Here is a 144179-nt window from a genome sequence, read left to right on the forward strand (position 1 = left end):
AAACATGAATATGTAATAATATTGGTTTGTGCTATAGCCTCTGGACTTTGCATTTTTATCCTCAGTATTCACTAAATACTTAAGACTACTTGTATGATTTCATCAATAAATGCATTTTTTATTAAACCATTCATTAAAACATTCATTTAGTTACATGCACACTAAAACATAATTGTAATATCAGTTTATTTTTCTCAGAGATCTTAGATCTTGTATTTCTAAGGTGTCAATTAATGATTACAATTTATTTTTTATTTTGGCTTTCATGACAGTATGAGGTGATTGAAGCACAAATTCAATGTTGTCAGAGCACTTGATTTTAAAATGCAGTGGAAAAAATCAACAAGTTACGCAAATGAAATCGAAATGTTCCCACAGAAGCAGCATTGGCTCCTCTCTAAACATGCACAGGCTTTTTGTCCAGCATTAGGATGGGTCTTGAATCCTTAATTGACAATTAAAATGTTTAAATTCCAGCCAACAAACATGTGCCAAATGACATGGGTTATAGCGTTTTTCCATCATTAGCTATTCGAATAATCCCCAGCTTTTCAGCACCTCCATATCATTCTGCTTGACTTTCCCCCAGTTTTGGAATTCAGTTATTGATTGCCTGTTCTGTTTCACTTGGGAAAAGGTTGATAAAAAGAGGTTTTCACTTTCTCCATCCGATGTGACAGCTCCCTAACAAGAATAATGGAAAGCTCCCATTCACAGGCAAATCAGCCTAATTCAGCATGCCCCTCCACTTTCAATGGAGGAGTCACAGTCCTTCCCTGCCCATTCCATCACAGTTTTCTCCGCTCACAGGCCTTCAAAGTAAGCACAACTCTTCCAGCAGACAACGCCACTCTTTGTCACACACGCTCCCTGACCATCCACTAGATAAATAGGTCAATAAATGCATACAGAAATAAAAAAGGCGACACACAAAAACAGTCGACTGAAGCCAACAGTCGTTTGATTTTGATGTAATCCACATTCGTTTCTGTCACACGCTCTGCTTTTCTCTCTAAGAACAACAGCTGAAGAATATAACAGAACAGTCTCCAGATTCACACATTATTTAACCTTTTGAGTCTATTCCAGACAATGATGTATTACTTTGCCACAGAAAAACCAAATCTCACGCTGTTTTTCAACATTAAATAAATATGGTAATATACGGTGTCTTTCGTTGTTAGTGGTCTATTTTCTCACTGTGTGAAATGTTAAGTGTTGATTTTAACACACCAGCATGAAACTGAGCCTGGGCACCTCCCCTGCCCTGCCTGTGGACACGACTGCTTTAATGAAACTCTAGCCCTCAGTCAGCCCGTGTGTTCCTCTAACACTGTGTAATGACAGGGGCCCTAATCCCTACACAGGCCTGCAGAGAGGGCAGGTGACAATGCAGCGCACAGGTGGCACACACACACACGCGCACACACACACACACTTTTTCCCACCAAGGATGACCCGCCGTACATGGAGGATTAAGGTGTCAGGCCCTGGACACCATGGCTAAAAGGTCATGACTCGCTACGTGCTCAGGGCACGTCCTGAGGTGGGGGTCCCAACTGCATTGTGGGATGTGCACAGACCCAAAGCACCGTCCACCTCTCACTGTGACTACTGGGAGGTAAACACTATAAAGAAGTGGATGACAGCTGAACCCAGAGAGGGAAATGTAATGTAATTTGTGGATAGCGTAGGCAGTTAGGATGCACACTTACTTCCTCCCTGGACCAGCGTCTACTCTAATGAGCTCGGATGGAGAGGGAAGCAGAAAAGGGGAACTGCTCTCGTCATTTCCCTGTTCCAGTTAAGGGTTGCTTACTTTCACAGAACTTTCCCTCTGTAATCTCTGATGCTGTACGAGATAATACCAAAGTAAGTTCCCAAAAGGGAGAAGTTGATCCCCTCACTCCTGCACTCTGGCCCTGCGTGTCTTGCCATGATTTCCAATCCCCCGACTCCTCCACCCCGTCTGCCCCAAAGCCTGAATAACGGGGCGAAAAGAAATCCCTGAATGTGCACTTGTTCTTGCTTTTTCGATTGGCCATTCAGTCCCCAATAAGGAGACAAGCCCCAATCACAATATTGTCAAGGCCCTGTTGGTTTTCTGGTTCAAATCCTTGTTCACGCTGTTTGCTGAGTACTCATCTGCTGTGGCAGCCTTCACACAAACAGAGGCTGCTGAAAGAGGTCTTCCACGACCAGATCCTTCCTGCTGGGCAGCGGTTGAAACGGCCCTTTCTCTCTCCATCAAGTGGAACCCAGCCTATTGAGGTGGCCCCTGGGAGCCCCGTATTGAGGTGGGCTATGGGCCAGCGCTTCATCCCCTCGGGGCCCGGGCCACCCTCAAGCCCCCCCCCCCCCCCCCCCCCCCCACACACACACACACACATACCCCCATCAACACCCCAGCCAGACACCTGTGCCCACCTACCCCCAGCGTGGGAACCTCCTGTCTGACCTGTGTGCCCGGGGAAGCAAGGCCCTGCCCAGCGGGTGGGTTGCAGCTCTGTGCACCTGCAATGCGGACATCTCCACTCTCAGTGTTTGGCTGTGGCACTGCTGGTCAACACACGTTAAGACATGTAGGTCTTTTATGAGGACAGATCTGCAGTGTGCCGAATAAAATCTCAGATGCGATCAGGAATTCAGAGTGCTGGGAAAGATTGCATAAAAGGGACATTTGGGGACTTGTGGAGATTAATGAAATGAAACGGTCTGGCCTCCCTGATTCACTGCCAATGGCCCGTCTGCCTCTCGTCCCACACTTACTCCCTCCAAATCTCCATGGCATACTACTGAAAAATGGCGTCAATTAATCAGCATTCATGGACCGTTTACTTGCCCCCCCTCCCCCATCGGCCTCCTTTTGTTTGCCGAGTAGTTTGGTCCAGACTGAGGCCTGATGGACTGGTGGACAGAGGCCCTCTGCCCACGCTGGAGATTCACCCACTCCTCCGATCCTCCCAGTCACATCCTCTCCCCTCCCTCCCTCCAACCCTCTGCCCTCTTGAGTCAGGAAGCGCTCGCTAGCCCACAAGAAAGCCTGCCCGACCCCGGCTGCACCCAATTCACCCCCGGCACCCCACATGTGTGAAGACATCTGCCCACATTTTCAAATTCCTCAATTGGTACAAATGACTCCCCCTTGAAGGAGACACATTTTTTTTTTTTTATAATATGGCAACACTCAGATTTCCTTCACCCCTCCGCGTTGACTCTTCAGCGCCTCTCCGAAGAAGGAAGTTTAATTGGGAGCTGCATTTAAAGCCATTCCATAATTATACAATTATGACGGCGATGCATTACTGCATGGCTCCGTTTGCACCAATTTACTGCACTTTCTGCACAGTTTTCACTCCCAGCTTCCCCATTCACCGCATGCAAATTTGCCCTCATTTCGTTCCCAAATGAAGCGTAATTGCTCATATTCAAGCAAAACACCTATCTGCGCGAGGGATCCTTCAAGCGAGTTCACATTAAATTTGAGGAGAACAAAACTCTTCACATCCATTTGTGCACACGTGCCAGCTGGATGCTTTCTTTTTTTGGTGCTCTCTCTCCCTTCTTCAGACGAGCAGGGAAACGGGTGATGCGATTGATGCTGAAGGAAGGCATGTGGCATCCTGCTAGCCCACAGCATGGGTTCTACCGTACATCTTAACTTCATGTTCACTTGGCTCGCTGACATCTCAACATACCAAAGCCTGGGATGAGAGTGGTGCAATCAAACTCAAACTATTAATACATATGTTGAATTGCACTGATCAAAGCTGTCAGATTGACTTTTGGATGCCTTTTAAGAGATCCTGTTTTTAAATAGAGAACTTTGCCCCATTCCTGATTCTAACTTGTGTTCTGTGGTATGCCCTGTGACTGTAAAAATCAAGCTAAGTTATATGCCCCCCCCCCCCCCCCATCCAACATTTTATCATCCCTACATGGTCCTCATGCAATGGTCCTTTGTTTTTTATCTTACTCACTTTGCAAGTTAGAGAGGAAGTCTATTATCTGACAGGTCCTTGTGATATCCAAAGCGCTGGCACAAATAATGGCTTACAAGATACTGTGTTAATTCATACCCGTCCTTCTTCAAACAGAGGGGACAGGACAACAAACAGTTGACCCACTGATATACAATTAGAACTGATGCGGCACTTAATGGTACAAGCACTGCTGTTGAACAGGCTGCCTTTGACTATCCACCACTGAATAAATATAAAGCTTTTGGAGCAGACACAGGACACAGAGGCTAAGAATGGGAGTCAGGGAGATTTTAAGCCACAGATAAGTAGTTAAAGACCTTTATAGAGTATAACGCCATTATCCTTGCTGAATAAAAATAGGATTTAGTGTTTTTTCCACTTAATTTAAATCAAAAGAATCCCCACCTTACATATTGCACTGGTAATGTAATGGAGGGAGAATCACAAAAAGAGCTTTGTGGCTCTGACACCTCCTATAGTGGGACCGTGTTGTCCTGCAAGCAAAAGGGAGAGAAAGCTTTTTCTTCTTCGCCTTGCTATCTGCTAACACATTCTAATTGATGCCACTGCATTCCTGCACTGGACGCCATTCAGTGAATAACGAGGGCTCAGGACTGAATGCCCATGAATTGGTTCCTTCTAAGGAAAGCAGTAAAACAGCCCCCCATGACTCCCCCCGAATCCCGTAACCCTCTCCTCCGACCCCCCAGTCCCTCTGTCTTACCCCCTCCGACCACCTCCTCCCTCCCCAAACCTTCCGCAAAGCCTCTACTCTAGATTTTACCGCCCATTAAAGCACCACCATTGTGTGGGAGCGTAACCCACAAAAGCTGTCAATCTCTCAGGCCCCTCTAAAAGCTTGGACTCACACAGGCTAGAGTGACAGAGTCCCCCCACCACACACACTCCCCCCACCCCTCTCTCCTCCTCCACACATCTCCTCCTCTCTTCGCTCTTCTCAGCAAACTCTTAATCCCTCCAACGCAGACACACACACACACACACACACACACACACACAGTCTCTCTCTCCATATCTCTCCCGCTCTCATACAGACACATGCACTCTCTCTCCTTCATAGTCACACACACACACACACACACACACACACACACACACACGCACACACACACACACACACACACACAAAGCATCAATCTGTCTACAGGCCCAGCACCCTCACCCTTTGTCTCATCTGCAGGTGCCTCTGAAAGCACCCACGGCCGCCCCAGCCCCTGAGCAGGCCACGCCTAGTCCAGGGACAGGAACTGCTGACAAAGGGCCAGTGTGGGAATGAGGGATGCATGGAGGAAGAGAGAGAGAGAGAGAGGGGGGGGGGGGGTAAAGGGAGGGGGTTGTTTTAGGACAGATGGCTGGAAGTTGCCCAACTTTAACAGGGCTACTCCACTGGGATGCTCTAATAGGATGGAGAGAAGAGTCTACGAGGAGAGAGGGTGTGATGGCATGTCATATGACCTTTCCAGGGTCATCCTTTTCAACATAACTACATTTCCTTTCTTTGGGAAACTTATTTCATAGTTGTTTGTTTTGCTGTCAATAGTTAGTGAATTTTTAAAATGAATCAATTATACAATTACTAAATGTATATTATTTATGTCATACAAATATGGTGTTAAAGCTTACTGTCAGACTTCCTAATATAACCACGAGCTTCTCTTATGTGGCGTCTCATGCATTATTTTCATGTCATTAGTCTGCATTTATTTTATGCTATTACAGTTTTTCTCAATTGCTTTGATGACATCACATTTTCAAAACAGTTAACACCCATGTCTGATCAAAGGCACTCTGGCCAAAATGACACATTTTGCTTGCAAAAGGCTGCCAAAAAACTTAAAACATGCAGCAATTTTGCCTTCAAACAACTCCTGTCATCAAATCACTGTGTGATTTCAATCAATCATTACACACTGGACAACAAAATGCAAAATATAGTTCTCAAAATTAGCATTTTGCTATGTCTGTTCCATTTTTCTCATTTTTCTGGTATCAGAAAAAACTGTGAAAAGACTAAATATACTGAATAAAAATAATTGTATTCATTCCTCCCAACCAGGGATGGATTACTGCACGGGCCTACCGGGCCCAGGCCCAGGGGCCCAAGGGGTCAGGGGGCCCTGAAGCCCAAGCCATTGCATGGAATCATTGCCTCAATATCATCACATCAGGATGTAGGCTATGAATCTGATTGAATTAAAGTATTGGCCATCCCCAAAATGCACCAGAATACAGGAAATCACATCAAACAAATTAAAAAATTTCGGGGAAAGTTAACACATATGCGACAAATGTATTTATTTTTCACATATGCGACAATTAGTGGGGGGCCCTTAATACATCTGGGCCCAGGGGCCCGTAAGTTCATAATCCGCCCATGCTCCCAACATGTAACTGTCATTGACATGTAAGACCTACAGTAAGCACCTAGACAAGACACATTTCATTGAACTACAACTTGTCATTTTTCATCAAAAAAAAACCTACAGTAAACACCTTTTGTACTGTTTTCTTCACCAAATAGGCAATACAGTACTTTCTCTAAATGTGCCTTAGATTACTTGCAAATAGAAACACAGAACAGACATGGCATCTCTTATGGATAATGAATGATGATTGAAGAATTGTGCAAAGGAGTTTCACACAGGTGTATCAGATATTCAGACTTATGCAAGGAATCTCTACCACCTGTGAATAGATGTTTTCCTTTTGTTTAGCACGAGGAAACCAATAGAGTTTGGTGACATCTGTGTTAACTGTTTTGCAAAATGGTGTGAGAACCCAATGAAAACGTGTGAACACATCCGCAAGAGATGACTTTTGCTGTGCAAAGGTGTTCATGAAGACCAAGTGGATCCCAGTTTCTTTAAGCAGGTCAAAGCAATCGAGAAAAACTGTATTATCTGTCCCAGAAATTATGTATAGGCCTTAATCTGACGAAGAGACTATACCTGCTACTGTCTCTTGACAGTTCCCCGCAAAAAAGACTGCTTACAGTTTTTGCCCATTTGCAAAAACTGAACACTATAAAAAACACTATAGAACATGCTTAGACCATGCTTAGACCAAAGTAACAAAACTTGAAGCTTTTGTTACAATACCTTAAACACAGTGTATCCATACCTTAAACACAGTGTAACCATACCTTAAACACAGTGTATCCATACCTTAAACACACCTTAAACACAGTGTATCCATACCTTAAACACAGTGTAACCATACCTTAAACACAGTGTATCCATACCTTAAACACAGTGTCATACCTTAAACACAGTGTATCCATACCTTAAACACAGTGTAACTATACCTTAAACACAGTGTATCCATACCTTAAATACAGTGTATCCATACCTTAAACACAGTGTAACCATACCTTAAACACAGTGTATCCATACCTTAAACACAGTGTCATACCTTAAACACAGTGTATCCATACCTTAAACACAGTGTAACTATACCTTAAACACAGTGTATCCATACCTTAAACAAAGCGCTGCTTTGCACTTTAGTTGCAATTCTGCAACACACTTGCAGCTTTCTGCAACACTTGCTCCTGCACACTACATACTATTTCATACATAAGACACGTTCAGAAATGAAATCTCATGGTACCATAGGGACAACACATCTATTCAAAATACAAAACACATATGAAAACACACACATATGAAAATACTTACTTACAAAACTGAACACCAATCAGCCAGCCACAAATAGGCCTCAGTTGAACATTGCAAGCATGGAGGCAGGGAGAGCAAGAGGTGGAGGAAGAGGAAGACAAAAAGAGAGAGAGAGGAGGAGGTGGTCGAAGAGGCTTTGCACGGAACAAATGTCAGATGATATTAGAGAAACTTTGGTGGATTATGTGATAAATCATGGCCTGACAATGAGGGAAGCTTGGCAGAGAGTCCACCACATCTAAGCCTGTTTTACAGTAGTGTGTTTTTGTTTTTATTTTTGTTTTATTTTTGTGTTACTGCATTTACTGTAGCCTACTGTAAAGTATAGTACTGTGATGTACTGAGTTGATATCATTTGTAACCTTTACAAGGTTACATTTTTGTTTTTTGTCAAAACCTTTGTTGAACAAAACATGTAAGTGTTACATTGAGCTTCACAGAATGCTAACTGAATAAAAGCAATGAAAATGAAAGACTGCAGTGTTTAAAATAAAGTACACTGGTGTGTTGCTGCTAATCTGAAAGTGTATTCATATGATGCAAGTGTGTATCATTTTGTCATCAGGGTGACATTTTGATAAAGGATTGTTAAGTTTTGATAGCAGTGTTTCAATTCAACATAGATATGAATAGTTTATTTCCCAGTGTTGTGTCTTGTGTGCTTGTGTGTAAAGTTTTGACACAATGAGCCGAGTTTTACAAAAAGTGTTCAAGCAATGGGCAAAAACTGTAAACAGAAGGCCATGAAGCTGCTCGGATATGAACGTCATTCGACTGCCATCTTGTGGCCATTTTTCAAGGCTGTGCATTGTAGGTGTCGAAATGGATAACTTCCATAGATAACTTCCCAATCACTTAGGCTGACTGCCGGGTGCTTACCTTTAGATTGCTCTTAAAACATTTTTGTTTCTTATAGGAATTTAAACCCACATTTAAATCTTATCCGTTTGGGCTATGTAGGCCTAGGCTATAATTGAGGACATTGTGTTTCATTATGAGAAAATTAGTTTAATGGTCTAAGATCAAAACTTAGCCTTGAGAAAAAAAACATAGGCCTATCCTACAGAGGAAAACATAAGATAAATACAATACAAATATAGGCTATGCTTTCTCCGTTGTCTATCCTCTGCTTTAAATTAAAATGATCGATCCTCTTTTTAAAATTTAAACACTGACTTTAAACAGCATTAAAGCAACACCAAAGCACTTTTCCCACTGGCGCATGCATGCTGTTTACATAGATAGATAGATAGATAGATAGATAGATACTTTATTGATCCTCAAGGGGAAATTCAAGGGTCTCAGTAGCAAGGGTCTCAGTTTATCCAGCACCGGCTTTGCAAATAACGATGTCCACAGACAAGGTCGAGTATGTTGCATGATTTTATGAAAGTATGATGTATTGCGACATCAGAAGCAAGTCAAATTTGTAGTTTCTTATGTCTCATTCCATCAGATCCGCTACCCGAACTGGCAAACTTACATAGTGCGGTTATAACCAATAGAGGGCCGTGAAGCGAATGCAGAAGTGCCGTTCACCCTGTTATGAGTTGATGACCACTAAAATGATTTTGGAAACATTATTTTAAGGTACAAAAAACGTTTTGGTGTTGCTTTAAGTGGACGGTGTTTTCGAAATGGTGCATCTCCACGGATTTGATTTAGAGCAATAACTTGGGCAAAGTCTAGGCTTCTGTAGGCCTAGGCCTGACCTGAAGGCCGTAGCCAGGATTTTTCAAATACCGAGGTCAGGGGCTTCGCTAGAAATGCTGCCCCCCCCCCCCCATAGATAGATGGATAGATAGATACCTTATTGCCCCCCCCCCTCATAGATAGATGGATAGATAGATACTTTATTGATCCCCAAGGGGAAATTCAAGAAATTAACCCTTTAAATCAGGGGTCTCAAACACCCGGCCCGCGGGCCAAATCCGGCCCGCGTCCTGCCCAATTCCGGCCCGCGACGTATGACAAAATAATAATGTAATCCGGCCCTTGAGGCTATTAATTGCGACAAACAACGATACTGATTAAAATAGACGATAGATCCAGGTACGGTGACAAATCTCATTTGTAGGCCTACTCTGCTCCACTATGTGCAAGACATCCAGAGCTTGATTCAAACCCAAAATCGCTGCGCATAGTTTTCAGGAAATACTTGTATTACACGCGAGAAACACAAAGACGTGCATATGTAATGACGCGGAAGCGATGCAGGCCATAGTGTTGCAGAAATTGGAGCAGAAATTAAGCAGAAATAGGCCTACACCAAATGTTGAAAAACGTTCACGTGTGATGAAGTCTTAGGTAAGCTATGTTATTCACCTATTCTAATTCTTAAGGAGAATATCCTTTTGGAGATTATGATCGATCGTCTATGACAGTGATAGTCACGGTGCGTCTGTGAATGGAGGTGCGTGTATACAACGGTGTCCACTAAGCATACCATGCTTGTTTCGACCCTCTGCGCAATATAGCTTGGAGGTTGCAGTGGTAATCGTGATGATAGTGTCCGTAATGGATGTGGTACAGACAGCAGGGCTAGTAGAAATAGGGCTCTAAAGAACTACTAAGTCACCCGCAATATGATGCGAACTTCTGGGTACTGCAGATTACCCGCGATAGGAACTGTTTGACCAGAATACTTTATTGTAGGCCTATATTGTAGTAATCTATTACTAAACCACAACATCTCAGGTGTTGGTATACATCTTAGGTGTTTTCCTGTTAATTTGTTATGTGGGTAATATGAAAAAAGGAAAGTAAACCTGCTTAAATATGTTAATCCAGTATTTACTGAAAGGTGCATAATTTGAGGTGCTTGTCATCCAGTGACAAATTAGATGGGTAAATTTACCCCCTTCATAAACTTTTGTTTTACTCAAATTATTTTACATTTACAGTAGGACTTTATCTCTGGCCACTTTCAAGCCATGGCCTTTTGACATTTTGATATAAAAATCCAATGGTGTTGGCAATGGCTTTCTTAACCCTGATGCCTAGTTTGCCAGGTTTAAAAAAGTTATGAGAGGAAATATTTTTATTTGGTGTGAAACACACACACATACCGGTTTTTATGTTTTTCATTTATTTTATAATTTGTATTAATATTTATTTTATCATTATTTTATTTATAAGCTAAGGTTGCTAGCACAGGTGTCTAAAACTAGATAAAAACACTTGCACTTTCTGTTTGCAGTTTTGTGTGGTATTTGAAAAAAAGAACATTGCATTTTCAGAAATAGCCGGCCCTCCAATCAGATGACGTTGGCAGAATTGGCCCCCAGCTCATTTGAGTTTGAGACCCCTGCTTTAAATGATGACTTCTGGTGAATTTTGTGGAAATTAATTGATAAATTGACAGAAATATATTTATATATACATATGTTATAGCATAAAACATGCTCATTTAGCCTAGGCCTGCACAAGACACATAGAGAGGGCTGAAATATAAAGGGTACCATGATCATTTTGCATTTGTTCAGTTGATAACATATTTTGTTTAGGCCTATAACTTCAATCAACACACTTTTCCACAATATTCTATTTTTTTAGATGCACCTGTATAGCCTTTTCCCAAATTGGCTTTCAGTCAAAGATGACCAACCCACTTTACCATAGAGGACACAATGATGAGTGCTATAGCCATCACCAGTAAAACCTCAGGGCAGAGTGGTAGACTGAGTCCAGGGCTTTAAGTGAGCAAGCAGTAGCATTTCTATAAATCACATCACCATTTAAAACTGACATAAAAACTGCTTCAACAACTTGTTTCCTACATTCCATAGGGAGGTTGGCTTTGTTTCTGTAGAAGAAACCAATTTTTTGTCTCAGTTTTTTAACTATGGCTATATGTTTCTGTATTAAATGTGAGTTTGTCATCTAGCCATACTTACTTACTTACTGCCCGTTTTGCCTCCTGGTCCTCCAGGTTGGGGGTTGAGCACAGGGCTAACAACTAACTCTGTCTTATAAAAAAAAAAAGTATGTTACGGAAATCATCTAGCCATATACCAAGATATTTGTACTCAGAAACTCTGTCAATGCTGGGACCATTTACAGTGGTTATTTGCAAACCATTAACCTCAATGTTCCTTGCTCTAGTAAATAGCATATATTTGGTTTTCTTTTCATTTATAGCCGACGAGACAATTATCTTTGCATCAACGCACCATCACGTGATAGGCCTACCTCTGACATGTCAAAACGAAAGGTGAAATGTAGGCCTATGGTTGAATAGGCTACAATAAAGATGCAATAGGGCTACCAATGAGATGCTAACCTGTAATGAAAATGTTATGTTTAAATTCAGTGGAGATGCAGTTAGCTAACCTGCATTGAAAACGAAGCTATCAATGTCATATAGGATGGATAAATAATTTTGTGAAGGATATTATCTCATGGCCCAAATATGACCTATTGTCAAATTAAATTATTGGTCAGTAATTTAGAGACGTGTTGTTTTAAGAATTCCAACACAGGAGATAGAAATCAGGCGGGTGAGGAGAAGAGAGGGAAATGATGGGTGAAGGGACTTCCCAAGTGAGAGTCAAGATGTGACACTCACTGTGTCAGAAGGCTACAAGCTCTGCAGCCTATGACCCTGCAAATTATGCAACATTTGCTACGCTGATGAGGAGAAGCAGCTCATTCTTAATAACAGGAGCAGGTTCCAGTATAAATATCCAAATAAGGTCAATACTCGGAATATGAATGTCCATGTAAACGAGGCCTACTCATTGTTTAAAAGGTTGCCCCATGTAACCTATCATCCGCTTCAAAGCTGAATTGACTTTATACAGTTTATACAGATTAATACAGTGTTGGTCAACACTGCTACAGACTATAGCCTACCACAGAAGTTAGTAGGCTAGCCTAGCCTACACTCAACCACTTAAATGTAGGCTACACAATCACTTAAATGTCAAATGATTCCAAATTGTATCATCTTACAGCTATTGCATACAGCTAGCCTACAAGTAGGGCAAGATGACCTACAGGCTAGGTCCTATGTAAAATACACCTGATACCAATAGCCTATTATTATACACATGCTTTGGAAGTCTTTTTTTTCAGCAGCTCTTTGCTAGAAGTGCTGTGTTGCTCTACCATTCTCTTTCAAATAATCAAAAGGTGCTCTGTAACATATTTGACCAGGTCGTAATTTTATTTTTGTTTTAATTTTTTAGAAACTCTTGATTGATTTTTGGCAGTGTGCTTTGGATCGTTGTCATGCTAAATATTTCTCTCCTGCCATTTTAAAAACTCATCAGTCAGTATTTCTTTGTATCTACTGTAGAGGCGCAGTGCCACTGATAAATGTCACCCCCAACACTGTTTGCTCATGCAGCTCCATATCATCACTGCCACACCTCTGTGCTTCACTGTCAACACTATGCATGTGGCAGTCCTGGCCACGTTCACACCAGACATGCTGGCCCCCATCTGAGCTCTTGCAATTCAGTTTTTTCAAAGACCTTCTATTGGTATTGATGTGTAACTCAATGTAGGTGGTTAGTGGTGTGCATACTCATATTATCCACAATGTCAGGTTAACACCCCTGGGAGGAGTGAATTGCTCTGCCAACTGGCTAAGTAGGACAGGCAAAGAGGGGTTGCTTGCATGACCACAAGATGGAGCTAAATTCATACTGATTGGACAGAAAGTATTCATCAAGGGAAACCAAACCACTGAGGAAAAAATGAAGGTTGTTGCTGCATTGGCTCATCATGTTTGACGGATATTTTTATGGACCTCTTGTCTATAACTAATCACTACAGAAGACATTCCCTACTGGCAGGAGAGGTGAAGGAAAATTAATTCAAATGACCAATGTGTTCCCTGGGTCTAAAGTAATGGTACAAATAGACTGGAACACCATAGACTACTGTGCTTATTAATGTTCAAATTCAAGGCATACAGGATTATTATCATGATATGCTTACATAACAACAATATAGCCATTATTTTTCTTAAATGGTAAGATATCTGATGTTGGTATAGGCATTCTAATTCCATAAGAACAAAGACAAAGCTAATGAAATTGTTTCAATGAGTGTCTAAATATGGTTGAATATGTCCAAATAGTTTAGTTTGCAACATCAATACTGTGTGAAGAGTCAGTTGAATTAGAAAATGCCAATTTAATACCATACTTTGGTATAGACGATTTCACATAGACTACAGCCTAACTAAGGATTAGTCTAGGCTACTGATCAAAATTGTTCTCAAGACTGAAACTGTTAAAAATGGTTATCTGTAATATTTATTCCAAGGGTTTCTTTCTTACAAGACTTCATCTCCCAGTGAACACTGCGATGTTACCGCACCTTCAAGGGGCGGGGTATGTGAATGTAGGGACACCCTACTCTTGAAGCTGGAGTAAAATTTGTTTGACAGGGCGCAAGTGAGATGAGGGGGCGGTGGTGGAAGCGATAAGACTGTGCATGACCCGATATTGGACTTACTTTTTGCCTATCGGTTTAATTTTAAGGCGACCGGTTCAGTGAAGAGACGCGCATGCGACGAATCATTTAGAAGAAGCACAGCAACAGGGCATAGTAGAAGATGCCGCTGAAAAGAGCAGCCCCACACACGGGGAAGCAAGACTAGCCCCGCACGCCGCAACGCGGAAAACACTTAGAAAGGAGAATGCGAATGGTTAGGGGAGAAAGACTGCCAAGAAAATGGAAACAATGTAGCAACGCTGCGACATTCCACGTAGCTAGGACGAATTGGATAGAAAATAGATAGCAAGCTAAATCGCCGTCATTCATGTAAAGTTACTCATCGTTTAAAGCTCGTGTGTTTAGTTGGCCGAAACAAAAGGAACTGCAATTCCCTACTGTCTTCCCAAACCAAAGAAGACGAGAAACTGCAATATGCTACGAAGACGACTGAACCGATTGGTATGTATTTACTCTTGGCGGTAGATTGATAGATACTCTCTCGGCGTGCCATGTTACTTCGCACACTCACCATCTGATCTTGCTAGCGAGCTAAGGCGTCTTAACTGCCCGCTGAAAGACAGCAAGACGCGTCCTCGCTCCTTGCTGAATAGCTAATAAGAAAGAATCAATGAACACCATAGGCTACCGATACTTAACACATCACCTTTTAGTAGCCTAAACATATGGGCAGCCTATTGTGGAATGTAAGAAAACCCATAATTACGCGTGAAAACGCGCGCGTGTGTAGACTATGTTTAGAAATGTGTGGTTGTACCTGATAATCACAAGGTTCACTCCAGACATAAAAAAACAGTTATCGTTGCTCCAGTTTCTCAGTCATATGGCTAACTTCCTGGTAGCGAACGTTAGCGAGCTAGCTTGCTACACTGTACTCATTTTGGCCAAATTTGTATGAGGCACACGTTGCCAATTTAAAAATGGAGCCGCCTTTGGTGTCCAACCCATATCTTAATTGTATGAAGTTTTGAGTTTTGTTGGAGTTGACGTTTTCTCCGCTCATGCAGGGAAACAGCCACAGCCATTAGTGAGTGCATTTTAATGGACCTTGACAAATTAAGGAATTAGATGGCCAGCTAATCAAATAATAACAGTTCTAAGAGCTGAGTTTCTGGAGTGGGTTGCTTGAATCCAATAATTAATTCGCTAATGCCTTTCAGAATTGTAGCATTCACTACAGGAGTGAACTTTCTTCAAGAGTAGGTGATATTTTATGCTTCAGAGTGGAGCTCTGTTGCTTGTGCTGATTGGTCTGTTTACATTTCACCTCTGACATAAGGTATCTGTACTATACAAGACAGAGTCAGAGTGCTTTTCAGTGATGTTGAATGCATTTCATTTACACTTGTGCAGAGCTGCATCTGAAAAATCATGTTAATAATTAACTGATGCGAATAATATGTACCTCTAGTGTAGCTGTATTTGTAAGTTTGAAATTCAGGCTGGTCTGATGTGTTGAATGTTGGAAGTGTCTAATGTACTTTCTTGATCTTATTTTTTTCTCTGCATGTTTTGACAACTTCTCTGTTGCAAAATAGGCAATATACTGAGCAGTATATAATGCTCTTAATGTAACTGTCAAATGTCTTGCTCACCCTGCTTGTTTCATACTTCTTTGCAGTCCTCAATTGGTCATTTTGAAATAGTCCCACCCTTCACTAACAGCAATTAAAGTGCCTCAGGCTGCTGACTCTATCCCCTCTGTTATTGTTAGTGGAGAGAATCTGATCCATAATTCTCATTCGGCTCATTACAGACTTTATAGGGCACAGTAAATTTGCAATTGATAGTTAGCGATGAAGGGCCAGGGCCTGGAGCTCTGCCTGCCCTGAGTGGCAGACACACACACACACAAATACACATACATACACACACACACACAAATGCACACACACACACACACACACACTGTATATTACACTTCCGTTTTTTGCATCAGGCCATTTTTACAGCCTCTTTATAGCATTATCCTCCAATAACCTGTTGGCGCTATCAGGCCAAATCCTGTGGGAGCTTCAACGTGAGCAGTATAGATACCAGCAGTAAAAGAGTAGGGGGAAAAAAAGCCATAGGATAATTATTCTGTCTGACCCGTTAAAATCGCTAGCTCGGCATATCCTATCCCTCCAGTGCGACACATTCCACTGTCCTTTTATTTATTTATTTTCCCGGTTTTTCTATGAGGCATAAATAAGCCGTATGGGGGTCTAACAGGTTTATTGTTATTGATGCACATTGTAGTCCCCTCCCCATGCATTTGGGCCAAGCATAGATGAGGCACTGCCTCTGCTGCATGGCCAGGTCTCTGGAGGCAGTGCTGCGCAAGAGAGTCAAGCTCTGCTCTAATGGCGCTCTGAAGAGGAATCATTTGCCTCACTTGACTCCTAGTTACAGTGGCCGAGCAGCTGAAACCTACACAGGCTTGAGAAACTCGTTAAAGATGGCTTTGGGAGAGTGGCGTCGTCACGACACTGTGCAGGGAGGCTTCCAGAGCTTGGAATGCCCTGACAGGAATGCCAAATCACGGAGGGCGCCTTTGATGTTACCCACCTGCCCCCTCCCCCTCCCTGCCCCTGAAGGCAGCACACGGCTGGGGGAGCAGACAAGGGGTAGAGGAAGTGTGATCGGATGCAGTTTCTATGGCACTTGCCCCACCCTCCACTCTCCTCCCCAGAAACTGTCTGACCCCTGTGTGGACACCAGGAAAAAAGCCTTTCCCCCAGGCTTGTCACATTCCAGGTGGTGTTTCTATTCTAGTTATGGAGCCGAACACAAGCAGACAAATAAGGAAGTTCATGTGGTGTTGGTAGTCGCTCTCCCTGTACAGTGGCCTGCTGTCATGTTTACTTTCCTACTGTTACCACCATTGTTCTAAATATGTACTTTTCTGTCCACGGCAAACTATATAACCTTTAGTCTTTAGGAGAAGCTCTGTAAATTGTTTTATGGCGGTGCTGAATTTATTTCAGCCACCCTTTGTGCTTTCAAAATCTGAGATACTCTAACACTGCCTACACAAATAGCTTTTTTTGTTACTTTAGGTATATGTGAGTGAGAGAGCATAAGTGGTCCAAAAGTGTTTTGGGATGGAGCTGTGATGTTCTCTCAGGGAGCTTCTGGTAGCACTGCAGTCTTTTGAAGTGCTCCCCTGTGGAGATCTGAAGGCAGAGGAGCCTTGGTTCACCATGCGCCTGTGTTAGCTAACTGGCTCGTGCCAAAATAAATGCCGGGCTACGTGGCTCGTGTTTGATGTGTGATTGAGCCCTCCCCGCCGCTCTCTGGGCGGAGAGCTCAGCGCTGGCCACTTTGTGCCCCGAGGGCCAGGCAGCGTAGTGTCCACGACCAATGGCTGTCTGCCCCGAGGCCAAGACGACAAGCCACAGCCTGCTCCACTCTGCTGCTCATCGGCCCCCGTGCCGCTCCTCATTCCCCGGTGTGCTGAGACGTGTCTCCTCTACTCAGACCGGACGGCTGGCAAACCAGGCTGGGTGGATGTGGTGAGAGTGGTGAGGGGTCCATGTCAAACAATCTTAGTGACACAAATGTGTTTGAGGAAGGGAAACCTGCCGCTCAGGTCTGTTGACAAATACATGCCCTTAACTGCAGACCATGCGACACCGATACACACACACAGTCACACACACACACTTGGCAGGCATTTTCCCATTCCCACTCTTAGATGCTTGCAACACCCTCATAACACCCACCCTAATATCTTGTCCCACAGAGACTCGTTTGGAATTTGGATGTGTTTATGATTCTGGGATTGTCAGCTTGTGCGTCACATATCACATTTTGTGGTTTCACTTTCAGCACAGCCCATTTATGATACGGGCTTCACTAAGAAACGCTGCTTGATTCCGTAGTGCCATCAACACACACAGGATTCGAGTCTACTCTCCCCGAAGCTTGCAGCTCTTGCCAACATGGTTCCAATTATGTGCTTTTGTAAATAGTCTGTGCTTAAGTCCAAATATGTGGCCAAGCAGCCTGGCTGTAGTTAGCGTGTGAGCCACTGGCTCTTCACGCCCATGCAGATGAAGGAGCAGCTAACCGGCTCAGCAGCTAACTGGGCCCTTCGGGGGCGTTTGGGTGGTGTTGCAGAGTGCACAAGTCAGACCATCAGCATTATCCACAGCCGCAGGGCCCCTCATGCCAACAGACTCTCTGCAACCATCATCCAGCATGGGGTGGAGGAAGAGGTGGGGGATGGAGGAAGAGGTGGGGGATGGAGGAAGAGGTGGGGGATGGAGGAAGAGGTGGGGGGTGGAAGAAGAGGTGGGGGGTGGAAGAAGAGGTGGGGGTGGAGGAAGAGATGGGGGGTGGAGGAAGAGGTGGGGGGTGGAGCACTTCTTTCCTATTTCTTACTGCTGTTCAGGCAGCGAGTTCTTGACTTGACCCCTCTTCTGCTTCTGTGAAGCCTCAAGCAACGTCCAATTCTTCTGCTTCCTACACTTTCAGTCATATACGTACAGACACACACACACACCCAGATGAATTGAAAGTGGAAGTTGGTGTGCTCTCTGTAAGGCCTGTTCTGCGGAACTTGGCTTGTGTCCTCGGTAGAGGTCCTGTCTCGGGCAGGGCACTTGTTGTGGGGAACCGAGCGAGAGGGATGACGGGCATATGGAGACGGACAGCTGTCTCCATCTCGGCACGGCGCAGGCCGCGGGGGCACGGGGAGGCCAGCGTCCGCACGGGACCCCTCTGCCTCCAGGCTGCCTGCCGGGGCCGGCCGCTGATTTATGGCCAGCGGTTTCATCAGGAGAGCCGCGTATTGATTAGAGCTGCGCTCCGTTTTGCCGCCATTTGTCTTGTCCCCCCCGATCGGGCTGGCAGACAGAAGTGCTTACTCTTGACTTCTCTCTCTCTCTCCCCCCCTCTTTCTCTCTCTCCCTCTCTCTCTCTCTCCCCCTCTTTCTCTCTCTCTCCCTCATTCTCTCTCTCTCTCCCTCTTTCTCTCTCTCTCTCCTCCTTTCTCTGTCTCTGGCAAGCACACAGTTCGGCTCCCTCACTCTCTTGCACACACTGCTGCACCCCCCCACCCCCACCCCCACCCCCCGAGTCCCCGTAATGAAAAACCCACCCGAACTCATCTGCACCGCAGTGGGATTACAAATACATTTTGAGGTGGATAGGAAGAGCAAAGGAGAGAGAGAGAGAGAGTGCATGGAGGAGGATAAAACAAGGGATGTGTTGGGGGTGGTGGGTGCACTGAGATGGTGCAAAGAGGTAATGGAAGTGCATATGGATTCACTACCTGTTGTAGTCCCTCCAGCACTTTCCACCACAAATAATGGACAGGCTTTCAGGGGCTGATGGGCCCAGCTCAGGGGTGGAGATTGGGGGAAGGTGCGAGTCGGGACCCCACGTCGCTTTTTTCTTCAGACCCCCCCCCCCCATTTCTGTCTAAAAGCCAGGCTGAATTCACAGTTTGTACCACTAAATAATTCAGTTCCCTCATTTATTTTAAATTCTCCTCACAACGCACCTCCTCTCCTGCCAGCGTATCGTCGCCTGGGTTGCGCCACTTAAGATGCATTCCTGTCATCCATATATTTATAAAGCCTCGTCCAGAGCTTCCTCATCCCGTGCTCCCGCTCCCATCACGGCCCACAGAGAGCACTCGCAGGGGTATGAAGGAAGTCGTGTGTGTGGGGGTGTGGGTGTTCATGAGTGTAGAGCGAGAGGGAAGGTATGAGCGAGACGGTTTGCGATCAGGGATCTGGTTTTCGCTACCGCTGCCACACATCAATCCAGGCTCTCCAGCACAACCGTGTCGGAGCCAGTTAGATCTTGTCCTTGAGCTTCTCTCTCTTCCTCTCTCTTTCTCTCTCTCCCTGTGTGTCTATCACACACACTCTCTCTCTCTCTCTCTCTCACACTCACACACACACACACACACACAAGCACACACACAAGCCTTAGATCCCTTCTGCCTCTTCCACACTCTCGCACATGGTTGTTAAATAACAGGATGGGCTGATTGCCTCCCCCAAACAGCAGGCAGACTTGGCATGGCGCAGCCTCTGAGGCCCTGGAGGTGAGATGAGCGCCGTGTGTTCTAGTCACGACTAACCAGGAGATGGAAGGGAAGCAGAGGCTGCCTTGCCCCTGTCCTCTCACTCCAGCACATGGGCCCAGGACCTGGGGGAGAGGGGGGGAGGAGAAGAGAGGTGCGGAGTGCGGAGGGATGGAACTCTGGGCTGGATCATTGATTGTTTTGTTGTGGAGGAAAGTGGGAGCTCTTCCCTTAGAATGCAAGGCTGGGGATAATTAATTGAATGGTAATTACAGTCAGCATGGCCTGCTGCATTATTAGGAAAAAAAGAAGATAATGACAGCAGAAGCACTGGAGCTGAGATGCAGAATTTCTTCTCTCTCTATCTCTCTCTCACGTGCTCTCTCTCTCTCTCTCTATCACTCGGTCTCTCTTTTAAAGCCTGTCAGCGTTTAGATGCAAATAATCTTGCTCCGTATCGGATATCACTCACTTTCGTTCAGTCTCTCAGCCTCTCCTTCTCTCTCTCAGCCTCTCCCTCTCTCTCTCAGCCTCTCCCTCTCTCTCTCAGCCTCCCTCTCTCTCTCAGCCTCTCCCTCTCTCTCTCAGCCTCTCCCTCTCTCTTTCACTATCCCACCCTCCCTCTCTTTTCCTCACTCTGTGCATGATGAAAGCTGCTGTGTATGCGTGCAGATGAGTTTAGTCACACACACACACACACACACACACACACACACACACGAGGAAGGGCTCAGCAGCACCTGGGCTAGCGCCTGGGTGTTAATACCCCCAGCCTGCTTCCCGAGCCATCGCACCCCGGCCAGCGGATCCTCCTCTTCCTCCTCCTCCTCCTGCTCCTTCTCCCCAGCAGCGACTCACTCTTCCAGCACACATTCTCTCTTTAATTATAGATTACAGGCCCGGGTGTCTGTGGGCCTGCTCCGAATGCTTTCAGGCTTCTGCTGCAGCGAGACGCCTGGAGAAGTTTAGCCAAGGCAGAGTGAGAAGACTCCCTGCGTGTTACTGACCACGCTGACCTGCCCTTCAGAAAAAAACATACAGGGATAATTGGCCCAATAAAGAACCACTTCAAACAGCCATAAACCTGAAACATTGACTAAAGTACAAATATGCTGACTCTGTCAGGACCCCTTTTATTGTCCTGTGGGTGACCGCTGTAAAATGGAAACGAGTTCTACTTCCAGGCGCGTTCCAAGATTATAGTACGCAGTAGTGTGTCAGGCACACAGTGGGTTGCAGTGGGTGATGGTGAAGGACACGGCTCTGAACTTTGTGCCATTCTTTTGTCGAATGACTTGTCTTGAAGACAAACTTCCCCTTTTGTTCATGCGACTCAGCGTTTTTTTTGTGTGGTTTTTTTTCAAAGTTGTTTGTAGAGGATGTGTTGTCTGCACGTTAGTTTGCTCAAAAACATGCCTATTTCACTTCCACCTTTTTCTTGTCTTTTTTTGCCTACTGCACGTTTGCCCTGGATAACGTAACCATCTGGAGCTGCTGGTACAGGGAACAGCCTGAGTGGTGTCACTGAATTACCACCCACCAGCGTAGACAAGCCTCCGAATCGCATCCATCCAGCCGTCTGGAGACCCTCTTAGAATCTGCTCTGCGGGTGCATGGAGGGATGAAACAGGACCGGAGGAGAAAACCCTCCGCCTCGGCAGCCATGTCTTATCTGTGGTGCGTTCCACTGCGCTAGGCTGCGCCAGGCTGACACCACCACCACCCTTGGCCCACCCCCGCCTCACCCTACCCCTACCCCACCCCTCTCCTCTCCTCTCCACTCTGCTCTGCCCTGCTCCCCATCCTCCTGGCATGGTGGGGATGAGTTTTCCATTCTCAGAGTGTCCAGGGAGACTGCTGTCAAATGTAGGCCAGGCTGAGAGCACGCCATGTACGCTCGCAACTGCTGCTGCTGCAGCTGCGTACCTCAAACAATACCATTCTCTAAGCTCTACACACACCAACCCACACTCTGTGTCTCATATATTGAGCATCAGCGTCTCACAGCCAGTCCTCAGTTGAAGTTGCGGGGCTGCTATTAATACGCTGCCTGTGCCACCCTGTTCTGTGGCCCAGTGATGGAAGGAAGAATAAAGGACTACATAGATAGAGTCCACAATCTAGCATTGTGAGACAGCCGTGGCTGGGGATGGTCTCATCATCCAACATTCCCACACACACACCCACGCACTTTGCTTACTCGTTCTTGCTGCAAATAGGGGACAGTGTTGATGCATGATTTCAGCTTACAAAGAGACAGTCTTTTGCTGGAATTCTGCTGGAGGGCAGATACCTACGGTAACCGTCAGAGGACTTTCCCTGTCCCTGAGCAGGGCTTGTATCCACTTTTAGTGCATACGGAGAGCTATTTTTTACTTTAACAATGTAGCCTGGCTGTTTTTAGTCCAAAACTGCTCGTACACTGTGGTTCTGTGGTAGCATAGATGACCTAGGAGAGGATATTTAGTCCGCACTCCCACATGTTGTGGTCCTGTTTCCCAAGCCTTGTGTCGGCCACAGGCCCAATGCAGACCAGTGTCCTTCATTTCTGAAATATACTTGTGCTTTGAGAGAGCAGCACTGTGTTGCTAAATACGTGTAACTCTGTTTCAGTTGGTACTATAGTGAGAACTGGCCAACACACACTTCCTGTCCACCACTTCAAACAGCAATTGTGTCCTTGTCATTTGTCATTATGTTACCTTGTTCTACATCAGGCAACTGTGTGAGCATGAATTTGTACCCAAATAATTTGCCCCTAAAGTAGTCTCAATGTGTGAAGTGACACATTTTGTGTTTCCCTTTTCTTTGGCTTGAGTTTTCCTAGTTGACATTAATAGTTGACTATAGTTAGAAAACTGAGGTCATGGCACATCCGTCAATGTTTGTTTGTCCCCTGACCTCCTCTCTAGCTTTTCTGTTTTGTAAACAAAGTTAGCTCAGTTGGGTTTAGTGGGTAAATAATGACCAGAGTTGTGTGGCCCCTTCCAATAGCCTATCTTTGATAGGTTGGTGTGGGCACCATAGGAGGAAGGTAATTCAATAAATCTGAGGAAACTTATCTGTCTCAGTGTCAGAACTATTGCATTTGGGAAATGGGGTGTCGTGTTAAACTCCACAACATATTCCATCATTTTATTTTATGTTTTTATGGTCCTAAGTATGTCCAGCTGTCCTATTCAGATTTATCTTGATGAGCTCCCATGAGTCGACTTTGTCCTAAGTTGAAGGACACAGAAAGTAACATCAGGTAAGGTAATGGCGTTTAAGAGCACATGCAGCATTTTGGAGCCAAACATTTTCTTTCACTGGAGGTTGTCATAGTCACTGCTCTGATTGAAGTTATTTTGTCCTCAAAATCTTACAATAACTCTTTTTGCCAGTGCAAATTTTACGCACATGCTTCTTTCTTGGTGGCCAGTACATCCCTGGGTGTGGTGATCACTCAGGCGCAGCTCCGTTGCATAAGGGAAATAAGAATGCAAAGTGAGGTGAAGGCCACGATCCCCACCCTTCTGCCCTTCTGCCCTTCTGCCCTTCTCTTTTTGCCTTTAAGAGCCATCATGCTGTCCTGCTCGGCCATCTGCCGCAGAGCAGATCTCCCAGCCAGCCAGCCAGCCATCAGGCCTCAGCCGAGTGATGGCAGTTGACGTCCACTTTGAGCTGCGCTCAGGAGCTCATTGTCCCCTCCATTCCACTCGGCTTCCCCTCCTCGCCCGCTCCACTCGCCCGTCTCCCTCCTGCCTTGCCATCTTGTCACTTTAACTTTGACGCTTGGACCCTTTTAGCACTGACTTCTGTGAGCATTGATAAGCGCCTGTCACAAGACTGTGTGTCTCTGTGTGTGCATATGAGCATTTGACTGTGGTGTAAGTCAGGGACATGCTCAGCTTGGCAGCCTGGTTGTGCGCTTGACTTGCAGGGCCCTGTTAGCAGTGTTTTGCAGGGCTAGGAGGAGGCTCCGTCACCTGCCCTTCTCCTGAAGCAGCAACACAGAGCAGCACTTTGACCGTGGACCAGGCTCAGATCAGCTCCTCAGAGCATGTGGCTGCCCAGGAGATGAGTCTGAGCTTGGAGTGTGCGTGACGGACAGAGACTGCGATGATGACCTGTCCAAACTCAATAGGCTGTCTGGAGCTTGAGGTGGTTCACTAAGTGGCCTTAATCAGCTCTCCAGGAAGAAGATCGTAGAGCAGGGATGTGCACACTGTGCAGGAAAGCCCCTCCGCACTCACCCAGGCCCATTTCCCTCTGAAGCAAAGCTAACACACATGTCAAAGCACAATTAACCCTGGGTAATAAGGCTTACTTCAGTGAAAAATGTCCGCTTTACTGAAAAGAGGTGGTCATTTGTAACTGCATTTTGTATAATGGCTGTATTTTAGTCAGCCACATTATTACTGCAATATAAAGTTGCAAGATGCATAGTTTGAGTCAAAAGTAACTGCTAATGGGATTGCGTATAATTATCTCAACCTAAAATTAATTAGTCTCACTAAACAAAAGTCTGTGTTTTTAAAGGCTTGAGCAGCAGCAAAATGTTCAAGAACGAAAAGGAACTTATCACTTTCTGCCCAGCAGCATAGTGGCACTGTAACAAGCTGTGAATCACATTTAATAGCCAGCAGTCCACAGTTGCCTTTATCTCTGTATTCTCAACAGGGCTAATTTAGCTTGATTGTTAAGCTTGGTTGTAGCCCTTACCCAGCTACAACACATCACGGACCAGATCTCCTCTTGGCCATTTTTGCCTTGCTGGGTTTGTCAGCCGTCCAAAGTTGAGCTCTAAACTACACTGGTGACATTGCATCCAAGCAGCCCATTTGCCAATCAAAGTTTGGACATATGTTTGTGGCTCTCTCCTGTCACGTTTCCTGACCAAGCGCAATTTAGTAGAGTCACTGAAGTGATGACAAGTGTGACAAAGTGAGTCTTGCCGGCTCGCATGCCAAACCAAGTGCAACGTCGATGAAGGATCACAATCCATTCCCTTCCTATAGCTTGCCACGGGATGTTATCAATCATAGTCAAAGGAATAAAGACACTTCATCTTAAAAGCGTGTATTTCTGCACAGTGCATGGATGGAAAAAAAGGCTTCTGGCAGAACATTGTTTTGTCACAATTCATTACTCATTCAGGGCTGTTGCAACAGGAAGGCCCGTTTCCAGCACAGAGCATTCGGAGCAAGACTCTTTTTGGTTATTTGAGGGTCCTGTGAGAGTAACTGATGCAGCACCTGACAATATTTCACTATTTGCCACTGCACAAAAAAAAGACGTTTTGAGGTATAGAGCTGTGCTATATAGCAAAGGACACAATGCTAAACGGAAAATGAACTTTCAACCTCTTTGTTCGGTCTGTTTTCATTGCTCATTGTTAATGACTTAAATTTCTGCCCATGCAGGATGCCATTCTGTAGTCTCACTGTAGCTAAACTACAGTACTAAGGTGTGTTTAGTCAGTAACCTGGTCGGACACAGGTCTGCATATCTAGGGCCTCCGGCTCGTCGCTCTGCTGATCTTTGTAACCCAACACAATCAGAGTCTGTCTGGGAGACCTCGTTAAGCATTAATGCCAAGTGCTTGAGTGGATGTCATAGTCGACGGTCACAGACAGGACATTGTGACGTCACCAGGCTCTGGGGAGCGGAGAGAGACGCTTGGCCCGTGGTAGCACCTGAGCTGATGCCAGTCCGCCCGGCATTTGGCTGGTGCTTAATACCACTCATTGTGTCCTGTGCAGGATGGACTCACACAGCGGGTGTTGTTCTCCGTGTTGCAGTGTTACCTGTAATGTAACATAATGTAATGCTAACACTGATTAAATATAAAGGCTAATCTAATATTGCAGTGACCTGGTTTATTTAATTCCGTAATGGCTTGTTTACTGGTGAGCACCTCTACTAAAAGAGTTTGTCCGTTGAGGAAAAGCATGTTTGTGGTATTGATTTCTCCCTTGTCTTTGTACTGTGGCTAATGTCCCTCCACTCAGGCACAATTTGCCCTCGCATCATTCCTGGCATACGCATCCTTCCTTTGGAAATCCTTTGAATATTTTTGTTTGGGTTTTGTTCAGTAGCGAGACAAGTGACACTGAAGCGGAGATAATTCCATCAGTTCCATCATACTTCTCCCTGCAATAGTGCTGGGTTGCCTGCTCCGGAGGGCTGAGGGTGCCGGTTGAGAAATGAGTATTGTGATCACGTCAGGGGTGCTGCGGGCCCTGCCTTCTGACCCTCATTACATTTAACACTGCATTTCCCTCTAAATCAATGATCTCCCAGCGTGGCTACAATTCTCTTGGGCCGGCTTGCGCTCCAGCACTTCCTACCTCTAATGGTCTGTTTCTTGCTCTTTTGGGGACTTGTACTCGCCCCGCTCTCCTCCATAGCCGTGTCTGTTTTGGAGCACAGGTGCGTGGCTTCAGTAAGCGCAGTACCTTGGAAAGGCCTCTGCTGCTTTGTGGCTGTGGGTTTGGGCCAGTGCCTACTCGTGTTTACCATAGGCAGATGCTAACCTTGAGGTTGTTGTTGTTGGAACGTGGACCTTGCGGTTAATGACTCCCAGAGAGAGAGGGGGGGGTGAAAGAGTAAGGTAGAGTTCAGTCCGTCAGCCAGACTGGACACAGGGTCGCTCCTTTGTTGGCTTGTTTGCTTACAGTGCCACAACAGCAAATACTGGGTTTTAAAGGACCCCCTGAAGTGACCGCAGTCCACTCTTGGGTTTGGCATCCTCGTTTGAGGTGTGCTCTGGGCAGAGAGTGTCCATGTCTTTGAGAGTGCCAACTCTGCAGTGAACCGACTCTCCTGTAGCCTGGGAGCTTCAGCCAGATATGCTCAAGCAAAGGTGGTGTACTTTTTTATTTTCCTGCTTTGCCTCTTTGGTGCAGTTCAGTATGCCTAAGGCTTCCTGCTGTATCTCCACCAGACACAGTGTGGACACATCTCTACAGGTTTATCTGGACAGACCGCATCAACTGCATACCATACAAGATAAATGTTGCTGTCTTGATTATTAGTATGTTATGATTTGCTAAACTGGATGTTCAGCACTGCACTGATGAATCAACATAACCACATTACGCAGATCTGACGGGGTCCAAAGTGCTGACAGAGGCAGGCTGCTCTCATGTTCCCAAACAAGCTCATTGGTTGCCTTTGTACGGCTTCACGTGCTGTGTCTGGGCCTCACTTGACCTTAGTCAGCAGGTTATATGAGCGCGGTAAGAGGGAGGACTAAGCCCAAAATGATTGCGCAATGCGAAATGGAGGATATGGTGTGGTTTGTGTGTTTTGAACCCTCTCCCACCCTTTGGCAAACACCCCTCATCCCTCCATATTCCCGTAATGGTGGGCGGTGCCTTATCTCCCAAAGTATTAAAAGTCTTTCCTAAAGTGCTGGGTGGGTGTGGGAGAGCAGTGCAGCCCAGACAGTTTTTGTAGATATCTTTGGTGTGGTCATGGCTTAGAACTAGAGCCCCTTCTGTTTGCTCTCTGTCACTCTCTCTCTCCCTCCCTCCCTCCTTGTTCCATCCTTCCATCCTTCCTCTCCTCTCTTTACACCTCCCCCCAGCCTTCCTGCTTGTCCATCCGGCCTTTCTTGCCGGCAGTGTCCAAGTGGGCAGCAGGCTCAGTACACAGTGCACTACACACCACAACCCTACTAGTCAGCCGAGACGCGAGCAGCACATTGCCCTTCCCTCCGGAACCTTCTAATGTCGCTGCCCTCAGCCACCATCACGCTGCTCTCGGCACTCTAAGACGGAGGCGGATAAATGGCGCGGATAAGGCCCGCTCTTGGCTTATGCTGCATACCCCGCGAGATCCGAGGCAGCCTAATCTAATCTGCTCTGCGGCGATTAGGCTGGAGTAATCTCAGGCATGTGAGAGGTGAATCTGATTAGCCAGTTATCTGGCAGCGCTCGACCATGAGCCACTCACTTGACCCGCAGGTGGCAGAGGCCCTCGGAACCACTCGGAGACGGCTGGAGTGGTCGGAGGAAATCTATGCAGTTTATGGGGCCGTGTCGTGACGGACCCCTCCTCTGTGCCTTCCTCAGCGAATGTGGAACTCAGTGACCAGGCGCTGACTGTGGGAACGGCGCATGGCGTGCTGCGGAGTGGCCGCCACACCGGATCTCTTCCCCCACGGCTGCTGAATTATTAACACGGCCGCTAATAGCTCTCGCCTCCCATGGCTCACCTCGGCTCAGTCCACAGATAGGAAGAGACAGGAGGCAAGGTGGGGGAAGGAAGTGGTCTTTCCCCTATCTGGAGGAAGGAAGCAAGAGAGGTGTGTGTGTGTGTGAGCTGAGAGGAATCTCGGCTCTTACTGACGCATCATTTCCGCTGGGCCGGGGAGGAAGAGGGTGGGGGGGGGGGGGGGTAGGACAGCTGCACAATGCCGATGGCGGATGGCTTGGTGGCTGGGCAGGCTGGCAGCTGACCCCACGGCAGCTTCCCCTGCAGTCCGCCTGGCTTCAGGGAAGACTTCCTATTCTGAGACGCTGAGTCACTGGCAGCGCCCACTGTCTTGCCTTGGCATGCCAGTCCTCATCCTCCCTCACATATATATACACACACACACACACATATACACACACACATACACACTACACACACACTCCCTGGAGGCCCTTTTAGGGCTGTGGAATGTGTCTACTACCATCCGCCTCGCACTCAGAGAATCACGTGCCCACATGCATGCATGCATACACACACACACACACACACACACACACACACACACACACACTCACACATGAAGAACTGCCTTACGCATGGATACAAACATGTGTCATCTACTTAAAAACAGATGTGACTAAATGGGATGGCTCTGTGTGTGTGTGTGTGTGTGTGTGTGTGGCGGTTTGTGTATGCTCTCTTCCTCCAGGCTCTGTATCAGGAGAAGATAAAGGGGTCCATAAATCTTACAGCTCCTTCCCTCCTTCACTCTCTTGCTCTCTCTCTGCCTCTTTGCCTCCCCCTTCACTTTATAACCAGCTAATCATCAGTGGTGCTGCACCTGCCACTGAAACCCCCTAGCCCATTCAGAACTTTTGCCTGGCCATCGTGGCTTTGCTGACCTTTTGTCTCACACACACACACACACACACACACACCCCATAGCGGCACTCTACGCCCCCCTCTCTCTCTCTCTGTAACGCTCAAGGGATTGCGCTGGCTCTCGGCGTCTTGAGCAAGTTTCATCATTCTCTGGCAAGCACCTCTCACTAAACCTATTATTCCAAATGATGAGGCGGCTTTTTCCCCCCCATCTCTTTGTTTTTATCCTGCGCTCATTTTTCAGCCGCTGGCATCCTATTCCCCCGGCCTCGGCCCTTTCAGATTTGTGGCCCGTGGGATGTTTTTCATATTTCATGAGTCGGTGTATTTTTATTTCTCTTAGTCTTTAACTTGGTGCACTTTAAAGACATTTGTCATCCCGGCAGTGAGGAGAACAGAGCATCAGAGCGGTGCCTTGTGGCTGTGGGCTGTGGGCTGGGGAAAAACCTGAAATGAGTTGGTCCTCTGTAGGTTGGCCAGTGGTCGGCTGTGGATGCAGGCGATGCCCATACATGGGTAGGAGAGGGCTCTGCCTAAATGGGTTTGGGTGTTTGCTGGTCCCCAGCGCTCGCATCTCTTCCATTCTGGAGACGTGTTTACGCGCTCACCGGCTGCTCAGGAGACGTGGGGCCTCCCACATGATACTGTGATGGCAGCTGCCGCTTCAGTGATGTGCTGACAGACAACTCTTCAACTCTTCCTCTCCCTCTCTCTCTTTCTGTGTTTCTGCTGTATGCCCTCTCTTTCCCTGTTCTCACTCACCTTTTCCATTTCTCCGTCTCTCTCTGTCCCTCTCTCTTGTCCTTTTGTTTTCTTTCTAAGTTCAGGATGAAAAATGGTGTGTATATAATGTTTATTACATGTTTCCATAAAAGGGTTTTAAGGATGCAGCAATGTAAACAGTTGCTGGTTGAATAAACGAGAGATATTCAATCTCTCTCTCTCTCTCTCTCTCTCTCTCTCTCTCTCTCTCTCTCTCTCTCTCTCTCTCTGTGCAGTGTGGAGGGGATGAGAAGAGGGTGGACAGCAGGACCATCTATGTGGGACACCGGCAGTGTCCGCCCACCGAGGCCTTTATCCCCCCAAAATTCTGTGACAACAGGATTGTGTCTTCCAAGGTAAGAATACTTAAGCATCTATGTGCGTGCGTGTTAGGGATGCAACAATTAATTGATTAGTTGTTGACTGTTAAGTTAATTGGCAACTATTTCTGTAGTGCCTTCCAGTAAGTCACTTCGGACGCCTTGGGGGTTTCAATAGATAGTTTGTTCGTTTTATTCCAGTATACCATTTCGTTCGTCTCGATAAATAAACGAAATAAACTGACAAGTAACAAATACAATTGAAAACCAAATGCCTGCTGGCGTCCATTCACTTCCAACATCGAGTTCCAAAACCAACTACACAAGGATTCCTCCTTTCTCTACCTATATGCCACTAATTGGCACAGGTGTGCAATTTTAACTCCTTCTGTTCTAATAGTGTTAATTTTGTCACCTATTTTTAATTTAGTCTTAGTCTTGTGACGAAATGTCCTTTTTAGTCTTTGTCATATTTAGTCATTCAAATATCATTTTTGTTAGTCAAGTTTTAGTCAACTAAAAGTCTCTTCATTTTAGTCTAGTTTTAGTCAAAAGAAAACTAAAGCTATCTTAGTCAGTTTTAGTCAAAACATTTCAGTCTTTTTTTATAACAAATTATTTCAGTCAGTCAGTATGTTTACATGCACAGGTAAGTCGAGCTACAGTTATATAAGGCTGATGTTTCAGGCTCACTGCGAAAGTGAGGTTGTCTCTTTCTATGTGCCATTGTATGCCAAGAGTTCTTTCTGTAGGAAGATCACTGGATTCCAAGTCAAGGTCTTTGACCTCCTTTGCTCCGGCTGCTTGTGGGATGGACATTAGGACTGTTCTGCTGTTACTTATCCATTTGTGCAAACGAAAGCCTCCCATTGAGCAAGCTCTTTTAAGCTCTTTGCACAACGTTACAGCATCAGCTTCAGTGGCCACCGATTTCAAGCTTCGGCCTTTAGATGAGCGAAAGATTCTCGTGACGCGGAACTGAGAGCGCTTGTTGCTTTGCAGCTATGTGTGACACTGTGCGCTATTTGAGATGCGCTATCTTGAGGCTTAACAATATCGTCCTGATCCTCTTCTTTGTCATCATCTTGATCAACCTCGAGCCATTTTGTGACGTCTTCTAAGAAACTTTTGAACAGGTTATATTTGGGTTGGTACCAGGGTCGGACTGGAAACAAAATTCGACCCTGGCAATTTTCTCCTGGACCGGCCCACTACTGGACCGACGACCCCCCCCCCCCCCCCCCCCCCCCCACACACACACACACACACACACACACACACACACACAAGCCCACCGATACCAAATTCCCCCCCATAAATAACAAACACACAGTATCATGCTGTAGCAACACTTCATAAACTGAACCCAAACATTTAGATTTGGACCTATAGGTTATTATATAATCAGTATCGTAATTTCTGTCAACTATGACTATCTCCATGCATGTTCAGTAGCCTATATTTTTCATTTAGTCAAGCAGTGACATGTGGAATCAGTGTTGGGCAAGTTACTTCAAAATCGTAATATATTATGTATTACTTATTACTGTCATTTCAAAGTAATTCATTACATTATAATATTACCGTCTGAATTGTAAGGCATTACACTACTATTGTATTACTTTTAAGTTACTTTTACCAAAATATCTGGAAATATGGATTTGGAAATGCAGTTTATTATGCTCAATGCAGCTCATTGCACTTCTAATGGAGGGTGATGTGGTACAACATAATGACTGAGCTAGGCTTAAGCTTGCCCGAGTTTGTGTGCAGTCATCACATTTTGCAAAATTAGGCTACCTTCGTTACTAACCTACCAGTTGATACTTTTTACGTGCATCGACTCGCGTTTGATTGTGCATCTAATGTAACACTCGGTGGAGAGACTTCCACTTTCCAAGTTCCACTTTCACTGTCGTTGTGAGCTAAAAGGCTACTATATGGGAAATACTTTGAAGTTCCTTTTGAGTCCAAACATGAATAGGTTTTCTTTAACCTGTGCTACACTTTTCCACCAAGTTGTGCGAAAATTGTATGTACCCAGAGTTTTTTTTATGTTGACAGACAAACCAGTAAATGGAAGCTCTTTGTAGCGCGTGCAACTTACGTCTATAAAAACAATATATTTATGGAATAAAATTAGACACCTCTGATTGCTGTTTACGGTTAAACTGCGATGATGTGAACACCAGCCAGCGGAGGGCACTTGTATAGCCTAGGCTACCATGCATGGACTCGTAGGCTATATTTCCCCACAAACCAAGCGGCTGCTTGGACAAATCCACTTGAGGGGTGGGGCAGGGGGGCGCGATCGTAACACAAACTGAACCAGTCATGAAGAGGCCAAAATGATTGACCTGTCACCCCCCAATCCAAATGGATGCAACTGCATTTATAGGCTAAGCCTAGGTCTACATGACGGGCCGCAAATAGGCTAAATAACTTAAAAAAATAAATTTAAAAAATCCCGGAGGTCACCGGCCCACATGTGGACCGGGCCACCGGGCATTTGCCCGGTTATACAGATTACCAGTCCGAGCCTGGTTGGTACCAGTCTAAGTTATCGGCCTCCTTTTCGTATGCATCTTTAGTTAATTGTTGTACAGTTGCTTGTAAACTAATATACTCAGCGAAAAATCCATCAAACAAGTTAATTTGTTTCCTAACAGTTTCTTTGTCCTGTCCAGCTTCAATAAGAGTATTAATTTCATTTTGTTTGCGTGTTAAAACACCAAGCTTCCCCCTACGTGTTGCAATTAACTTAAACAGTTCTTTTTCATCGGACAAATCCTGCTCTACAGGCTCTTCGTCGGACATTTTTCAAAGATTAACTCAAAAGTTCAACACACGAGATCGACAATATTTCAAAGTCAACACATCAACGAGAAGACAAACGCAAGTGAAACGCCCATTCAGTTTGTGGTGTAAGCACGGTGGCTCACGTTCAAAGTCATTGTATGAGCGCAGCGGCCCACTCCAATTCAGCGTTTTACTCACAAACGTCCAGATAAAGGTTAAATCCTCAAATCCTTCCAGCGGGAAACGTGTATAATCCACAAACTTTAGGGAATGCAGCTCACAATCTTCCAAGTATCCTAAGAGTAAATCCGTAAATCAAACTTCCCAAACGCAGGTAACTTCCAAATATTACGATGCAGTTTCAACTTTACAATAGCAGAAGGTTTTCAACGCTGTAGTGCCTTCCAGTAAGTCACTTGGGACGCCTCGGGGGTTTCAATAGATTGTTCGTTCGTTTTATTCCAGTATACCATTTCGTTCGTCTCGATAAATAAACTCAAAAACTAAATAAACTGACAAGTAACAAATACAATTGAAAACCATATGCCTGCTGGCGTCCATTCACTTCCAACATCGAGTTCCAAAACCAACTACACAAGGATTCCTCCTTTCTCTACCTATATGCCACTAATTGGCACAGGTGTGCAATTTTAACTCCTCCTGTTCTAAGGCCTTCCAAGGCCATAAGGTCATGTCACCAGCAGGGGTCATTAAATCAACTTAAAACATAAATGTCATTAAAGGTCTCATCTCATCGTTTTTTCATTAATTTTGCCATGGTCTCTAGTATTAATGAATGCCCTGTGCACCGGTTTTGGTGAAAAAAATGCTCTACTGCGTCTATTTCATGCTGTTCTAGTTTGGTGGGGAAGGTGGGAGGGGAGGAACGACAGGATTTGCCTCTTGCTCATGAATATTCATGACATGTTAATGACCTCGCTTCTGATTGGCCAACAGTACTGTGACGTTCCCTCCAGTGCGTCCTCATCCGATTCTGCCTGTGCTATGCTCCATATTCAACTTTACAGTGCTAAAACCTGGCTAAAACTCAAGTCAAAACTGTTGCACAAAATGTCTTCGGAGATACAACTTCATGTGTTTGATCCTGGTATCCGAGTAGGAAGAACCGCTTCCTGATCGTTTGTCGGTGAACGTTGGTTTAATAGAATGGTAACAATTGCATGTCAGCTTAAAACCTCCTAAAAGAGGTAAACGTTTGTGGCAATCGTCATCTTGCATTCAAGTAATAAACAGTTGGAAACGTTTTAAAATAAAGACCTATTTCTTAACACAGTCAAAAGTCTTTGCAATCTTCCTAGTAGATATTTTACTTCACAACACAGGTTATAAGCACCCTAAATGCAGTTCAGCCACTGACCTAGCCTGCTAATTGTATACTATCGGAATAGATAGTTATGGTTTGAATTCCATGATACTATCATTGAAAGACCACTTGGTTATAGCTCAATATATATATATATATATATAGATCTAAATGCAAACACACTTACCTACTCCTAGCTATATTCCGCTGGAATTGCACCAGAATGCCTACAGAAGCAGAGAACGTGAGCTGCAAGACTTCTCCAGTAATGAGTATTTAACTATGGCTTTGATAGCCTACATTGGCAGAGGTTAGCCTACTCAAGTTGTTTTCTGTCACATATGACCCTTAGGAAAAAGTAGTATAGGAATCTTATAGTATAAGACTACTATAGAAAAACTATAGCAGTTATAGGATATTATAGAGTTATTAGTAGTACTTCTACAGTATGTCCCAAAATACGTATTCCTATAAGATTACTATAATATTTTGTCCCAAAATACTATAAGATTCCTATACTACTTTTTCATAAGGGGATTGCTCATGTGGTTAGAAAAATGGGCAACACCAGTACCCCTGTTGTCTGTATGACCCTGTACCCAGGATTAGAACCAGTCTGCCTTAACATAATGTACTCCCTTCAAAATGCACTAAACATTCGACTATGACGACTATGGCCCCCTGTGAGACAGAAGATATGAAAGGTAAGATAAACCTTTAGCCTAAAAGGGACAAAAACTGATGCAACTCCTAAAACTAATATACAAAACAGGTCAATTTTCAATAAATAGCTTTATTATATTTACATACAGCAGTGGTACTCAAAGTGTGGTCCGCAAGCTCTCTCAAGTGTTCCACAAGTAGATGTGGTAAAATATAATAGATGAGTTGTTTGCAATATTGAGCCAACTTGTATGTACAGTAAATCCAAACCGTTCTGCAACACTCATGTAACCTACAGTATGCCAGTTTAAATCATATGAATCCTCTGACAGCATAAGCATGGTGCAAAGACAATAAGCAAGGTGGTTTAGTGAGAAGGCCTATTCTGTTGAAGTAGGTCTACTGTTTTTTTTTTTTTTGCTAGGTGGTCAGTGATCTTTTTTTTTTTTGTTTAAATTATTATTGTTTAAGTGGTCCTTGGTCTGAAAAAGTTTGAGAAACACTGACAAATAGTAATATTGCAGTCTATTAAAATAATGCAAACACAAAACAAGAACATCCAAACTATGCACAGAATGAACAATGTCCTCTTTTTGCCAGACGATGCAGACATCTGGCCTACAGATCCTTTGTAAGATGGTGCTGGGATTATTTAGGGAAAAAGGTCTGAGTTGTTGTTTCGGCTTGTGTTGTCCTGGGTATCCGAAGGGACAACACACAAAACACATTCGTTGGCTGTGATGATTCCATTACATTGCTCATTGATTGCGCTGGGCCATAGGTGGAGCCATCAGGTGTTATTGTGGAGATGTCACTTTCATCCTCCTCCTCCTCTTCATCAACCCGAGGTCTTCTAGCTGGCCTTGGATGAACAGGCTTGATGGGAGTAGAGGTAGCAGGCCCCCATGTCCATGGTGTATCCGAAGTGCTTGTATCAATACTCATACTTTTCATGAAGTATTCTGTTTGGGTACCTAAAGTAAATAAATGTGTATTACTGTCAAGTTACAAGATACTAATAGTACACAGGACATTCACTATCTCACACAAAACTGTACTGGCACAATGGAAACAAAAATATTTTAGTGACTGTGGTAAGGTGTATGATGTACTAAGTAGCACACCCACAAGAAGACATTCAGTAATATCAATTATATCTGCAATTCATGGGTTTCATCAGGTCCATTTACACAGGTGTATTAATCAAGCACCATGCAGTCTGCATTCATAATCGAGGTACTTGATTTTATACACCTGTGGAAAGTGACCTGATGAAACCCATGAATTGACTTTCCCAAACATTGACGAGCACGTGGTTTAACGCTTAGATTAGAAGATTATAGGTTCAACAAGCTAAATCTCTGGGTAGTGTGGTCATATAGTTTCTTATGAGTGTAGCTACACCAGGCACATAACTGAAGCATTCCGTTCGCGTTGCGTCTTCTGCAACAATTAGCTTCCAATAGGTCTAATCAATGGAAGTAGCTACACCTGGCGCGTGGCCTGTAGGCTACGTTCAAAAAAATAGACCATCCCTCTAATAGATTTTACCAGAGCCCTTCCTATTAAACATTCTCTGATTTTACAAGTCGCGAACAGAACACTTCAGTTACGTGCCTGGTGTAGCTTCCTGTAATATAGGCTAGCCTAAGCCTAGCTTGTACCCTTTTCATGCATGCTAACGTGAAGAATATGAACATGCTATTTTGTAACAGTCGTTAGGTGGAAAAGTTTGTTTGTACTTACAGCTTGTGAGCTGGTGGTCGATCGTCGTGACGTAGGCTACAGGTCCAGATTTTCAGAACATCGATGCAAAACCACTTTCTAACTGTAGGCAGGCACAGTGAGTGTGGTCGAAATGATTGGAACACAGAATTAATGTTGCACTATACTTCGGTGGTGGTGTTCCAACGATAAATTCCAACCATTTCTTCCTCAACTCTTCTTTCTAAGGCAAGACATGCAACATTGATGTGTCATTGCCACAAATAACACAGGCACGAATTTGCTCCGCTATGTTAACAACTTGCTGTTAGCTCCTACTAGCTGCAGAGAGACAATCTCCTGGCCAAAATCTTTCTGTCTTCCTGTGGGCGGTCACAAGCCAAGGTGGGCGAGGCCATGAATAATTGTTTTCCCTGCGGCGTCACAGGGAAGGGCTTTTTCTGATTCGCTTGTTTTTCCGTGTATTTTTTTTCATTGGCTAATGCGGGCAATGGGGGTAGAAGATCATTTTCACATGCAGCATGCATATGCAACTTGGAGCGAGCTATAGTATTTCGAAAGGAACAAGTATTAAACGGTTTCTCGGTAAATGAGACCTTTAATGGCTCCTACAATTTCGATAATCGAAAATCGGTTGGTCATTTAAGGAGATTAATCTAAATGACTTCTAAAACTTGAAAATGTTGTTCAGTTTTATTTACTGCGATGACTGAACTAAAATATTTTATCTATCAAACAACTAAATTGATTAATCGAGAAAATAGTCGTCAGATTAATCGACTATGACAATAATTGTTAGTTGGTGCCCTAGTGCGTGCGTGTGGTGCCTCAGCAGCTGCTCTTTACTTTTCCCATCACGTGCTGCATGTACTTTAAACTTTGAACTGAATGCTCTGCTTAAATGCTGGAATGGCTAACCTGTGCCGGGCAAACTTAGTACACCTGTGATTTACTTCTCCCTCTAAAGCACTTTTTCTGACACTCTGTTTTCATCAGCTCACAATATATTGTGTTTATGAAACACTATCTCATTGAAGCAACCGCGGAAGGTTGAGTCCTAGAATAGTTCATCGTGGCTGGGAACATAGCCAGCGTGTCTTTAGCTCGTTTCTCCGGCACATTCTGCAGTCGCCCTAGTGCTCTGCCACATGTTCCTCCAGGTGTGAAGAGACTCTTCAGCTTGGGCTGCATCACCCCACCGGCCCTGGACCAGACTGGCCAGTCAGCACTGGCTCATTCTCGGTCATGATCTGTCTTATCTCTCTGGAGCGCTCTCTGGGTTTTTCGCTTTCTGAGTTCAAGTTCAAATCCAAATGAGCTTTATTGGCTTGACTGTGTCACAATATTGCATCACAATATTGCCAAAGCACTGAACATCTATTACAGAAAGGAAGGCAAAAGCCCCTCTTCCTCTTGCTGTCTGTCTCACTCAGAGTCCTCATCTTTCTCTCACCCCCTGCCTCCCCCTCTTTTACACACAAGGACCCATTCTCCTCCTCCTCCTCCTCCTCCTCCTCATCTATCCTCTCAGGAATTCTTATAAATTTCTCCACCCCCCAGTCCGGCTCTCCATCAGATCCCCACCACCACTTCAGTGCTGCTTGTCTCTGCACCAATGGTGGCCCGTGATTTGTCAACGGGGTTGGGCAGCTGCTGAAATACAGTACATGGTAGCTATTAAGGTGCAGGCGTGTAGGGCCATTCAATCTGTCTCCTGAGCCTGATGGGCCCCCTTAAATCTCCCCCACTGGGGCAGGAGAGTAGGGGAGCTGGGGATGGATCGGGTAGGGAGTGGGGGGCTGCACAGGCTTTTAAAGAAAGGAAGTAAAGAAGGTTGAGTAGTGTAGCACAGAGGTGTCTTAAAGGCAAACACCGGGATATAAAGATTTTGGCCTAAGATTGGAAGGTTAAGAGAGGAGGAATAACTAGGTCTTCTTAAAAGCATTATATCTGCTGCTTTGTAATGGTACATTGCCACATGGTGCATTCTGTAGACCTCAACATGCACTGAGATCATAAAGTCCAAGAAAGAAATGGAGACAAATATTTTACTAGGGGCTGCTGTTTAAATTTTGTCCTGTTTTAAAGTCCAATTTGCACAAAGATCTTGAGTAACTTTGGTTGGCACTATGACCATTCTCCCTAAATAATCAAATGTCTGGTCATGGGGTGTGCAGCCATAGCCAGCTCACAAAGATAAAAAGGTTTGATGACTGAGACCAAGTCAGTTGGTACTGCTGTGCTTTCAGTGAGTCTCTGTGCTGAGTGTGACTTTGCATTTAATCTGCATTTGAGACTTTATTGGAGATGCGTGCGTGCGTGTGTGTCTTGTTTGTGTTTATGTGGCTCAGGAAGATATTTATAGGCGTGTGTGTAGAGGGATGTGCTGAGGATGGCCTAATCAATGGTCCTCCGGAGGGACAGTAAACACACTTTAATTACCCTCAGTCTGCTGTTTACTCTTTTCTTCCTCTCTCCATCATCCTGCTGCTTACCTCTCCCTGGCATCTTCGCTCCCTGGCACCTCTCACTCCATCCATCCCTCCCCCCCTCCATCCCTCCTGCTCTCATCACTCCATTTTATTGCCTGGCTTTCACTCAAAGATAAAAGTCCTGAATGATATTGAAAAGGTGAGCCCCCGTTTGTGACACCAGAGCGCTGCATTTGCATGAGAGAGCTCCCATTGCAAGTGTTCTGTTAAAGCCCAATACCACACACACATAAAGATGCTGCTTATGAATAATCTGAAGGGAGGCTTCTATTCTGTGGGCTCAGAGAACTCTTGAACAGTTTATGTCTGTAGATGGAAACGTATGACAGGCAGAAATATCACTAGCTGCATTGGCTCCAATCACGGCGCACCAAACTCAGACCCGCGGAGAGGAAATGGCACAAATCCAAACTAACTGATGACCTCAAAAACTACCAGACACTCCTGACCTCCTTCTCAGCCAGCATCACTGCTTCTAAGACGGCTTTCTACAATGACAAAATCAACAGCGCTACAGGCACTCGAAAACTTTTCTCAACCTTCAAATCGCTACTCAACCCTCAGCTGCCTCCTCCTCCATCCAGCCTTACTGCGGATACCCTCGCCTCATTTTTTACAAACGAAGTGGCAGCAATCAGTAGTCAATTCTCTACATGCCCACACAACGCATCTGACTCAGATACCGCACTCCTACAACCTCTAGGGGCTGCTGGAACATCTTTTTCAGCATTCGTGCCTCTCTAGACTCCTGACATGTAGCCGTCCTACCACATGCTCCCTGGACCCTATACCTACGAGCCTACTTCAGTCCATCAGCCCGACCATCGCACCAGCTATCACACATGTGATCAATGCCTCGCTAACCTCCGGAACATTTCCAACAGCGTTCAAATTGGCCCGGGTAACACCGTTACTTAAGAAAGCTTCTCTCAACCCTGCTCAAGTCGAGAACTACCGCCCTGTCTCACTCCTGCCTTTCCTATCCAAAGGCATTGAACGAGCAGTCTCCAATCAGGTCTCTGACTTCCTTTCACAGAATAACCTTCTGGATCCAAATCAGTCTGGGTTCAAAAGCGGCCACTCTACCGAAACGGCTCTGCTGTCTAACAGAAGCCTTAAAAAAAGCCAGGGCGACTGCTGACTGCTTGTCATTCTGCTTGACTTATCGGCTGCCTTTGACACGGTTAATCACCGCATCCTTCTCTCTATACTCGCTAATATGGGAATGTCCGGTTCTGCTCTCTCCTGGTTTGAATCCTAACTCACAGGACGCTCGTTTAACGCATCATGGCTTGGTCAGCTATCTGCACCTCACCATCTCACCACAGGGGTCCCCCAAAGCTCAGTGCTGGGCCCCCTTCTCTTTGCTATCTACACCACCTCCTTGGGACAGATTATCCGTTCGCATGGCTTCTCATACCACTGCTATGCAGACGATACACAGCTCTATCTGTCCTTTCCACCTGATGACCCCTTGGTTTTAGCATGGATCTCGGATTGCCTCTCTGACATAGCTACATGGATGAAGGCACACCACCTCCAGCTGAACCTCTCAAAGACTGAACTGCTGGTCCTCCCAGCTAAACCTACCATGCACCACAACATCAACATCAAATTTGACTCCCTGTCTGTTTCACCTACCAGGACTGCAAGGAATCAAGGAGTTGTTCTCGACAACCAACTAAACTTCTCAGATCATGTCGCCCGGTCATGCCGTTTCGCACTCTACACCATACGGAAAATCAGGACTTACTTGACTCAAGTTGCTACCCAACTTCTGGTTCAGGCAATAGTCATCTCACGACTCGACTACTGCAACGCCCTCCTGACCGGTCTCCCAGCCTGCACAGTGAAACCCCTTCAGATGATCCAGAACGCGGCGGCATGCCTGGTCTACAACCAACCCAAAAGGGCACATGTTACCCCGCTGCTCCAGCTACACTAGATACACTGGATACTATGGCGGCCCGCATCAAATTCAAGGCTCTAACGCAGTGGTCCCCAAACTTTTTCTTCCGAGGGCCAGCTCACTATGCCTGGCTCTAAGAGAGAGCCAGAGACTCGGAGTATATAAACCATAAATAGCTTAGTGCTGTGAACAACAGCAGTCTACCTTAGTTGAATATTCCATTACATTTAATCATAGGCTACTGCAATTTAATACCATTGCTAGCTGTGTTTATGTTGCCACCATGCCATATCAGTGTAAAATGTAGCTCAAATGAAATAATGCTAATAAAAAGACTCTGTTTCTTTGCATACATAGCTCAAGTTGTGAACAAGCAATATCCTACAAATAATTTAAAGTTATCAAACTATGACAGTTTTATGAAGTGCTGGCAAACACATCTGAAATGACCACCATTCTAACTTTCACTTACCTGATGAGAACTTTGAACTCTGTACATTTGAACGTGTGAATAAAAAATAGAAATAATTATCCCAGAAAGTCCCAGAAATATGACTTGAATAGAAGTTGGTTAGTTATTAACAAATAATTGATAAACGTTTAAAATACTTTGAGCACTGATGCAGTCAGCATAGGCCTCTTACATTGTTTGCAGGTAGGCCTACATATTTCATTCCGTTTTCGATGGCAAACGCGAAACAGCGCCAAAACAACCACCAGTGGGCAAAAGGAGTATTACATGTGTACTGTTAAGACTCGCCATAGAGAATGAATGGGGAAATTACGGAGGTTATAGTTTGACGATGTCGTACTTCTATGCGGGCCAGATGCTATATACCACGGACATGTTTTGGGGGGCCACCCAAAATGAGTTGGCGGGCCGTAGTTTGGGGACCACTGCTCTAACGCTTGCATACAAAGTAGTCTCCGGTTCTGCTCCCGCCTACTTGAATGCCCTCATACAGACATACACTACCTCTAGACCGCTGCGCTCCTCAGACGAACAACGTCTAGCTCTACCACCGGTACGCTCAGGCCAATCCAAACTTTTCTCATCTGTTGTTCCTCGTTGGTGGAACACACTGCCATTTCCTACAAGGGCAGGGACATCCCTCTCCATTTTCAAAAAAACTCCTGAAGACCCAGCTCTTTAGAGAACATCTCCTCTCATAGCACCACTTACAACAAGTCTTGCTGATCCTAGCACTCACCAGCCGTCTTGAACTGACACGTAACTGTTAAAAACAGCACTCACTGATGCACTTACTCTTACTGTACTCTACCGTTTTTTAAATTGTCCTAAAATTGTTGAGAATTGCTTTAAAACTTAAACTGTTTACCATGTTAGTCGCTTTGGCTAAAAATGCGTCAGCCAAATGTAATGTAATGTAATGGCTCGTCAACACCGCATTTTGCATGGACTTTGCATTGCAAATATGAAACCTATGATTTACTCTTCAGGGTTCTACCACCTATCTAAACCAGATGAGTAAAAATGGGGTCTTTATAGAACTTGCACCATATGGAAGTCTGGTAATCTTTTCAGAAAAGTTTGGACCTACTGCCAATGGCTTTTGGTCCCTGTTTGGCTACACTAATACATAACCAACCTGGCAATCTGGAGCAGGTAGCCACTGATGCAGGGGTTGCACCCATGCAGAACCGTCAAACACTGCAAGATCATAAAGTTTCCTCTTATCTCTAAACACAGTCACGCACAGGAACAAAATAACTACAGTCATCTCATATGTGGAAGAACACAAAATAGAAACGTCAGGACATAAGTTACTTATGAATGAAAAAATCCATCATAGGTTAAGCTGTCAGTAATTTTCTCGATTAATCATTTGGTTGTTTTGTCAAGAAAATGTCAGAAAATGGTAAAAAAAAAATGTCAGTGTTTCCTGAAGCTGAAGCTAAAGTTTATGTCCTCAAATGCTAACCCTTCCTGCCTTGCTGCAGCTGGAGTATAAGCCCTCGTAGAGAGGCAGTAGAGACGGCAGCCGTGCCCTCGTAGAGAGGCAGTAGAGACTGCAGCCGTGCCCTCGTAGAGAGGCAGTAGAGACGGCAGCCGTGCCCTCGTAGAGAGGCAGTAGAGACTGCAGGGGAAGCAGCGCTGTTGCTGTGTCTGAGCTGGAGTCTGGGGCTGGAGAAGGTAATCAGCTCAGCTTTCCGGGGCGCGTAGCATTAGTCAGATAAGTGGCTAAGCCAAATCAATGCTCTACCTGCGGGCACCACAGGGCCAATCTCCCAGGTCACACACACACACACACACACACACACACACACACACACACACACACAAGCCTTGGAACTATTCACCATGCAGCACTTCCTGTTCCCCACTGCCACACTATATCTATTGTCTTTCCCCCTCTTCCTGTGATCCTCTTCCCTACTCAATCTCAACACACAGGCGTAATGGCGCTGAGATCCTTCCCCCCAGTTCTATGTGTACGAGGCTGTGGGCTGTTGCCTCAGTGATGGCTCAGTCCCTGGTCTGCTTTTAAATGCGTGCCTGTGAAGTTGGTTGAGAGAAAAAAGGGAAAGGCTTTGCAGCTGTTTACCAGCAGCATGTAATTAGGTTCCAGTGTGTGTTTTAATTCCTATCCCACCACCCCCCTCCCCACCCGCCCCCTTCTGTTTTTCAGTACACAGTATGGAACTTTCTGCCAAAGAACTTGTTCGAGCAGTTCAGGAGAATTGCCAATTTCTACTTCCTCATCATATTCCTAGTCCAGGTGAGTGGCTATTTGCATGTCTGTGTGTGTGTGTGTGAACAGGTGTGAAGTGAGGTTTTGCCCTCTTGCATTTGATTGTGTAATGGTATGTGTGTGTGTTTTCTGGGCTGCTGATATGATTCAAACTCACAAACAGACACAGAGGTTGCAGGAACTGGAGTCTGTGTGTGTGTGTGTGGATCACAGCAGCATGAGGCAGTCAAGCTGCTGTTGGCCCAATGTCTGTGTGTATTGGTGGTGCCACACACACACATACGCACACAAACTCCTCAGTGATGACGTGGGTGGTGATGGCCTGTGTAAACACACCTCTAGCTTCCCCTGTGCTCTAACCCCAAACAACAGCCAGGCCCAGCGGGCCCTAAGTCAACTCCAGCTCCCACTGCAGCCTCTGCGCCCGTGCTCTGGGTGGGCCCGCCTCCAGTGGAGAGGCCCAGACCGGCCCCAGCTGCTCGGCCGCTGGCTCTCCTCTCCTCTCCTCTCCTCTCCCCCTCTCCTCTCCCCCTCTGGTCAGGCCTGGGTCAGCACTGGAGCTACAGTGTGTGCAGCTGTCTGCTCAGTTTCAGTGAGGTGGCGTGCAGCAGCTCTTTCTCTCCGTGTTAGAAGTGCACTTCGTGTGTGTGTGTGTGTGTGTGTGTGTGTGTGTGTGTGTGTGTGTGTGTGTGTGTGTGTGTGTGTGTGTGTGTGTGTGTGTGTGTGTAAATGCATGGACAAACAGAGATGCATGTGAGCCGATTTGTTTTCTCATTGTTTGTTTTCACCAGTGCGCTGCTGGTTGTGCTCCACTAAGCCAGCTCTTCTCTGGAGAGGTTACCTATATCCCAGTTGCTCAAGGTCCCCCACATCGCTCCTCCCTTCACACACACACACACACACACACACACACACACACACACACACACACACACACACACACACACACACACACACACACTCACTCACTCACACACTTACACAAACCCAGCGCAGCACTCACTATTACTTTCTTTCTTTCTCTTTCTCTCTCACTATGACTCTCTCTTTCTCTCTCACTATGACTCTCTCTCACTATTACTCTCCCTATCCTATCCCTAGCTATCCTCTTGTTTTCCCGTCTCTTCTCTCCTTCTGGCTTTATCTCTTGTTTCATAATTTCTGCCCCTATTTCTCTCTGCATCTCCCCTCTCTCCCCCTCCCTCCCTCTACCTGTACCTCTCTCTCTCTCTCTCTCTCGTTCTCTCTCGTTCTCTCTCGTTCTCTCTCGTTCTCTCTCTCTCTCGTTCTCTCTCTCTCTCTCTCTCTCTCTCTCTCTCTCTCTCTCTCTCTCTCTGCAGCGCTGCATTGCTGACGTCAGGCGGCAGGAAGCCCTCTGTAGTTCTGTAGGGAGCCACAAATAGACACGGGCAGATAAAAAAGCAGCGCTGCGCTAAAAATATCCCTGCGTGCCTCCACTGGGATCTGCTGGGAGGGAGGGAGAGAGGGAGAGAGAGAGGAGAGGAGAACAGAACGAGGGAGGGCATGAGGAGGATGACACAATACAGCAGGCGAGTGGGTGGGAGATCTCTGTCTTTCACAGGAACACTCTGACACCGATATGGCAGGGATGTACCTCATAATGTACCCCTCTGTTTGTGTGTGTGTGTGTGTGTGTGTGTGTGTGGGGCGCCGTCTATGTAAGTGCACATATGTATGATTGCACACTCCTGACTCAGAAGCAGAGAGAGAACTAGAGAGAGAGAGAGAGAGAGAGAGAGAGAGAGAGAACTAGAGAGAGAGAGGGAGAGAGGATTTGGTGTGGGCTTTTGTGTGGCGCAGCAGGAGTGTTGTGTTGTGAGAGAGGGAGGGAGGTGGTTGTGGAGTAAGAGTGTGCTGGTGTGAACTTTGGAGGTCGTTGGCTGGTGCGTCAGCGTTTGTGGTTCTAGTGCTATAGTTCGCAGTTTGTTGTTCTGTGTAAGTCTTGGTGGGGATGCATATATATCTTTGAACACCAGTTGACTTCTGTAAAAGCAGAAATATTACATCACACTCTCACACACTCTTTCACACACACACATACACACTCTCTTTCACACTCATACTCATACTCACACATTCTTTTTGTCACTCACATATATATATATATACACACACACACACACACACACACAAGCTGCTTTCAGACACAACTTCCGCAGTACATGCAGAGTTTTGTCAAACTGAGGTCCATGATGCTAACCTACGGACCTTATGCTGACATGAACGATACATGCGTACGTGGAATGTGGTTGAATACGCCAGGATAACACTACGACCAATGTGTACTGTCCTCCAACGTTGCAGCGCTGTCTTCATCAGTTTAGCTGGTTCCCCGGAATGCAAGGGGAAAAAGTAACGTGCATCATTGCTCATTGCCAGAGTGTCTCGCAGAGACAATTCCATTGTGCTCTCGCAAGAACTCTGGATTTCCAGGGTAGCTCACACACACACACACACACACACACACACACACACACACACATCAGCAGAAGCAGAGTTTTGGCCATAAAAGACTGTTGTCCACCGTCAGCAAAGTCCAGTTCATGAAACTAGCGCACACTGCTGATCACAATGGTTCTGCTTAGAGATAATACAGTTCAGCAGTGACGCGGTTCTACCCCTGGCGTTGTGTATCTGCGGCATGTTCTCTCTCACTCTCTAATGGGAGGACTGAGTTGACGCCCAAGAGGGTCTGCACATAGTATCCTGCCAGATATCTGTCTTCTTTTGTTTAGTTTAGTTTTAAATGTGCACTGATTGCATTGGTGAGCCTCTACTTTGGAAATGAGATTATTCTTTCTCCACAGTTCCCCTTATGGCATCGCAGAGGCTTTTTGAAGTCAACAAGGCAAAACTTTATTCGATTAAACAAATGTTGACAAAGCTCTCCTCTCTGCATGTGACTCGCTGGCGAAACGGATGCGTTTTGTATTGCAGTAGATCTTGTTGCAGTGCTCCATACACGTATTTAAAAAGTCACGGCTGAGTTGTGTTCTGGCTCAGCGCTCATGATGGCATCATGTTGTGGGGCCTGTCCAGGCCTGAAGCAATTCCCTCCCACGCTATCTGGAGACCATCCGGATTCACTATATCTCGCCTGACTGTCCACTTCATCATCCGGCCCATCCAGCCGCATCTGTAGCCTTCACCCTCCACTGCTGCTGCTGCTGCCGCCGCCGCGTGTGCTGTGGGGCTTCTGTGGACTCTGCGTCGGCCCACTCGCCTTCAGAAAGGCCTTTCATCAGCACGCCGGCCCACTCTGGGAGGCCAGGGGGCAGGAGAGAGGGAGGGAGGGTAGCACGACGAGCCGAGCCGGCCAGCACTGCAGCCCATCCATCATGCCCCCAGCCGCCACTACCCCCCAACCCCCCCCTGCTGAAGCAGCCACTCCCCCAGCAAGGGCCAGGGCCCCAGAGCACCCAGCACCATAATAAAGCCCAAACCAGACAGAGGAAGAGAGGGAGGGATGCTGAAGAGGATGAAAGGAGGGGGATGGAGGAGAGTTTAGTGGGTGCGGCACGCTCACCTTAAAACACCTGCAAGTCCTCTCCCTGTGTTTTTCTTCTTTTTTTCTTCTCTGGCTTTCTGACAGTCCAAAGTGGTCTCATGTTCAGAGGTAATGCTCTGCTCTGCTCTGCTCTGGCCAGCCTGGGAGAGTGCTGGAGGATGCTACACACAGAGAGAGAGAGAGAGAGAGCGAGAAAAAGAGAGAAAAGACTTTATTTATTTAGTTGGGTGATGAGGGGGCGGCTTTTACCAGGAAATGCCCTGTCTGTTGGGTACTGTCACTCGCCACACTGTGTGTGTGTGTGTGTGTGTGTGTGTGTGCCGTGCGTGCGCCGTGCGTGCGTGCTCGCTCGTTCTTAGTGCACTCTTCTAGTGATGGGGAAAGCATTAGACATCTCCAAACATACCTTTGACTCTGGGGTGGGGAGTGGACTTGAATTCCGTGAAAGGTCATTTCACCGTTAAGGTTGAGTTAAGTGTGTGTCTGTGCATCTGTGTGTTTGTTTGTAGGCCTGTCTCTGTATGTCGCTGTGTTTCCACATTTGTCTATGTGAGTGCTGTCGCACAGAAACACAAGTGTAAATCGTGCTAAAGGTCATTGAGTTTGGGAGGGAATGCTTGTGTGTTTGTGTGTGTGTGAGGGGGGGGTGCTGTGTGAGGGGCAAGTCTAGGCAGGCTGCTGTGGATTAACAGGCCTTACACTCCAGTTGGTGACCATCATTTAAGAAAAACACGTCTTAGACTGTTTACGCATGCACTTGTGTGTTTGTGTTTGCGTGCTAATGTGGTGGCCTGCTTCCAGCTGGTTGCAGGGGATTACCTGGCTCCCACCGTGTGGAAAAGCACACCAGTTCAGGATCAGCCCTTTTCCTTCCGTTCTCCCTCACCCTCTTTTCTTTCTCTCTCTCCCTTTCTCTCTCTATCCCTCTATCTCTCTCTGCTCTGCCATCTCTCTTCCCCTACTCCTGCTGTGTAGCAGTCTGTTCTCTCTCTTGGCTCTTTCAGAACACACACAGATAGCTGTGTGTGTGTGTGTGTGTTGTCCTGGGGTGGGGGGGGGGGGGGCAGTGTGTGGGTTCCACTCTGGTTCTCCCCAGCCAGTGATCATTAAGCGAGAGAGAAGAGGGGGAAAAAAAGAAAAGAAGGAGAGAAACACTCGTCTTTTACGCGAGCGCTCACTGCGATAAGGAGCCCTGCAGACTGCTGGTGGTGTTGGGTGGTGTTGCTCACGCTGCTAGTGTTGGGTGGTGTTGCTCACGCTGCTAGTGTTGGGTGGTGTTGCTCACGCTGATGCATGCTGCTGGTGGCCACAGTGGTTTGATAGGGGAGCCCCACCCTCACACCTCGTCAGCACTTGTCGTGCATCAGCTGACCGCACCTGCCTTATCTCACTCACACACTCACACACACGCCATCCGCCTCCCAGCCAGCCAGCTCAGACCAGGGTGGGAAAAAATGCTCCCAGACCTCTGTGTGTGTGTGTGTGTGTGTGTGTGTGTGTGGGTGTGTGTGGGTGTGTGTGTGGGGGTGTGGGTGTGGGTGTGGGTGTGGGTGTGGGTGTGGGGTAGGCAGGGCAGGAGAGGACATGCCTGCACACAGTGTGGTCCCAGGCTATCACTTCTCCCCTATGAGAGTCACCTGGAGTGTCACAGTCTTGCTCAGCAACAGTAGAGATTTAAGCACCAGCCTTGTGTTTACTGATATGCGTAATGTGATTGGCAGTAATGCAATATGTGTTTGTGTGTAAGGGTGTGTTGATGTTTGTGTTTGAGATTTCTTGCAGAGCTGAAGGGGATCAATGTATGAACTAAATTTGGTGTGTGTGTGTTACCTCTCCAGGTGATTGTGGACACCCCCACCAGCCCAGTCACGAGTGGCTTACCTTTGTTTTTTGTGATCACAGTGACCGCCATCAAACAGGTGAGTGAGCACAGTCAACCCCACAGCCCATCCCACCTCCGTCAGACACCAGTGTCTCTCTTTCACGTATTTCTCCTTCACTCGTGCGTTGTCATGCAGTCGTTCCCAGTGCCCTGACGGACCGTGCGGAGAGGTGTGCGGCTGCTCTGCTGCCTCCACTGAAAGGCCGAGTGGAGGCAGCAGACCTCAGTGTGTGTGTGTGTGTGTGTGTGTGTGTGTGTGTGTGTGTGTGAAAGGCCGTGTGGAGGCAGCAGACCTCAGTGTGTGTGTGTGTGTGAAAGGCCGTGTGGAGGCAGCAGACCTCAGTGTGTGTGTGTGTGTGTGTGAAAGGCCGAGTGGAGGCAGCAGACCTCAGTGTGTGTGTGTGTGTGTGTGAAAGGCCGAGTGGAGGCTTTATTGCCTTCTGCCATTGGCCTTAACTTATGCTCGGCTGCTAATGCACATTTGTGTGCTTGTGCGCAGCTTGGGAAAATGGCTGAAAAAAAGGGAGGAAAAGCTCTTTTTATCTGCTTTTAAAATCTGATTACAAATGACCCTCTTCCCACACACAACTCACCAAACATGTCCCCACACACCGACGCACACACATATGCACATGCACACAATACACACCGGCATGCGCCACACACTCTGCTCTTCAGATGTATTGTCTCAGGATTGACTTTGTGGTTGCTCCTGCTGTTTGGGCTTTTGAACGCTGGACAATGGAGGGTGGACGTGCGCATACTTATCTAGCCCGGCCACACAGACACTGGCCGACGAGGGGGTGGGTGGACGGCTTTTGAAGTGTGAAAACCGGGGGGGTTGGAGCGGTCATCTCAGTCCCCAAGTCACCCAGAAGGCCCCCGTGCAGGCCCAGCCAGGAGACCAGTGTCCCAAATTAGCGGCGGCTAAAGCAGCGTCACACAAAAGGGCCGACTGGTGGCGAGTCAGTGAGCCGCTCTCTCTCCGTCCCTCTCCTAGCCCCCTGATGAGTGTGTGAACGTGTGACAGGGCTTGTGTGTCCCATAGCGGTCACCCCAGGGTTTTTTGCTCCCAGAAAGTTTTACACTCGGCTCCTTTGAGCTCTCTCTCTGGACGGGGGGCCCAGAGTGTGTGCTGGTTCACCTCCGCCTGCAGGGTCAGTTTGGAGAGTGTTACAGTCCTCAGGGTGAGGTGATGAGTTTCTGAACTGAATCCTGTAGAATCGGCTCTAAAGTTGCCTCCTGTTGTCTCTCTTTGTGTTTCCTGTCTGTCTTGTCTCTTCTTTCTTTCTCTCTCTCTCTCTCTCTCTTTTTTTTTTCTCTCTTTTTCTCTCTCTCAGGGCTATGAGGACTGGCTGCGGCACAAGGCAGACAAGGAGGTGAATAAGTACCCAGTGATGGTGCTGGAGAATGGGCGTCGAGTACCCAAGGAGAGTGAGAAGATCAAGGTAGGCCTCACTCTTGTTTGAGGTGTGTGTGTGTGTGTGTGTGTGTGTGTGTGGATTTGGGATGTCTCTGTGCCGAGTGCTTTTTCTAAAGAAGACTAAGAAATGGCTTTGCTTGTGTAAGTAAATATTTGTGTTTCTGTATAAGGAATTCAGTGCACAGTGAAATGTGTGTATGTGTGCATTTACGGGGCCGTAAGACTTTCTTTCTAAGAGCCCCATCAGCACCTCGAGGTCCCTCTAATACCTTAAGCCATCTGTTAAATGAAGACGTGGCACCCGAGCCATCTCAATTAATTAGGCTCGTTACAGCCAATCAGAGCTGGTTAGGAGGCGCGGCGCGCCAGGCTGATGGCCTCCGTGGGGGAGTCCTGAGGCAGCAGCAGGCCCGGGGTGCTCGGTGCACCTGCGTTCTCTCCGGGAGAGCTGGCGCCGGGCCTAGTGGCACACAGGGGTGGAACACTGCTGACCACTCACATTTCCCTCATTGACCATAACTGCTGAGTCATGGTGTGTGTGCATGTAGGCGCTGTAGCTCTATTATCTCCCTGCGTGTATATGGAGATGCAGGAGGGGGGATAAAGGAGGGAAACTGTTGCTGTGCAAAAAGAAGACACCTGCTCAACATTTCACAAGTGGGACATTAGACCTGCTTGTTATTGTAGTCAAAAGTAAGGGATTTTTAAAATAAAATCAATAAAGATTTGTCAGGGTAGTTAAGTCCTGCTTGATGTGAGATGACCAAGTAGATCATATCCAGGTGTACCATATTTTGATACATGTCTGCATAATCTGTTAACACAGCTGTATGTATGTCTCTAAGCTGCTGTGTGGTGTGTGTGTGTGTGTGTGTGTGTGTGCGCGCGTGTGTGTGTGCGCGCGCGCGCGCGTGTGTGGTGTGTGTTGTGTGCAGGTGGGTGATGTGGTGGAGGTGAAGGAAGACGAGACCTTTCCCTGTGACCTGATTCTGCTGCAGTCCAGTCGGGATGACGACACCTGTTTCGTCACCACAGCCAGCCTGGACGGAGAGTCCAACCACAAGGTGAGCGCTCTTGAGCCCCGGCCTTCCGTCCTGCTCTCCGCAGGCTGGCCGGCACGCTCAGCTGCTCTGGTATGCAGGGCCACTCTCTGCTTGATTTCCTTCTTGGCAATCCTCAGACGGCCTCAGCTCTCCTCTCGGACTGTGTTTTGATTTAGAGATTTTAGCTGCTTGACCCAGATATTTTCCTCACTGCTCTGTGCTCTGTGCTGTTTTTGGTGTCCTGGGTGACCTGCGTGTTGATTTGAGCTGTTGGTTTGTGTTGGTTTGTGTGCTGCCTGCTTTGAAGCACTACGCCAAACCCTTGAACGTTCCCTTCATCTGTCTGTGTCCCTACAGACACATTACACAGTGCCAGACACAGACAAGGACCTGGAGTCTCTCAGCGCCACCATCGAGTGTGAACAGCCGCAGCCTGACCTCTACAAGTAGGCCCTCGTCCCCCGTCAGCTCACACCCTTCTCCTCCATCTCCGTCTCCGTCAGCACACCCACTGCTCTCTCTTTCATGTCCCGCCATGTTGTTTATTCTCCCCCAACCTTCCCTTCTTACATCCACTCCTCTCTCTTTCCCTCTCTTTCCCTCTCTCCTTGCTACCCTCTTTTTTCCCTTCTTATCTTTCCTGTTCTCTTTTTTTCCTCTGTCTTTTTTTTGTTTTGTTGTTTTCAGCCGTTGCTTCTTTTGTTGTCGTTCTCTGTTCTCCTCCATCCTCCTCTCACGGTCGCTCCACCCCACTCTCTCCCTCAGAATAGTGTTTCAACTCCAAACGTTTCCGACCTCACTGCCGTTTGTCCACATTCTAATGCGGTGCTTGTTGTTGATGGATGCAAGCCCATCTGTTTATAGGATGTGGGACTTGCTGAGCAAGTTCCCCGGAAGTGTCTGCACGCCAGGCCCGAGCTCTGCTCAGTAATGAGGCTGCCCAGAGATGCCCGCACAGGCTTTAAGGAGACTCGTTCCACTTAATGACATCCAGCAGCCTCTGATTTAGGATCAGCGGGGTGATCTCCAGCAGTGACCGTTACCATAATGACCCAAAATCATCCACAGGCTTAAGACCTGGTATTGGACGTTGAGCCTTTGGCGCCCCCTATTGATGGCCTTGCACTACTGCATGTAGATGTCCATCTGCGCACGTACTCTGGTATTCCGGGCAGATGAAACGCCAGATGTTGCCTGCTCAGAATCAATTTCCCCCAGAAGAGACTCTTCTGAAGCAGGCCTGCCAGAGACCCAGGCTGCTGGGTCATCCCCAATGAGCATCTCGCCAGTCATTGGTGCTCTGCTTGCAAGGCGTCCGTGCGCTGAGCAGAGTCTCTGCTGGCAGACCAGCCTGTCGTCAGGGCTGGGTCCCTCTCCCAAACAATATATATAGACATAATATATAGACATAATAGACTATATATATATATATATATATATATATATATATATATATATATATATATATATATATATATATATATATATATATATATATATATAAAGCAGCCTGATTATGTGAGGGCGGGCGGACGCGGCTCGTGACCGGTGAATGTGACATGAGTGATTGTCATACCTGAGCTCATCAGTAGCACATGCAGCGGTCAACAGTGCTGCTGATCCCTTCTACAAGAAATTAATATTCTTTCTATCTTCTGTAGGTTCAATGGTCGAATGCACATCTACAAATCTGACCAGGAGCCATTTGTAAGGTGAGTTTGTGTCTATGTGTGTGTGTGTGAGCGAGCGAGAGAGAGAGAGAGAGAGAGTGAGTGTGTGTGTGTGTGTGTGTGTTGCCCGTTTAAGCTCTGTCCACTTCCCCTAACAGCAAGCTGCTGTCATTATTGCATTGATCCATAACTCCAGTAGGTGTTTAAGTAAAGGCTTTCTGGCATGGCTTCAGACGCCTGCTGGACATTAAATAAAACGCTGGGGGAAGGCATTTGTCATCGGCCACTTGGTCACGCGCCCTGTCCATGCAAAAGTCAGCCCGGTCCAAAGTCAAGACAGCCAGTAACCCCCCCCCCCTGACAGGAGCTCTCTACTGCCCTGTCTGACCCTCTCTCAGCTAGAGGCGCCGGCGGTGGACAGCCACTGAAGGTTGTTATGCTCAACTCTTCCACTTCACCAGAATGGCTTGCTGCAGTGCCAAGAAGGGCCATTAACGCAAGACAAGTGCTCTTGTGTCTGTTCCCACAACAGCTGGAATTGCCTGCAGGAGAGCATGTGTTTTTGATGGTGTGTGTGGGCTGTGTATTGTTGTGTGTGAGTGTGTGTGTGTGTGAGTGAGTGAGTGTGTGTGTGTGTGTGTGTGTGTGAAAAGCTCAGCACTTTCCTGTTGTCTTTGCAGGTCACTGGGGCCAGAGAACCTGCTTCTGAAAGGCGCCACATTAAAGAACACTGAGAAGATTTGTGGTAAACAAGATTTGTAGACCATGAGTAATCCGCATTAGTCAGAAGCTGTGAATTCACATAATTACAGGATGTGAAGTTTACTTTACTGTGGATGCCATTCAGTGCTGTAATCTATGGTGCTATTGTTATTGTTCATGAGTGGAAATTGTGTCCACAACTGATTTGATCTTTGAATGATGATTTGAAATGTCTTCCCGAGAAGCACTGGTTGAAATGGTAGTTGTATACTATTGTATTTCTCAATTCTGACCCCCTGACCGTACATAAGGGTTGACTGGCCCCTCTCTTTAAGTTCAGCAGTGCTTGTAGCTCATCTGTGAGATGATTACATTGAAGTGTGTTGCACTTGTGTAAGTGTGCAACTGAAGTGTGGTGTGTTCCCTGTCTGCAGGCGTAGCTGTGTACACCGGCATGGAGACCAAGATGGCACTCAACTATCAGGGCAAGTCCCAGAAGCGCTCTGCTGTGGAGAAGTGAGTGAGGGGAAGAAGGGGTGGAGGGAGGGAGGAGGGCGATGGTCTGGCTGCCAGCCCTTATTGAGTGATCTGGCCGCTCCCTTGGTGGCTGCCTGCTTTAGCCTCATCAGGGAGAGAGGGAGGAGCAGAGCTGGCTCAGCCACACACCCTGGCCAGCACCCAGGCCTGGGGAAGGAGAGAGATGCACTAGAGGTAGATTCAGCTGCTCTGACCCCTGTGTGTGTGTGTGTGTGTGTGTGTGTGTGTGTGTGTGTGTGTGTGTGTGTGTGTGTGTGTTCCTCCACAAGGTCCATCAATGGCTTCCTGCTGGTGTACCTGAGCATCCTGATCAGCAAGGCGCTGGTGTGCACTGCACTCAAGTACTGGTGGCAGAGCAAGGAGGGGCAGGACGAGCCCTGGTACAACCACAAGACTCAGAAGGAGAGGGACACCAACAGGGTGAGCAGTGTCCACCACTACCCAGAATGCACTGCTCCGCGTGGGCAAGGGGAGGTGGGGCGAGTTGAAGGCACAGGAACACCATCTCTCTGCACCCCCGTGGTGCACTCATTAAGACGGCGAGAAGTCATTATGGGATAGCAGAGGCTAATTAAATAACCATAATGAGCTGAGCCACTCATGCTTGGGGAGGGTCTTAACAGGAGCTGTACGTGCCTTCATGCCTCTGTATCGAAGCTCACTTTAATCCATCTTTTTTTCCTTTCTTTTATTTTTACCTTCTGCCCACTGTTGATGGGCAGACATAATTTGCTGACTTAGCCATAGGTGGACTATGTAGCGGTCAGTATAAAGTCCAAATCCCCTGTGATATTAATAGTGTGTGTTTCTGTGTGTGTGTGTGTGTCCATGGTGCAGTTCCTCAAGATGTTTACAGACTTCCTGTCCTTCATGGTGCTGTTTAACTTCATCATCCCCGTGTCCATGTACGTCACTGTGGAGATGCAGAAGTTCCTGGGCTCCTTCTTCATCACCTGGGATAAGGACTTCTTCGACCCCGAGATCCAGGAGGGCGCACTGGTCAACACCTCTGACCTTAACGAGGAGCTGGGCCAGGTAGCACCCTGGCTCCATAGATATGGCCTGCTGTTATGCCTGTGTCAGAGAAAGCAACACTCTGACTTTATTCTGTTAAATGTGCATGTAAATGGTCTGAAATCATAGAATGTAATAGTTAATTAATGAAATACTTTACCTTGTTCAGTGGGGTGAAATAGCTCACCTATGTTTCTAGAGTAAGGTTGTCAACGTACATGTTAAGGCACCTTGAAGTGGCACTTTATAGTTATTTGTAGTTGTCTTTGGCCGGTCTGTGGCCTGTTGGGTGGACAGAGAAGAGCTGGATAGGACATGTGAGGAGGCTGCCCAGTGCTCATGAAGGGGCCCAGATGTCTGTCTGTATGTATATCTGTGTGTGTATATCTGTGTGCCCGCGTTCATGTGGTGTGTGTGTGTGTGTGTACAGTATGTGCGCGTGCCTGGTCCAGCGCCTAGAGAGAGCATAGATCATTTGCAGATGGTTCACAAGATGATTACCTCAAATTAAAGGCCATGCTTCGTTAACCTGATTTATGCCAGCAGAGTCCTTCAGTCAGAGACTAATGGCCCATCCTTATTGTCAGAGTCTGAGATTAGTGTGTGTGTGTGCGTGTGTGCGCGTGTGCGCGCGTGTGCGTGCGTGCGCGCATGTGTGCTTATGGCCTTAGACCCTGACATGCGTCTCTGTGGCCTGTTGTGTCCCCGCAGGTGGAGTACGTGTTCACAGACAAGACAGGCACACTGACCCAGAACAACATGGAGTTCATCTCCTGCTGCATCGATGGCTTCCAGTACAAGAACCACGATTCCTGCTCCGAGCTAGACGGCTTCTGTGTCACCGACGGGCCTGTCAGCAAGCTGCAGCAGAAAGCTGGACGGGTGAGAGCCACACACACGCACAGTCGCTCACACACATCTTTTCCCCTCTATTCCTGAGGAGGGTGGAGTGCGTGTCCTCTGCCCTTGTATCTTGTGCCTGTAAATTATTTGTGAGGTGGTGATATGTAAATTATTTGTGATTGATCCGTATGTTTTACCAATGTCAAGGCCTAGAACAAAAGCAAAAAATGTGGGAATGATGTACTGTAACGTATCCCTGTGGAGTATTACTCCTACACAAGTTTGTGTGCATGTGCGTGCACGTGTGTGTGTGTGTGTGTGTGTGTGTGTGTGGTCTCTAAGGGAGCCAGATGCTGGCGGTGTGATGGAGCTTGTTGGTGCTGCTTTATGAGGCGCGCCGGTGCAGTTAGCCAGCCCAAGCTTTATGGCCAGGCAGCGTTTGGTGTCTGGAGAGGGTGTGTGTGTGTGTGTGTGTGTGTGTCGGTGTGTCGGAGCAGGCCGTGGTGTCATGTTGGCAGCACACACACTCTTTCACCACGCCGGTGGCCTGTGTGTTTGCCATCGCAGCGGTCTTCCACGGGAGCACTCCGCCTGAGTTATGACACCTCTGAGCCAGACCTGTAGCTCAGGCCACACATACCCTCTGTGTGTGTGTGTGTGTGTGTGTGTGTGTGTGTGTGTGTGTTTAAATGTGTGCTGTATATATTGTATGTATTGTATAAGTATCAGCACTGTATGCGCGTTCCATGCTCTAGCAAGAACAAGTACAGGTGACATGTTTGCAGCAACCTACTGTGATCTTAGGACCCTCACATTTTACTTATCTGAAATATCAATGTGCGTGTGCGTGTGCGCGTGCGCAGGAGAAGGAAGAGCTGTTCCTGCGGGCACTGTGCCTGTGCCACACGGTGCAGGTGAAGGAGCCAGGGCCGGACGAGCAGACGGAGGTGGACGGGCTGGACCATCCGCTCACTCAGCCCCAGGAGCAGAGGGGCTTCATCGCCTCCTCCCCCGACGAGGTGGCCCTGGTTAAGGGAGCCATGAAGTAAGCCCCAAACTACACATGCTGAGGGTTTACTTGTGAAGTTTTGTACCAAATTTGAATTGGCCCTATTAATCAGTTTTAGATGCTTTGGATTGGATAAAACTTTGAGTATTTGTCCATTTCATCCTGGGGAGTTACTCTATCTCCTGTCTGCTTAGAGACAACTCTCTACATTTTTTTTACATGACATTACCAAATAAAAAATGCAGGACATTCTTAAAGATCCCGCATGCCCAAAACCTAGAGGAAACACATTCTCTTTCAAACAGTTGTCAGTACTGTTTTGCCTGCCATTTTATTCTTATAGAGCGGTCCATATCTCATTGTATTCCAAAAAAAAAAAAAACCTGGTCATATAGGTTTAGTCAGATTATTATTTTTTTTTTTCTTTTTCGCATGTCCAAATTTCCGTTAAGGATTTCCGGGACACTGTAAGACCGGGCTACACGAAACTTGGTGGCCATGTAACCCCACATGGATAGCATGGAACCATCGTTTTTCGTTTTGATCTGTAGCCCCCCCGCTGGACTGGACCCCCCGAAAGGAGGGTAGGGCAGACACAGTTTTCTGTGAATATCTCGAGAACCGTAGGGTTTAGGAGGACCATTTTTTTTGTATGTTGATCTCAAAGGGCCATGTCAACCCATTCAATAACCACTCATTTCATGTATAGCGCCACCTAGTTAAACACAAAAAAGTAAAAACGAGGTGTTGTAATCGCAGGTATCTGTGACCTAACATAGTCAAAACTGCATGAAATTGGAAGTGTAGGATCATTATGACACCCTCTGAATGCACGCTAAGTTTCGTGGAATTCCGTTCATGGGGGGCCACACAATAAATTAATTTATGTTACTATACACCAACCGACCTGTAGGTGGCCAGAGACAGTTTTCTGTGAATATCTCGAGAACCATAGGGCCTAGGAGGTCCACCTTTTTTTTGTATGTTGGTCTTAAGGGGGCATGTCAACCTATCCCATTACCATCCCTTATTTCATGTATAGCGCCACCTAGTTACAAATTAAAAAGCAAAACATTAGGTGTTTTCATCACAATATCTCTGGCTGACATGGTCAAAACTGCACGAAATTGAAAGTGTAGGATCATTATGACACCCTCCGAATGCATGCCAAGTTTCGTGGACTTTCGTTCATGGGGGGCCTTATAATAGACCATTTTTTTGCGTATGTTTGCCTCCAGGGGTCATGTAAACCCATTCCATATGCACACATGTACATAAACAGATACACACGCACACACATACATTCACAGTAATCCTACGTATGACACATACTCACACAGTAGACATATATACGCATGCATGCACATGCACACACACAGGCACATAAACAGGCAAACACACAAGCACATGCACACACACACACACACCCACCCACCCACACACACACATAAACATAAACATGTACACGCACACATGCACACAATTCAAGAATTTCTCAGAATTATGAACAGGCAAGATGGGTGTGGGGTTGTATAAAATGTATTTTACATGTGAAATCTATGAACTAATCATGTTTTGGTACTTGTTGTCTAGCAGATACCAGTGAGAATTGAGTGTGCATAATGCAGTTCAGTGAGACAGTTAGAATCATATATGCCTTTCAGCGTGACTTATTTTTGTGGAAAACATGTGCTGGACTGGGCGGCGGTCATATTTTGTACCGCTCTGCAGTACATCTAGTTATGTTACATATTAGCTTTATCATTTGGTGATCTCCAAAGTGAAAGAGGTACAAAGTGTGCAAATAACTGATAAAGGGAAAACATAATTGAAACAACAGTTCTATGGTAAATGTGTTTCAGGTTTATTGGATTTAAGTTCCAGATAAGGAAGTGAAGAACAGAGTTTTTTATTTTAAGAAATACTGCCTATTCAAATGGCAGCTGAGGACTGCTGTTGTAGTATTTTCACTGAGGCTGTGGAGCTGGGTAGCTCATTCCTCTACTCTGGGAATATACTGTTCAATAATAGTGCTACGGCAATTAGGTTAGGCCTCTTCGGCTCCATCATTTCATTCCATGCCCCGTACATTTTCATTGATTTTACAAATCAAATCCACGGAGAACGGATATGCTTTCTGATAGTGTGAAAAAGGACTGTAAAGAAATCCATAAACATTAAGTATGGCGCAAAATAAGCTGACGTCTCTATCTTCTCTCTGTGTCTGCGTGTGTACTCTACCCTTGGCACAGCTCCTGGAGCATGCGCAACTCTTTCTTTTTCCAGACCCAAACTTTCACTATCCCCATAAATGAGCTTGTGTGTCTTGTAAATAATAGATTTCCGAGTGCTGTGGCACATGCAAATAAACCAGTGCGCACTGCACACGTGTGTATGTGCACGTGACTCAAACTTCAATAGTGGCCATCCCATAAGAAACATTTACTCCATATATTGGGTCCATATTTACCTTCTAGTAATTTTTTTATTATTTTTTCTTTTTATTTAAAGTATTTTTTTGCAGATTACCCCTCAGCTTCCCGTCTAACCATTCCATAGTTATATTAACATGTGCAAAAGCAATGGGTCTGAAACAGGTTGTAGGTATTCTAGTTTTGACCATGATGTGATCTGCTTGCTCAGGTATGGTTTCACCTTCCTCGGTCTGGAGAGCAGGACAATGAAGATCAAGAACAGACAGAACGACATTGAATCGTGAGTTTGCCTGGTTGCTGGACTCTTCTCTCTGATGGCCATTATTGTATCCATAGCCTCATACTTTGAGATAGAGGTCACTGTACTGTGTGATTGAGGTCACACAATCATGATCTTGTCTTGTTGTTCTGTAGGTACGAGTTACTGCATGTGCTGAACTTTGACCCCGTGCGGAGACGTATGAGTGTCATCGTGCGAAACAAAAAAGGTGAGAAGCTGAGTGGAGTCTTAGAATTACAAACTCAGATCTGTTTGGCAACCATTGCCTTTTCTGTTCAGTGTGGGTCAATACAAGCCAGGCTTTATAGACCAGGTTATTGATTATTGATGTCACACAGTTGAGGTGGTAAATAGTCTTTTAGCCCTCAGGTTACTGGCTCTTTTGCATTTTAAACTGGACATGTGTGGTCATGAAGCACTTGTGGCTGGTTAGCAAGTGAGCACTCTGACCTAAGATTGACCTCCGACCTCTGATCTGTGCCCAGGGGAGACGCTGCTCTTCTGTAAGGGGGCCGACTCCTCCATCTTTCCCCGGGTGAAGCAGGAGGAGGTGGAATGCATCCGCACACACGTGGAGCGCAATGCCACGGTAACAAGCTTTCACATTCTCTTTCTCTTTATCAGTGTGTGTGTGTGTGTGTGTGTGTGTGTTAGATAATGGTGAGATTATGTGTGGTTAGTGTTAATAATGTATGCATGGCTCTGTGTGACGTAACGCAAATGTAAGTGCAATGTTTTATTTATTGATGTGACTGAGAGTATAATGATCTGAGTTAATGTTGTAACTGTATGAAATGGATGCTATCTTTAGAAGTGTGCAATGTAGTATTAGGGCCCAAGCACCGGATATGCAGGCTGAAGCCTCCACTTAAAGTGTGAAGCCCTAATGTTTCTACAAGGTTTACTATTACAAAAATAATAATAATAATAACAAATGTTATAATTTATAATAATACAATTTGATTTAATAATAATATTGACATAATATGACATTCTCATTATTATTATTATTATTATTATTATTATTATTCAGTGAAACTGCTAATAAACAACAGTTAATACTTTAAATTTAGCACACACATCAGATGTGTGCATTTGACACACACATCACATGTGAGTGCATTGATGGATGAAATGTCACGGCTAACAGAACTGTAAGTGCTTGGGCCCATTATTGCCGCTTGCAGCTACAGTATATATAGCATGTTTGATTTGTGTCTCTGCGTGTTTATACCCATTTGTTCAGGACGGATACCGGACCTTGTGTGTGGCCTACAAGCAGCTGAGTGCAGAGGAGTTTGCAGAGACGGAGGCGCAGCTACAGGAGGCTCGTCTGGCGCTGCAGGACCGCGACGAGAAGCTCACGGCCGTCTACAACCTGGTGGAGACGGACATGAGCCTCATCGGAGCTACCGCTGTAGAGGACAGGTCAGGGACACACACACTCACTCACACAGAAAACAATCATGCACTCGTACATCAATCTCCATACAGACAAGCACACTGCAGCAAATACCAGTATCATCAGAGCAGCATTGTTAGTCATTGCAGGCTTTCACTCGCATATGATACACAAACAATCTCACAATTGTGTAAACAAACACTGTTTCTTTACATGCTTTTTGTCAGCAGGATGCTAGCTGCTGATTCGGCAGCTTCACAGCCCGTCACTAACTTCAACTCGATAATTAACTTCCTACAACAAGACAAAGTCAATGAGATTAGTCATGTTCATTTAGACCCGCACCGTTTCAAAAAAATCTTGAACTACTGTCCCTTCAGGACCTGATGCAAGAGAGGGAGGGAAAGGACATGGCCTACTGGCTCTGCTGGAGCTCATGGAATGTGCCCTAGGCCTGGCGCACAACTATTGCTCAACACTCAACGTTGAAGATACTCAAGAAATTATGTCATAGCCATTTAAACATCATAGACTCAAGGGGCCAGGTTCCGGTACGAGGATTAGGCCTAGTGCTAGGCTAAACATTGTTTTACTGTAGGTGGAGATATTTATTGAAGTTCTTTCTTAGTCAAACATTAGGCTTAATCCATTTACGGTAAACCAGTCCTAGATACCATGGTGTGTAATCCATGTCCTAGACTAGACATTGTTCTTAAGTGTGCTGTGTATGTGTGTGTGTTCACTCTTTTTCCTCTCTCTGGAGTCCAGACTGCAGGAGGAGGCGGCGGAGACCATGGAGGCGCTGCAGGGGGCAGGCATGAAGGTGTGGGTGCTGACCGGCGACAAGATGGAGACGGCCAAGTCCACGTGCTACGCCTGTCGCCTGTTCCAGCGTGGCACGGAGCTGCTGGAGCTGACGGTGCGCACCCTGGAGGACGGAAGGTGTGGGCGCGAGGAGCGGCTGCACGAGCTGCTGCTCGACTACCACAAGAAAGCCGTGCAGGACGCGCCGCCCGTCAAGCCTGGCGTCACCAGGTGAGCGGCGCCAGTACCCCTCATGACCTCCACACTCCCAGTACCCCTCATGACCTCCACACTCCCAGTACCCCAGATGACCTCCACACTCCCAGTACCCCTCATGACCTCCACACTCCCAGTACCCCAGATGACCTCCACACTCCCAGTACCCCTCATGACCTCCACACTCCCAGTACCCCTCATGACCTCCACACTCCCAGTACCTCAGATGACCTCCACACTCCCAGTAGCCCTCATGAGCTCCCAGTCCTCTGCTCCAGCCCTGCACTGGCCTGTGTTTTCACTATTCATTTCCTCCTTCTCCCTGCCAGAAGGACTTTAATGAAGTAGTTCATATTCAGCCAAGCCCTAATCAGTTCTGAAAAATCCACAAACCTCCTCCGTCTGCTTCCTCCCCCTTGTATCTTGAGCTTAGATTGAGGTCCTTTAATGAACTTTGACCTTCTCTGATCTTATTGATAAAGGACAGAGGCTTTCTACAGAAAAATCAATAACATGTTACTTAAGATGTCCAATCTGCCTGACCCATAGAGGTCTCTATGGACACGTGTCTTTTTGAGAACATACTGTATTAGTCAGTGGGCTGTCCTACAGTTAAATACACACAGGACCGTCCTTACTGAAGGTGGTTTTGGTTTGTTTGTGTTTTGTGCTAGGGGTTGGGCCACTGCAAACCAGGAATACGGCTTTATCATTGATGGAGCGACGCTGTCCCTGGTGCTGAACCCCACTGATGCAAGCGCCAGCCGCTACAAGAACCTCTTCCTGCAGATCTGCCAGAACTGCTGTGCTGTGCTCTGCTGCCGCATGGCTCCCCTGCAAAAGGCACAGGTGTGTCTCTGTGTGTCTCTGTGTGTCTGTGTGTGTGTCTCTGTGTGTCTCTGTGTGTCTGGTCAGTAATTGTGCTGTGAGAAAGGATAGTTGTTGTGATATATAGTTGTGCTCATACATTTACATACTCTGGCAAAATTAGTGAAATGTGTACCATCTTCTTAAGATGACCGCAATATGGCAGAACACATTATTTTTATTTTAATGGATTTTTTATTTGTTTTGCAGTTATTAAACAAACCAAGAATTTTATGAAATAATCCCATTCAAAAGTTTACATAGTCTTAGTTCTTCTTACTGTGTGTTGTCCCCCTAGCATCAATGATGGCTAGCAATCCTTTGTGATAGTTTTTCAGATGGTAGCTTCTCTTCTTGATAAAAAGTCTTCAGGTCCTGTAAATTCTTGGGTTGTCATGCATGCACACTTTACAGTAGAGATGGTTCACTTTTCATCATGGGCCTTGTTTACTCCTCTTCAAACATAACATTTATGGTCGTGACCATAAAGTTCGGTGTTGGTGTGATCATTCCTAATGACTTTGTTCCAGAAGTTGTGAGGCTTGTCTAAGTGCTGTTTGGCAAATTGTGCGCCTGCTTTTTTGTGGCATTGGTGCAGTAATGGCTTTTTTCTGGCAACCCGTCTGTGCAGCCCATTTTTGTTTAAGTGCCTCCTTATTGTGGGCTCTTGAAACACCACTTTCTTGCAGTGAAGCCTGAGGATTTTTCTTTGCGTTCCAACCAATTTTCCTCGCAGTTGAAGCTGAAATCTTTGTTGGTCTGCCAGACTGTGGCTTGGTTTCAACTGAACCACTAATCCTCCACTTCATCAGACAACTGACTAGCATTTTCAAATCTCTCTATCTATTCCCATGTAATTTTCCTGAGCTATACAAATCAACTACCAAAAGCTAGCTGGGTATGTGAAGAGGGCATGTAACAGCACAGCTGTAGACCCTGCTAGTGTGTGTTCCTCTCTACTCTCGACTCTTCCCTCTGACTCTTCTCCTCTGCTTTGTAGATTGTCAAAATGGTGAAGAACTCCAAAGGCTCCCCCATCACCCTATCCATTGGTGATGGGGCCAATGATGTCAGCATGATCCTGGAGGCACACGTGGGCATTGGTAAATATGAATACCGTTAAAGCAATAGCATTGGCAGATAAACATGGTCTGCTATGTGTGTGTTGGGATGTACTTGACTTTGCTTTTGTCTGTGTGTATGTGTGTGTGTGTGTGTGTGTGTGTGTGTGTGTCTCAGGTATAAAGGGGAAGGAGGGTCGTCAGGCGGTGCGGAACAGTGACTATGCCATCCCTAAGGTCAAGCACTTAAAGAAGCTTCTGCTGGCCCACGGGCACCTTTACTATGTCCGCATCGCCCACCTGGTCCAGTACTTCTTCTACAAGGTGAGAGATGCAGCACTGCCCAAGTGTGTCCAGCTGAGCAGAGATTACACAGGGATTTAGTTTGGAGATCATAACAGCATGCACATACAATCACAGGCATTTAATTCAGGATGCATAACAGTCAGTGCACATTCCAGGTGCACATGTTGTCCTTTGTTGATGTCCTTTGGTGCTGTATTCAGTCGTTTACATTACATTAACTACATTGACTCTCTAATTATGTTTTGATTCAAGTGCAAAGTTCTCTGTGTAAAACACTCATATATCATAGCTGTAGTAAGTATTTTGTGTACACTTAAAGGTACAGTAAGCAAGTTTCCATCTTTACGAAGCCAATTTGATAGTAAACGAACTTGTACTAGGCCAATTCTTCACCTAGCATAGCACAGCATAGACGTAGCGAGTCGCTACCGAGAAAACCAGCCATGCAACATTGTGTACAGGGGGATAAGTCACAAGAAGATTGCTATTTACAACAGCAGAGTAAAACCTAATATATCGCGACTCGAGAGGGAGCTCAACAGGCGCCAAAAATACCTAAACTGGATAGTGTGCCTTTTAAAGTGAAAATGAAAAGTGGAGGTTGTGGAATCTTAGATTCCTAAAGCCGGCTGAGCTGAGGCTCTTTAGGGTTTATGGCTGTTTTTACTGCCGGAGATAAAGATTGTAAAGCCGCTCAGCGTCCGTCTCCAGATGCCTGCCGGGTCCCAGGCTGGAGGCGCCTCTCCCCGTGCCGGTGATGTATTAAGCATGCGCCTCACCCCGTGCCGGTGATGTATTAAGCATGCGCCGCTCAGGGGCCCTCCACACTGGAGTGGCGCACAGCTGTGAAGAACACCTCCCGTACCTGGCAACCTCTCTCCCTCCTGAGTATACTAACTCTGTGTATCTCTCTCTCTCTCTCTCTCTCTCTCTCTCTCTCTCTCTCTCTCTCTCTCTCTCTCTCTCTCTCTCTCTCTCTCTCTCTCTCTCTCTCTCTCCTCCCACAGAACCTTTGCTTCATTTTACCTCAGTTCTTGTACCAGTTCTTCTGCGGTTACTCCCAGCAGGTGAGTATTGCTCCCAGGCCTCTGAGCAGGCAGGCAATGAGAGAAGGAGCCTCCCCCAAAAATGCCGGGGGCTTCTCTCTGTTTTATCGCTGCCTCTTCCTCCTCTCTTCTCCCTCAGTCAATCCTCCCTCTCTCTTCTCCTGGAGTGAGTGATGAGACGATATATATAACATGCCCACCTTTTTGCTTGTTAGATCTATCTTGCTTCTAGGAAAGTTTAGTCCCACACACAATCCTACAAGTTCAGTTCCGCTCCCAAAGTTTTCTCTGGGAGGTCAGCATTATGGCATTGAGGAAACGTCCAGCCTTCGTATGCTCTCCAAGTCCTCAGATTTAGTGCTGGGTCAATAGAGTGAGCTTTATGAATGTGCAACTGCGAAGGTTATGTTACACACTCATGATCACTTGTAAATACAGAGTTAGATGCATAGCGTAGCAGCTAGTAGTATGGCTTATATAGCCCTATAAATCCATTATGCCCTATTAATACACAGCCCGCAACCACACTACCTCAGTATGTGTGTGTGTGAGTGTATATATCGGTTACAAAGCGTGGTGACTGCATGTAGCCACAGCAACAGAGAGGTGACTGCTCACATCGCAGATCCATCTACCTCTCCTGTTTCAGTGCTGGTGTCCCACAGACGTGTGTGTGTGTGTGTGTGTGTGTGTGTGTGTGTGTGTGTGTGTGTGTGTGTGTGTGTGTGTGTGTGTGCCCCCGCCCGTGTTCCTCTCTGTGGTATTAACCCCTGGTTGCCCCCTGGCCCTTCCCACGCCTCCCCAGCCCCTGTACGACGCAGCCTATCTGACGATGTACAACATCTGCTTCACCTCCATGCCCATCCTGGCCTTCAGCCTCTTGGAGCAGCACATCTGCATTGAGGTCCTCATGGACAACGCTGCCCTCTACAGGTGAACCTCAGCATTGCACTTATGAATGCATGCATACTACTGTTCAGAGGTTTTGGGTCATTTCCTTGTTTTTAAATTAAAAGAGAATTCTTTGGTGTAATCAAGTTCGAAGGACACATTTATTATTAGAGTTAAAATAATTATTTATAATCTATAGTCAATTATTTTTTGCTGTATTACTATTCAAACTCATTTTGTGCATATTTTCTTGACATTTCTAGGTAGCCCCAATGGTTGAAGTGTAGTATACATGTGAAAAGAATAGCATGTCTCACCCATTTTGTTTTTGCTATGATACTTTGCTGCTTTACCTTTTTGTTCCCTTATTCAGTTATGGGTCATTCCACGTCAGTTCAACCAGGGCCCACGCACTTGGGTCTCAAAAAATTCTGAAAAAATTACCAGGTGTACAGTACCTATGTTACCCAGGAGACACACTGCAAAATTACTCTTATGTAAGATCAATACTTTCCAAGATACAGACAGTTTTACAGGGGGGGGGGGGGGGTGACGATTTTGTTCGGCCTCTTTTTTTCACAGTTCACAAGCCCACAGCGCAAGAACTAAACCATGTAGGAGGCTCAAATTTTGCGTGCTGGTACATAAATAGGAATAGTATGTAGCAGAATCGTCACGTTTGGTCTGGATAATCCTGCATGGTCATAGCTGTCCCTCAAAGTTGATACAAATTTTATTGGAGTTTTTGGCTGGGCTCTGTTTAAGCCTTCAGAAGACATATTTGTACTCAACATAGGCTCTTGATTTATTTTCCTTACTGAGATAAGTAGAACAGAACAGAACAGAAAACAAATCCCTTCAGGGTCTGAACAGCAGACCTCACAAGTCTGAAAAATCATTTTAGTTATCATTTTCAGAGCACCCAAACACCTTGTGGGAATATACAAAGATTTTTTAAATATGTTTTTCTTTATTCTCCATGATCCCTTCTTTTTGAAAACACCAATTTGACTTGTCTTATGCAAATCTTTCTTTTTTATTTTCCACCCTGAACATGGGCAAAATGCCCCATTGACATTAATATAATAAAACTCCAATAAAATTTGTATCAACTTTGAGGGACAGCTATGACCATGCAGGATTATCCAGACCAAACGTGACGATTTTGCTGCATACTATTCCTATTTATGTACCAGCATGCAAAATTTGAGCCTCCTACATGGTTTAGTTCTTGCGCTGTGGGCTTGTGAACTTTGACCAAAAAAAGAGGCCAAACAAAATCGACACCCCCCTCCCCCTGTAAAACTGGCTGTATCTTGGAAAGTATTGATCTTACATAAGAGTAATTTTACAGTGTGTCTCCTGGGTAACATAGGTACACCTGGTAATTTTTTCAGAATTTTTTGAGACCTAATTGCGTGGGCCCTGGTTGAATTGACGTGGAATGACCCTTATAGCTGCCCTTATGCTTCTCTTTGTCTCTTCTCATCCCTCTGTTCAGGGAGATTGCTAAGAACGCTATGCTACGCTGGTGGCCCTTCTTATCCTGGACCATACTAGGGGTCTTCCAAGGCCTGATGTTTTTCTTTGGGGTCCGATTCCTCTTCAGCAACCCAGCCCTGCAGGACAACGGCCAGGTCAGCCCTGCACTGTTTGCCCTGGCATGCCGACGCTGGTTGGAAAAGCATACAGAACTCCTTGGCTTGATTCCAAGCAGATGCCAATATTGTTATGGATGGCAGCACCAGATGGAAATGGAAATCCACGTGCAGCTGCACTCCTACACTGTAGTTGTTTAGCCTGTTTTGAGTGAAGGGACATGACATATGATTGATATGAAAGGACATGCTGGATGAATTAGGGTTGTCTACTACTAATCTATGCGGTCTAACTTGTCTGTTTGTCGCAGGTGTTTGGGAACTGGTCCTACGGGACTATTGTGTTTACGGTCCTTGTGTTCACAGTCACACTCAAGGTGAGTGGGATGGCCCTGAGTTATGACTGGCCATTGTCTGGCCACTCTGCGTGGGATTTATGAGATCCTCCTGATCTGCGCCGGGCTTCAGCTCCATTTAGTTTTATTTTACTGCGTTGCTTATTGTGCCATTTTGTGTTCAACAACACCACAGAGACACAAATGATAAAGGTGTCTTCCTCTCCTCCCCCTCCCCTCCTCTCTCCTCCTCTCTTCCTCTCCTCCTCTTTTCCTCCTCTCCTCCTCCCCTTCTTTCTCCTCTTCTTCTCTCCTCCTCTCCTCCTCTCTCCCACCCTAGCTGGCTCTGGACACGCGGCACTGGACCTGGATCAACCACTTTGTCATCTGGGGCTCTCTGGCCTTCTACGTGTTCTTCAGCTTTTTCTGGGGGGGGCATCATATGGTGAGCTCCACTCACAGCACCTCTGATCTGTTACTGACACGCTTACAACACCTGTTGATTATACTGTATGTAGCTTGTATTTAGACGTACGGATGAACTTGAGATAACATTAGCATTGCTGTTGTTTGTCTCTCTCTCTCTCTCTCTCTCTCTCTCTCTCTCTCTCTCTCTCTCTCTCTCTCTCTCTCTCTCTCTCTCTCTCTCTCTCTCTCTCTTTCTCTCTCTCCATCTCACCTCTAGGCCGTTTCTGAAGCAGCAGCGGCTCTATTTTGTGTTTGCTAACATGCTGAGTTCGGTGTCAGCCTGGCTGGTCATCATCCTCCTCATTCTGCTCAGCCTGCTGCCCGACATCCTGCTGCTGATCTTCCGCAAGCCCAAGAGCCATGCGCGACAGGTAACACACACACACACACACACACACACAAATACACACATACGCAAAGCATACATGCACGCACACACACACACACACACACACACACACACACACACACACACACACACACACACACACACACACACACACACACATAAAATGTGCAATGATCAACATGCATAGGTTTACATTATCTCCTGTCTTTTGCTGATTGATAGTGAACAGAAGAAGCTGGACATGCTTGTGTTATGTGTGTGTTCCACCCCACAGCCTCCCTCCACCCTGTCCCTTATTCCCTCTCTCTTCTGACTCCTGTCCTCATCTTGGCCCCCATCGCCCCTCTCCTCTCCTCTCCTCCACCCTCTCTAAATGCCTTGTGTTGGGGGGGCTCTCAGCATCAAAATGGCGCTGCAGTGGACCTTCATCTCCATTAGCAGATCCAACTGACCGGGGGGAAGAGGGAAGGGGGGGGGTTCACTCAAACAGGAAGTCAATTCACCTAATTACACACTTCATTCCTCCATGGCCAGGTTCTCTGTTTCTCTGTCTCTTTCCCTCTGTATCTTTCTCTCTCTCTCTCCCCTTTTCTCTCCCTATCTCTCTCTCTTCTCTCCCTCTCTTTCTATTTCGCTTTCTCTCTCTCTCTCTCTCTCTCTCTCTCTCTCTCTCTCTCTCTCTCTCTCTTATTGATGTCCAGCTCTGATGAAGCATATCTGGTTGCCCTTTGCCTCTTTTTATTCCAGCCCTCCACCCCCTGTCTTGTAGGGAAAAGTCTTTGGCAAGCGAACTGTCAGTAGCCAGTGGCCTTAGCAGATCTGACCGAGTGAGGTAGCCACTCCAGCAGAGCAGCGGGGGCACAGCGGAGCGTAGCACCTGGCCAGGCTCCTCCACATTCTCCTGTCCAGACAGGCCATGCTGGGCCCCCATTATCCCGCCACCTGTCAGCAGAATGAGTTGTGTGTGTCGGTTATTAATGAGCCGTGCTCACAGGCTTAGATGGAAGCCAGTGTCTGTGACAGGAGAAAGGTAAACACCGCTAAACACCAAGCTGGGTGGGATTCTTTAGTCAGCGATAAATCCCTATTGAGAGACGAGGTACACAGGAATGCTGGTCCCTCCTGCTGTCTCATCTCCATGCCCTGATCTGCCCTGATCTGCCCTGATCTGCCCTGATCTGCCCTGATCTGTGCCACTCAGAGAGAAGCAGTTGAGCTGTGGTGTTCATGGGACAGGGGGGAGTTAAATGCTTTGGACTCTTTGGAGTCGGCTTCGCTCTAGTGGAATCTGAAAACGTGAAAGCCACCGAGGACTCTGCCTCAGAAGGGAGCGCAAACTTCAAAGCGCTCGGCGCCTCAGGGAGTCCAGCAGAGCACATCAAACTGGGTCAGCAGTAGTCTGTCCCCCATGTAGGTCAGCGCTGGTCAGTTGTCACTTCTGTAGAGCGTCCGTCAGGAGGAGGAGGAGGAGGAGGAGGACGCTCCCTCAGCAGACTCTGTGTTCTCTTCTCTGGTTCTGTGCTCATTTGTCTCTCAGTGTCTCGTCTGGTGTCCCTCTTTAACAGACTTCTAATGTTCACAGCTTTTCTCTCGTCTCTTAAGCTTGTTTTCCTTCCTGATCTCTCCTCTTCTGCCCTTTCTTATTCCTGCTTTCTGTTTATTGCCCTCCCTCTCTCTCTCCCTCTCTGTCCTTCTGCTGTGATGCCTGCAGATCAAGCGACGCCTTCCTACCTCTGGGACGTCCACCATCTTCATGCTGTCGCAGACCGCCAGCACTCACAGCTTCTCCTGGAGTGACTGAGGTCTCTCTGCCTGCTCCTTAACTCCTTCCTCTTCCTCCTCTTCATCCTCCTCTTCCTCTTCCTCCTCTTCCTCCTCCTCCTCTTCCTCCTCCTCCTCTTCCTCCCCTTCCTCCTCCTCCTCTTCCTCTTCCTCCTCTTCCTCCTCCTCCTCTTCCTCCCCCTCCTCCTCCTCTTCCTCTTCCTCCTCCTCCTCTTCCTCCCCCTCCTCCTCCTCCTCCTCCTCCTCCTCCTCTTCCTCTTCCTCCTCCTCCTCTTCCTCTTCCTCTTCCTCCTCCTCCTCTTCCTCTTCCTCCCCCTCCTCCTCCTCCTCCTCCTCCTCTCCTCCCCCTCCTCCTCCTCCTCCTCCTCCTCTTCCTCTTCCTCCCCCTCCTCCCCCTCCTCCCCCTCCTCCTCCTCCTCCTCCTCCTCTCCTCCCTCACTGCCTCTGGCTCTACTGGCCTGCCTGCTGCCCCGTCCTCTCCACGTCCCCTCTCTGTTAAGTGGTCACTCCTCCAGTTCAGGCGTGGCATCCCCATGGGCACTCACTCTGACGCAGGGCATTTGAAGGCCTGATGTGTTTCACACTGAGTGCACTGGGATCTGCTGCCAGCCTGACATGGAGCAGGTTTATTGTAGTGTGTGTGTGTGTGTGTGTGTGTGTGTGTGTGTGTGTGTGTGTGTGTGTGTGCAAAATGAGTTGGTTGTATGATGTAACTGTATCAAACAGTCAGTGGAGCCAGTGGCTGTATCGTGTAGGCAGGTATAGTGTGTGTGTATCTGCGTGCGTGAGTGTGTGTGTGTGTGTGTGTGAGAGCGCATGAGGGCGTCAGGCAGAGCTGTTCCTAATGAGAGCAGGTGCTCCACTCCACTACGTTGCCTGCTCCCCCAGTGTGTGCGGTCTTTGCATGCCAGCCAGCCCAGGTGACCGTAACTCCGCACGCAAGCACATGGGCCTCCCCCTGCATGGCCTGGCACTGTCCAGCAACGCACCGTCCACCCGCTGCTCCACCAGTGGGCTCTCGGCATGGATGTCTGTGTAGTTGGTTGATGTCCGAGACGGCCCAGGCTCACCGAGGGCGCTTATCTGTCTGAGTGTCTTATGTGTGTGTGTCTTGTTCCCAGAGATGGGGAAGAGAATTGTTCATCTCCCAAAACAGTACTTTTCTCAGTCGGAGGAGTTTAATGGAAATACAGAACCTGTAAGATGTTATGTCCAGGCGGAATGTTTTTGTCCCTTTACTGTGAGTGTGTGTGTGTGTGTGTGTGTGTGTGTGTATTTGGTGTGTTTGTGTGTGTGTGTGTATGTGTAAGAGACGTCTCTCCTCCTAAGTGTCTCTCCCATCGCCCTTTCAGAAGAAGCCGAGGCCGTCGGCCTCCCCATCTCCCCGGGCCTCAGCCAGACCCCTGCTCATGAGAACCTTTTCAGACGAGTCCAATACTGTCTTATGACCAGGTACCAGCCCCCAGCCCTCTCTGGAGCTCCCCTCTGTCTCTCTCTCTCTCTCTCTCTCTTCTCCTGACACCCTAGAGAGACCCCCAGCCTACAGCAGCCAATCCGCTTCTCTAGAGCCCAGTAAACCTCCAATGAGTAAATAGGCCGACCTCAATCCTGCCAGAGTGGTCATCCGACTCCTCCGTTTGAACCCGAAATCCAGAGTTAGCTGCTCTCCTCCCCACACTGCAGGATGAGGTCCCTATGGGGAGCCCTCTGTGGTCCCTGCATGCACCTCACCTTAATTCTCCCCTAATCTGATTTGAATGAAACGCAATTCCGCTCAAGCCAAGCTGGTCTGTAGGGAATCTTCCTCATCAGGTCCTGTATGTGTGGGTGTGTGTGTTTGTTTTGTTTGTTGTTGTGTGTGTGTTTGGGTGTGTATATGTATGTATTTGTTTGTCTTGTAAATAACAGTGGGTGTTGGTGTCAGTGTTTCTAATTGTAGCAGCGGGCCAATTCTTCTAACCCCACCACTCCTCCCCATCCTTTGTTGTGGTAGTCATGTCTGTGTCCATCCCTTTTGTGGTTGTGGCAGCACCCTCAGGACTCCATGTTTGTGTTCCTGGTCGGTGGTGCATGCGCAGCCTCGGCGGTGGTGGCACAGCCCTTCCGTCTGGTCCTGCCACAGGACACTGTGTGTCTCTCGTCATGCGTCTGTGGGCCCACGGTGACTTGTTTCCCTCCACCTCCACGCAGTTCCCGTCTGGCCTCCGACAGTGCATGCCTGTGCCATGGTGCTTGTGCCTGCGGGCTGCTGCTGCTCCCGGGATGCCTGCCTGCGTGTGTGTGGTAGTGGGGCGCTGGGTCCTCTGGACACGGGAGGGAAGGGTCACTGTGGGTGTATGAGGGTGGACTGGGGTAGGGGGTCAGCAATCATTCATCAGCACAGCAGGTCTTAACCCCAAGCTTCTCTCTCCTCCTCTAGCTGTCAGAGGACTCCCTCTTCCACGCGGACAGGTAAAGCAGAGGGGACTCCTCTCCCCTTCTCCTGGGTTTCGGGGGCAGCGTCAGTCTTTGTCTTCTGAGAGCAGTGGGATCCTGCTGCTGGGCCGGGCGCTAGAGGCTTATTTGGGCCCGCCTCTCCTGCTTTAACACATCTGACCGCTGTGAGATGATGACTAGTATTGGTCTCAATCAGATGACTTGACCAATCAGGGGCGGAGAAAAGGCTTCAAAAGTACTCGGCCCCCAAGAGCAGGATCCTGCACTGACTCTGCACTGACATTCTGAAGAATGATGTGGCTGGAGAGCTGACTCCAGATCTGGCTTACAGCTTGACCCTAAACTCTGCATGACCCAAAGCTGAAGAATTCAAGCTGTTCTGGAGTCAGTTCTCCAGCTCCATCGGGCTCTCGCCGTACAGGCCCTGGTGTTTCCATCCAGGGCTTTGGGTTTGCAGAGGTCATATTTGAAACTGAAAGGGGAGCAGCCCCATGGCTTACTGTGATCAAACTAATCACCTCCAACCTAATCCACAAGGTCTTTGGGTCTTTCTCTGTCTATCGTGATGATGATGATGATTTCTATATATATTTTGTCAATCAATGTCTTCCATATGTCTGTGTTACACTTGTTTAAAGATGTTTTGCTTTAAAAATTGAGTATCAACAGTCCCATGGACAATTTTATTGGTGTGTAGTTTCCAACGTTCTTGATACTGATTGATTTTGGCTGCGTTTACACCGGAAGGCTTGATGCACAGTTCTGATTTTCTGGACTGCCTGTTTACATCTCCATTGCAGCTTGGCCCATAGCAGATATCTGTGTTTACGTGGCTCACTCATTTGCGTAACACTTGAGACAACTTGCATGCGCACCAGAGGGATTTTGGTCACCGAAATGAAAGTAAACATATAGACAGCACGGCAAACGCACAGCAGGCTATTTCAGTGGCTAGTTGTTTACTTTCCTTTCTGAAGTATCTTGAGAAGCTGGCAAAATAGGCTAGGCTACTGGTTTTGATTTTAAGTGGAGAGCCTTATTTCAGCTTTTCCATCGCCGTTTTCATTTTAACTTGTCCGTTCTGCCTGTTGTGCTCGTGACGGCAACATTGTGTAATGTAAATGTAAAAAGGTGAAAGATGGTGGGTCAGCGATGTGCAAGTTGAAAATGATAAACAGGGAATATCTGATCTGCCTGTCACATTGGCACATATCCCATCTGATTTATTTCCACATATGAAATATAAATGAGTCCTGCGACTAATCTGAAAAGATCACAATCCATGTGTCTTCCTGTTTACACATCCATGCTGCATATCGGAATTGTGCCACGTAGGAGCAGACCATCAGAATTGGGTCCCATTTAACTCACGGTGTAAACGCAGCCTTTCACTGCAGCTAATTGTGGGGTCTAGCTGAAGTTCTCATTATAGAGGAGGTGTGAATAGATTAGATGCAAATATCTGGTGCAGTTTGCAGGTATCATGTCATCTTTGTGCCTGTTCTATGCCCGATGTGTCATGTGCCCGATGTGGGAGATTTATTTTGTCAGATTGCCAGGTTTTAGACTGAGTCACCGTGTGTGTGTGTCTGTGTGTGTGTCTGTGTGTGTGTCTTTCACAGAAGGTTGCTGCGATCACACCTTTATCCTACAAGCACCTAAAGGAGCGGGACTGAAAGGGGTTTGTGAAGACCCCAGCAGCTGCCCCCTTTTCTGCCTGATCCAAAAAGGCAAAAGAAAACTAGGAAACCGATCTGAGGAGGAAGAATTAAAAAAGAAAGAAAGAAAATTAAAAAAGGACAAGACAAAACAGCAGGCTTTTACAGGCCTACTCCATTACACATGTCTGCTCTCCTCTCCTCCTTGCTCCCCCCCCCCCCTCTCTCTCTCTCTCTCTCTCTCTCTCTCTCTCCCTCTCCCTCTCCCTCTCTCTCGTTCCTCAGCATGTCTCTCTCCAGAGCATACTGTGTGCAGGGTCTCTCCGCACGTGGCTTTGTTTGTCAGTGTTTTTTATACCGATTTTGTACTGAGCCTTTTACACCAAGGGGAAGCATGACGTTTTCATTTTTCTCTCTTCTCCGCCACACTTACCCGCCGTGATCCCCCCCCCCCCCCCCCCCTCCCCTGAATGTCAGTGCACTGGAGATGACCGCATCTCCAGATGAGCGAGCCGCCATGCTGGACGCAGACGCAGCACTGCTGCCCGAGTGGGGACCTCCACCCCAAGCCGTCCGCACCCCCCTCCCGCATGAAGGGGAGGCCAGAGCCACCCCCTCTACCCCCTCTCCCCCAGATCCTGCCCCCGTAGAGGAACACCACATTCCACCTCGTCTACCACAGAGTCCACAGTGCAGTCTGAGCTCATTCAAAAGGCTTTGTGTTCAGCTTTTTGCTTTCAATTCCGCTAGTTACTATGTCCAACAGCACCAACTCCACCCCCCACACCTCCCCCCATAGCCCTTCTCACTATGTGTGTGTGTGTGTTGCGTTTGAGTTTCCCTACCCCTTGGCCAGAGAGGGCCACACATAGAGCTCTCTGTGAAGATGCTGCATCGAGGGCCTCGACCCTGTGGGTTCAAAAGCTGCCTTTCAACAACATGCTGTGTCTTAAAGTGCATCGACCGCTTCCTCGCTCACTCGCTCGGGAACAAGAAGAGCAGAGGCACAAGCTTAGGGTGCCATGTCCCCTGTTACCCTCTTACTTATGTTACCCCCAGTCTGAATCGTGCGTGCTTGGTGTTGGGCATGTGTGTGTGCTTGGGAAAAGTAAAAGAAGTGGACATTTGAGTTTTTTCCCCCCTGGTCACCCAGAATGTTCGTAGTGTATGCTTGTTTGTTTCTCTTTCATTGGGTGTTTATGTTTAGGCTATCTAGAGATGGATTATGGATGAAATTCTATGAAATATGTTCTATACAAAGTCAAAGTGATTATTTATATAAATATATTGTTGCTTAAAGCCAAAAAAAATGTTTTTTCAGGATGGGAGGTTCAGGTATAAGTGAAATTTAGTGCAAGAGGCAAGTTCCTATTAGAGGGAGTGTGTGTGTGTGTGTGAGTAAGAGAATGTGTGACATAGAGACTGTGTGCCCCCTAGTGTCTGAGAGAGGACAGGGCAGGAGGCTGTGCTGAAAGAGATCCTGTTTCACCCTGAGCCATGACATCAGGACCAGTCCACCAGGCCTGCCATTGTGTGACCCCAGCAGGCCACCGTCACTCCCCCACTTACGCAGCCCCTCTCTCACTCTCACTCACTCACTCTCTCTCACACACACACTCACACACACACACGCACACCACAAGAGAGGCACATGTTTATGACCTGCGCGCACACACACATATGCACTCACTCACATAGACGTGCATGTCCATGTTTTGTTACAGTGGCTTTGCTGAGGCTGGAGATCGTATCGCTCTCCTGGAACTCAGAAAGTGCCAACTCCTGAGCTGCCCCAAACATGCCCAGAGGTGGTGCCACTGTGCGGCAGGTGGCAGCACATTGCGCCTGCCCACCTGGACCTCATCACCACCTCACCACTGACCGGTCTAATGGGCTGGACCTGCAACTCTGACTTGTGGTTTCTTTTTTCTGTTTCACAGTCTATTTCCCTCCATAGATAAAAGCTTCATACATTCCATCTCAACATTGCCATTTCAATCACTTTTTCTAAAAAAAAAAAACTCTATTTACGGAATGACTTGTTATTTGACTTGTGTGATTTTTCTCTCTGAACATTGTATTTATTGTTAACGTAATTTTACTCACAAAAAAAAATTCTATTTTTATGACATGAATCCTTCGATCCATTAAATCCATTTTTAGTCAACTGTTATCATTTTGTGCCAGTTAGGTTCACCTGTGTCATATCCAAGGTGAATACAGATGGTGGTTGTTTTGTTTTCTTGCCTGAACCGAGCGCCCCACATCAGGCCCCCCATGTCCCTCTCCACCAATGATGGGCTGAGAACTGTGCTCCTCAGGGTCCCATCACATCGGTGTCTCAGAGGAGCCGTGCTGATCTGAGATCAGTGGAGCCCCTTCGCTCGCCAGGAGCTGGGTACGGGTATAGACCACTGAGAAGTGCTCAGAGAACGCACCGCCCACAGACCAATGTGTCCGACCTGAGAGAGGACCTGACTGTGTGTGGCCAGTCCTACAGTGACCTGTAGACCCTTTAATGAACGCCATGTCAGTCTGTGCCATCTGCCTTTTCTGTCTCCCTAAAAGTAGCTCAAACTGAGCGTCATGACCATAACCCCCCCCCCCCCCCCCCCCCACTCTACTCCAGTTCTGGCATGCTTATGTGAATGAAAAAAATGTATGTTTTCTCGAGCATATCAAAAGCAACACAGCTCTTTATGAATGTTACTGCTAGTCCGGTTTCAGAGCAGCAAGCCGTGTGTGGCCGTGCCGCCGTCCTGGACAGTAGTGAAGAACGGCACGTGGCCAGCAGCCTGTGGCTGTGTCCTGATGCCATGCATCTGACGTCCCACCGAAACCTCTCTGGCTTTGGACCCTGTCCCATGTGGGCCCTTTATGTCCTGTAGGCCACATCAGGGTCGCCTGCCCCCCCTCTCCCCATACAACACACTCTGCTGGCAGATTTTCTAGACGGGGACAACTGTAGCCCTGGCTTGTGTGGTGGTTAGATCACAATTTTTTCCAGGGATACTTTTGATCTGTCTTAGGATCCAGCCTCAGATTTGTAAGTGATTCATCTATCAGAGGAAAAACATATTTTAAAAAGAGCTATAGATTGCTAAAGAGCTATATTGTAATTTTTTAAAATTGAATTTCTTCTAAGAGACAGGAAAGCATTTTACAGTGAGACTATACGTCTGTAAAAGGGGTTGTTGAGGCAAAGCCAAACTCACTTGCATCTAAGAGTGCAGTGGGTGTTCAGTTTAGTTGTAGCTGTCATGGGTCAAAGCAAAGGACAGATGCAGGTTTATTTGTTTAATTATTGAGATTTATGCACTAAAATTTAAGATGTGTTTATCCTTTATGAGCAATGAAGTCTATTGTGATTTTCAGAATTAGTGATTCATGCAAGCAAGGCTTTGTCAGTACTGTATATGGGGCACTATTTTACTAAACACCCCAAAACTGATACCTTGTACATGCTGATGTAAGCTTGGTCAAGCACTGACACCATTACCAGAGTATGGCGGAGTTGTCTGGGGGGGTCGGGGTAGAGTGGGGGACCTGCCTGCATTGTTAAAAGTCTACAAGTGAAGCAAACCTTTAAATGACATCAGAGATGCTATTTTCAGAGCTTAAAAAAAGAAAAAAAATCTTCTCATATTTGCCTGTCTACAAAGAAATGAAAATGATTTGATTGTATTTTTAATGCAACCTTTTCCAGCCACTTTTGTAATAAAATGGAAAATGTCCAAAAAAGGAAGAAAAAAAAACATGGAACTAAAAGGCTACCTGATAGAAGAAGTGCTGAGACATAACTGGGGTGTGGTGCTGTGCTAAACAGCAGCGGGCACAAACCAGGACAGCCCTGCACCCTGGGCAAGGACCCCCCCACCTCCCCTTTACATCTGGAGCGTTCAGTTGCCAGCCTTCTGATCTGAATGTACCTCTTTAAAAGACCAGTTTGTTCCAAATCAGAAATTCTTTCTGTAATAAAATTGTTTTGCAAACAGAGCAGCCTTTGTGTCTGTGTTTGGCCTTGTCTGTGAAGTGCACTGTGTGTTTCTGTAGATGCACTCTCCCTGTGTGTGTGTGTGAGCTAAGCAGATGCCGGGCTGTGATGAAGTAGCTGAGAGGCTTAGTGGGATGAGCTGCAATGATGAAACTGCAAATGGAGAGACCCTCCCTCCCACTCAGCTGCCAGCAGCAGCACAAATAGCAGCTCCAGCCTCTCTGTGTGTGTATGCATCTCCTCACACAGCACAGGCATTGTGTGTGTGTGTGTCGAATTGACATGTTGGTGTGTGTTCTGTGTGCGTGTGATAATGAGAAGCCTTTCAGATGCAAACATGCAGTGCTGCAGTGTAATTATGCCGGCTCACGTTTCAGATAAGCTGCATGCGCTGGTCAAGAATGTGACATTGTGTTGCCCTGCATTGCGTAACGCACAAATGCCTCTTGTTCATATAACTGCCCCTCTGTCACACAGGAGCACCTCATGTCATATGCATGTTTATATCCCTGGTCTTCACAAACACACACACAGGGCACAGCCAGAGAGTCGGGAGTGGAGAATAGTTTCTGTGGTTTGACAGTAGTTGTATTGTAGTGTGTGTATATTTGTGTGAGTGTGTGTGTGGCAGAGGCTCAGAGGTGTGGGACTCTGGCTGCACTGCCCTGCTGTCGGACTGGCCACTGAGAGGCCAGGAGAGCCGGGGAGTGGGGAGGAGCCAGCGAGAGGGGTGGGAGAGAGAGAGCGAAGGGAGAAGTTGAGTGGGAGGGGGGAGGAGCCAGCGAGAGGGGTGGGAGAGAGAGAACGAAGGGAAGAGTTGAGTGGGAGGGGGCTGGCACCGTGACAGCTGCCCGAGCCTCACACGACACAGCAGCGCTGACACACCAACCAGAGAGCCAGGCAGGAGAGAGGGAGGAAGAGAGAGAGAGATGTTAGAAGACCGATGGAGGAGGGGGCTGTGTTTGTTTTGAAGTGCAGCACTGCTGCGCTTTAGGGATCCGTTCCTGCTTGCTTGGGAAAGGACACAGTTCTTTTCCCACCCCTCCCTTCCTCTTCCTCTCTCAGCCAGTGTGTGAGGTGAGGTGAGGAGGACTGTGTGTTGGTGAGGCACTGCAGTGGCCTGACCAGGTTTGGCATTGAGCGCAGCTCAGGAAGAGAGAGAGCCTCCTCTGGACAGGAGGGGGGATCGGTGGTGATTTGGGAGCGGGCAAGATGCACTCGTCCATCTCAAGGTGACACTGCGGCAGAGAGGCAGCCGGGGAGAGAGAGAGAGAGAGAGAGCGCCTGCACCACATTCTGGAGGCTGCCGAAGAAGTGAAGAGAAGTTTTCCACCTCTCTCCTCCTCTCCCTTCCTTCTCTCCTCCCTCCATCCTGCAGCAGAGTGAGTGTGCAGCCACGGCACCCCTGGAGGATGTGAGGGCCTAGCCGGCCCCGTGGAACAGGCTCTCTCGCCAGGGAAGGGGGCCAAGGCCGGGCTGCCGGAGCCCTCCCCTCACAAACATGGAGAGCTACTACAGCCTTCTGCAGGCTGGCTCTGAACTGGAAAATACACTGCAACGTAAGTAAACTTGTTCATGTTTGTGTGTGTGTGTGTCCTCTCAGTGCTTGGCTGAGTGTCTACTGGGCCTCCCACACAGATGGGATGGCACAAAACTCTGTATAAGTGGTTGTGCTGTAGTTCTGAGCTAGATATCTGAAAATGCTCTGCTGATGTAGCATCAGGATTACATGCACTATTTTTAAACCGGAAGGCCAAGGATTTTTATCCATAGTATACATGCAGTACTTATTAATCTTCACTGTGTTGTGCATGCACTACAGCATACACCACAGTTGCCAGTTCAGAATATAGGATATTGCAATACCTTTGATTTAAGCTTACAATTGTGATATGCATCTATGTATTTCAAGAATGTTCATGGGCCAATACCAGCAGTCACTCACGCCAGTCTTGGCTTGTACAGTCAGTTGCTGCTGGTAAATTACTGCATCTATCAAAATATAAATGGATTTGGGCCCAGGGGAGCCTGTAATCTGTGATTACACTAGTTTGCTGAGAAATGAAATAATAAATGGGCTGATAGATTGAGGGCACAGCAACTGATGAAAAATGTATGATTGAAGTGGCACTGGTCTCCCGCTCAACCAGATGTCACTGGGGCAATAGACCCCAGGGGGGCAGCTGCCCACACATGCATCTGCCCAGTTTACTCCCCTCGCTAGTTGCCCCTTAGATGGATAAGTAGTAATCCATGTTGTTTCATACCAGAATGTTAAACAATGACAAGAAACTTTGAAACTGGCAAAGCTTGACTAAAAATATTACATAAAATATCCAGCAATTTTGTCATACTTGAAACTACCTGCTTGAGAGCCAGTCAATTAATGATTTGATGTGATACTGCAGGGTCTTGTTAAGTTTAAAGACTCACATTCAGCTACGTCATGTGAGGAATTAAAAAAAGGACATAGTTAATCTGTTTTGTTTTGACACTCTGATGAATGTCTTCTGAGAAAGCTAGGATATACAGAGCCTCAAATGTCACTTTCTATTTGAAGGTAACTTGGACAGGAAAATGAACTATATTTATACCTGCTGCGGATTTGTTTACACTGTAAACCCGAACAAGTTCCCAGAACTCAACAAAAATGAAGGCAATCGATTGCCTTAATTGTTTTAAGTTGACTAACTTAAAAGTCCACATTTTCCAGAACTTAAAAGGTTGGATGAATTGCCACTTGTAGCTTTTGATAACAGTTAAATTAAAGTGCTCATTTAGCTCAACTCAAATATTTGCAGTTAATATGACTTACTGTACAATGTTCAGTTTAGGCAACTCAATTATTTGCAGTTAATATGACTTACAATGTTCAGTGTAGTGAGGTCTGGGCACAGGAAACTCAATCTATTCCTCTCAGGCTGTCTGTGTTCAGTCTGCACACTCCACAGAGAGAGAGAGAGAGAGAGAGAGAGAGAGAGAGAGAGAGAGAGATGGGACATGGCAGGACTACAACATATTCCATTCCTTATGCAGACCTCATTCTCCAACCCCCTGCCACCCTGTGCCTGGCATGGCACCCTCACGCTGGGCTCTGGCCCAGAGGCCAAACATAACCATCAGCAGCTCTTCGAGTCTCTAGAATTGGAGAGCTGCTGATGGTTATGTTTGGCCTCAAGGCTTTGGAATCTTGATTAAACATTCAAGATCATAATCTGCTCTCCTTGGTTAATGTGGTTAAACAAGTTAAACATTATTTACCTGTCTGACATCACTATGGTAATCAGACACATTCGTTATGGCTATTTTATTTTATGATTTTGATCTCGCAGGTTAGTGCTAATGCTAATATTAGCATTTAGCCTTAAGGAAAGATACATGTTGCTAGAAGTTAGCTCTTGATTAACTGTGTACGGCCCACTGCCCTAACAGTGGGAAGGAACTACTCTCCTTCATTTTTCAAACTGAACCACCATTATAAGAGGAGGTTTAGAGAAGCTGAGTTATTTCAGAAATGTGCCACAGCTGAGGTTTGGCGTGCTGTGGGCTGCTAATCCCTCCTGTGAACTTTGACCTCCGTTAGCGTGAAAGCCCTTTGGCCCAGAGTGGGCTGTTTGTTTGTTTACCCTTCCTACAGGACGGTACCAGACGGACTTTCTAATGTGGAGACACAGCACTCAAAAAATACTCCATAGAAATGCATGGGGCTAGTTTGTCACGCCAATATGGCCTTTGTCTACATATATCCCACCCCTTCCTCGGCAAAACGTCGTCATGTGAATACATTGAGCCAATCATGTGGTGTGATGTGAATACATTGAGCCAATCATATGGTGTGTTGTGAAGACATCGTGCCAATCATGTGTTGTGATCTCGCCGCTGGAGCAAGATTGGTGTCGTGAAGCCTTGCGCACGCGCATTTCTGCCGAAATGGAGGCCCAACAAGTGCCCAAAAAGTGTTGTCAAATGGCTGCCGAGTGGAGGGACTTGCCTAAAAGGACTTTGACGGTACTCACACACCTTCACAATGTCCTCATTCATTTCATTAGATTGTAGTGGGATTAAAGCACTAAGCACTTAGTGTGAGCATGTGAGTCTGTGTGTCAGTTGGGCAACTAAGAGGTTTCTGTTTAGTATGTTTTTCATATTTAGAAGTAAAAAAAGATTTATGGACAAATATGGACTGGATAAATGGTAGCATTTCAATGATAAAAACAGGCATTAATGAAAGCCTTAGCCATTCATTTGTTAATGCCCGTCTAGGAGCTGTAGTATGTCATTATCAGGTTTGTGGTTTTTAGTGATGAACTGAACTGTAAAGGGAGATCACATTAAACAATTACACAAAGCAGCGCTTCCCACAGGCACAGATGGAGGAATGAACAGTGTCACACAAACTCCTTCCACAGCAGCCCACAACACAACACTAATCCCCTTAGCACTGAAAATCCCTGTTTAGTAAAAATATCTACTGACCTCGAATCCGGCCGTAGCCTATGCTGTGCACGTGCACAAAGTCTGTGTGTGAGTGTGTGTGTGTGTGTGAGAGAGAGAGAGAGCAGTCACTGTGTGTCACTCAGCTGGACTGATGTGTTCCTGGCCATGTACACAGCACAATGATGGATCTATAGTTAATGTGTCTGTCTTTGAGCTAAATATGGAGAAAAAAATGGTACCAGTCTATTAGGAGCACCAGGATTGGAGGAGAGTGCTGCAGTGTTTGCAGTAGTTGGGTATCTCCACTAACCGTGTTGACGGAGCACACAGAATGGAAGTAATGCAAGAACACTCCCACGCTGAGCAAACACCTTTGGACTTGTGTGTGTGTCTGTGTTTGTGTGTGTCTCTGTGTCTGTGTGTGGGTCAGTGACTGTGTGTAGGTCTGTGTGTGTGTGTCTGTGCTTTCGTCGATTGTTATGTCAATACAGCATTATCAGTATGAACAGGCCACAGAGGTAGAGAGCGAGCACCTTGTACTGCTTGTTTGTGTGGCTTAGGAGGAGCTGAGTGTGTTTAATGACAGCACAGTCTAAGTCCATAATCTTGCTTGCTGGTGGATGTGATTTTAATAGTCTGCCACAACAGACTGGAGCCCCTGGCAACCCATGGTATGGCGTGTGGTCTACCTTTCCGAGTTAGCAATAGCATTACGTTTAAAAAAAATAAATAAATAAACTGAACATGGGATGGCGTCTGGGTCCTCTGCAGTGCTGAAAGTGATTTGGGCAGGTTTGGAGGAGCTCAGCGATCTCCCCGCGCTGCTGTTTAATGTATGAGGCTGTGTCGAGTGGTGCGCTGTGGCTGCTATTGCGTGGCTGAGGGGGATGAAGGAGCACACCCATATTAGGGAAGCTGGATGCTGCAGCAGTGGTGCTTACAGGCAGCAGACTCCACTAATAAAAATCTCCTCTCTCAAAATGGCCGCTGAGTTACTTCTAGTCCGTCTGGCTTAATCCTGCAGCTGATAGCCATCAGACACACTCTTTTCTTGTGATGCTTTGATGTAATGCCATCCAGTAAATATTTTTAGTGAATGTGAAACAAAGGCAAAGTTAGAGGCTATAATGCAGGGAGCAGCACCACAGATAAGCTGGCGTCCGGCCCTGTTTCCCAGAGTGCTCTGCTGAAGGCATCTGGCTTCAGTGTGGCTCTATCCAGGCCAGCCAGCGCTCCTCACCTCATCAACACCAGGCCTCCAGGCGGCTCTTACACAACCAGTCCACGTGTTTCTGCCTCGCCAGCACCGTACCTGCGCCGGTGAAACCGTAGCCTGTGCCGAGCCCGGTGGCCAGGAGAGGAGCGCGCTACATGAGGGGTGGGGTGGGGAGGGGAGGGACGGGCAGCGTCACAGGAGCCGAGCTTATGAAACATTCAGCCGCGGCAACTCTTGCGCCGACCGACTACACTGACACAGCGAGAGGCCGGGCCTGTCACCAGGCCCCCATGGCTCAGTCCAGCTTCTCTTTACCTGTTGGAGCCCTCATGCAATTTTAATCTCCCACTGCTCCATAAATCATTCAGAATGGAGCATGTTTCTTTGGAGAGGTGACTGTTTCCGCTGAATGCTGTTGAATTAAACAATGTTAATGCACATGGACACAGGGATGAGAGATGATGCTGTGGGGACATTGATGATGCTGTGTTAGACATGAGCGTGCATATGATGGAGGGGATCGGATATGTGTGTGTCCAGTGGTTTGTGATGCACTTGCCCTCTGCTGCTGTCAAACTGTCCACACAGGGCATTAATGTGTGCCCTACAGAATGTCTTAAACTTGTCCAAACTCAACTTTAACTTCAGCTGGCACGTGTCATGTCTTAACGTCAACCTCAACTTTAGCTGACACAACAATCTGTAATTTTGCTTCTATGAGACCAGGCATGATCAAAAACCAGTGTGTGTGTGTGTGTGTGTGTGTGTGTGTGTGTGTGTGTGAAGAGCTGTCAGAAGCACCACTAAGGTTCACATCACCATATCCTATAAACCATCACAGCATTGGTCCAGAGTGATTATTAATGGATGTGCATGGAGTGAGAGTCAGCAGGAGCAGGGGATTCACTGGTCTCTCCTCAGCTGGGCGTCCACTCTGGCTCCTGAGCCTACAGTTTCTATACCCTCCTCAGCAGGCTGTCCGTGCGCTGGCCAGGCAGGGGATTTGCCCGAGAGGCAGCGGGAAGCCAGGATGTACTGCTCCTCCGCAGCTGGAGGTCAGCAGCACCACCGTGCTCCCCTGTCCACTTGGAGAAGCCTTTAGGAACCTAATGAGACCTACTACTGAGCCCAGCGAGCTGTTTCACTGCAGATGCACACAATAAACACAGTGTATACAAATATATATATCTACTATATTGCTGAGAGGAGATGAACGTTATTATATGCCAATTAATCATAAGGTTGACAGTTTAAATAATGTCTCAGCTGGATCCCTACTTTATCATGTTAGTATTAGGCCTATATTGATTCAAATTATAGGAGAGAATTTTATCTGGTCACTTATGGTACAATACAGGTATGCTAACATGGGATGCTCTTGCCTTCACATTTGCACCTTGCTTGGCCAGTCGGGATGCTGGAATAAGTATTACAAGTACAATTTATTATAGAAAGAGAAGAGTACTGTTGAAAGGAATGGGCGAATGACATTTCTATAAGCAGAAAGGCACTGAACAAATGGACACCAAAGGGAAGGGCCTTTCATCCCATTGTCACGGAGACAGTAGCTGTGTGCTGTTTGGGACAGGGCCATTGTTGTCATTGTAATGTGACTATGGGATGTGTGAAGAGCTCCTTCTTTCACAGAGCATGTGCAGATGAAACCGAGCTCTGCTCTGCCCTTTATCTGACTTTAATGGGCTTGCAGGCCTCTGGCCCACAGCCAGTATAGACTCAATGAAGACATGCAGATCACACACGGTAACAATACACCAGATCCGCTCTCTCTAGACTTCCTGTCTAGCAGCCATTTTGCAGACGCCCAGCTCATTAGATACATGCTTCATGTACACCTGCCCTGTCAGCCTACAATATTCACATTTCGTCCGCAGCTGTTTTCTTTCGCAAACACAGGGTAGCTCTTTTGCAAAAAGTAATGTCAAGACAACATTTGAACAACCCTTTAGTATTTTTTGTAATAATATAAATGAAAGAAAAGTGCCATATTTTCCCTGTCTTCCCAGAGGTTTCTGTCCCTTTGAGCATGAAAGAAGTGGGTGGCTACATTGAGAAGCAAGTGGCTTATTTATCAGGTAAGAACGTCAGTTTTGATCATTCACTGCTGTGTTTACATTCCTACAGTACATGTGATGACTTAATCTTTCACAATGCTTGTAAAATGCCCCTAGCTTTACCCTGGTTGATGGGTGTTCTCCAGCCAGACAAGAGTTCCTGAGAGTTCTGTAAGGTTTTTATAGCCAGACATGTTGGAGCACAGCCAGGGACCCATTTAAGTCCCTGACATTTGACCTCAGCAAAGCTCCCATCACATTCATCCCAGTGCTATATCCCTTCCCTTGCACGACCCTAGAGCTGGACTCTCACCCATTAACACATACTAAACTGAGATGATGTGTCATTCATTAGAACATGCTAAGCTAAGCTAAGAATCTCATTAACTCCCACTGAGATAAACCAACTTCTCACTCATTAGCACCTGGTGTCCATGTGGTCTCTCTGGCTTCTCACTCTCCGACAACCAAAACCCCCTCAGCGGATTCTATTTTTAAGAGAGTATGCAATTTGTGATTTTTTTTATTTTTTTTTTATTGTTGAAGTCTCCAATAGCTGTGTAGAGCAGACCTTCTATTGAACCCTACTTAAAACAGGCAACCTAAGGATACTGTTGCAGGGGGAATTGAATGACATGCTTTACATGGCATGGGAGGATAATGTGGCCACAGGTTTTTGTTGGGCTTGTTATGGGTGTGTAATCTCATGATGTTGACCTTTACATCAGGGGGTCGCGGCGAAGACTCCAGTGTCATCATCACACTCCCAGAATGCTCTGATTTCAGTGATATTCCCGAAGAGGCTCTGGCTAAAGTCCTCACATACCTCACCCTAATTCCAAGGTGTGTGTATGTGTATGTGTTGTGTATGCGTATGTCTATATATTTTATCACGTATAACATCATTATGCCTTTGCTGTAGAATCATAATCATGAATATGTTCAGAGGAAACAAAATTGTTGGCATTGACATAGCCTACTTGCTCAATTCACAGTAGGTGTCACAATATTGTTTGATTACTAATTGGTGTGGATTGGTGTAGGAGTGTATATGGTGTAGTTATTTTTTTTTAATAAATGTAACTTTTAACCTTTAACTTCATCACAGAGCACGGCAACCTGGGGTTAAATTTATCATCATATTAGATAGAAGATTGGATACATGGGGCTCGATCAAAACAGCACTTGGACGGATTGCGGTGAGAGAAATGATCTTTCCTCATTAAATTCTCTCTTATTTCTGAGTATCATTAATGTTTGGAGACAATGGACTGTTGGGATGTACTGGGGTGAGGAATGCATTTAAAGCTCTGCAGAATGTGTCCTTGCACGTAGGGTCGATCATTTGTTGCTGTCCAAGGTGCTGAACTTTTTTGCATTGGTGGCAAAAAACTGAGATGCAGAGTAATTGAACTGAGTAATTAAACACTGTAAATTATAATTACATTTCGAATCTATTTCATAGATTAAATCTATGCAGTCTGGCGCAGGCATGCACATACATTCTCTAAATCGCACCTGTTCCCGCGTTGCACGCTCCTGTAACCTGAAATAACCGCATGGTGACGACAACAAAGAACACGTGTTCGCAACAGCAGTCGCAGCAGCACTTACGTGGAAGTTTTATTTGATGACGCTTTTTTTGGATGGGAGGCAGACCGGGCGGGAGGGAAGAATGCAGACGCTGCTGCCACCCTCTTGTGGCAGCGGCATTGACGCTGCGGAGCTTCGTCCCGCTACCGTCCACTGCGCTGGGCACCAACTGTCAGGACAAGATGGGCGAGGTTCAGACTCCTCTTCGTCCACTGAGAAGTTCTCTCGCAATGAACGAACAAGATCGCTATCGAGGCATGCCCAGAATAAGGAGGGCAGCGGTAATAGTCTATCTCTTTGTACAGTCTATAGAGTTGCTCAGAAGTTTGCAGAGGTGGAGAGATAGAATGCGGCAGCGAGCATGAGCGCGGGATGCTGCGGGGCGGATCAGATTTTTTAGCTTAGTCATTCTATTGATGCAGGTGAACGTGACCACTCTTGTGTTCGCGTATTAATGCGTTGTAATAAAAATCCTTCAGCGTTATAGTTAAACTGTCTACATGAGGTATGGTTTGTCAATAACAGTTCAAACAGACGTCAGTAGCGGCGTTCACCCGAGGGCAGATGAATGTCAAGTGTATTGTCTGTTCCCACGCGGTAAGAAATAACGTTATACAAACATCGTAACCAATATGTCGGCACATACCAATCATACCAGATGCATATAGATGCTTAGAGATATAAAGTTTTAATAGCTCCCAGATGAGTCACGATAGCCGCTGTGACGTCATGTGCTGTAGGCGAATTCTGCTGTTTGCTTTCTTAAAAGTTTAATTTCAAAGACACTTAAATACGAACGCATGAAGAAACTGTAAAGTCAAGCATTAAAACGTCTAAATCTGTCAGTCTAATGCTGTATAAAATAAATCAACAACGGCTTCAGACTAAATCTATACCGATTTATCAGACTGCAGAGTCAGCACACCTGCACTGAACTGTGTATTGCATAAGAAAGATTGCAGTGACTCTGCTTGTAAACGAAGTGCTGCAGAGGCTTCAGTGGGAGTAGATTATGGTTGCTGTAGCTGTATGTTGGGTTGCCTTTAGGATGGGCAGTATTAAGCCTCCACATAATGGCCAGATCAACTTGAGTGGCACTATGGTCTGCCCACAGCCTGATTTGTTGATAGATCTGTCAGGACTTTGGCATCATGCCAGAATTGTGTTTTTGTTTGTGTAGCAGAAAGGTGATTTAGGGTGGCTTCGTGTGAGTTTGTGTAAGATGCCATTGTCTGTCAGTCTGAGTCTTTCAGCAGCACTCACACTGATGCTCTTGTACAGCACAAACAGAGGTATGAAGCAGAGTCAGTAATCAAGGATCTTTGGCGCAATGCATTGTATGCATTTTTCTCAGTTGAAAAGTTTCACATTAAGCACTGGACAGCAACACATCTAGCAGCCATTAGTGGACTTCCACGAAAGCGTACAAAACTGCCTCCCTCTCTCCGTCTCTCCCACACCCTCAGGCCTCCTTCCCTGGGAACCTGCACCTCGTTCTGGTCCTGCGACCCACCAGCTTCTTCCAGCGGACAGTGACGGACCTTGGCTTCCGCTTCAGCCAGGAGGACTTCATGCTCAAAATGCCCGTAAGGCTCTGCGTGCCCCAAAGCGCTAGTTCCATACCATCAGCTGACCACACCGCCATAGTATGATCATTAACCCGATCATATGACCATGCTTACAGCTGTGCCAGCACAATCATATACATTTTCTTCCTTTCATACTTTTTGTCTTGGTAAGTCTAACTGTTAAATGTGTGTACTGTATGTGGGTGTGTGTGGGCGCGTGCATACTGTATGGTTTGTATGTGTGTGTGTGTGTGTGTGTTTGTGTGTCTCTGCATGTATTTGCTTCAGTTGTTCCTTTGCGTGTTTGCGTGTGCATGCTTAATAGCGTTTCCCTCCTCCTCAGGTCGTGATGCTCAGCTCGGTCACAGACTTGCTGCGCTACATCAATGAGAACCAGCTGACCTCTGAATTCGGGGGAACCCTGGACTACTGCCACAGTGACTGGATTGTCCTGCGAACGGTGTGGCCCAGCACATGCTAGTCATCACAGACCCTTGCCATAGCCACACAGTCAACACTCTGATCTCACTCTCACGCTGTCCTAAAAGCAACAGGCACCAGATGAATGCTGGGAGAGTAACACTTCATTGGCATATCAGTGCTGGTCCACTTTCCATACACAGCAGAAGTCAACACACATTCTTTGCATCTTTCACTTTGCCATCACTGTGTTTTAATGCACCTCCATGTTGTGGCCGTAACACAATTGACTGTGTGTAGCACTTGCCCATCTCAGAGCTGTTTCTTTGGCATCCCCATGCTCCTCACACAGTGTTATTTTTAACACACACTCTTGACTCATCCGGGGGAAACTGATACATGTACTGTAGATAAAGTGCTTGGCAGTGCTGAGTGGTAGCATCAGCATATTTTCTGAAGGGTGTGTGTGTGTGTGTGTGTGTGTGTGCGTGTGTGTGTGTGTGTGTGTGTGTGTGTGTGTGCAGGCCATAGAGAGCTTTGCTGTGATGGTGAAGGACATTGCTCAGATGCTGCAGGCGTTTGGCACAGAGCTGGCGGAGACAGAGCTGCCAGAGGAAGGCAACGCCATCGAGTTCCTGCTGCTGTCGCACACCGAGAAATACCGAAGACTCAAGGCATTTACCGCTTCTTCTTTTGATTATAGGATTATAATGGCACACTTTTCACTCATGCATGGGGTGGTTTTTACTGTATGTTCAGTAGTCAGTATTGTGTGAGTGGAGATGAATTCCTGAAGAAGATTTCTGAATTTGCACCAGGGCTTAAACGCATCTCTGACATCTGTTTGAATGTCCCGCATTGATTGATCATTGATTGATTTGCAGGACGCCATCAGGTCAGTGATGCGGGAGGGCAGACACCTGCTGTCCAGCCTGGAGGCCTCTGGGAGAGATGAGGGCTCCCTGGTGCACTGGGACATCCCTCAGGACTGGGAGACAGTGCAGAGGTACCCCTAAAAGCCCTCTCACACATCTGACATACAGCTCTGGGAAAAATGAAGAGACCACTGCACATTTTTCTGATGTCATCCTAGGATTGCTGAGTGACTTTGGAATGAGTTGACGGTCAGATATAAATTTGCAGCGATCTCTTACTTTTCATGACTGTCAACTCATTCGACTCATTCGATTGTCACTCAGCAACCATCAGGATGACATCAGAAAAATGTGCAGTGGTCTCTTATTTTTTCCAGAGCTGTACTGTATGTGCTGAAGGCATTGGTGATTTAGTGAATCTAAAATGGATTTCTGTGATTTGTCCCCCACCATGTTTCTATGTGCCAGGCTGCTTGCCCAACTCAGAGACATGGAACTGGCCTTTGATGGCTTCTTCGACAAACATCACCTGAAGTTGCAGCAGTACCTGCAGCTGCTGAGATACGAGAGCAGCTTCCACGAGGTACGAGTCATTCAAATCAAACCCACCCTCTGTCCTGCAAAAGCTGTCTGTAAAATGTCATGTTCACAACACATGCACATACACATGCACACACTTATATCTTGTTGTATTGTGCATATCATGTTCTGCTGTGCTGTCACTATGCTGAGCAAAAGTTGCACTGAAAGCGCTTCATGCACATTATGTTGCGTAATCTAATAGTACATTATAACATGGGCCTTGAGTATTCATAGAGAGATAGCATTTACAGTATGAGCTACATAAACTGCCATCTTTCTAAATATTTCAGTGAAGTTTTTTACTCAATCACCATTAGCTGGATTTTCTCTCTCTGTCTCTGTCTGTCTCTGTCTGTCTCTCTCTCTCTCTCTCTCTCTCTCTCTCTGTCTCTGTCCTCCCCTGCACAGATGGAGAGCTCACTGGAGAAGCTCTCTGCTCTTGAGAGAGACGTGGGCAGTGCAGGAGAAACCCTGGCCCAGACGGCGCAGGCCATCCGAGACCTGGACAGTCTACAAACCAAAGCACAGGTCAGTCCTTAGAGCTTGTACACATACAAATACCAGCCATATACCACACACGGTTTATGCCTTTGTTTTATCATTAGTCACAAATATTATAAAGCTTGTTGTGTTTACAGATATTCAGAGTCACGTAGTATTTTGGTTTTAGACCTAATCTAATCCAGTAGGGTCTGATATGCAGATGAGGAGGATGAAGAGCTTAATGAGCTGCTGTAAGGCCTGATTAGCTGAGCCCCAGCCAGCACAGCTCTATAGTGGAGCTGTGTCCAAATCCAGCAGCCGTGACGCTCTCCTGAAGCACGTCTGCTCTCCTCAGATAGCTCTTCTCCATATGCTCCATTTGTGTTTGGGTAACGCTGATAAGCCTGCTATAAGACAGCACTCTTTGTTGTGTGTGTGTGTGTGTGTGTGTGTGTGTGTGTGTGTGTATGTATGTGTGTGCGTGTGTGTGTGTGTGCGTGCGCGTGTTTGTGTGTGCATGTATGTTTATGGAAATGCCCTGATGTTGCTGCTGGTAGGAGGAGATGGGCAAAGCTCAGCTGCTCATTCTGCACGGGCACCAGCTGGCTGCCAACCACCACTATGCCATGGCCCTGATCCTGCAGCGCTGCAACGAGCTGCGCCACCGCTGCGACACGCTGGACACCGTGCTCAGGACCAAGAGGGACGCGCTCACACACATACAGACCCTACTGCACAGACTAGAGGAGGTGACTGACCAGACGCTGGACATATGTACACATGTGCACATGCTACAGAATTTAAAGTGTCACATTAAATATTCTTTAAATAGTCGTCCTCTCTATCTCTTTCTCTCTCTTTCTTTCTCTCTCTCTCTCTCTCTCTCTCTCGCTCTGAATGTGTATGATCTTATTTTTATGTGAATGATTTGATTACTCCAAATTTTTCATAGTGTGTGTGTGTGTGTGTGTGTGTGTAGGCCCAGCGCTGGTGTGATGACGGAGCATATCTGCTGGCCAATCAGCAGGTGGATAGGTTCCAGTCTAAGGAGGGGGCTCAAGCTGCACTGCGAGACATTGAGAAGTTCCAGGAGGGGGCGCCAGCGCTCCTCTCCACAGGCTCAGATGTCCTCTTCATGGAATATGAGGCTGTGCTAACCTCAGCACTCCAGGTAGTACCCAATGATCTAGATAGCTATGATATAGGTAGATATGATAGATAGGTGCTTTATTGTCCCCGTAAGAACAGTGAGGTGTTAGGTTTTTGTTGGCGTGACAATAGAGACAGGGTAAGCACATAAGACACTTTGACCATTAGACATATACCAGTCATATCACAGTATTAGTATGGCACTTATCCTAGGAAATAATAGGCTAAAAGCCTTCAGCAACAACATTCCACATAAACGCATAGCATGAGTTTCCAGTATACTGGGGGTATTGCCTTTCTTTACTTCGCCTCAATGTGCATTAGTGGCCCGACTTTAATGTATCAGACATCTGCTCCAATTCACTTCACTTAATCTTGTCAACATGGTGCTTGATTCGATTTGTCAGGCTGATTGAATCAGTCATTGAGGTTTATAATTGATAAACACTCCACAGACCTCCTTAAGTCCTTTACTGCAGCCTCGTTAGCGTCTGTCAGTAGTGTTTAAATCGACTGCAAAGTCATTAACTCCTGATCCTTTTCATGTTCTTATCACTTGATATAAACAGAGTTGCCTGTATTCACTATGCTAAAAATATATGCCCTTATTAGCAGTGAGTTTGTTACACTTTACTCATAACAAACCTATCAGAAGATGGAGGAGAATATCAGAGTGTTGGTTCGTTTATGGATTTTAAGGTGGAGTGAGGGGTGGTGGTTTTTAAGGTGGAGTGTGAGGTGATGGATGTTAAGGTGGGGTGAGGGGTGGATGTTAAGGTGGAGTGAGTGGTGATGGATGTTAAGGTGGAGTGAGGGGTGATGGATGTTAAGCTGGAGTGAGGGGTGATGGATGTTAAGGTGGAGTGAGGGGTGTTTTTTAAGGTGGAGTGAGGGGTGATGGATGTCGGTGTTGTGTGCTGTTCCCTCCTGTGCAGGCTCACATCGGGAAGACCTTTGAGAAGCAGGCGGCCGTGCAGGGGATGATTGACAGCCGGCTGGCCTGCCTGAGGAAGCTGGCCGACAAGCACGTGCGGCCCATCCAGCTGGTAGCCCCCCGGCCAGAGCACCAACCCCGCTCCAAATCGCCCATCTTCTCCCCCAAACATGGTACGGATGGCCTGAGCACACACACACACTCACACACACACACACACACACACACACACACACAACAAAAAAAAAACACACACATACACACACAATTTAAACACTACATGACACATAAGCACAGACACTCGGCAAGCCAATATGTAGAGCACGCTGTGTGAAAATCAGACAATGCAACGCAGCCCCAGAAGCTCACTCTTCCTCTCACTATCATGTGAACAGAAGCTCACTCTTTCTCTCACTAGCTCACTCTTCCTCTCACTAGCACGTGAACAGAAGCTCACACTGTATGTGCACTCGCTCACACACGGCTGGATCACATGCTTACTGTCTCACTCAGACACAGGCAGAGAGATGCAGTGTGAGGGACCGGAGCGTCACCCCAAGTATTGGGATGTGTAGGCTCACTGGCTTTAGATGGTGGAGGTGGAAAACACGGAAACCAGAGCTCAACGTTGTATCCAAAACAATATCAAATTTTATTTATACTTAACTCAGAATTTCAAGAAAGAAAAATAATAAAAAATAAATCAAAATAGCACAATGCTTTTAGCTCCAAACAGTAGCACAGCAAACAAAATACTTTGCACCTAGCCTCACAGCAAGCTAGTACTCACCCTCTCTCCCCTAATGCAGAATGAGGCCCTCTTAAATAGGCCAAAGTATTAGGCTAAATTGGCCCCTTCAGGACTAATAGGACCATACCAACTATCAGGGTATTATTTTTAGGCTAAGGCCATAAATAATCTATTAACTAAATACAAAATAAACATTACATGAAAACAAACTATTCTTATTATATCAACCGTGTTATACCCCCTTTACACCACCTATTAACAACACATATATACATACAAAACATTACTACAAACCAAACACCCCTGTGTACAATGCTTTGCCCCCTCTGCCCTGGGACGGGGATAAATACTGCCCCTACAGCGGCACGCGCATCCGCATAGGCACAGTCAAACTGGACCGCGAACCAGGAAATGTGTGAGTAACAGTATGTATGAGTTAACCAGGATTTTAGACAGAAACAGGGAGTAAATGGGACATGAAATAGTGGGTACCGCACTACATGTCATGGAGGTGGTAAAGTATAAAGTTATAAGCAGTGACAAATGAGTTTTGAGTGTTGTGAATGAAATTGCGAACTAACCGCGTTGCAAACAAACACAATGAGCGCGAATGCGTTAATGGCGCATAGCCCCGCGCCGGCCTTCCCTTTAAACACATCACCCCTGTGTTCATAAGCCGTCCATACACCTTCACAAAATAACATCATTATTTAAGCAGTCAATGTTTATAAGGGAGCGTGCGGGTGTATGTGCGTGCGTGTGCAAATGTCCAAAAACTCCCGCTCTCGCAGGTAACGCAGTTCATAGTCAATGGGGGAACACGTAACAGTGAGAAGTGAGATTCACTTTCTCACATGCAGCCATGCGTTTGAAGGATCACAGTTGTTGTATGGCAGCTCTCTCAAAAGCCCCCTTTTGAAGCTTGGAGATCGCACAAAGAGGAGTGTGGGATTTGACTTTCATGTTAAGCCAGCTATAAAGATGTTTACTAGATATGGCACTCATTGATGGTGCCTTCTCTACACTTTCAATGCCTCCGGTTCTTACCATGACTTTCAATTAAACCACTGTGTGTGTGTGTGCACATATGTGTTATTGCGTGTGTTTGTGAGTGTGCTTGTGTATGTGTGTGTTTAGGTGTCTGTCTATGTGTGCATGTCTAAGTGTTCACTCGTCTATCTGTGTGTGTGTGTGTGTGTGTGTGTGTGCACATATGTGTTATTGCGTGTGTTTGTGTGAGTGTGCTTGTATATATGTGTGTTTAGGTGTCTGTTGATGTGTGCATGTCTAAGTGTTCACTTGTGTGTGTGTGTGTGTGACTGTGTGTGTGTGTGTGTGTGTGTGTGTGTGTGTGTGTGTGTGTGTGTGTGTGTGTGTGTGCGTGCATGTACACGTGTGTATGTTCACATCTATGTGTGTGTGTGCATGTACACGTGTGTATGTTCATATCTATGTGTGTGTATCGTGTATCGTGCCCTTTATATGCCCCTGTCCTTTCATCGTGATTCATCCTCTCTCATCCTGTCTGCCTGATGCGAACACTAACAATCTGAACCCCAGGCACCCCCCCCCCCCCCCCCCCCCCCCACACACACACACACACACAATCATCCTCTAATGAAGTCATCAGCACAGGCCCCAAGTAAAGGCCTTCGACACCTAACAAGCACGTAACCATGGCGAGGACCCCCTCACACATCCATTCAGGCAGGGCCTAGCAAACCTCTTCTCCTCCATCTCATCCTGTGTGCTAATCAATCACTGGGGAGGGTCCCCAGGGTGGGGGGAGCGTGGCTCTACTGTGTCATTCCTCTGTTAGCGCCGCGCACCATTAGGGCCATATGGCGCTCCCATACATTAAAGGCCGCTTTGATCCGCCACCACCGCTGTGAAAGCCAGAACAAAGGGAAGCATATAGCTCCCAATTAAAACCTCGGAGTGTTGAGGGAGGGACACCACCACCATTTATGTTCATGGGTGCCCCCTACCCCAAGCACACACACACGCACACACACTCACACACCCCCGCCAACACTACCATCGTCTTTTCATTTAAAGGCAGGGGTAATGAGAAAAGTGGGCTGGGGAAGATATGTTGCGAGACCTCTGACAGACTCTCATCTCTGTGTTTTTTTGTCTTTCCGCTCAGAAGTGAGGGAATGAAGTCCTTTAAGAGAGAGAGATCAAGAGAAACATGTTGGGTGTGATTAGAGTGATAGAGGAGACTGACACGCTGTGATGTTCTATGAATAGAGAGAGAGAGAGAGAGAGAGAGAGAGAGAGAGAGAAATTGTTGATGGGAGAGACAGAGGGGGAGATTGAGAGGACACAATCAAAAGGAAGCTGCCAATCAGATCTTGGCAGAGGATGACACGTTTTGGAGCCTGGAACTCTTTCACTCTGCATGTATTATCAGTGTAGCGCTCCTCAAAGCCAAACTCCAACACTGACTGGAGGGGGCAACTACGGGTTAACGCCAAGGTCAAATTGAGGTCAGGTTGATGGAGGGGTAACACTTGTAGTTACGGCAAGGGCATAAAGGACATGAATCCATTAATGTCTGCCATCATCCATGGTCCTTAGCAGTACACATCAGAAGGAGTTCTAATCTCTTTGTGGAGTTTAATGCAGTCCTGTGCTCATAAGTGCTGTTCCTTTGTGTGTGCTCACTTTGATACAGACTTGAAGTTCACCTTTGACCTCTCTCTGCCTGGGAAGAGGGGATCCAGGAAGAGCCCCAACTCACGGAAGGTGACGTCTCACCCTGACCTATTACTGAAGTGTCAAGTGTCTTTGTTGCTTTGTGAGATGCAGCATAGCAGTTTAAATGAGATTTGATTCTGTTTTACTTCCATTGTTGGTTGTGCCAATTTTGGTCCTATTATTATTTTTTTAAATCTTGTATTGAATCGTTGTTGCAGATCGAGGTGATGCATGATTACCAGGAGAACCGCAATTATCTGTCCTACAGTGTTGATGGGGAGGACAGCCCAGACGTTTTGAAGAGGTGAGGCAGCACTTTAACACCTCCCTCTACAGTCACAACACCAGCTCTACAAACAGAGGCATACAGTATATTGGACATCTTAATTTACTTATGAGAGTTTATGTTCTTTAACACCCCTTTGCTTATATGAAGCAAAGCACAGGTCCAACAGTGTGTGTGTGTGTGTGTGTGTGTGTTTGTTTGTTTGTTTGTTGGGACAGACACGTGATGCGGGAGATTATTGAAACTGAGCGGGTCTATGTGGAGGAGCTACTGTCTGTACTGCTGGTGAGAGCTGCCTTCAGTGGACTAAAGATGTTGGAATATTTGAAGCATAGAAACCCATAAAAAAAAAATAATGTGTCGCTTCATAATGTCTCAGGGTGAACATGCATTGCAAATGTCTACTGTAAAAAAGACCCTGAAGAATTGTGATGAGGATTATTTTGTCTGGAGTTTGGATGATGATGGCAATGATGATGACCTCGATAATAATAACAGTGATGATGATAATGGTGATGAGAATGATGACAATAGCCATGGTTAATGGTCTCTAAAGGGCTACAGAGCAGAGATGGACAACCCCTCCATGTCCACCCTTCTGCCCCCCAGCCTACGCAACAAGAGGGACATTCTGTTTGGAAACATGCCAGAAATCTACAACTTCCACAGCAGGTGGGGCTGCAGTTCCAAATGAGGACATTAGTTCTGACACCAGCATTTTCACTGAATAATTCTACCGTGTTTGGCGGCATTGTGTTATATCATTCTTCATACCATGTTAGAAATATGTTTTGTGGAAATTTCAGAAAGTAGGAATGCATTTCTTTCTCAAGTAATTATAGTAAATACTGGCCTAGAAATCTAGACGCACCCTAGCAGCGGCAAATTAATTTGCTCAGCCTGTACGTCTAGTACCAAACCATAGGGATTTCTATTGGCTGACGCCGTGGACGTCATCCAATCACAGCGCTCTATTTTGTTAGAGAGTCTTAAGGCGGGCTTAACAGGATAACGATAGTCCTGCAACGGTGAACAACAAGGAAGGTCGCTATGGCGAACGAAGAGCGGTTGTTTGAATCGGCGTTGGCGTCAACTTTGGAGGAGTTGAACTTGTGCTTTTCTTTGAAAGTTGAGCAACACAATGCACTTAAGTCATTCCTTTCGAAGAAGGATGTATTTGCTGTTTTGCCGACCGGATACGGATATGGTCGTAGCGCTGGCCTATTGCATGCCTAGGCAGTTTGAAAGACAATTCTCTGCCCGCCCCTTGGATTAAGCGAGGTGAATGGTTCGATTCCAGACTATACATTTCAATGATATAGGATGGCCCGCCAGGCCAAGTAAATACTATATTCCAATTGCATAACAATAATTATGCAAAGTGAATTTGCCATCCTTCATCAAGAAGTCATCTTTTTTTATTAATTATAGGCCTAACATGATTGAATTTCCATTTAATGTCCTAGAGTCAAATGTTTTCATCAGTTTGCTTCGGATAAAAGTGTCTGTGGGTCAGAGAGAGTAACTGTGACCTTCTCACCCCAGGGTCTTCCTGCAGGACCTGGAGAGCTGTCTGGAGACTCCGGAGGCAGTGGGAGCCTGCTTCCTGGAGCGGGTGAGGAACAAGGGCTTTGTGAGCGTGCGCGTGAGCGCGTGCGTGTACTGTATGTGTGTGAGTGGGTGGGTGGGATGGTGGATGTATATTTCTGTGCTTTTGTTTGAAGATATTCTATCCAGTATGTCTCTCTCATAAAATCCTTCTCATCTGTCCAGAAAGAGAACTTCCAGGTATATGAGCGCTACTGTCAGAACAAGCCTCGGTCAGAGTCCCTATGGAGACAGTATTCTGACTGTGCCTTCTTTCAGGTCTCCATTCAATCTTTAATGCTCTAACTAAGCTTTCGAACATATCCACTCATTTCACATGAGGAGCTCATGTTCACATCTCCGTTGGGATTAAATCTCTCTCTCTTCTGTTTTCTGCATTGCCAGGAGTGTCAGAGAAAACTGGAGCACAAACTGGGCCTGGACTCCTACCTGTTGAAACCGGTCCAGCGCCTTACCAAGTACCAGCTCCTACTCAAGGTCAGGACTCAATAGCAGCAATGCTACCAACGTTGCACAGCACAGCACAGCACAGCACTGACTGACTCTTCCTTTTGTTACCCACATTTAAAATCCACACGTCTGCTTTTCTGCTTCTCTTCTGGGCTGGACACCCTTTATGCTGAGGGTGTCCCTCTGGAGCGAGGTGTTCACCTCCACCAATCCTCACCATTGTAGACATTTGCCTTTTTGTGCTTTTTTTGGGCTTTGGTCACTCTGAAGTGCATTTCCAATGGTAAAGGCCCTGTACAATGTGTGATACAATTTAAATTGAATCTGAATTTCTACTCAGAATATTGAGTTCATAAATGATCACATAGCAACGGTGGAGATCAAACCGAAATAGGAACGAGTACCTACACTCTGCTCCCACTTTCCGGATGTTTCTGAAGGAAAGCGAATCGTGCCGGTGAAGACTTCAGAGACAAAGCCTGTTTTTGGAAGACGTGCATTCAAACCAGCAAACGGGTTCAAAGGATCAGCATGACAGCCCTGTTCAGTCAACTTCAAGCTGTGATCACCTTCAAGCACATCACAAGCAAGCCTGCTACCGCGGTGCAGTTAAGAGAGTAGACTCACTGTTATTTCGCGAGAGGTTAGGTCCTTTGATGAGCGCTCTGAGTCAGTATGCCAAACCGCAATGCATTCAAGGTTATTTTGCTATTAAATGACAGCCGTAAAAATAGGAATCAAAATTACCACATTGCCACAAACATCCACTGTGCTCCACTGGCTTCCCATATGAAAACAAACTTTTGCAAATCAGGAGTTACAGTTATCCACTTTCAGAGATGTGTTAAAGTGAGATAGATGGAGAGCCTTCGCACCGTACTGTGAGTCACACTGCAGCCAGTACAAAACAAATCACAGCATCACTGCACCACAGTATGAGCCTCTGCATTTGGCTGCAGAAGCATGACCCCTCTCTCCAAAAGCATTGGAGATGGCCAATATGGATGAAGGCTCTACGGAGTGTGAAGGTGACCTTGTTTAGTCAGTAGGGCCAGAGAACATACAGCTTTGGATTATTGCACATGACTGGACTGGATGGCAGCAGAGCAGAGGTGAATAGCCTGCGCTGCTCACTAGCACACCGCGCTCAGTTAAGCCGAATGCGTGTGGAAGGGGTTGCCTGGCAACATGTGTGCTGTTAACTGAATTACATGCTGTGAGAACATGTTTACTGCCACCTGTCAGTATTGGTTCCACATATTTAAATGTGACATAATATTTTGCTCTATAATGTCAATACTTGGAAATGCCAGGGGAAGCTGCTACCTATGAGACCTGTAATCTGAGAATTATGTGAACATAGTTTAAAGCTTCACTCTGTACCCACTACCAGATACTAAGCTGACCACTAATGGTTGACATAATTTCAGACATTAATATGAATGAGTAAAGTTACACCATAGATTTCAGGCACTTAGCAATTGACACGTAGTTGTATTCAGTTTCCACTGATCTGTTTGCAGGAACTGCTGAAGTATAGTGCTGGTTCAGAGCGGACATCTGAACTGCAGGGGGCGCTGTCTGCCATGCTGGACCTCTTAAAGTCTGTCAATGACTCCATGCACCAGATTGCCATCACCGGCTATGAAGTGAGTGTCTGTTGCTACTTGAAGCAGGCTTACTTTCTAGTCATCAGTCTAGTCATCTAGTCATTAGTACATGCTTGTGTTACAATACAAGTCTTACTTTTGGCCTAAATTATATTCTCCTTGTAAATGAACCTTCTTGTGTTATTTGGTTGTATTTCTCATATAGCAATTGTGTTATATCAATGTAATGGTATTGCCATGTTATTGCTATTTCCTGCCACTAGGGGGATCTGAGCACTCTGGGTCGCTTGCTGATGCAGGGCTCGTTCAGCGTGTGGATCAGCCACAAGAAAGGTCCCACGCGCATGAAGGAGCTGGCCCGCTTCAAGCCCATGCAGCGGCACCTGTTCCTGCACGAGCGCGCGCTGCTCTTCTGCAAGCGGCGTGAGGAGCACGGCGAGGGGGCCGACAAGACGCCCTCCTACAGCTTCAAGCACTGTCTCAAGGTAGACTAGAGCAGGGGCGCCCCCGCTGGGCCATGTGTGGGAGAGCTCCTGCTCCCCGCTGGCACTCCGTGTGTCTGTGTGTGTCTGTGTGTGTCTGTGTGTGTGTGTGTGTGTGTGTGTGTGTGTGTGTGTGTGTGTGTGTGTGTGTGTGTGTGTGTTTTAGGCTGAGGGGCCATGTCATACCACCCACTGTTATCTTTCTCATCTCTCACTGAGCCATAGCTAAGGGGGACGTGGGTAGTACCAACCTAAGGGCTGAGTGTGTGTGTGTGTGTGTGTGTGTGTGTGTGTGTGTGTGTGTGTGTGTGTGTGTGTGTGTGTGTGTGTGTGTGTGCGTGCCAGCTGGAGGCCTGGTAAACTGACTGATGATTAGTTGAGAGTTTGTTTTTGGAGGCCCAGGAACAGTCAGTGTGGGTTCAGTCCTGCTGTGAACATGTGGTGTGTGTGTGTGTGTGTGTGTGTGTGTGTGTGTGTGTGTGTGTGGGTGGGTGGGTGGGTGTGTTCTCCCTTGGCAGATGAGTGCAGTCGGCATTACAGAGAATGTCAAGGGAGACGTGAAGAAGTTTGAGATCTGGTACAGTGGCAGGGAAGAAGTCTACCTGGTGCAGGTGAGCAAGCTCTTCAACACTGTTCTCTTTGCTATTTATTTAAAACATTTATATTTGTATTTTATGCATAATAAAAATGTTTTTAATCAAAGAAATGAACTGGATAATGTGAATTGATTATTTTTCTCATTGTTTTTCTTTCTCTGTCCAAAGGCACCAACAGTAGAAGTTAAGCTAGCTTGGCTGAACGAGATCCGCAGAATTCTCACCAACCAGCAGAAGATTCTCAGAGGTATTCATTCACATGATAAAGTGTGGCTTGATATAGTGTAGTGAGGGTTGTCCTGTTCCATATGTGTTGAGTATGAGTGTCTCCTGTCTCACTGTCCTCATAGATGAACTGTCCCTCACCCACCCAACACCGGAACACATCCAGTTATCCCCACCCCTGTCTGAGAGGTAAGAACACACACACACACACACACACACACACAAATACACCCACCCACCCACCCAAATACACCCACACACACCCACACCCACACACACACATTACATTACATTACATTTGGCTGACGCTTTTTAACCAAAGCGACTAACAACATGGTAAACAGTAAGTTCTAGAACTTACTACTTACACTTACACTTTAAGACACTTACACATACTATATATACTAATACTTACACACACACACACACACACACACACACATCTCTGTTTGAGAAGTTATTGCTGTTACCTGTTGTCTTAAATTGTTCTCCATATTCTGTTCCCCTCCCTCTCTAAATCTTAATCTGTTCTTATTTGCAGTCATAGTGTATGTGTTGTGTTTGTGTAGCAAAGTACAGTAGCAGCTTTTGTGCAGTAACACCCCCATGATCAACAGGCCTCTTAACTTGAGCCACTAACTCCTTGAGCCATCTTCATCCCATTCCCACATTATGGTCCTGTCCAGACAGAACGTACTGTAAGGCTCCAACACTTACTAAGGAGCAGACCTCAGAGATGTCCTCACGAGATCTCTAGGGTTAGCTCAACGTATGGATTTCTAGGGTTAACTTAACATATGGATTTCTAGAGTAGCAGGCTTCACTCAGTCTCTTTTTTGTTGTTAAGAGTGCCAAACTTAGAAATAATCAAAAAAAGAGAAAAGGCCGCCCTTTGCAGACAACAATCTTTTCATTTGTGCAATATGTGTGGCCTTTTCTCCTTTTCTGATAGTTGAATGTATGCTCTGAGATTGTCAATGCTCTGTTAGTCAACTCACTCAGTAGAATGAGGACATCTGTTAAACCACCATCTTGGCCAGGATCTTTTTAAGACCATAATTTACCTTGTGTGTTTGTGTGTGTGTGGACGAAAAGTGTGTGTGAGCATTGGTGTGTACCAGCGATCATCTCTCACATTACATTGTACATGTATGTGCTAGAGTGACTCATCAAGCTTGCTGAGTGTTAGGAGGATCCAAGTTAGCATCTGAGCACGTGCAGTTAGCCAGGCTAAGCCAGTGAGGGTGATTGCCATGCTGCTCATCATGCTAGTGAGGATGATGATGATGGTGGTTGGATGAGGAGGGGGTGACTGGTGACCGGCCGTGTCGGGTGGCCTGCCTTGTGCTCCTCCTGCAGGGCCATGCGCTCGGGGCTGAAGGGCTACCTGCCGCGGCTGGACCTTGTGTCTCTGTCGGCCGGCGCCTGCGTGTGCCTGCGCTCCCGGAGCCCTGCCCGCCCCTCCCAGCGCCAGTGACGCTAACCCGCCGGGGGTAAAACACCCGCTCACCCGCCCGCTCCGTGCCCGCACTGTGCCCGCTCCACAGACTAAATAAAGGGGGGGGGGGGGGGTTAAGAGCCAAGAACTGCACCACTGTGTTTGCCTCCTGCCCCATACTGACTACACACAGTCACCAGCTCTGTGGCTGCTTCATTCACCAGTCTTCACCATCTGCAGCTGTCCCATCACCCCCCTCTTCCCCTCCATGGCCAGACGGAGTCACAATCAGCCTTTCATCCGCTGCCCCCCGGTCAGATTGTCATATGCGGTGCAGTGGCAGGACATGCTTTGCAACTTCCCTCCATTATTGCATTGGTTTGTGCAGTTGTTTGGCATGAAGTGCAGACACAACAAACACACCATCAAACAGACAACAGCCTGACAGGAGAAGTGACCAGACATAACAAGCTGTTTGCTTTGACTTTCATCATGATGCTGTCTTCTCAGCAGAAAGCTGAAACATGCTTCTAAGATGGGGCTCGCTTTTTGAGATCTGAACTTTTTAAGCAATTAGTAATTAGTCCTGCACTTTTTGTTCCTGTCAAATGGATATGTATTAGATTTATCCATGAAAACAATGGATCTTAAGAAATCGAGACCAGATCTATGATGTATTTCATCTTTTGTTTTATCCAGCATGACTCTGCACTTAAGGAACACAGAGTTTGTCCACATTGTTCTGGGTAATGGCTGTGACATGGACTCTCTGTGGAGTAGTCTAAGCTTTTGGTACAGTGGTCAGTTTGTACCACTTTGTTTTGGGGGTTTTCTCTGTGTGTGTGTGTGTGTGTGTGTGTGTGTGTGTGTGTGTGTGTGTGTGTGTGTGTGTGTGTGTGTGTGCATTTCTTCCTAAGTTGAGAATACATTTGGTCTCTTTCTCTGTCATCCCCAGCAAGCAGCAGCGGACCTCGGTGAGCTCAGAGGATACGGAGTCCGGCCGCAGTAGCCCCGACCCGCTCAGCTTGTCCCCACAGCATCGCCGCAACAGACGCAGTGAGTCTTACGCACACACACACACACACACACACACACACACACACACACACACACACACACACCCACCTCACCCACATCAAACTCTCACTCCCTCAATCTGCCAGTAATACATCAGCTGTCTTTCATTTTTACCTGAAACTGGAGAACTGGAGTCATCTAAATGAAAAGCTTATAATGGAGCAGTCTTTTCACATCAAAGCCGTCAGTGCACAGAATGTCCAGTAGAGTGCAGTAGAGATCATGTCTGTGTGTGTGTGTGTGTGTGTGTGTGTGTGTGTCAGGCTGGCCTGGAGCTCACCACTCAGTGGATATCTGTGAGGGTCTGGACGACTGGAATGGAGGCCACAGTCCTTTCCCACTGTCTGACACTGAGGAGGAGGACATTGTCCACCTGGTGAGCCCCTGACCCTCTGCTCCTGATGGAGTCATGTCGAAACAGTCAGCGTCTGACCAAGTTGTGCTAAATACATTATTAATCATTAACAATTATTATTATTGGCTGAACATCCTTTATTTTGACAGTTCTGCCTTGTGTGTAGTTTGCATTGTTTTGTATCACATCAAATCCGATAAATCTACTGTATGCCTATAACATATTACATGTATATGAAACATACATTGTATTGCAGTAGTCTGAAAAGCGTGCTCCTTCCCTCATTGCTTGTCTCAGACTCCAGGCAGGTACAGGAGCCGGGCGGACTGTCCTAGAGACGGGCCCCAGGACCTCCTCATCAGATGTGGGGACATCGTCCAGCTGCAGCGGGAGGAGAGTGAGGGCGTGTGGTCAGTAGCTGCTAATCATACTGCTCCCATATCCAGAATAAGTACATATTCAAAGGCAATGTCACCAAGGTATTTTAATATTATGCTCAAAAGCGTGTTAGAATACAATGCATTCAGGCCACAGAGTCTAACTTTTCATTGCATGCAATAAAGACTCTATACTACTAATTGCCGTCTGTCCCTGCCTAAGGCTGAGTGTGTGCCAAACGGTGATGTTAGTGTAATGTGATGCTCTCCACAGGATGGTGAAGAACTTGAGTCGCCGGCAGGAGGGCCACCTCCAGGCCTCCACCCTGCAGCACATCCTGGCAGACAGCAGCAGAGGACACTCCACCCGACTGGGGGGTAGGAGGACATATTGGTATTCATAGGGGTACTTCCGTAACCCTGGTTCCTCTATCTCACATATGGGACTGTTCCCCCCCGGCTGCCCTATCACAGACGCTCCACTACCACCACATCTGTCTCTGACCGACCAATGACGTGTGACGTGCTGGGGTCCCACCCTCCCTACATCTGCACACACACACACGTCCATTTCACGTCATTCTTACGTTTGCCGGCGTTCATTCCCATATGTGAAATACCGAGTGAACATTGCCCAGATGACCATATAAAGCTCCTCATGTTTCTCTACAGAAGTACACAAAACGGACATGTTACCTCCCTAATCCTCTCTACTTTGGAGAATCTTTTTTAAAGGAACATCGTACTGAACATTATAAATGCAGTTATTCCCTCAGATAGATTTTCATGTTAAGGCTCCAAGCATAATCTGCTGTCAGCTGTATTTTTTCAGATTCTGAGTATTGTGTCATTTGTGTTCCATATGCCCTGCAGAGCCGGGGAATCTGAAAGCGCGGAAGCTTAGCTCGCCGTAGACGTGCAACACCAGCGTCGGCTGCTGTGGACCAACCGCTTTGAGAGACTCTGGAGGTCTGCCAGAGAGAGGATCCTCTGGCGGGCGTTGGGACAGAGGCTACTGCAGTTTCACCAGGAGGGGGACATTGCAGGACCTGCGGTGTGAGGCTCTCCAGGAGGGGACCGGACACCAAACACACTCTCCCAGTGATGCCATGCGGGCCCTGCTGGAAGGACAGGTAGCTATGGTGTACTGGACTCACATGTGGTGAAGGCCTACTCTCTCTGTGGTGCAAGGGTTTGCTCAAGAACACTGTTGCTCCAGATAAGGAGGTGAGGTAGAACTATCTCAGCTAGTTCCTCTCAAGAGACCCTCCACCTTACTGTGCCCTCCGTCACCACCATCCAGACTCCCCTCACTCAGACACCGGGCCCTGGACCCTGGAGTACTATAGAGAATTTCTCAAATACCTGCATATGATGTGTTTTGTTCATTATGTGCAGGAAATGTGTTGTCTTATTAGTGTGTCAGTGTGTATGCATGTGTGCCTGTGTGTGTGTGTGTGTGTGTGTGTGTGTGGGTGGGTTTTGATGTCACCGAATGCGACTCAGATGTTTTGTGAAGTTTTTGCTTTACCTGACTTTTGTAATGCGTTTGTCTATTTCATGTGGACATTTTAACCAGTGGTACTTGTGTTTGTATGCGTGTTGTGCTGGGTGTCTCTTCCTCAGCGACTGCCGAGGTTCCACACCCAAAAGCTCACCCAGAGCTCTATGCCAAACCATGCTGTGCCATAATGCCTTTTTATTCCTTGTATTTTGGCCTCTCTCTCACTTTCGCTAGCTAAATGTAGAATTTGCCCTGCTGCGGAACTCTTGCGCTATAACTTGTGTTTGACCTCAGACGTTACTGTAAAGGCACTTTAAAAGCTGTAAAAGAGATACTGGAAACCAACAGCTTTATGATATTTTGTTTGAGCTTGGTCACACACTAATGCTGCATGGGGGCTTCATTCCCAGGGTCCTTGGGAGACAGATATGCACGCCTAGATTTCACACTTATCCACATCCTCAGATACTTCTCCCACTTGCACAGATACTCAAATATCTCTCTCTCTCTTTCTTCTCTCTCTCTCTCTCTCTCTCTCTCTCTCCCTCTCTCTCCCTCTCCTCCTCCCCCCATTACTATAGCTTATACACATATCCTTCAAATGGAAAATAGGTTTTGGTTAAGATCTTGCCTGTCTACTTCTGTTACTGGTTTGTCGACTGCAAATAAGTTCACGTTTGGCAAACCAACCCCTCTACTTAACAATAGATGAAGAACTGAAATGGGATTTGGACATCTGAAGGTCTCCACCACCGACTGATTCCACGTGACTTCTCCTCACAGGCTGACACGTCTTCTACTTCAGCTGTAGAGTTGGTGTGCCAGTAAAATGTGGCACACACATCTCCCCCTCTATCTCCTACTTCAGAGGAACAGAGAGGCTGATCGCGGCATGTGCCGCTCCTCGACTATCACCATATTATTAATCTTAGGCTTTCACATTATACAGGATCATACAGCAAACATGAAATATACCCACTGTGTCGAACACTTAATTAAATATTGATTGCAGACTTATATGAATTTACCACATCAAATCAAGCCCCCAGTTGGAGGGTGGAGGGCCGCCTTTGATACGCTGGCGTTTGAAGTGGAAATGAGGCCAGCGGAGCGGCAGGCATGGCTGCAGAGTACACATTTGTGTGTTATTAATTTATTTATTTTGCTATCAAGTTGTTCTCTCTCAGCGTGAGGCAGGGCTTCATAAGACTCCTTAAATTACATCCTCTGCGCACCGCCACAGCCTTCTCTTCTGACTGGCAATGCGACATCACATCTCTTTTTTTTACAGGGAGGATGCAATATGGCACTTTCAGCTTTCCAACACTGCAGGTTTCCCTCTTTTTTAAGCATCAAATGTTGATGTTCACAAAACGGAGACAAATATAGGCTCAAAAAATGCTGTTTATCCTGACAAGCACCATAATGCTTGTTACTAGGCAACTTTTTTTGTGTGGAGAAAAATGCATGGCACTTTACGACCTTTGACAGGTTTGTATAGCTCCAAATATGTTGTTAATAATTTAAACAAACTCTGTACAGTCTTTATTGTACGACAACTGGACTGTTTGTAATAAATATATACGTTGACATAACTTGTAGCCTCCTTAGTTCTTTAGTGGGATTTAGGCTTGAGTCACCACCAAGCTGTCACCCTTTGAAACATCTTCTCAAATGATGAAAGCATGCCTTCTCCAAAAGAGCACTGCAGTGCAGTGGCTGTTGTTGAAGTATTGGGATTTTTTTAAGAAGTAGGGCAGATACCTTCTTTGGTGTCAGATATTTTTACATCGCTCACTTTTTTTTCGGAGCCCATTGTTGATGTTTACTCCCTTGGTTGTAGAAAGGTTTAAAGTCAAGGTGATGCAAATGTCTTTTAAACACACTGTCCTACTCAAGCTCCTACAATGACAATACTTAAAGGAGGAATATGAAGAATGTACATGTGACTTATATGGTTTGCCTGAAAAACATTACTGTATGTGCTTTATAGTTTAGTAAAAATAGTACCATCAGACGTTAGTCAAATGTTAAACGCATCACTGGCTAGCAGATTGGATACTTACCGTGTCAATTCAACCTGTGCAGTGATTTAGTGACAGTGATTTAGACTTCAGAAGAGACTGTTGCAGTATTGACTCGGTAATTCCTTAAGGGGACTGCAAGCCATTTCTCTTCATAATCCATTCGTCTGATCAAATTTAATTAAACTCTTGAAGGAAAAATGAGACAGTTTGTCACAGAAGGATCAATAAATGCAATATTCATCTGACTTAATGACTCATGACAAAACAATTTAATGTGACGACTGATAGGGTCTGGCCTCCTTCAGTGATGGATGCCCTCTGTGTATACCTGTGGGTACTGAACCCTAGTGTGCACACTGAAGTGTGTAATACTTCTCATGGATGAATGATCACACTGTACATGTATATCTGCATTATAAATCTGTCATGTTATTCTGTCCCCCCACAGAACATGAAGCATTGTAATCAATGGGGTCTGTCAGAAGACAAATCAGCTCAATGTGAGGCCATTTAGATTTTTTAATCCATATCTTACAGACAAATATCAAATACACGCCTGCATTCCATTTCAAATGGGGTAATTCTTTTTCTTAATATATAAAGCCATATTTACTCCAGGATTGAGATGAATCACCATTTATAAAGCTACTGCAATATGTATTAGTCCTTCACACACAGTGCAGGGAGACGCAGTTGGACTCTAGAAAGTCAAATGGAGGGGGGGGGGGGGGAGTAGGGTTATGGGTCCACCATGTTCACAAGCATCTTTCTGCTCAGACCCATGACGTAGCGCATCCAGCTGTAGTAGTGTGAGATGCGCGTGTACACACCGTACTTGCCCTGCTTGGCACACTCCTCGCCCCAGCTCACGATGCCCGTCAGGAACCAGGTCTCCCGGTAGCGCATGGTGTGGGGGCCCCCGCTGTCGCCCTGGCACGCGTCCCTGGCCATGTGAGAGTAGCCGGAGCAGAACATGAAGTAGGTGATGCGGTCGCTGCTGCTTTCCTTGCACTGCGTGCGCTCCACATAGGGCAGCTCCACCTTCTGCAGCCGGCTGGACGTCTGGCCCTGGTAGCGCATGCGGCCCCAGCCACTGACCGTGGCCTCGTCCCCAGAGCGGAGCAGGGACTCCGTGAAGGTCTTGGGCCCCAGGCAGATGGGCCGGGCATACTGGGAGAATTTGATGGGGGTGGCCAGACGCAGCAGCGCCACGTCGTGGTTATAGGCGTTCTGAGCCGGCGCGTAGAGAGGGTGGACGTGGCGCTTGGACACTTCCAGGTCCTGTTCGTGTCCCTCAGTCCTGTGGACATCATGCTCACCTGAGGATTAAAGCACACAAAACACCACCCATAAGCTATACACCACTTCTGCCAGGCTAAATTAGTGGTCTGTGGTCTTTGTGCAGCCCTAAATCTGAGAGGGCGGTGGGTGCCAGCTGGGGGGAAGTTTCATGGTGAGGGTCATAGGGTGTCTCATCTTACCCACTCTGACAAAGAACGATCGCTCCGGTGCGTCCACCAGACAGTGAGCAGCAGTGACCACCCACTCCTCCCCCACGATGGAGCCCCCGCAGAACACCGCCCCCGTGGAGCGCATCACCAGCGCCACCTCAGGAAGACATCAAATCAGACGAAATCATCACCATGTCTGCAGACACTTCCAAAATATAATGTATGGCAGCTGCTCTTTTACATCTATGAATGTCATGTATCTGCAAACTGAAGTTGGCTTTGAATTATTTAAATTGCCATTTAGTTTTATTATATTAGTTCAGTCATCATAAACTAAATTATGAAAATAATAATAACTCATGATGTATTAATTAGCTATAAAGCTTATTACTAGGTATTCAATATTATTACATTCTACTATGTCATTCCAGGCTTCTGAGTAATGCACAGCTTGTCATGTTGTCATGCTGCAATGACCTTACTTGGACCTTTTTACTGGACATAGCCATAGACATTTAGTCTAATTAGCTAACCAATGACCTTACTTGGACCTTTTTACATAGCCAGTCTAATTAGCTAACCAATGGGATTATTTTTAGGATTACGAGTAAGTAGTAGCTGTACATATGGTTATTGTAGTGAATTGGAAATAAGTAAACGTGAAGAATAATATCCTTACCTGCCATGGAATCTCCCCAGGTGTGACCTCTTCCCCACCAACAATGCGCAAATGATTGTTCTTGCCGGTAGAGGAGTCGTCGGTGTTGGTCATGGGTGGCTGGGTGTCCGTAGGAGCTGGTGTGGTGTTGGTGATGGGTGGCTGGGTCTCCGGTCGTGCTGTTGCGGGCTGCTGACTCTGGTGCACCCACTTGGGTAACTTGCTGTGCGAGGGCACCAGTCTGCCCCCTTGGGTGCCAGAGATGGGGAAGACGTTGGTGGCCGTGATAGTGATGGTGTCCGTGGTGGTGATGGTGTCCGTGGTGCTGTTGAGAGGACTTGAGAGAGTGGTGTTGGTGGTGTTGGTGGAGTTGGTGGAGTTGGTCTGCAGTGTTCGCACCGCACCACTCAGACGGACAACCCTCTTGTCATAGCCACATGGCCAATCTCCTGGAGTGCACACACAACAAGTAGATTATTATGTTTTCTAGTGATTAAGATGTTACACTATGCACAGCATTGGGCATAGGTACGTATAACACATAAACACACTGGAATTTATGATGAATATATATCCATATACTAGTGCTATAACAGAGAATGTGAGCTTGAGTCACTATGCAAACAAATAAGTTTTGTCTGACAGCTAGTTAAGGGATAAATGCGTCACCCTCTGGCTCACAGGTCACCCCGTCCTCGGCCAGCTTGTAGCCAGTAGCGCAGTGGCACTCCGCTCCATGCCTTCCCACCACGTCACAGAAGTGCATGCAGCCGCCATTGTCCACATCACACTGCCTGGCCAGCTCTGGACAAACACAAAACATATACCGGTAGGTAGAAACAAACAGCTTCACCCGGTGACATTTTGTTAACCTTCCCTTTTCAGGATGTTCATTTTAGAATTTTAATCACAGACCATAATACAGACAAGTTTGCAAACTTTTTGAGAGTGAGACCACTTTTGAGAGTAGAGTTGAACACAACTCTAAAACCATATTCTGATGGAGAAGGTCACATTTCCTGTATATGTGTGTAACAGACTGTAAATGACCGTAACAAAAACAACATATGAAAATCATGCTTATTTATTCATGCCTGACCGGACTCACCAATCTCACAGTCACTCCCAACGTAACCTGTCCTACATTTACAAATATATGCCCCCATCTGGTCCTCACAGGACCCTCCATTCTTGCACGGAGATGATTTACACTGGTCTCCATCTGAAAGACAATCCACCGTTCACCTCCAACTCTTTTAGCACACACAAGCAGACTTGTAGCCAGCGCCCAAACTCATTATTCTACTCTGCTGAAGCACACACTGTGATGTCCCTCTGTTTGAGTAAACATGCTTAAATGGCTCATTGTATTGAATTCACTTACATGAGTTACAGTGCACAATATTGCAATGTATTGAATTGTGCATTTTAACTATTATTTGTTTAGAAAACTGAGGTGTATGAATGAAAAAGATTAAAACACCTGCTGAATTAGACATATATACAAGTAATATACCTGAGATATTCACCCACACAAGCACAAAACTGACTGAGTTTAAGTCAACAGCTTAGGCAATGATTAAACACAAGCCTACCTAAGTAGCTCTGCCAAAAGACCATCTGGAAAAAAAGAAAAAACATTATGAAATGCAGCATAATTCCTTTATGTTCTTGGGCTTTCCATCTCATTAACTGACCGTCTTCTCGTCATTCTCAAAGACCTCTCTGGCCTCCTCCAGGTCACAGACTTCTTCAATGCACTCGCGTTCTATGTTGCCTTCCATAAACTCCTCAAAAAAGCCTGAGTTGTGCCGCTTCTGCCTCCGAAGCACACCACTAGCCTCTGGTCTGGAGCGGAATAGTCCTGCGGTGTATGCTGGCGGCAGCTCCTGTAGGAGCACAGCACCGATGAGGAGCAGGGGGAAAGCGGCCATTCCTGATAGTTGACATCAGCTATATGGACAGTTGGGGATCACTTGACCCGATGCTCCAAAGTACAACTGTCTGTTTACAATAAGCCAGGATGACTCAGGACGCCCTCATCAATCTATGTTTGTGTAGACACAGATGAGTGTTCTCTGTGTGGGACTTCCAGATTGATCAGAACCAATCAAATGGCCTCACTGCCGGAAATATCACTGTGGACAAATTTAAAGCCAGTTGTTTTTGTTACCATGCGTCCTGCTGGCAGTACTTATCTTCAGATTTGATCTCATTATCCATCTTCAGATTTGATCTCATTATCCATCTTCATCGTTTTATCCCAAACTTGTACAAGCAATCTATGATGAAGTATTTATCCACATGTTTATGATGCCATATCAATGTCTGTATTATGGGCATTTTATAGGCATATACTGTATCATACGTAATAGTATTAAATATGATACTGTATTGTATATATTACACACACTCCTTTTTCCTCTTAACTAAAATGGGGATTGGAAAACTGGAGGAATGGAAGTAATTCAGTAACTCAATTCAAGATGCCAAGACTGTTTGATAGTAGTTCATAATGTTTATGTGATTACACTAGAATCCTCTAGGTGGCACACCTGCCCCAATAAACAGATTTAAATCAATGTTTGGAAGATAAAACTGGAGAGATTTCACAGCCGTGACAAATCATCTTGGTGTTTGAACTAGTATCATTATTTACAATAACAAAACGTCCCCTTAGAATTATAAGGTTCTATCTGACATTTTTGTCAAAATTGAGTTATTTACATATTCTTATTCTGTGACACCTTAAGAAGATGAGGTGAGGTGTTTCTTGTAGTTGTATGCATTTTTGGACATTATATCTAAACAGGTTTTTTCCGCTTATCAGTATGACTCTATGGAATTCTAAGACTTTGAAGCTCAATATCTCAGAACTACTCAGAACGTAGATAGAACCTTATAATTCTAAGGGGACAAAAAGGGGAAAACGTGATCCATACATGAATATCTAGAACAGCCACTGTGCCTTGGGGAGTCAACACCATGCAATTTCATGAGACTTTCCTTGAGGTATAATGTTCTGGTGTTATGGCATTATCCACACAAAATATTCCTTGAGTGTTGAATCACTTTGTTATTTTCATGTCCTTTTTTTAGTCTTATTTATCTGGTGGGTAGAAGTATTAAATTATGGGAGGCCAATCATACCCAAGAAGGAAATATACCCAGAAGCATTCAAGGTCAACACAGTGCGTTCAAGGTCAACAAACTTTTTTTGAGGCTTATGTGGGATTAGACAGAGAGGGAATGCAGAGAGTAATGGGAATAGAGTGTGCTCCCCTCTCAGCTCTGGAGGGCAATCAGTGGGGATGCTCCCTGCCTCAGTGGCTTGCTGTTCTATTCCCATTCCCCACTCAGTCAATCAGAGCCCTCTCCAGTCCCCACACCGCACGAGCTTCACCAAAGTAATGAAGGCGTCAGCCTGAGGGATGGAGAGATGGTTATCTCTCTCTGTCTCTCTCTCTCTCTCTGTCTCTCTCTCTGTGTCAGGTCTCTTACTATCATCAGTCGCTTCTCCAGTGTCCAGCAGTGACAGGGCGGTGGGGATGGCGCTGACTCAGCAGGCCTTAGGGCGTCTCCGCGCCCCTCAGCTCCTCTTTCATTATCCTTTATCGGCAGCCCAGCCATCCCTCTCCCCCTCTTCCCCACACCCCCTCCACCTCCACCCCACGGCTGGAGCGGCCTCTCTCCTCCCTCTGCCTCCCCTTGCCTCTCTCCCCGCACCCCAAGGAGTCCCCTGGCAGCTCCCGCGGAGTCGTGTATCGACCACAGGCATTTATATTTCATTGGGTCATTACTCTGATGAATTATTCACCCTTAAGTAATTAACACTGCTTTCCCCTTTGACTCAGAGAGCCTATAGTGCCGCGGAGACGGCTACAATAACAAAATGTTGAGGCCCTTTCCAATTCCACGAGGGGCTGTGGGTGACAGCCACTTTGAGAGAGCGTCTGTGATTGACAATATTCCCTTACACAGCACCCAGTACAGGCAGACAAACCGGCTGGAGGGTCCATGTTGAAAGTTTGTGTTGTCTATAGCAGAGTCTCAAAGTGTCCGGTGTAGCCCAGAGGATTTTGTTTATATTTTAGCAGGCTGTACTAGAGATCTTAGTCAGATAAGGGAACCTTACTGTGCAGCTAAAATCTAATGTCTGGTATACACCACCATGAAGGTGAAGAGGGGGGAGGGAAAACTAGTCCCTGCAGTCGATATATGAGCAGTCTGTTTTTTTTTTTTTTTTATAATTTTTTTATTGAAAAACCATGAGTATTTACAATGACTTATCAGCAAAGTTATAAAAGATTTTTCTTCTTTTTTTCCTATTTATACACACAAAACACCCCCCACCCATCCACCCACCCACCCCGACTGGACCAACACAACAACAATGAAAATAATAAAGGAAAAGGAAATGTTTAGTTACAAATGTCTATGAATAGACACACCTAAGTAAAATTAAAACACAGATACATGAATAGGGTTTCAATGAGGGACAAGATGACTTCAAAGCTCTGTATGACTTATTAAATTATGCCTTAATCTCTATCTCTGAACTCTTACAGTATTTAGTCCATCAATGTGTTGGGAAGCTCTTGAAGATTACCAAAGTATGTCAAAAGAGGTTCCCAGACTAACTGAAATTTGTCTGAGCATCTTATCGCAAATTTTATCTTCTCCAAATGTAAGAATAGCATTACATCTTTCAACCATTGTGCTGCTGTGGGTGGTATATTAGATTTCCAATGAAGCAGAATTTGCCTTCGTGCCAGCAAAGAAACAAATGCTATGATGTTGAGTTGTATCTTGGTCATGCTTGTTTCCTCATATACTACACCAAATAATGCTATCATTGCACAAGGTTGTAAAGTGACTCCAAGGACTTTAGACAGAGCAGTCTGTTTTAAGCACATTGTTTTAACCACATTGATTGAGAAAAAATGGAAAAAATTAAAAAAAGAGAAAAAAATCTGCATCTTGTTTCATTTCAAAACATTGTCATTGTCACTCAAGTATTTATCCTCACCACTGTCACTGTCTTTTTTAATATTGGTGTACATCTCCTCAGAGCCTTCACACCTGCAAAGTTGAGTGAATGGTAAGTTGTTACTCTTGCAAAAACACCATATACTGCATTGGCTGGCAAGACAACAACACACAAGTTCCATAACAGCCTCTGGTGCTGGTGGAAGTTTTGACAGAACAGAAGCCCATTGCCCATCAACAATTTGTCTCCATCCCAGTGATAGTGAGTCAAGAATCTTTGGAGCAGGCACTGTATCTTGTGCCCAAACATTTGCTTGCCTGTGTGCTCTCAGAATTTCAATTTCAATTTAATTTCAGTTATAGAGCGTCAAAACATTACACATGTCTCATGGTGCTTACAGAGTGTTAAACATTCGGACAGAGCCCTTGAGTAACAGGGGCGAGGAAAAACTCCCAAAAATTCGAGAAACATATAGGATGAAACCTCAAGCAGATCCACGACTCAAGGGCCTGACCCTTCTGCCTGGGGTCAGTTACAGGACAGTAAGGTCTATATACAGAGAATAGAACATGGTATTTAGAGCCACCGGAGGTATACATCCCAACTTGCAAAAAGTCATTTCAGGGAGGCATCACGAAACCCCCCCCCCAAAAAAAATATGTAGATTTGGTAGTTTGGTCTTTTCATGTAGCCTTGGCAACTAGCCATCTAGTAGGCTATAGGCCTGAATAATATGCACATGAATTGACACTTGTTAAACTCACCTCAACATGTCTTTTGCAATCATTTAACCCGCTGTGGGCAATGCTAAAGTCACTGTTTACAAACAGTGCAGCGTGCAAGACTAGGTCCATCATTATGTTTTACTCTTATGAGACAAGGGTAGCCTACACTTTGAAATGGGTCTTACATTTTCCTTTTTTTGAGGCACTGACTCTACCATGACGCTCCTGTTTCTACTGAACTGATTAATTAAGTTCGGGAGAAAAGACATAAAAGCCCGCCTACACTGAAAACTGATTGGTTGATTTAGCGAAACAGGCCAATCAGGATGCTCTCTGTCTTTGATGCGCTCAGACACACACGCACCACCTCTCTCTCTCTCCCCTCGTGTGCGCGCTACACTCAGATGCACACGCGGTCTCGCATGTGCGCTCTTGATCGCTCACTCTAGATTCCGGGAGATTTTATCTAATTTGCGGGCGTCAGGGAGCCGCTATCAATATGCGGGAGACTCCCGGAACTTCCGGGAGACTTGGGATGTCTGTATATGTTACAAAGTGGTTGTATGGTTACATAACCAGTATGATAATGCATGAATCCTATTTAGTGTTAAGTTCAAATAGTCCAGTGTAGGGGATGAATTGTCCATAGGAATTAGGAGTCGTCATTGGCCAAATAGTGGGTTGCTAGGCTGCGCGGGCAGTAATCCGAGCATGGGGACAGCAATAGGCGATGGTAGGGCAATCATAGGGATGGGATTTCCCTAGTTCCCAAGTTTTTCCACTCCCTGGTTGGGTTTTAGAGTTTTAAACATGTTCCACCGAAGGGCTTTAGCTGTTTGAAAACCATGTTTTGAGGAGCTGACACATACATTTCTCACATCCAGCTAACACGTCTGGAGATGGATGAGGACCTACTACAAGCCTACAAAGTGTTTTAATGACACCATCATGACTTGATTGACTTGAAACAGAAACCTTTCCTTTCCCACGGGATAAACAGTAAATGGCGGGACAAACGGTTGACTTTCAATTTCCTGATAGGATAGGATACAATAGGATACCCGATAGGTCTACCGACTCTATACATGATGTGATTGGCCTGAGCGAAGTTTGGTTTTTCCACCTCACAAGCCAACAGAGAGTTGCTAGACTACCCTGACTGCATTACATTTGATGTAGATGTAGGCTGTATCTTTTGTCGACGTTCTCCAGTGCCCATGATAATGAGACTGTCTTTGTTGATGTCTGGTACCCTGCAAAGGGCAAGCACCAAGACATCTGTGTGACATGTAGATATATGGGGTTTTGCCAAAATGACGTACTGTTACTGCCACCTTTGTGTGTGTGAACTGTGACTGGCAGTTTACATAGTTCAACAGCTTTATGACCAAGGTAGAGGATGAGGTTGGCTTTGGTTTCCTTCGATCCCAGGAAAGCTTTTAAGTCTTTGATTGGTGTAGAGTCTTGTATTTTGTATCCCTTATCATGTGCTTTTCCCATTGTATGGACCTGTCTCGTCTTGTCTTTCATGGAGTTTGTGATGGTATAGTTGTTATAAGTATATGTCATTGTACCCTCGTGCCTTACTTTCAACATTTTCAAAGAAGTAAGAAGTATTCTGCCAGATCTTGGCAACAGTTTATGTCACTTTTCCTGACAACCATCTCCTGCACAACTCAGCCATGCCATCTATTAAGATGCTATCCAATGTGTGTGTTAATTGCACTGAGCTACTCTCTGTAGATTGTACAGAGAATGCTGTTTCTGAAACCAGTCACAATTCATGGATGAAGGCAGACTTAGCTGTAGTGGGCAGCATTAGGCATGCATATAATCAACAAATTCATATGTTCCCACAATTTCCTGAAAGTCCTGTTAACAGAATTATTGAAGACCAAAGAGCTCATTGTGGACTTCAGGAAGACTAAAGCTAGCACACACACCCATTCTCATCAATGGGACTGAAGTGGAGTGTATCACCAGCTTCAGATTTCTGGGTGTCCACATCTCTTGGACCTCTCTTGGACCCTCAACACCTCTACCCTGATCAAGAAGGCTTTCCAGCGTCTCTTCTATCTGAGGAGGCTAAAGAAGGTCCACCAGCCTCCTCAGATCCTGGTGAACTTCTACCCCTGCACCATCAAGTGTATCCTTACCAACTGTGTCACAGTTTGGTATGGCAACTGCTCTACCCACAACCGAAAAGCACTGCAGAGGGTGGTGAAAACTGCCCAACGCATTCCTCACTCCCCTGACTAGGGTTGGGTATCGTTTGGGTTTTATCCGATACCGGTGCTAAATCGATACTTTTAAAACGGTGCCGGTGCCGAAACGGTGCCTGAACCGGTACTTTGTTTTTAAAATGTTTTAAATTAAAATGGTCTAAAGCATGAATTGCTTTTTTTTTATTATTGATAAGACAAATTTGAACATGAAATTGAACTGGCATATTCAATTTATAATATCTCATTGCTCCTACGAATAATACATTTAAATGTTAAAACAGCTTGCCATGCATGCACACACAATGGTAGGCTAAAGCTCTGCTTTCAAGTTTACCCAGTGTGGGCGTTTTGCCATAAGGTATGTTAAAATCGCTTGCCATAAAACTGCCAGGTCATGGACAGGGCATTTGCAAGCAAGCTAATCTACAGGGACTCTACTTTCCAGTTAATTCAGTGTGTTCCCAAATGCTTCAAGAAGTTTCATGTCTTCCCCCATAACACGCAATAGTTTTGAACATGTTAGGCTACATGTCGGTGTTGAAGTGTTTAGATTCCCAACGCTAGCCTGGTAGCCATTTTAACAGCAACTATGGGATATGCGCTAACACCAGTCAGCTGAGTTTAATTAGCGATAATGTACGGAGATGGTTTCGTAGCCTCTTTGACAGCTCAGTGACAGTGACATCAGGTATGTAACCTACATATTTATGTTTTTGCCAGCTAACTTTTAACATAATCTTCATATTCATTGCTATATGGGCCTCATGCACATGAAAGATTAATATCATGCCATTATGTTGTTTAGAACACACTTTGAAATAAAGGTTTCACCTTATAACTTTGCTGATAACATTTTAAATAAATGCCAGTTAGCGCATTAGCAAGGATATTGTGTAACATAGGCCTACTGTTGATGTTGTTTCATAGCCTTTTGCTTGTGTGTAGTTAGGCCCACTGCTAGATTTTGACAGGAGCTCGTGATATCGCTTTAAAGTAAGCTACTTGGGCTCACACAAGCTGTCAAACACTGTCCATCCACTCTCCTAGTGCACCCCTCTGGTTTATACATCCAGTGTTTGTGTTGGGTAACTGTATCTGGATGTGTTGCTATCAGAGCAAGACGTTAGAGATGGCGCATGACATGCAGCGATGCCTATTAAAAAAAAAAAAAAAAAAAAAACGCTATTTAAGCACCGAAATGAGGCACCGAAATCCACTTTGTTATTCGATGCAGTTACTACCGTTTGCGTCGGCACCGGTGCCATATTAGAACCGTGTTTCGGTGCCCAACCCTACTCCCCTCCATTGAGGCCATCCAGGGCTAGTGATGCTTGCATAAGGCGCACAGCAGGTTCAGAGGAAGCTTCTTTCCTGCAGCTGAAGTCTGGCTCTCCATCCCAATGACAACCAACCAACTAAGCCCACCCCACCCACCCCTGTCCAATGCCTTTACTCTAAACCTCTCTACTTTATATAAATCAACTGTATACTACTGTCTACACTGCAGTATATTTCTTGACCTGTCTATTCACCACCTGTCTATACTTTGTATATCACATTGCACTTTTCTCCTTTTTTGCACTTCTGGTTAGACGCAAACCACATTTCGTTGTCTTCATACTTGTACTCTGCAATGACAATAAAGTTGAATCTAATCTACTCTAATCTAATCTATTGGGGTGAGTGCAGAACATTACTTTTAATTAAAATTATTATTAGGTTATGTGAAGGAAACTTTTAAATCAGTCAATGTGTTTTTCCGGGTATGCCAATAAATAGCATAATGGTGGTTACACCCATCACTGGTTGATAATCATGACATCTCATGTCACCCATGGTCATATTTATTACCTAACTCATTCAATTTTATTAGAAAATGTATGTATATAATGATAATACCTAAAATGTTTAAAAAGGCGATTATTTGCCATTTTTGGTGATATATCCGCCATCTTAGATTTTGGACCTGTGCAGTCCGGGAAAAAATTGGAAACAGGTAGTTTTGCAAACTATAGGGTCTGAAGAAGTGAAAAAACATAATTTGCAAAAATCTATATGAAATGTTCCAAACACCTTTTTTTGCTACAGTACATATCGCCCTGCACTAGGAGGTGGGGGAGGGGGGTAACCGTCCCGTCGACGGGACACTGAAAATTATGCGTTAAGCAAGCTGAGAGGTTAATGACGATCCATCATATCTTTTACACAGAATATGAGCTTTCACCCTCTGGCAGACGCTGAAGAATCCCCACTGTAAACTCAACCGCTTCAAAAGCTAATTTGTGCCTACCTCAATCAAACTGTTAAATAATGCTGCTTGAGGCTGTAGGGGCCTAGTGTTTATTATGGGGTGTGTGCAATATGTGTCACGTGCTCTACCAAGGGGTGGTACTTGTGCAATGGAATGACACTGTTATGTGCAATGCACTAATGTGGTTGACACAGCATGTGTTGTGCTGTCTTTGTCTGTATGTTTATATTGCCCATGTTGTTTTTCTGCTGTTTTGTGTTTTATTGTACTGTGTGAGCAAAATATGGCTCCAAGATTTAAAAAAAAATCTCCTATGGGACAAGAAAGTATATTCATTTCGTATTGTATCGTATCGTAATGTGGTGGAAACTACAGGGAGATCTCTATCTAAGAATACTCACACATATTATCTTGTGAAGTAGTGCAGACCATCATCTTTGATGCGAGGACTATAGGCCTACACTGCCCAGCAGGAGGGGCACCTCCATGCTAGAAGTTGACTTTAGTGCCCTGGGGCCATATTCACAAAGCCTTTTATCTTACCACTAGGAGTACTCCTAAATCGCACAAAAAGATTTTAGCTAGGAGTTTTCTCTTAAAAGTTATTCACAAAGCCTTTCAGACCTACTCTTAGGCCTAGTCCACACGTACCAAACCGATCTTTTTTCCCTCCGTCTTCCCTGGAACCGTATCAAGAATATTTGCGTCCAAACGGATCCATCTCAACACGACTCAACACGTTACTTCATATCCCAGGCCTATAGGTGGCAATGTTTCTTTACAGAAATTGACCAAATCTTGCGCTGTAGGCTATCAGAGCCCGTCTACGGAGAGGCTATACAAACAGACAGAATAGGCTACGACGAAATGACTAGTGCAAGGAAAACAGAATGGTTTGTGTGGACTTATAGTGAACTGTCAACTGTAGTCAACTGTAAAACTAATAAACTTAATTTTTACGGTTTGTGAAGGGTGCAGTCCCGTCCTTTATTTGGCTAACGCAGGTAAAAAAGAATCTCCTTTACTTTCTTTGGTTATAGGATAGTCTGCGATTCACATTAGTTTTGGTTATCACTGCAAATGCAAAGGCTAGGCGTACCCAAGTTCTAGGCCATTCCGTCGCCACATTTATAATATTGCTATAATACTTGTTAGTAACAGTCGATACTTTTGCTTGCATCAAATCACGCATTCACATTTAGTGCGCATCTAGGCTTAACATGAGTTCTAAGCGTCTTTGTATGCTCATATCTGACTTCACTATGAATGCATTTATTTAAGACATGTAAAATAAATTCATGACACCGGCACTACGCACAAATTAATGCAAAATTACACCGCACTTCCCTTAATAACTTAAGTTCTCTCGCGTCACTGACAGTAGCTAGAATGCATAAAAAAACACAGGGAAAAACAGTGTTCAGTCCATCAAGTCATAAGCTATCGGCGCTGCGCAGCATCAGTGATATTTATCCTACGGAGTGTAATCGTAGGTAATATCATATATGAAAACTATTGTTAGGCAATAGGCTATAAGTGTCAAGTCCAGGGCAGCTGAGGTGTGGCGATGATAGGCAAGTAGGATGTGCGGTTTCGCTGTCCAAACGAATTCAAAAGGGCTACGGTTTCAGATTTTTCCACTCTGGGACCAGGTTTCAAAAAAGTACGGTTTCTAGCAGTGCGTTTACAGGATTCGTTTGGACGCTCGGCCAAGACGAAGCAAAACCTCTGCGTTTAACCCAAAAAGCGTCTCCGTGTGGACGGGCCCTTAGTAAGGAAAAATGACAACTCCTAAACTAGGAGTGAGTCTTCGTTGCTATGGATGACGTCATTACTCATGCACGAGCTTGACTGAAGTGGCCACCTTGATTGGCTGATGATTGTAACGCGGGAATGATTCCAAACACCTCCCTTTCCATGATGAGTGACAGGTCTGAGAATGCGTGCGCTACACAAGGACGGAAGATGATGAATAACTGAATAAAAAGGCCTAGCCTAAATGAATGAAGAGTAGGCCTAAGGCAAAACAAATAGCCTAGTAGCCTAATGAAACATACGGATTGATGCAGTATCTTTGCAACATTATTAAATTAATCTGTCACCATATGCCTACGTTTGCAAAGAGGAGAACATTTTAATTTGATTCACAATGAAACGTTACATTTAATTTACACGTTGACAATGGGTAGTTTTGGTTGCGTTATTGCATCCCTTTTACAATGCGAAATTGTTCCCTCATGATTGGAAGCTCCTGTAGCCGCATACGCATTTCAAAACATCACAACGTGAAATGCCACAAAAAGCTGTTTGTGAATAGGTCTTAGTGAGTTAGGAGTCCTCTCGACTTCTTTTAAGCTGTCCCAGACTTAGGTGCTACTTTTAGGTCTAAAATGCTTCGTGAATTACTTTTAGTGAAAAAAATTAGGAGTCCTAAAGTTAGGAGTGACACGCCCATTATTTTGAGTTGCTCCTAAATTCGCCACTTAGGAGCTACTTTTCGCCTTAAAATTCTTTGTGAATACGGCCCCTGACCTCTATGTGTTTGTGTATTTATGTTAGCGAGAGAGAGAGTATGTTGCATGAGTCAGCTTTCACTCACGAGTCAGCTTTCGCTCAGAGCCAAGGCACGGCAACAGCTCTTATCAGCAAAGCTCTTCTCTAATCTCTTCTCTTTACTTTGTGTGTCTTTGGGGGAGCCTGGCATCTCTGGAAGACTCACCTGGCTCTCGTGAGGATGGCATGAGTCAGCTTCCACCTCCCTGACCTCCGACCCACTTTACACCTACTTTTTGTAGGTGAGGGGGCGCGCTAGTTTACTGGAGAGCTAAGGCCAAGTTGGCTTGCCACTCTAAAGTATTTTGACAGCAATGTCATGAGATAAAGGGCTTACAAAGAAATGGCTGGGCTCTGATAGGGTATATACTTTTATGTGTGCTGACAGTTGTAAGCCGCTTTCATTGCTTACATGCTTATGATGTAGCATGGTTTGGTGTTCATATCATCCATATGGTTTTCTTCTACAGTTTTGTTAATCTAGGTTTCATAAACTCTATTTGTCAATGTGTTTGTGTGCGTGTGTGTGTGTGTGTGTGTGCGCGTGTGTGTGCGTGCGTGCGTGCGTGCGTGCGCGTGCGTGTGTGTGCGTGCGCGTGCGTGCGTGCGTGTGCGTGCGCGCGTGTGTGCGCGTGTGCGTGCGTGCGTGTGCGTGTGCGTGGTGTGTGTGGTGTGTGTTTGTTGTGTGTGTGTGTGTGTGTGTGTGTGTGTGTGTGTGTGTGAGAGAGAGAGAGAGACAGTCAGTGCATGACATCTCAGTCAGCGTGTTCCTGTCAAGCTGGTTCCGGGCGTGTATACAAGATGTGCGAGGGTGAAAGCAGAGGAAGCACAGTCTCTCTGTGCGGCCTCGTTCAGCTTTAACTGAGCTGCCTGGTTTGTTTAGCTGGGATTACAGCACTGGTTGGCTGCATGCACCCTGTAAGTTTTCATGCTTTAAGCTCCTTGCGTGAAGAGGCCCAGCCAAATGTGCTTTCATAACCTGAAGTGACCTGCCAGTACGCATTCCGACAGAGTGTGTCTGCTAGAAAAATAACAATGAGCATAACCATATTTTTATATTTCATATGAATTAAAATGTATGTATATTCCGCTTTAATGAGATACTCATTTCAGCTTCTATCAATCTCCTTCACACTCCATAATTCATAATGTTTGGGGAATAGGCAGGAACTGAACAAACTGTCTCATAGTGAAATGATATGTAGCTGGTGTATTTTGATGCTCCTTACGTGTTAAAAATACCTCTCTGATTCCTGGCATTTGCTTAGGTGTGTTTGGTGGGCCGGTCCTGTCAAGCTACTTCTCTCATTGGCAAAGCTGCCTAATTGCTCTCAGGAGAGGGTGGCAAGGTCAGCCGGAAGACGCCGGAAGAGTCTCTCAAGCAGCGGTGAGGGGACATGCAGATGAGAGGCGGGTTTGGTAGCGGAGGCTATAATTACTTTCCCTCCGCTTTGAAAGTGAATATTTTTGTAGGAGAGAGAGAAATTATGAAAATGTTAAAAGGGAGGTGGCAAAAATAAGTAGCCGAAAAAACATACCCAGAATAGCGCGCTGTCTCAAAGGAACCTTGACACCATCCAAGCACCTGACTTTCTCTTTCTGTCTCTTTCTATCTATCCACAGGATCTAACTCTGTCTCTATTTAGATAAGTGAATTACAAGTGATTCACTCTGTGAGAAAAGTTTTCAGTCATGATGGCAAAGTCTGATGTCCTGTTATTAAGTTTAGCTTATGTTTATATTGTTGTGAGTATATGTGAGGGCCACAGCTTAGATGGACACAGTAGAGACATTCATGAATTAAAGCCTAATTACAAAGAAACTAATCAGCCGCCCTGGACCTCTGGCATACTAATTCAAGGTAAACCTGCTGACAGCACTGTTACTCAATTACAATGTTAGCAAAGATATTACAGCTTAAAGATAATGATCCACCAGAGGTGTTAGAATGGTGGGTGAGTAGCGCCCATTCACTCTGAGCTTTGCCAGTGTTGTTAGCCCCCCTTGACTGATCCTCAGCAGCAGGGACAGATCAAGGCTTGTGCCAAGTGTGCACATGCACAGGGGCCCTCAGCCAATGGGGGCCCTCAGATTAAAAAAGAAATTGCCATGAATTTAGACTAGATTATGCCCGGTGCTTCTGTCTGTTAATTTGCGGCAAACTGAATGGTATTATGGAACCGCGGACCGAAAGAAAAATAAAAAATAAATGTTTTCCTGATCAATAAATACTTCTTAATTCATAAAATATAGAGGCATAACATTAGGTGGAAGTGTTAGGCTATGAGTGCTCATTCAATGTGTATGCGTGTTTGCGAAAGTGAAACTGACACCGAACCACTCGTGGGTAGGTGAATGAAGTGGATTCCTGCTATGTTCATGAAAACAGCATAGGGATTGGATAGCCTAATAAATCGCGACTTGTTGTAGGCCTAACAGTATAGCTTATATCGTAGCAAATAGCCTATGGCGATGCCGATGACAGATAGGCCTACACTTATTTCACTCGTCTCGCTGTGCTGGAGTGAGCGCATAATGTGGGCCGTTGCGCTAAGAAATTAATTAGGGAGATGATCTGCATCTCCATTTACCAAACGCTATAGTTTTGCTAACATGTCCACTGTTAACGTGAAATATGTCTTCATGCATGTAGTGTCAAGCAGCAGTGAAGTGAAAACCTTATCATGCAGGTAGCCAATGTTCACGTCACCTGAGTCAGACAGAAAACGGGCCCTGCTTGCTCTGTTTGTTTGCCCCTTCCAAACTGCGTTAAAAGGGTATATTTAACAGCCAGAAAGGGTATATTTTAACCCCCGAACCCCCCGTAATACGATCAGCACCACCTCTCACAAAATACTATCAACGTCCCTGCTACCGGTCCGTCAGAAATATGAAATATGAAACAATAAAACTGTTGTCCGGTCCGTTTAGTGAAAAATAAACGTTGCGGTCAGGGGGGGGGGGGCTTTTTTGATATTGTGCACAGGGGCCCATATTTGTTTAATCCGTCCCTGCTCAGCAGAGAGAGATGTAGACCTCTACAAATGTCTCTCAAAACAATACCCCCACATGACCACACTTTCAGCTCATAAGGGATGGTTTGTGCAGTGTTTTTGAACAGTTTGTATTTGTATCAGGCAAGTGCACTTTCAAGGGCCTCTGGCATACGAAAATTAAAGCGTTGCTCACTTGACCTGAATATGGAGCAGTGGAGGGCTCTCGAGTGAATCGCTCTCAGATATGTCTTTCATGCACCTGAGCCATCTTCTTCTCCTCACACAGCGCCCCAAGTGGCCATCAGCTGAGCCTAGTGGAGCAGCCTGGGCCACACTGCTGGATGGCAGCTCCTCCTCCTCATCCCCCTCCTCTTCCTCTTCCTCATCCCCCTCCTCTTCCTCCTCTTCCTCCCCCTCCTCTGTCAGGCCCAGTGTCGGCCCAGACTATACGCAGACCTCAAGTTGTTATGATGATTCCTGTAAAGGACATGCACTGTTGTTGATATGGGCGGTCAGTATGGACTTACTGTTTGTTTGTGTGTTTGTTTGTTTATTTGTTTGTTTGTGTGTTTGTTTGTGTTTGTGTGTTTGTTTGCTGCTTCTTTTCTCTGCTTACGTAAGTGCATGATTGGGTGTGCGTTACATGAGTAAGAGAACTGATGGGTGGGCTCTGGAGTCTGCCTTACAGACTGATTGCCTCCACTGGCTTTGCGCTGTTATGACAACCACATCTGCTGGCATCTCTCCATAAATAAAAGAAGATTAAAAATGAATTTGACTCTGCAATGCTATTCCCCGAAAGCGATTTCACAGAGACTTCCCTCACACTCTACCAGGAACCTGTACACCCAGTTATATCCTATCCCATTTCTGCTGATATGATCAGAGAGAGTATTAAATGAATTAATTTGACAAAAAAAACATAAGAATTAATAGTGACTATCAGTATAAAGTGTAAAGGCAGCTTAAGTGAAACTGAATCAATTCTGCTGAATGATATTGACACTAATAATGACTGTGATATAGTCAGACACTGAGTAAAGGATTCTAGTGCATCATACACACTGCTATTAACTGACCAATCAATCGCTGGCAGTCCGACTTCAGATCAATTCATGATGCAACTCAAATGTGCAATTCACAATGGAGGCATTGGCTTTCCAAATGAAGCTGACAGGAATCCGTAGATCAGCATCAGCATCTGACTGCCGTGGAAACAACATCAGCAACACCAGAAACGGCTCCAGAGATCTGTGGATCACTCTCTCCTTCCTAACACACGGAGAACAGAGCTGCAGGCTACAAAGGCTTGGCCCCTACGTCTCGGTCCCCTGGATCCAATGTGGTATTTGGAAAAACAGTACCTCTGTTAATTAGCGCAGTCGCTGAGAGAGAGAGGGTAACATTTCACACCCATCCCCCCAACCTCACACACACACACACACACACACACTCTCACACACACACACACCATACACCACTACCCTTTCTCTCCTGCTCTCGTCACTCCAGCCTACTGACATTTAAACAATCTGCTTGATATTTAGTCAGGCAAAGACAGCACACTTACAGATATGGTCTTGATGCATTTTTCTGAAGGGAGGAAGAGAGAGACAGAGAGTCAATGCGTATGGACAGTGTTTGTGTGTTCTTGTGTCGTGACTTGAGTTTGTCAGGACCTCAGAAGTGACTCACACACTGAAGTGGAGGAGTGCACGTGCTCTTCAGTGACGGCATCATCAGAGCAGGCACAGACAACTGGGCTGTCATTTGAGCTGGAGCCACCAAGCACCCTTTACCGCTTTTACAACACCACCACCAGTGTTGTTGCTGCATGACTTGGCAGAATATGCATGTTAGAGCTTCTTTTATCAATTCAAATCTTTTGTACATTCAACTGCTTATTTGAAATTATAAAACAAGATCACAGATAATAAAAGCAATTGACATATGGCTTCAGATGGTAAATTCAACTACACATACAGTAAACTACATCACTATTGACATATAAAGTTAAATCACACTTCCTGTTTGCTGTAATCATAATTTGTTTTACCACTTCTTAATGTCACACAGCTCTTGTGGTGCCTGTGAGGATGGTGACGGCTTTTAAAAGGAAATGCGGTGAGTAAATGTAACACTAGGGGGAGCAGGATCTTGTTGCATCTGTGTAGGCTGACACAACATTTGTAAAAATATCACAAACACAGACTGAATTGAATACTAAGGTTAGCTTTTTGAATTTGAGTTTTCACTACATTCTGTCGTTTGGCTGGCATTTATCAATTGCATGTCATTTCTCTTTATTTTCCACAGACACAGACACACTCCTGTCTGGATGCACAAGCAGCATCAACTCACATCGGAGCCACTGTTGCTCCTGGACAAGGCTGTCTACAGAGTCTTGGTGTGTAGCCACTGAATGTCAAACATCAACCCACTAAAAGCAGCAAGAGGCAGAGAGAGAGAGAGGAAGAGAGAGAGAGAGAGGGAGACAGAGACTGAGAGGGAGAGAGAGATGTGGATGCTCATGCTTGGGGATATTTCTCTTTTTTTCATCATTGCTGAGCTCAGATGAACTTGTCTGCTGGAGCCACTCTGTTCACAAACTGTTTTTTTGCTTTTTTCAGAGGCCACTTTTGTCTGTAACTGTGTGTGTGTGTGTGTGTGTGTGTGTGTGTGTGTGTGTGTGTGTGTGTGTGTGTGTGTGTGAAATAAAAATAAGCCTAGTTTTTGAACAATAGTAATTTGGTTGTCATCCATTTACTTGTTTTCTTGAAACACCTTTAATGCTTTTTCTGGTATCCAATGTAAACAAATCCTTTCTCTTCACCAAAACATTTATGTAGCAGCCAACTTGCATGTGGTCCTTGGCTTTGACATCTGTACCGTGCAATATCACTGCATTCAATTTACTGCCCCTTAAGCCTACTATATTTTTGTACCCTACCCCTGACCATTTGTACAGCAAACGTGTGAACAAGATTGCGACAGAGCGAGGCTGCTGATCCCCTGTGATTTCCTCTCCGAGAGTAAATCACGGCGACCTGACAAAAGAGGCGTGCGCCGCTGTTTAATATCCCCCTGCTTCACAATTTCATCCACACTGACCAAAAGGTCAATAGATCAGCCTTGCGGCCAAAATAAACTGCTCGGTGGTGACACAGTGACCATCTTCAGCTGTGTTAGGTCAGTTGAACTGAGCATAGCTTAGGGAGGTGAAGTAATTGTGATGCCAAGCTGTGCTCTTTGACCTTTGTCAGGACAATAATTTCTATGTGACCCTAGCTTGACCTAAGCCAAGCCTAACCTAAGCCACCATGTCAGGAAGTTTTCAATAACAGATAGTCATGCTACAAAGAAGTAAAACACTAACACAGCTACGGTAATAGTGATGCCAAGTAATTAGTTGCTCTCAATATTGTTTGGGTTCTATTGATGATCCCCTTGAATCATTTAGAGCCCGACCTTCATTACAGACCAGTTTTGTCACTGGAACCGATTAAGCCTATTGCCTCTCTGGGACGACGATTAACTTACTATGTATCATTTACTGTACAACTCATTTGCAGTAATTGTGGAATTCCTTTCGGGAGAGCTTATTTGAAAACAACGTCCCATGGTGTGCCCCCCCCCCCCCCCCCCCCCCCGCCCCCCTACACACACACACACCACACCCCATATTTATCTTAGAACAAAAGCCCACTCTAGACTCAAAGCGCATGGAGCGTACCGCTATCAATGCAGTAATGAAAATAATGGAGCTAATATTATTCCCTTATCACCCGGCTCCAGATCGCAGAGCCACAAGCCTGAGTTCTCAAACAGAGGCATCCAGCTGAAACCCCCTGGTGTAACTGCAGATCATAAATCACTCCCATCCCTCTCATTCCTGTGCTCCTCTCTGGCCCAGAAAAAAATGTATTTATTTTAAGAACCAACCCTCTCCGACTGGGAACACCAAATCCCAGTGAAATGCGATGTACCTATTTGCACAGGTTGTTATTTCAAAAGCTGGAATGGAATGAAATTTAAGTCTATTCATAGGAATTAGAATTGAATTGGAATCATCTTTCAAGAAAAGTCCAAGTGAAAGACATATTTTTCTTCAATAGGCCCCTCTGGGATGGAACTGGGATGTAGACTCACAGCTACAGCCAGGGACGGATCAAGGCTTGTGCCAAGTGTGCACGTGCACAGGGGCCCTCAGCCAATGGGGGCCCTCAGATTAAAAAAAAAAATTGGCATGAATTTAGGCTAGATTATGCCCTGTGCTTCTGTCTGTTAATTTGCGGCACAACTGAATGGTATTATGGAACCGCGGACCGAAAGAAAAATAAAAAATAAATGTTTTCCTGATCAATAAATACTTCTTAATTCATAAAATATAGAGGCATAACATTAGGTGGAAGTGGTAGGCTATGAGTGCTCATTCAATGTGTATGCGTGTTTGCGAAAGTGAAACTGACACTGAACCACTCGTGGGTACATGTAGGTGAATGAAGTGGATTCCTGCAATGTTCATGAAAACAGCATAGCGATTGGATAGCCTAATAAATCGCGACTTGTTGTAGGCCTAACAGTACCTTATATCGTAGCAAATAGCCTATGGCGATGCCGATGACAGATAGGCCTACACTTATTTCACTCGTCTCGCTGTGCTGGAGTGAGCGCATAATGTGGGCTGTTGCGCTAAGAAATTAATTAGGGAGATGATCTGCATCTCCATTTACCAAACGCTATAGGTTTGCTAACATGTCCACTGTTAACGTGAAATATGTCTCCATGCATGTAGTGTCAAGCAGCAGTGAAGTGAAAACCTTATCATATAGGTAGCCAATGTTCACGTCACCTGAGTCAGACAGAAAACGGGCCCTGCTTGCTCTGTTTGTTTGCCCCTTCCAAACTGCGTTAAAAGGGTATATTTAACAGCCAGAATTTCGAAATTTTCCCGGGGAGACACCCCCGAACCCCCCGTAATACGATCAGCACCACCTCTCACTGCTACCGGTCCTTTTTTGATATTGTGCACAGGGGCTCATATTTGTTTAATCCGTCCCTGGCTACAGCCTCTTCAGTTGCCTCTGCTTCCCCTCACAGGGTCTGCTGAGAGGATGATGCTTCTGACATCACAGCTATCTCAAAGCCTGACCTGTTCAGGATCAACTCTTATAAGAGAGTGGCTTCCATCAAGCAGTCTGTTTTCTCTAGTTTTGAAGTGTGCTTCATGACCCTGCACTTGAGCAACCTAATAATAACAACTTATCTTTAATCTACATTTGCTATAAGGGCACTTTAAGACCCATGGTCTTAAAGGTCCAGTGAGGTCCAGTACAAGAGCTGCCTCTGCTGAGCTGAAGAGCTGCCTTTGCTGTTGTAAGTAAGTAAATTTAATTTAATTTATATAGCACATTTCCTTCCAAAGTGCCTCACAATAAAATAAAAGACAGAGTTTAAAAGATTGTTCCAACACCAAATTACAACTGATACTTTCAGACAAAAAAAAAAGAAAAAAAAAAAAAATACCTCCAGCCAGCAGCCAGAAACAGACATACAGTCATAATGCAAATAAGATCTCCATCCAGACAGGAACAGACATACAAACAAATACAATCTCCATCCATAGTTCCCACAGGTTTAATGGCTGTTGAATGCAAGTCTGTAAAGATGAGTTTGGTCTTGAGGAACTGTTCCAGAGGCGCACGTGGTGCATGGATACTGAAGGCACGTTTACCTTTCTGTGTCCTGGTGTGCTGGAGATGCAGATCTTAGTGATTGTAGGGGTGTTAAGGTTTAACATGTCTGTTCCATAACTTGGAGCAGGGGCTGGTCTGTTGTGGGACTGGTCTGCCAGTCATGGTTGGTATAGTCTGTTTCAGGGCAGGCTATCCTCATGATGGTGCTGACTGGCGTCCACATCCCTAAGTTAACCTTCCATTGCTCGTTGATGCCTCCTTCTTTCTCTGCCATCTCTCTGATATTTGACTACTGTTGTCACATGTCATTTTTAATCTGCAAACTACTGTTTCTCTTTCAGCATTGCTTGCTACGCTGATGGCCATGATCATTATTTTGCACCATCATAATTTACGCTTGCATAGACAAGACAATCTATCAAAATACCTAATTCCAATTCTTATTATTTTTCTCCCTCTCACTTTAGACTCTCTGCTGCAAGGTGTTGTGCCCAGTTTCGTGCTGCCCCTTCTATCACTTCCAAACCTCTACTACTACATCACACACAGTTTACCCATCTAAAACTACCCATTATTCTTCTAATATGATCACAAACATCTACTATCTGTTCTATTAATATAAATAATAGTATATATAATATATATATATATATATATGACTACACAAATATCCACATGATAATTCTATTTACATTCTGGTATACCTTTTTACCTCCCTACCTTTTATCTCCCTCTCTACACTCAGAAAACTGTGTGTATGTCTGTCCTACAAGTGTCCCATGTATGGTAATATGCTGTCCCTCTAGCCATCTCTCTACTGGACTCACCTCAAGCAGATGGGTCACCTCGACAGACCTGCGTTCAGCTCCTGTTACATGCAAGTTTTTCTTTGCCACCTTGTTTTGTGCTAAAGGAGTTAAGGTCTTGGGCTCAAGTGTGTCAAGAAATCTATTGTTAGTGGTGCTATGTGAATTGATATAATTGAATTGTGAGACTCACCGGTAACACTTTACAATAATGGTACACTATTTAGCATTAACAAATATTAACAAACATTAATAATTCATCATTATTAGGTATGTTTTCAAAATTACTTAGGATAACTTTGAGTCCCTTTTCTGGTTTGTTTTGGATGGTGGACAGAGAAATGTTGACGATGGGTCTTGTCTCTTTTTGACTCGTTTAGCATTGCCTTTGACTGCTTCAGAGTGGCTGGTACAGGCATGCACAAACATGTCCTTAAAACAAAACGTTCGTTTTCAAAACTGTGCAACTCACTAAGTGGTTAGTGGTGTTCGTTGATGATTAAAAACAAATATATCGGTGCATGGGACAACTCGGTTTGAGAATTATGAGTTAGTTTACTGCTTGTACCTTATGAATTCATCATGAGTTCAGTATGTACACATTAGGAATTCATAATTTACAACAAAGGAAAACACCTACTAAATAAGACTTAATGAGGAAAAACACATTTGTTAATCCTTAAGTAATGTTGAAAACATACTTAATATTTTTTTTTTTTTTGAAAACATACTTAACAATGAGAAATTAAGTGTTTGTTAATGCTTATTGTAACTAAACTTAACTAATGCTAAATAGTGTGCCATTATTGTGTTCATAAGTGTTATAGACTCTTTCGGCATAGAGCTAGTAGTAGTTTAATAGTGTTGTTGCTGAGTAAGGTAAGTGTTTTGAAGAAGAGAGTTTTCTTGGCCCTGAATAAATGACTCCAGTTGATTGAAAAGGTCAGGGATACAGCTGTAAGTAGTCCCAGCAGTGACATTTTTTCTGATGACACACATGCACACTAATACATTGTTGCAGAAAACTATGCGCCAAGCAAAAAAAACCCAATATAAACGTATGGATTAGACATAAACTATTTTATTCTGGGATATAAGACAATGGAGCGATTGGTCTTAGGTATGCTCAGACCCCAGGTACGCCATGCACTAGACCCGTTACAGTTTGCATACCAGGAGAAAGTGGGCGTGGATGATGCCATCACATATCTTCTACACAGGACACATTCTCACCTAGACAAGGGGAAAAGTGCTGTGAGAATCATGTTCTTTGATTTCTCAAGTGCTTTTAACACCATCCAACACCTCAGATTGGGAGACAAGCTCTTGCAGATGGGTGTGGACGCTCACCTGGTAACCTGGATTACAGATTACCTGACCGAGCGACCACAGTTCGTCAGACTGAAGAACTGTCTCTCTGACACTGTGATCAGCAGCACCGGAGCGCCACAGGGAACTGTGCTCTCTCCAGTCCTGTTCACCTTGTACACATATGACTTCTGCTACAACACCGAGTCATGCCACATGCAGAAGTTTTCTGATGATACTGCAATTGTGGGGTGTATCAGGAACGGGCAGGAGGAGTACAGGAGCCTGGTGGAGGACTGGAGAATCATCTTCAACTCAACACTTCAAAGACCAAGGAGATGGTGGTGGATTTCCGCAGGTCTAAGCCCACTCTGCTACCAGTCCACATTGATGGGGTCAATGTGGAGGTGGTAAGCACCTACAAGTATCTGGGTCTCCACCTGGACAATAAACTGGACTGGTCAGCCAACACTGATGCACTCTACAAGAAAGGGCAGAGCAGGCTGTACTTCCTGAAGAGGTTGCGGTCCTTCAATGTGTGCAGCAAGCTCCTCAGGATGTTATACCAGTCTGTTGTTGCCAGCGTCCTCTTCTATGCAGTAGTATGCTGGGGAGGAAGCACAAGGAAGAAGGATGCGGGGCGAATTGACAGGCTGGTAAAGGAAAGCTGGCTCTGTAGTGGGAGCTGAACTGGAGTGCATCACTTCACTATCTGACAAAAGGACCCTGAACAAACTGATCAACATCTTGGACAATGAGTGTCACCCACTCCACAGCACTATTGTTAAGCAGAAGAGCCTGATCAGCTGGAGACTTCGCTCACTGCCTTGCACAACAGACAGACTGAGAAAGTCATTTGTTCCCAGGGCCATTGAACTGTTCAATGCTTCACTTAAGGGAAGAGGAGAGATAGACTTCTCTGCATAGTCTGTCTGCCTCTTCACCCCCTCCATGTTTGGATACTGTCTGTCCACTAGCCACTATATTAGCACATTAGCACATATGCATAACCCCTCCCTCCATGCCACACCCCAACTGTGGCCACACTTATACCTTTTCTTAAAATAGTTAAATATATAGATATATAGACTTTATTTCTGCATTGTTGCACTGTTGGACTTATTCATTTGCACTATTATCACCATGACCACTATCACCATTGCACTATCACCATGACACTCATTCACACAGAGCACCTTACCTTACCTTACCTTACTATGCACAGAGAATCACAGGCTCAGTCCCTGCCTCAGTCATTGCAAGCGCTTCTGATTGATTAATCACCACTATGTGGATACTGTTTTTAGAATTGATTTAGATTAAGTGTTAGTATAATTTGTATTTTAGTATATTTAGTATATTCTTTATCTTCTGTCCTTATTGCTTAGTTGTGTTTTTATATTATATACTTTAATTACTTTTTCTGCTGTTAGAGAATGTGTATGTGTTGTTTGTATGCTGCTGAGACCTTGAATTTCCCCTGGGGATCAATAAAGTATCTATCTATCTATCTATCTATCTATCTATCTATCTATCTATCTACCTACCTGTTTTCCTCATCTTTACTTGACATATAGATTTCAAGGTTGCTGTGCAACATTGATTATCTACAGGAGCACACTTCTCCTGGAAGGCAGTGATGTCTCATTACATATTTCTTACTGCGCAGTGCGCACTCAAATATCCAGGGCATTAGAAAAACTCAAAGCTCTACTGTATCAATGTCTATGGATTCCACAAATGATTTTAAAATTGTTCTCAGAATCAGCGTCTGTGCATTTCACAAAGTCACTTCATTCCTAAAGGTGAGGCGATGAAGAAGCCACATATGCTCCAAATTACAGGCACTTTCCCCACTTCAGACTTGAAATCAATAATGCAGGAAGGAATTAACTACAACATTGGTGAAACTGTGCCCAGGTTACAAATGGTCGTATGAGCGGTTGTCACAGTGAAATATGATGGATAATTTGGGAGCATATCCCCCCTGCGCAGTGGAACGCTTCAGTGTGCCGCCTGAGCACCATGGCAGACATCCCTGGCTGAGAGACTTGTGAGAAGAGAGAAGGCCAGTGAGATGAGACTGCTGCAGACTGAATACTGCTGCTCTCTCGTCGCTGCTGCTGAAGACGCTGCCAATATGCCCAGATCTAAAGGCATGAGGAACGCTGGATGTGCAAACATACAAACAAAATCAGCTTGTATGAAATTTGAATTCTTTGCGTAGGCCTTAAGGACACTCTTTCAGCTAGAGATGAATTTCAAGAGGAGACCGTGTAGTGGAGGGAGATACTGAAGCCCCAAGCGGTCACACACACAGTAGCTATGAGATCTCCAGTGGGTGCTTGATCATAAGATTTAGTTTTAGCACTGATGACCTGTAGTCGATTGATTAAGCATGCCGTGGCCCATCTGACCTCAGGCTGGCGGCGAGGCTCAGGTCACATTGATTCCCAGAGCCCATATCTACATTTGCCCTCCCTGCTGGCCAATATGTCATAGGAATTGGCTTATGGGCTTCTAGGGGCCTACGTGAGCTGACAAAGCTAGCTCATAGATGTAGGCCATTATTGGATGACAGCTTTTGCTTACATCCAAGCAGGAATGCAGATGTTATGATCAAAACCCCTGTGCATGATTATAATAGATTGAAGACATAATGCCATACTTTAGTCAAGGGTTCAAACAAGCAAAATGTTTGAAAATATGTTTCAAATAATACACCTAATTCCACAATGATGTTGTGGCAAAGAATGTAATTTTCTTATTTCAAGCTGCAGAGAATATTTGTGTGTCACAGTGGGATCATATACAGTATGGTGGTGCACAGTGGGATCATATACAGTACAGTATGGTGGTGCACAGTGGGATCATATACAGAACAGTATGGTGGTGCACAGTGGGATCATATACAGTATGGTGGTGCATTTCACAAGTTCCTTCTTGTCTTATATTCAGATAAATCTATCACTGTCATTTTTGCCATTCGATACTCTATACTGTTTAGTTTATGTTTTGCTACAATCTACAAACAGCTATGTTAAATTGCCATTGTCTTTCATTCAGTGTCCTTCATTCAGTGTCCTTCATACTTGAGCACTCCTCAGACAGTACAGGATTGATATCTTTTCATACGAAAGAATGACTGAAGTTCTTGGAAGTTGTTGCATTCTATCTTTCTTTTAACTATTACAAACACTATTAGAAGACTATTCGAATGGATAGATGATTATACAGTAACTACTGAAAACGTCTCACAATTTATTTGGTGTCTGTATATCAGGTGAAGGTCCCTCTGAGACTATTAATCTTAGTTCCTCGGGTCTGTCCTGTTTTCTCATATCTAGCCCCATGTTACATCAAGGCGACTATCAGGTTTGACCTCAAAAAGCCAGAGACAGTATTTATTGCAGCCAAAGATATTTTGCCAGGCACTAGACGAGAAGCACTGTGGCTAAACATAAAATTCTCCAAAGCCATCGTAAACCTTTCACATTACATCAGCTTGGCTGCAAACATGGACTGGTCAATTCCCTGTTTCTTGACCACTGTTTCCATTGCACTCTCTCCTCTGTGTACCCACAGTGCTGTTAGTAGTGAAACACTGTAAACCATGGCAGTGTCCTTTTGTGGGTGATTTCAAATGCATTATCATCAACCACAATTTATACTGTATATTAGTATCGGGAAACACAGAAGTTATTATTGGAATGACTGATTTGGGTATTGCTGTGGTTCAGGAAATAAGGGTCCTTTTCATTTTGGACCACTGACTTTCATAAACTGGACTATTTGTTTTATCAACCACAAACAGGAAACGATTATCTTGGTTACACATCATACTCATTATGTCCAAGATAAGAAAACATTTAAAATGGGTTGCAAATATTTAATTGGCCAAATACAGTGAAATGTTTCTCACACAATCAGTGTATGACTAAAGGAAAAAAGAGCAAAGATTATTATTGAGAACTGAAACATTTATTACCAGCTGACCACCAGCTAGTGATCCAAGCAATCCAAGTACTGCTTCAGCAAACAACTACTCTCCAGGTCGGTCTGGTTTCATTAGCCAGTCCCATGTATGTCACTTGTTAACTACATTCTTAGAAACAAAGGCATTTCAGTGTTTTATTTAGGACACCATAATAAACTATTTCATTAATATTTCCAAGACATATTAGTTGTTGGCACAATTAAGGCGGCATCTGAACTGAATAGGTTTAGACAGAATTTAAAATGATCCATCATGCAGTGTCCTTCAACTAAAGGCAAACCCAAGGTTGTAGACTAGGCATTTTCCCCATGGGTGCAACTAACAACAAATGACATTAACAAGTATAATGCATGCAGTGTGGTAATGAGAAAACTCCTGTCAAGCCTGCATTCCTCCAAGAAATATGAGAGAACGCTGGAGTGTGCTACGAAACGTCCAAAGGCGTCCTATTACCCCCTAAATATAGCAAGAATATAGATCCAGAAACTGACGGTGTTTTTTCCCCCACCACCAAGGGGCTCAGACCTGCCGTCTCAGGTGATGAGAGCTGAACACTGAGTTGGTTACTCTCTGTAAGACGCCATCCGCGTTTATCAGAAACTTCTAAGTGAAAGGAATTAGAAAACCGAACACTTGTGGAAAGGCAAGGGAAAGAATCGTTTCTTACTGAACGGACTATGACATGTCGATGAGGACCCTGGGGCTGTATGACGTGTGGGGTTGGATATAGCTACTAGGTTACGCGTCGATTTTTACCCAAATTCCTCTGCATTACTAAATAACCCATATATTCATCATCATAGGTAAGCAAAGAGACTGTTTATGTGACATACAAAAAACTATAAAAAAGAGTGACTTTTGAAAGTAGTTGCATGACAATCTGAGTGTATTTAAACTTCTGTTTAAATATTCATCCACAGTTAAGACTGTTTTCACCTTCTGGGGAATATTAGGTTATTAGTGTGTATACTATGCTCTGCACCTAAATTAATGTCGTGAGACGACTTATTCTACTATGAAACTTTTCCTCATTATTTAACTTCTCTTTCAAAATAAATGCTGTATAACATTGTTGTGAAGGCTTGTGAAATGTCCGAAAACACAAATAGCAGCATCGTCAACAGTATTGACTTTACTGCTGTATTAATCATTTTGACATTTAATTTATTGATCATTCGTTTATTAATAATTAGGCTAGTCTACTTTGTGTGGTGTCTATTCCATTCCACTCGTCTTTATGAATCACGGATTTGGCTATTGCACAGTGATCACCAGAACTTTCGTCGTCTCGCGCCGTAGGCTATGCACAGCCTTTTGTGAAATTCTGTTGTCCTTCTATTGCAAATGGACCATCGCTGAAAGCACAAATGCGTAACTGGAAAACATAGATCATAATGAAACTCAGAGACATTCGTCTCAGTGCCTAAGGTGCGCTATTTTCCTGCCTTGTGCAAAAATACCAATTATCGATAAAAAAAAAGAATCGCGTCTTTTCATTTCCCTCTTAAACAGGTGATTGCGAGGACTTCAAAAGCGTTCACGGGATACATAATCTCTCTTTGCAAACGGCATGATCTTTTGACAGCAGTATAATTCCATGTTCTTGTATTTGGCATTGGAAGTACGATGCACTTTGCCGGAACTAATACAGGTTGTTTTGTATTCACAGCGTGAATCGCGTAGAATTCTTACCATGTAACATGCAGAATATCGTGTATAGTGCAAAATTAACACTACAACATATGAATTGGGTTATAGTAAGTAATTCAACCTGCCAATTGCAGTAGCCTACTACGCAAGGAACGTGCCCCATCGCTACTGAAACATGTTAGTTGTTGTAGCCTAACCTAGGCTACTAGAATTATGCGTATAGCCTACCCTTAGACATAGTTTTCAAGTGGTGTATGAAGCTCTCTGGTAAAGTGCTTCAGTAAATAGATTGTTGCATTGCTTAACAGCGTGTGCGAAGTCGCGCTCTTACAAATGGGTCCTTGGCTGCGGAGATCCTGTTGATCTGTCATTTTCCAGACCGGGGGGATTTTGTTAACATTTGACGCTGCCTAGTACTGAAAAGATTTTTCCAACCTAGTCGTGGTGCGAAAATTCGAAACAATTGCGACCTTCCAATGTAGGCTAGTTTTGTAGACGATGGCCCTGCGGGTCATTTTTTAATAACCAAAATAATAATCTACTGTCGTGTGACACATCTGACGTCGACTGACACTCGGTGGAACCCCCCTCTCTCCTCGCCTTCGCTTTTTGTTCACTACCACCTCTGAGAGGGTTGTGATTCGTATGGACTATAGCGGGATTTATGGTGGATGCATGCTTCTGTATCAATGTGCATTGATGTAGCAGAAAACGTGGCAGAGATAAGGTAAGAGAATATCAGACATCCGATTTTTAGACAAAGCATGGTAGGCTACCGTAATATCAGCATCAGTTCTGTCCGTCGTTTTAGTGACATTTCCAACATTTGGAGACTTGAAACCACAACACCTTTGTAAACTGTAATCCTTATCAACTCGCACGCGCCTTTACTATGCTTGAACGTGCGAATATATTACAACATTCCCAATATCGCAGCGCGTAGCATTGTTTTCCCCACAAAGAAACGTTGTTTTAATGTGTGGCTGATTTCCTTGCTCTCTTTACTATGTTATACAGAGCCCTTATCTCATCACCTGGTACCTTTGATTGGGATTCGGCAAAGATTTCATAGAAGAGAAAGAGGGTAAACAATCAAGGGAATTTGAATATTGTCTTAATCGGGAATTACACATCCAAACTGGGATCTATGAGCGGAAAAGTGGCGAAGCCTAAAGAAGAAAAGGATGCTTCCAAGGGTAAGAGGCTAGTCTTCCAACGCCTTGATTGCTACCCCTAAATCACTCACTTAAAGCGACCGCACACTCATTCATCTCTCTCCCTAAAACATCACATTATGTACATGGGAAGAAACTACATAGAGGTACGTTGTCACAGTTCTTGGGGAAACAGAGTTGTCAAAAGGGCTTAATTTGTGTAAATATGGGCTGCCTTCCTGAATTCATTTCATGTTGTAGCCAAACAAAGCGACAACAGTGGTACATCAGTGGTGTTTCCCGGGAAATAATGACAATGTAGTCACTCTCTTTTGTCCATGACATTGGTATCCTATTGTCATATTGGGATGAAACGGTAGTGCTGTCGCTTTAATGGCAGTGAAACACCAATGTTATTGGTCCCTGTTAAAATCCTCCCGATCTTGTTCTAGCTTTCCCCCCAAGGTAGGTCTGGGTAATCCTCTCTTATCAATATATTCAGGTCACGCCGTTTAGGGATGACGCGTGGAACACTGTTTGGGTACCGACTGCGCAAATGTCCTGTTGCGTAAAATGAGTTCCCGACTATCTCTGGTACAACTGCGCTTGTACTTGCGATGTAAACTGGTGAATCATTGTCATGGAGACAAAGGGGACTCAAGGTTGCCAAAGAAACATAAGGGAGATTGAATTGTATCCATGTGCATGTTGTTTGCTAAAATGCTGGCTACTCTATGCACGGCACTTTGGATGGCCACATTATCAATTCACTCCAGTCGCATAGGTCTATGTTTATTTTCAGGTAAGATAAGCGGCATGGAAACGGACAAGGATGGGTTTTGTTCAACAGAAGTGCTTTACAAGAAGCTGTTGCATAAATGTAAAATGTTTTCCCAAAGTATCCCTTTAATTTATTCAGAAACCATTGCTTATTAGCTAACATTTTTTCTCCATAAAATATTAACATTAGTTAGATAATTTCAGTCAATGACAATGGTTTTTGCTATATGCATTTTAGCGTTTACAACCACAACCCTCTTTGTCACGTTTCAACAGCTGAATGAACAAATGGAATGTGTGCATGCTATATACCTAATTGATCTCCAAGATCTTGAGAAAGAAAAAGCTAAGAAAGGCCTATACTCTATGTGTCTTTTCAATCCATACTATTTGCTTTGTTGAAAAAAAGCTAAACAAAGATTGTTAAACAATGAAGCAGTCCAATCCAACATCTCTGAAGAAGCCATAAACAGAGTACAGCCCTTTCTTGATGTTCTTTGCTATTGCCATTGTTTTGGATATTGTGTGATGCTGCCCGTGCTGCTGACCTGTGTTCATGACGCACATCTGTACTCTGGCTGAACTGTGAATGAGCT

General features: G+C 45.6%; 4 protein-coding genes across 11 annotated transcripts in view; 3 read left to right on the forward strand and 1 right to left on the reverse strand.

Moving 5' to 3' along the window:
* The first annotated feature begins 14069 nt into the window (after nucleotides 1-14069).
* On the forward strand, nucleotides 14070-79527 carry atp11c (ATPase phospholipid transporting 11C). Its single transcript, XM_042074000.1, is given in 31 exon segments — nucleotides 14070-14590; nucleotides 30236-30355; nucleotides 43883-43972; nucleotides 49313-49393; nucleotides 50697-50804; nucleotides 51715-51843; nucleotides 52180-52268; nucleotides 53484-53534; nucleotides 54173-54237; nucleotides 54629-54710; nucleotides 55001-55151; nucleotides 55569-55766; nucleotides 56457-56627; nucleotides 57452-57633; nucleotides 60241-60312; nucleotides 60447-60520; nucleotides 60798-60901; nucleotides 61559-61740; nucleotides 62483-62749; nucleotides 63409-63583; nucleotides 64602-64704; nucleotides 64841-64986; nucleotides 65976-66035; nucleotides 66820-66947; nucleotides 68407-68542; nucleotides 68815-68880; nucleotides 69179-69268; nucleotides 69270-69283; nucleotides 69524-69677; nucleotides 73857-73888; nucleotides 75496-79527. Coding segments are annotated over 31 exon segments (3387 nt in total). The 5' UTR covers nucleotides 14070-14563; the 3' UTR covers nucleotides 75536-79527.
* An 886-nt stretch (nucleotides 79528-80413) lies between these two features.
* On the forward strand, nucleotides 80414-109998 carry mcf2a (MCF.2 cell line derived transforming sequence a). 5 transcript variants are annotated; one of them, XM_042074633.1, is made up of 30 exons: nucleotides 80414-81084; nucleotides 87203-87271; nucleotides 87979-88093; nucleotides 88359-88449; nucleotides 90310-90429; nucleotides 90755-90871; nucleotides 91356-91505; nucleotides 91716-91837; nucleotides 92175-92289; nucleotides 92697-92816; nucleotides 93329-93520; nucleotides 93751-93942; nucleotides 94856-95027; nucleotides 98286-98356; nucleotides 98527-98612; nucleotides 98813-98879; nucleotides 99151-99266; nucleotides 100140-100209; nucleotides 100368-100460; nucleotides 100587-100679; nucleotides 102176-102301; nucleotides 102526-102747; nucleotides 103263-103355; nucleotides 103509-103587; nucleotides 103691-103754; nucleotides 105959-106059; nucleotides 106344-106456; nucleotides 106733-106914; nucleotides 107087-107190; nucleotides 107686-109998. In XM_042074633.1, exons 1-30 carry the CDS (start codon nucleotides 81027-81029, stop codon nucleotides 107724-107726), a joined length of 3354 nt encoding a protein of 1117 aa, XP_041930567.1. In that variant the 5' UTR covers nucleotides 80414-81026; the 3' UTR covers nucleotides 107727-109998. The 5 variants fall into 5 exon arrangements, with proteins under 5 accessions (XP_041930567.1, XP_041930568.1, XP_041930569.1 ...); XM_042074634.1 differs by having other exon boundaries at nucleotides 106733-106845; XM_042074635.1 differs by having other exon boundaries at nucleotides 100368-100382.
* A 591-nt stretch (nucleotides 109999-110589) lies between these two features.
* Nucleotides 110590-114458, reverse strand: f9a (coagulation factor IXa). Its single transcript, XM_042074638.1, has 7 exons — nucleotides 114150-114458; nucleotides 114048-114072; nucleotides 113561-113674; nucleotides 113122-113256; nucleotides 112474-112901; nucleotides 111825-111951; nucleotides 110590-111662 (listed from the first exon to the last, which is right to left on the reverse strand). The coding sequence occupies exons 1-7, from the start codon at nucleotides 114384-114386 to the stop codon at nucleotides 111082-111084; spliced, it is 1647 nt and encodes a 548-aa protein (XP_041930572.1). The 5' UTR covers nucleotides 114387-114458; the 3' UTR covers nucleotides 110590-111081.
* A 26039-nt stretch (nucleotides 114459-140497) lies between these two features.
* The window catches only part of fgf13a (fibroblast growth factor 13a), a 98730-nt gene continuing 95048 nt past the window's right edge, over nucleotides 140498-144179 (forward strand). For 2 of the 4 annotated variants that reach the window (XM_042074562.1, XM_042074564.1), the window contains exons 1-2: nucleotides 140499-140802; nucleotides 142667-142845. Coding sequence is in view for 2 of the 4 variants with exons in the window: in XM_042074564.1 (XP_041930498.1) it covers nucleotides 142797-142845 (49 nt within the window). In the remaining 2 variants the exon portion in view is untranslated. Of the gene's footprint in view, nucleotides 140803-141839; nucleotides 142377-142666; nucleotides 142846-144179 lie in introns of those variants that run through there. The other 2 variants (XM_042074567.1, XM_042074563.1) reach the window with 2 other exon arrangements.

Source organism: Alosa sapidissima, chromosome 20, assembly GCF_018492685.1.
Source record: "Alosa sapidissima isolate fAloSap1 chromosome 20, fAloSap1.pri, whole genome shotgun sequence".
Lineage (NCBI taxonomy): Eukaryota > Metazoa > Chordata > Actinopteri > Clupeiformes > Clupeidae > Alosa > Alosa sapidissima.

Coding starts and splice junctions, on each gene's coding strand:
- mcf2a (XM_042074633.1), top strand. CDS start 81,027: ATGGAGAGCTACTACAGCCTTCTGCAGGCTGGCTCTGAACTGGAAAAT. Junction 92,817..93,328: donor GTCTACAAACCAAAGCACAG/GTCAGTCCTTAG, acceptor TGCTGCTGGTAG/GAGGAGATGGGCAAAGCTCA. Junction 106,915..107,086: donor TCAAAGGCAATGTCACCAAG/GTATTTTAATAT, acceptor TGCTCTCCACAG/GATGGTGAAGAACTTGAGTC.
- f9a (XM_042074638.1), bottom strand. CDS start 114,386: ATGGCCGCTTTCCCCCTGCTCCTCATCGGTGCTGTGCTCCTACAGGAG. Junction 112,902..113,121: donor GGTGACCTGTGAGCCAGAGG/GTGACGCATTTA, acceptor TGTGCACTCCAG/GAGATTGGCCATGTGGCTAT. Junction 111,663..111,824: donor ATCGTTCTTTGTCAGAGTGG/GTAAGATGAGAC, acceptor TTTAATCCTCAG/GTGAGCATGATGTCCACAGG.